Source organism: Carcharodon carcharias, chromosome 31 (genome assembly GCF_017639515.1).
Source record: "Carcharodon carcharias isolate sCarCar2 chromosome 31, sCarCar2.pri, whole genome shotgun sequence".
Classification (NCBI taxonomy): Eukaryota; Metazoa; Chordata; class Chondrichthyes; order Lamniformes; family Lamnidae; genus Carcharodon; species Carcharodon carcharias.
The window spans coordinates 14,482,932-14,627,110 of record NC_054497.1 but is presented as its reverse complement, the minus strand read 5'-3'; the positions used below and the strand labels follow the sequence as shown (position 1 = coordinate 14,627,110).

At 45.3% G+C, this 144,179-nt stretch overlaps 1 protein-coding gene and 1 long non-coding RNA gene across 2 annotated transcripts; one reads left to right on the top strand and one right to left on the bottom strand.

Moving 5' to 3' along the window:
- Positions 1–59,418: 59,418 nt before the first annotated feature.
- Positions 59,419–122,348, top strand: cacng2a (calcium channel, voltage-dependent, gamma subunit 2a). Its single transcript, XM_041177875.1, has 4 exons — positions 59,419–59,629; positions 104,313–104,396; positions 108,863–109,003; positions 121,014–122,348. The coding sequence occupies exons 1-4, from the start codon at positions 59,419–59,421 to the stop codon at positions 121,544–121,546; spliced, it is 969 nt and encodes a 322-aa protein (XP_041033809.1). The 3' UTR covers positions 121,547–122,348.
- LOC121271707 lies at positions 110,652–121,767 on the bottom strand. The gene is made up of 3 exons (XR_005941748.1): positions 121,678–121,767; positions 121,229–121,538; positions 110,652–110,910 (listed from the first exon to the last, which is right to left on the bottom strand). It is a non-coding gene; the product is annotated as an uncharacterized LOC121271707 (long non-coding RNA).
- Positions 122,349–144,179: the final 21,831 nt, after the last annotated feature.

Below are 144,179 nucleotides of genomic sequence, written 5' to 3'. Positions count from 1 at the left end.
CACCATATGTTTAATGTCTCATCTGAAGGACATCAGCACACACTCCCTCAGTACTGACCCACTGACAGTGCAGCACTCCCTCAGTACTGACCCTCCGACAGTGCAGCACTCCCTCAGTAATGACCTTCCGACAGTGCAGCACTCCCTCAGTAATGACCCACTAACAGTGTAGCACTCCCTCAGTACTGACCCACTGACAGTGCAGAACTCCCTCAGTACTGTCCCTCCGACAGTGCAGCATCCCCTCAGTACTGCCCCTCTGACAGCGCAGCACTCCCTCAGCACTGACCCTCTGACAGTGCAGCACTCCCTCAGCACTGACGCTCTGACAGTGCAGCACTCCCTCAGTACTGACCCTCTGACAGTGCAGAACTCCCTCAGCACTGACGCTCTGACAGTGCAGCACTCCCTCAGCACTGACCCTCTGACAGTGCAGCACTCCCTCAGCACTGACGCTCTGACAGTGCAGCACTCCCTCAGTACTGACCCTCTGACAGTGCAGAACTCCCTCAGGACTGACGCTCTGACAGTGCAGCACTCCCTCAGCACTGACCCTCTGACAGTGCAGCACTCCCTCAGCACTGACGCTCTGACAGTGCAGCACTCCCTCAGCACTGACCCTCTGACGGTGCAGCACTCCCTCAATACTGACCCTCTGACAGTGCAGCACTCCCTCAGTACTGACCCTCTGACAGTGCAGCACTCCCTCAGTACTGACTCTCTGACAGTGCAGCGCTCCCTTAGTACTGACCCTCTGACAGTGCAGCACTCCCTCAGTACTGACCCTCTGACAGTGCAGCACTCCCTCAGTACTGACCCTCTGACAGTGCAGCACTCCCTCAGTACTGACCCTCTGACAGTGCAGCACTTCCTCAGCACTGACCCTTTGACAGTGCAGCGCTCCCTCAGTACTGACCCTCTGACAGTGCAGCACTCCCTCTGTGTGGCTTTGAAAGTGTCAGCCTGGATTTTTTTGCTCAGGTGTTTGGTCAGTAAAGAATGGACGAAACAACGCTGGAGCACATGCTAACTCTGTTAGGCTTGCAATTGTGATTAGACTCATGTGAGACTTAGCTCTTCACGGTGAATGGCTGAGACAGCAAGCAGTGATGGCTAATGTTTCTACCTACTGCTTTGCACTTTCCTCAACATTCTTTGAAGAGCTGCTGTGTGAGATGTTGTCGAAGGGTGTGGTGTTGGGAAAGGTTTTGTGCGTAGGCATGGGAGGGAATGTGGCTTGCATTCCAGTGTGTCAGTCAGCCTTGCAACCTGTGCCCCGCTGACTATAAAAGCCATTAAGGGACCATCTGCTTATTGTAAGAGAGATGAGACGCTCAGCTCCTGACATGGAGCGATCAGGCGGACACAGCATGCACATGTGTTGCCATGTGTTTGGCTCCCAGCAAAATGGACACAGAGCTACATTGCGCTCTCTGCTATGCTGCACTAGGCTCCTGAGAACTCGCATTATCAGTCGCAAGTATTGTGCCACCTTGCAGATCCCACCAGTAACCCTTGCTGGCTCAGGGAGCACATTTTCGGACAGCTGGACAGGGGCTGTTTGTGGTGGATTTCTGTCGTTTGATAGGTGATTTTCTCTCATCTGAATTCTCCTCCCCAACTCCTTACCAGTATGTTTCCTTTGTGCAGGTTTGCGTTTTTGTGTGTGTTTGCACGTGTGTTTTGTTTGTATATTTGCTCGTGTTTCTGTGCGTTGTTTATGTCTCTGTGTGTTTTGTGCATGTTTTATGTGAATGTTTTTTGTGTGCACGTGGATTTTGTGTCTGTTGTTTGTGTGTGTACGATTTTTGTGTGTTTGTGACTCTGCGTGTTTGCAACTCTATTTTGCGTGTGCTTTGTGTGTGCGCATGTTATGTATCTCTGTGTATTTTGTGCATCTTTGTGTGTTTGTGTGTTTTGTGAGTGTGTGTATATGCTGCAGATGTCTATATTTTGTGTGTGTATTTTGCATTTGTGTTGTGTGTCTGTGTATTTTCTGCGTGTATTATGTGTGTCTCTATGTATTTTGTGTCTGTCCTCGTGTGTTTTGTGTGTGTATGTTGTGGGTGTCTGTATACATTGTGTGTGTGCTTTGTATTTGTGTTGTGTCTGTGTGTTTTGTGTATATATCTCTCTATTTTATTAGGTCAATTTATTTTCCATTTAACTGTCTTGAAGGTCAAAGCTGAAACTAAATGTAGTGCCTATTAGTTCATCTTTCTGTAGATTTACCCAAACCCATGGCAGAATGACAGTGAGCTTCATTGTCAACAGCCTCTCTTTGGTGGCCATTCCCTTGACTTCAGTTCATCATTCAATTTGCTTTTCATTTAACTCATTATCAAATTCACACAATGTCTATTTCTTGCTTTTTTTTGCCTAAGTATGAGGTCTTTTGTTGTTATCGTTCCCTGTGCCAAACACAGCAGCAGCGATATATTGAAATTAAAGAATTCCCTTCTCAATGTCATAATTCTCCAAAGACTACAAAGCTATACCTCACCTAACACGCTTGTAAAATCTAGTCTCAACAGCACTATGTCCTGATTTTCCTCCCCTTCACTCTTACACGTCTGTGCTGTGTGGTCTCAGTGTTGCACTTTATTAATTTATTTATAGGGAAATGGATTAAAGAAAGAAAGGATTCCCATTTCTGCAGCACCTTTCACAGCTTCAGGACATCCCAAATTGCTTTATTGCCATGGAGGGGCTTTCTGAAGTGTACTCACTGTGCAAGGTACAAAATTCAGCAACCAATTTGTGCACAGAAAGTTCCACAGGCAGAAATGTGATAATGACCAAATAATCTGTATTTCACTGATCCTCATTGAGGGGTAAATATAAACCCCAGAACATTTGGAAGAACTCATCCCTGCCCTTCTTCAAAATAGTGCCATGAAATCTTTTGCATCCACTTGAGAGGCCAGGAAGGGATTCAGCTTACCTTCTCAACCAAAAGACGGCACCTCTGACAGTGCAGCGCTCCCTCAGCACTGACCCTCCGACAGTGCAGAGCTCCCTCAGTACTGACCCTCCGAAACTGCAGCACTCCCTCAGTACTGACCATCCGACACTGCAGCACTCCCTCATACTGACCCTCCGACACTGCAGCACTCCCTTGGTACTGACCATCCGACACTGCAGCACTCCCTCAATACTGACCCTCCGACACTGCAGCACTCCCTTGGTACTGACCATCCGACACTGCAGCACTCCCTCAATACTGACCCTCCGACACTGCAGCACTCCCTCAGTACTGACCATCCGACACTGCAGCACTCCCTCAATACTGACCCTCCGACACTGCAGCACTACCTCAGTACTGACCATCCAACACTGCAGCACTCCCTCAGTAATGCGCTGGGAGTGTCAGTCTGGATTATGTGTTCAAGTCTATGGAGCGGTGGCTCAAACCCATAAGCTTCTACCTAGAACCTGGAGCTATGCCACTGAGCCTTCACTGACACCTCATGCCTTGCCATGAAGGACTGCCCTCGGGATAGGAATGGAAAAAAGGCAGAAGTAATGAACCCACATCTGGCACAGAGGATACAGCATTGAACCTGTGATTAAAATTCTCAAAATGGAGAGGAAAAATCAAGATGTAATATAAGGAGTTTTTGACAAGACCACTAGATGGAGCAGCAGGCATCACCTCACTGGATCTTCAATTGAGACGACCTGTCTTCCTCAGTCAGAAGCCATCCCTTTGCCAGCCAGATGAAGCAATAGAGGAGTAGAGTTCGAGTTGCCAACTGTGATTAAATGTATTCCTGGAGGTTTCATTACCTGTCTTGCCCCCAACTCTCCAGCAATTGGTCGGTCAACACTTCCATCCTTGTGATGTACGGCCTTCCTACACCAATTGGAAAGCAAAAAGATTCATTACCCAATTGGATGATGATTGACTGTCAGTCAAACAGCCTTTATTTCCCATTTTCAATATTTTTATATCTGGTAAAGAGAAATGCTCAAAGAGAATGACAAAAGAAACAATATCTTTCAAAGTCCCGATGATTTTTGTGCAGGGATGCACACAGCAGTGCCCTTGAGATGGATCTTCAATCTGTGGAGACTCCAAGACAGACCTGGAGGTTCACAACCCTAAACAGAGTTTAGACCGGGGCTGGGGGACAATGAGGGGCTTGGGGGTAGGGTAGTATTTGTGATGATGTTGGTGTAATATGTTGATAGCAGTGTTTGAACAATTGATATTGGCGGAGATAGTGGTGTTGGAACTGATGCTGATATTGGAGTTAGTGATGGCAATAGTGTTGGAATTACAGGGGCTCATAGCATTGACAGTCGGTGCTGGGATTGTTTTGACTCGTGATGGTGTCAGGCTGGGCATTGGGTCTGTGCTGGTGTTGGCACTGGTTTTGACGTTCCAAGGCTCTGTTGCCCGTACCTTAACTCACAGCAATTATTCCTCGACCGGCCCTGTGTTCCTGACCTACACTGCTCCCAGTTAAGCAACGCTTTGATTTTAAAATTCTCAATCTTGCTTTCAAACCCCTCCATTTGCCTTGCTCCTCCCTATCTCTGTCATCCCCTCCAGCCCCACAACCCTCCGAAATCTCTGTGCTCCTCTGATTCTGGTCCCTTGTGCATCCACAAGTTTAATCGCTCTGCCTGTGGTGCCTGTGCTGTCAGTTGGCTGGGCCCTAAGTTCTGGAATTCTCTCCCATAAAACTTGCCATCTCTCTACCTCTCTCCCCTCCTTTATGATGCTCCTTAAAATCTATCTCTTGCCCAAACTTTTAGTCACCTGTCCTAATATCTCTGTGCCTGTCTCAGTGTCTACTTTGTTTTATTATGCTCTTGTGAAATGCCTAGGGATGTTTCATTGTGTTAAGGGTGCTATACAAATATAAGTTGTTGTTGTTCCTGTTGCAGTAAGGGGAGATGGTGGTGTGATTGGACCAGTAATGCAGAGGCTCCAGGCTAATGCTTAGGGGACATGGGTTCAAATCCCACCACGGCAGCTGGTGGAATTTAAATTCAAAGAGGAAAAATCTGGAATTGAAAACTGGGGCGAAATCGTCTCAGATTTACACAAAGTGCGGGAGCAGCTGGGAAAACAGTGGTTTTACCCGCCGGCCACAATGGTGGGTTTTTGTGCTGTATTGTCCCATTCCCCCCTTATTAAATATGCAGCCACAGGAAACACGGTGTCTCACTGGCAGGCAGCCTCCCATTCGCCGGCCACGCCGTTACCTCACCGCTTCCTCACGCTGGGCGCCATATTTAAACTGCAGCCACGTGCAGACTTCTCAACGCTTCCAGCCCAGGCCTGCTCCAGTGAAGACATGGTCCCCAAAAGCCAAGAAGAGTGAAGTCCCCCCAATTCAGTGACACGTCCCTGGGATGCCTCCTGGATGTCGTGGAGGCTCACTGCGATGTCTTCTATCCCCGCTCTGGCTGCAGGAGACCCATCAGTCCCACTACTCCGGCCTGGTAGGCGATGGCAGTGCTGGTCAGTGCCAATGCTGCACACAAGAGGTTGGCCATCCAATGCAGAAAATGGATGAATTATTTCATCTGTGCTGCCAGGGTAAGGCAACCATCTCATCACTCTAAACTCACACACTCACAAGCCCATCACACATTCACTGGCATCTCTCTCACTGCCAGCTCAAGGGACATCACCACTCACTCTCTCACACACACACCCTCACATCTCCATCTGGCCTCATCTCCTCTGGAGATTTCCTCCTCAGCCCTCACCATCTTGAGGCCACTTGCACAGATTGACGTAAGTCCCCAAACACACCCTCTTCCCCAATGCAGCCCTCACCCTGCAGCCTCTTCCCTAGTCTGAAGCCATTTCTCCCCCTTCCCCAAGCAAGACCTAGCCCTGCAGCCATTGAAAAGCCCCCCCCACCGCCTTACGGCTGGTCTGGTAGGTAGAGACCTGCCCCTGAGCCCCCCTAACAGTGATGTGGTGCTGCCTGTGAAGCCTGGCACTGATGCCCGTGAGTGCTGCCTGAAGCAAGGTCAGCAAACAAAACTCGAAGTCCCGAGTGAAGTGCAGCTCACCAGGTGCACGTCGCTTATGTGCTGTTGTGAAACACGTCACTGGGCAATCACGCCAATGTGCCCGGATGATCCAGCGTCTGGGTGGGGGTGGGGGAGGGTGGGGTGATTTCAGTGAGCAGGGTTTATAATGAGATGCTATAAAATATTGAAATTAGGTCCCCGACATGAGGCAGCAGGATACACAACCCGCCATTGACGGGTGAAGCAGACGATCGCAAACTGGTTTCATGATGGCGTGAAGCCAATTTTTGGCCTTCTGGCCATATTGCTCCCCCCCACCCCCACCGCTCACCATGACGCTTGGCGCCAACAGAGCCGGAAAATTCCGGCCCTAGTCTCCGTAACAGTGACCATGAAAATACCATCGATTGCCGTAAGGACCCATCTGGTTCACAAATGCCCCTTTAGGGAAAGAAACCTGCTGTCTTACCCGGTCTGGCCAGCACGTGACTCCAGACCCACAGCCATGTGGTTGACCCTTAACTGCCCTCTAGCAAGCTGATCGGTTCAAGGACAATTGGAGATTGGCAACGAATGCTGGATTTGCCAGCGATGCCCATCCCATGAAAGAATTTTTAAAAAGTAGTCATGGCAATGTTAGTTTTGGGTATTGATGTCGTTGTATTGGGGAAACCATCACTGGACTCAGATTTTGGAATCTATCGTTGGAAAATGCAGAGTAATGTAACATACTTATGTGCTAGATAGAATAACTTTATAGATTTCAGGTTAATCATTTTGCACAGTATCATTGCCTCAGTGATCACAGATATTTCACAATGAAAAATAAGTCCATATGTTACTATACTCAAAGGTTACTGAGCACAATAAAGGTTCTAACTATAGAACCTATTAAATTTGTGAATCTGGCAGCTAGTACATCGCACTTTCCCGAATCTAGGTCGTCTCTGCTCAGGGGTACTGGCCGTTTACTCCTTTCCAGGATAATTTTCTTGTGGCTGATTTCTGATGTAAATTATGCCGCTGACTGGTTGTCACAAGGTGGGAATATCTGGGTCCTGGAATCGAAGAAGCAGCCTATTGGTTCTGTTTGGAAGTGTCCTTGGGAATTAGGAAGGAGACATCTCCTGTGCAAGAGAGTTTAAGGGGTGAATTCGGGGGCAAAAGGAGTGGGCAGGATTGTGATGCATGATTAATCGGTTGATTGTGATGAGGGTGGCATGCCAATTTGGCACTGCCTGCTCTGTTTCAGTGATTTCAGTGTCCAGCCAGCATTCACCACTGGACACGATAGCTGGGCATCCATATTGTCAGTGGCTAGCACCACTTAAAGCTGGTCTGCATTGCTTAAAGCTAGTCTGCAGCTCTTAAAGGGGAGCTGCACTGTGGCTGGAGCAGGTACTGGCAGTTGTGCAGGAAGTGAATCTGACCTGGGAACCATTGAAGAGCAGCACAACATGGGTGAGCGTGAGCTCCAAGGTTTCCTGAAGCTGTACTGAAGTCCTTGTGGAGGAGGTGGAAAGGATGGGTGATGTCCTGTATCTGCCAGAGGCATTCCAGCTAGACGCTCGGAAGTCAGTGAGAGCAGATAGCCATGAGATCAATGCTGGGAGTCTAGCCCTGAGGACCTGGATGAAGTGCCACAAGAAGCTCAATGACCTCACATGAGTGGTCAAGGTCAGTGAATGAACCTTCAAATGCCAATCCCATCAATATACCACTGGCCTCTCACACTGCTCAATGCACCACAAGCCCATCACTCATCAACTAACAAGTTCTAACAATCGTACCTCACATACTCCATCTCACCCTCACACACTTAGCATTGCTCAAAGCTTCAAATCCACACCTCACAGCTTGCACACACTGCCAGCCATTCAACTGTGAAGCCACATCATCCAAACAGATTGCACCACGCTCAGTGATACACTTCCTTCTGTCTTGCTGGGCAGTGCAGCACAATGTCAGTAATCTGTCCTCTAGCACATCGTTAGGATTGCTGAGGTGCTGCCCCCAATGGGAGTGGCTGTGGCTCCATGGTGCATGAATGTGTCATTCTCTCTCAGGGTGACAGCCTTCGTGCTCCCATACTCCATCATTGCCCTGTCAGCCAGCCCAGGTTTGCTGCCCATGCTGAAATGGTGCAGTCTGAAGCTGGGCATTCTAGCCCAGTGCTGTGCGAGGTTGTCCTGCAAACACCCCCAGTGAAAGTCAATAGCCTTTCACCGGCCATGTTGCAGTCGTTGGGGTAGCAATGCACAGGAGCACCAAGACAGGCAAAGGTACCTGCAAGACAGGCACTAAGAGAATGCAGAATGGTGATTAGTTGACTTTAGTGTGCAATATAGCATAATTCAGTTTACACATTTGGTTTTGAATGTTTATTTTGTAGTGGCATTTATTTTAGCATTGGAACCTGGAGGATACTGTGCCGTCCAGTGACAGGGGTAAGAGGTAGGAGTGATGGTGAATTGGGAACTCGGGTTGTGTTTACTGGTATCACATTCATGGCCAGCCCAGCCTGAATGGGGCTATCTAGGCTGCTTCCCCCACACTCCCAACCAGGTTCCCCCCCCTCCACCCCCACTCCACACCAACTTCCTTTCCCCTCCTCTTTCTCCTGTTCCCACCCTGGATTCTGAAAGAGTAAACGAGGAGAATCTGTGGCCATGGCAAAAGGCTTGGTAACCAGAGGGCACAGGTTTAAGGTGATTGGCAAAAGGACTCGGCATTGACTGGGGATTGATGCTGAGACCTGATCTTCTGTTGCCCTGCTTTCAGAAGATTGAGCACACAGAGAAGTGTCAGGAAAGGAGGACCCTACATGGACAAACAAAAATCCTCATCAACATCACATAGTCCCTCCCTTTCTATTTATATATTTTTTTAATGGAAATCTTCCTTACTGATGAAACAGAAGGGTCCTCGCATTGGGAAGTGGAACAGTGCTCCTAGTGTCAGCTTCAAGGAAGAACTCCTTCCTGTTACCAATGGTGACACTTGCCTGTTTTTCTTTACCTGCTTCTGTGAAGCCCCCCCATGACCTCACTGCTTCCTATCCCTGTAATCTCCTCCAGTCCCACTGCCCTCTAAGATCCCTACGCTCCACTAATTCTGGTCCCTTGTGAATCCCTGATTTTAATCCCTCCACCAATGGCAGCCGTTCCTTCAGCTGCCTGGGCCCTAAGCTCCGGAATTCCCTCCCCAAGCCTCTCAAACTCTCTGTCCTCCTTTAAGATGCTCCTTAAAACCAATGTCTTTGACCAAGCTTTTAGTCACTTGTTCCTTAAATCTCCTTTTGTGTCTCAGTCTCAAATTTTGTTGTATAACGTTCTTGTGAAGCAACTTGGGATGTATTACCATGTTAAATGTGCTATATAAATGTAAGTTATTGTTGTTCTGACAGTGGCCGATAATTTAGTGTTAATTAGGACCGTATTACGTGCTGTTTTGTGTTATCAATTCCCAACCATTAGGAACAGGGCAGCAAGCTGGTTTGAGAAGTATACCACACTGGGATTCCAAGACATAGCCATTAGTTTAATGGCTGGAGCTGGCTGCCATCTATCAATAAAATGGCTTGTGCAAGTATGTTGTTTTACTACTGATGGTTTGGATACAGTGTTGTCAGATCTAGCAAAGCATGCATTGTTTAATCTTATTAAATTATTTTATATTTGGAATGGAAAACCAAATTCAGGGACTTGAGCACAAAATCCAGGCTGACACTGCCAACAGAGTACTGGGGGAGTGCTGCACTGTAAGAGGTGCTGTCTTTCAGATGAGATCTTAAACCGAGACCCCGTCTTCTCTCTCAGGTGGCACCGTTTTAAAGAACAGGGGAGTTCTCCCCAGTGTCTTGGCTTATATTTGTCCCTGAACCAAATGTTACGAAAACACATATGACCTAGTTATTACCACGTTGCTGTTTGTGGGATCTTGCTGTGTGTAAGTTGGCCGCTGGGTTTCCTACGTCACAAAAGTGACCACACTTCAAAAAGCACTTAAGCACTTTGGGATGTTGTGAGGTGGTGAGCGGCGCTATAGAAATGCAAGTGTTTCTTTAACTCATTAAAGTTACACAGAAAGTATGGTTATTGTCAAAGTAACAATAACGTGTGGACAACCCACAAAACTAGCAAGTGCTAATTTACTTAGTTTGTGTTTCGTTAATTGAAACACAGGGCTTTGTATAAATTTTGTGGAAAATAATTGTCCCTCTGTTAAAAAGTGGAAAAAGATTTTTCAGGAGAGCGAGTGCCATTACCAGGAGTTAGTGTGCATACTCAGATTGCATCTGACATTGTCTGGGAAGGTCAACAATTCATCAGTGAGTTATACCACATTGTGTCAGGGTCAATTAACTGGAACAAGCATTTGTCTGAGCCGCAGGAACCAATATAAAGTGATATATACAGTCATCTTTCCCCCATAAACCAGCCTGCCGGTGCACGCGTGTCTCTGTATATGTGTGGGGCATGTATACATGCATGCCCGTGGATGACAGAATACCAGCAGAAGCAGGCATGGGAGGAAACACTTAAACACCTGGCACAGGTAAATGAAACAAGCAGAGCGCAACGTCCCTTGCATTCCTCCCATGGTGGTGGGGGGGGGATTTTACATCCTGTGGGTGGACACGTGCCTGAACCGATCGGGCGTAAAATCACACACGATGTGGTCCGGTGAGCGTCACCGCACACTCGCGGCATATTTCGGTTGGTGGGCGCCAGCGAGATTTGGCAGCGTGCCCGCTGACAATCGAGGGTCCCCATTAAAGCCATTAGGTATGAATTAACCTGGATTTTGCGCTGGCCCATCCAATGTTGCCGATGGCGGGTGGGTGAATTGGCCAGGCGGCCTTTTGCATTTTTGAGGAAACCTCATCCAAGGGTGGGATGCGGCTCCCAGTGTTAATTCAAAAGAAAGTTTGGGCAGAATTTTTATGATTGAGGTGTTTAGGTGAGTGCGCCCAGTGTGTGGACATCTTCTTCCGCTTTTTAAAACCTTTATTTGATGGTTTTAAATTCTTCAGCTCCCTGAGGCAGCTGCCTGCCTTCAGGGAGCTTTCATTCCGCTGACTTCAGCGCCCACCCTCCTCCTGCTTCCACCCCGGCAGCGCTGAGCCGTTAATTGGCCAGCATGAAATTGTGGCCGGGGGGGTGGGAGGGAGCTGATCGGGGGCTGTGGGCCGTTTCCTGGCTGCTTCTGGGCCCACCTGCTGCGCCTGCCCGACTACCTCAAAATCCTGCCCAGCGTGTTCACCTCATACAGGTGCCAACTTGATCCTTGGATAACCACTGATAAAGGAGGAATATTAAAGAGTGGGATTAGACTGGGTGGGATATTAACTGGTATGGGCAGTGAGCAGGAGGGTGGGATTAGACTGGGTGGGATATTAACTGGTATGGGGAGCGAGCAGGAGGGTGGGATTAGACTGGGTGGGATATTAAATGGTACGGGGAGCGAGCAGGAGGGTGGGATTAGACTGGGTGGGATATTAACTGGTATGGGGAGCGAGCAGGAGGGTGGGATTAGACTGGGTGGGATATTAAATGGTATGGGCAGTGAGCAGGAGGGTGGGATTAGACTGGGTGGGATATTAACTGGTACGGGGAGCGAGCAGGAGGGTGGGATTAGACTGGGTGGGATATTAAAAGATATGAGGAAATTAGGTTAAATCTGCTGTCCTTCAGTTGTGGGGAAGGCTGAGATTCTGCAATACTGATGCAAATGAGCCCAGAACTGTTTTCCATTCTTCTGGATTTGTGTCTCATTTCTACTCTTAACGTTAAAGAAAGAACTTGATCGTATAGCGTCTTTTATGGCTTGGGGACGTCCCAGAGCACTTTGCAGCCAACGAAGTACTTTAGAAGTGTAGTGGCAGTAGTAATGGAGGAAATGCAGCAGCCGATTTGCAAACAGCAAGCTCCCACAAAAGCAACATGGTAATGACCAGATAATCTGTTTTCAGTGATGTTGATTGGTTAACAATTGGCCCCAGGACACCGGGAACTCACTGATTGTCTTTTACGTCTGCCTAAGAGAATGGACAGGGCATCAGTTTAATGCCTCACCTGAAAGGCAGCACCTCTGACAGTGCAGCATTCCATCAGCACTGCACTGGGCCTGCCAACCTGGAATTTTGTGTTCGAGTCTCTTGAGCAGAGTTTGAGCCCACAACCTTTTGCCTCATTGGTGTGACAACCACTGAGCCACAACTGATACATCTCTATCAGAAGGGACCCCTACATCAGGAGTAGGAATCCGGCTTGTTGCTTTTCCCCTGGTTGTGCTGAGGTAACTTGCAATTATTTGGATTGTGAACAACGAGCATGAAGGGTTTGTAATGACATAGCGAACAGTAAATTTACCAAGAAGAATCATGGTTTTGATCTTAGCTGCCTCCTCAGGAACTGCTGGTCTTTAAATTGTACACTCTTGAAGCTCTCTACAGACACAGCAAGGTGAAGAGGAAGTGGCGGCTCACAGGGAGAGACAGAAATGACCGCCTGGCAGGTGTGAAAGTAGCTCTCTGTTGAGGTTGCCTTGGGGAACCAGCAGCCCTCATTTGCAAAGACCCTTGTGTGCAGGGTTCAAACTTGAAAAATGATGTCAAGCTGCAGCTAATTGCAGGACAGGAGGTGTAGGGCAGGAGTCTGAGTTTGCTGTCAGGATAAGGACAAGGCTCAGAACGAATAATTCAGTTTCTCTTTGTATGCAGAGTTTTAGTTTTTCTGTCCCTCTCATGATGTGGGCCTTACTGGGAAGGTGGAATGGGACACTCCTGTCTGATTGGCCTGGGAAAATGGTGTTGGCCTTCGCTTTTGAAAGGAGAAGGATTTTTATAACACCTTTGAAATCCTCAGGGTGTCCTTAAATGTATTACATCCAAATGAAGTACTTTTTAAAAAAGTGTAGTCACTGTTTTAATGTAGGAAATGCAGCAGCCATTTTGTGCACAGCAAGATTCCAAGATAATCTCCTTTGGTGACGTTGGTTGAGGGATTAATGTTGGCTAGGACGCCAGAACTCCCCTGCTCTTCTTCTAATAGGTCATTGGAATTGTCTACATCCGCCTGAGAGGGCAGGCAGAGCATTTCGTTTGCAGGATGGCACCTCTGACAGTGCAGCACTCCTTCATTCTACTGAAAGTCTCGGCCCAGGTTATGCATTCAAGTAGCTGGTATAGGATTTGAACCCCATGAACTCATGATTCCAGGCTGTCAGTACTACTCATGATGCCACAGCTGATACCTAAACCAGTACACAGGAGCATTAAGTGTTCACTCTGGTGTGGGACTGGCATCACATCGTTGATTCCAAGCCATAGTTTCAGAGGTCCACCGGTCAGATTTACAGAATCATAGAAATTTGCAGCACTGAATCAGGCCATTCGGCCCATCAAGTCCACTCTGGCTTACAAGGAGCTAGCCAGCCTAACCACTTTCCAGCTCTTGGTCCATAACCCTGAAAGTTACTGCACTTCAACGGCACATCCAAGTACTTTTTAAATGTGATGAGGGTTTCTGCCTCTCTTCACCCTTTCAGATAGTGAGTTCCAGGTCCCCACCACCCTTTGGGTGAAAACATTTCTCCTCAAATCTCCTCTAAACCTCGCACCTCTTACTCTAAATCTATGCTTCCTGCTTATGGACTCCTCAGCCAAGGGTAATAGGACTGTCCAATCCACTCTATCCTGACCCCTGAGTATTTTACAATTAAATCTCCCCTCAGCCTTCTCTGTTCCAAAGAAAACAAGCCCAATCTATCAAATCTCTCCTCATAACTAAAATTCTCTAATCCAGGTAATATTCTTGTAATCCCCTCTGTACCCTCATTTTCCACATCTTTCCTATAGTGTAGGGGCCAGTACTGCACGCTGTACTCCAGCTGTCGCCTAACTAGTGTTTTATACAGTTCCAGCATAACCTCCCAGCTTTTGTATTCCAAGCCTTGGCACAGTGTCCTGTTTCTCTTTTTGACCGTCTTGTCCACCTGTGCAGTCACCCTCAAAGATCCGTGCACGTGCACTCCACTCTGTTCTCTCTACACTCCTCGGTAGCATATCATTTATTGTGTATTCCCTTGCCTTGTTAGCCTTCCCCAAACGTGATACCTCACACAACTCGAGACTGAACCCCGTTTGCCACTGTTCCGCCCACTGTTACTCGAGGTGAACTCCCTATTTTCTGGGTTTGATGGGATTGGATTCAGTGTTGATGCTGTGTTTGAGTTTCTCAATAACCTGCAATCACACACATGCGTTGTTCGTTTGGCCATTACCCTGGGACCAGTGATGCAGGACAGTCAGGACATGCTCAATACTCCTTGGCTATGTAACCATGCTGGGAAGAATACACAGATCCTTTGGAAAACAGTTTCTGACGGCTGATGGGTTAAGTCTAACCCAACAACTGGAACGATCATTTTGGAGAGTATCCCAACCATTTCCCTGCTATTCCCTGATTGTGGTGAAAATACTATCCAGGGAATGCAAAAAACATCTAGAAGCAGCAGGCACAAGGGAGCACCATTGTCCTCAAATTCCTTCCAAGTCACACATCATTCTGACTTGGAAATATCTTGGCTGTTCCTTCATTGTCACTGGGTCAGAACCCAAAAAGCACTGTGGATGTACCTACACCAGTCATTCAAGAACATGGCTCACCACCACCATCTCAAGGGCTATCTGAGGCTGGGTAATAAATGCTGGTCTTGCCAGTAACGTCCATGTCTGGAGAATGAGTTAAAAACCATCTAATCCATATAATAAACTCGATCATGTTTGTGAACCATCAGATAACGTTTTGGTCAAACTGCACCTTGAATAGTGAGACATAAAAAAGACTTAACGGCGCAATTGTCAGTGATTTTTCCTAGCCTGTGCAATCTTACGGTTGGCAGACAGGTGAATCAGCAAAGGCGGCCTTTACATTTTTCAGGAAAGCTCGTCGAAGGGTGGGTAGAGATCTCCATTAGGAAATAAAATACATATTTGGGAACAGCATTTTTATGAGGTACGCTTTCAGGTGCTTGATTATGATGCATGGACATTTATTTGCAGCTCTTTACAGAATCACAGAATCACAGCGCAGAAGAGGCCCTTCAGCCCATCGAGTCTGCACCAACACGTGAGAAACACTTGACCTATCTACCTAATCCCATTTACCAGCACTTGGCCCATAGCCTTGAATGTTATGACGGTGCCAAGTGCTCATCCAGGTGCTTTTTAAAGGATGTGAGGCAACCCACCTCCACCACCCTCCCAGGCAGCGCATTCCAAACCGTCACCACCCTCTGGGTAAAAAAGGTTTTCCTCACATCCCCCCTAAACCTCCTGCCCCTCACCTTGAACTTATGTCCCCTTGTGACTGACCCTTCAACTAAGGGGAACAGCTGCCCCCAATCCACTCTGTCCATGTCCCTCATAATCTTGTCCACCTCGATCAGGGTCACCCCTCAGTCTTCTCTGCTCCAATGAAAACAACCCAAGTGCTTTATTTCACTATTTGCAGGCCCGCAGCACCACCCCCCCCACCAACCACCACCCCCCCACCCCCCCACCCCCCCCAACCACCCCCTCCCGAGGCAGCTGTCTGCCTTCAGGGGGTTCCCTCGCTGCGCTCGCCCACGCCCCAGTGATGTCGGCAGCCACCCTCTTCCCGCCCCCACCCCGGCAGCACTGTTCATGCTGGCTGCCCGTTAGTTGGCCGACCAGCGTAAAATCACAGTCGGAGGGGGGGGCGATCCTGGTCGGGGGCCTATTTCCCAAACGCTCCCGGGCGATCGCGTGTGCCTGAAAAATTCAGGCCTTGGAGCTGTTGAAAGTTTGAGTTTTGTGTCAAGACGAGGTGACATGAGGGGGGGAAAAAGCAATGTAGCAAGTTGTGATCTGGAATGTTAAATATCGGGAAGACTAAAGCCGTGGTTTTCGTTCCCTGCCCCAAACTTCAGGGGGAGACTGTGCTGTGGTAATTGGTAATGCCAACCAATTAACAATGTGAAGGGTCGGAGCTAATGCTCCCTCGAGAATACCAACACAGCAGCTGCTGGAATTTAAATTCATTTAATAAATCTGGAATTAAAAAGCCAGTCTTCATAAGAGTGACAATGGCCTGAACCTCCGGCTCGGCGAATGGGGGTGGTGGGGTGGGGGCCTGCTCGCCGAGCCTCCCCGATGTCACCGCGCGCCATTTAGATTTTCAGTTCGGCGGGCGCATGGCCAACTCGGATGCTAACCCGCCGAACTGTCAAAGGCCTATCAAGGCCATTTAAAAAGGCAATTAAGCAATTACCTGAGCTGCCCGTTCAACCTTAAGGCCTGGGGGGGTGCAGGGGGCAGGCGAAGAGCATAGGCGGCCTTCGCATTTATCACTGAACCTCATCCACGGGCGGGATGAGGTTTCGTGAATGATTTTAAATTTTCACACAAATTTTTATTAAAATTAATGCACACGTCCCAGCTCATGTGGTCGTTTCACCTCAGGGGTCATGTCATAAAAATTATTTCTCCACTTTATTAACCCTTTAAAGCTTAAAACTTATCTTGCCTCAGGGAGATTTCTGTGCTCTTTTGATCACAGGCAACCACACCAGCCCCCCACCCCCCCCGTCTCCCACGCCAGCGCTTCCCGGTGACCGTCATGCCTTAATTGGCCCGCCCACGTAAAATGGCGGCGTGGACCTGATCGGAGGCGGCGATTGGGTCTGCGCCCGCCACCACACAACCCCACCATCCCCCGCTCCCCCGCCGCCCCCCCCCCCCCACACCCTGCCGACAGGGGGATAATTCTACCCCATGAAACCATTTGTTGATTTTTTTTTTATTGTTAAAAACCCGTCTGGTTCACTAATGTCCTTTAAGGAAGGAAATCTGTCGTCCTTACCTGGTCTGGCCTACATGTGACTCCAGACCCACAGTAATGTGGTTGACTCTTAATTGCCCCCTGAACTGGCCTGGCAGTTGTATCAAAGTCTACAAAAAAGGAATGAAACCGGACGGATCACCCAGCATCGACCTAGACCATCGGAAACGACAATGGCAATCACAGCCCTGTCGACCCTGCAAACTCCTCCTTAATAACATTTGGGGGCTAGTGCCACAATTGGAAGAGCTGTCTCACAGACTAGTCAAGCAACAGCCTGACATAATCACACTCACGGAATTGTAGCTTACAGATAATGTCCCCGACACCACCATCATCATCTCTGGTTATGTCCTGTCCCACCGGCAGGACAGACCCAGCAGAGGTGGTGGCACAGTGGTATACAGTCGGGAGGGAGTTACCCTGGGAGCCCTCAACATTGACTGCAGACCCCATGAAGTCTCAATGCATCAGGTCAAACATGGGCAAGGAAACCTCCTGCTGATTACCATACACCGCCCTCCCTCAGCTGATGAACCAGTGCTTCCTCCATGTTGAACACCACTTGGAGGAAGCACTGAGGGTGGCAAGGGTGCAGAATGTAATCTGGGCGGGGGACTTCAGTATCCACCACCAAGAGTTGCTCGGTAGCATCGCTAATGACTGAGCTGGTCAGGTCCTAAAGGACATACTTGCTATACTGGGTCTGCGGCAGGTGATGAGGGAACCAACAAGAGGGAAAAACCTATTTGACCTTATTGTTACCAATCTACCTGTCTCAGATGCATCTGTCCATGACAGTATCGGTAGGAGTGACCACCGCACAGTCTTTGTGGCGATGAAGTCCCGCCTTCAAATTGAGGATACCCTCCATCGTGTTGTGTGGTACTACCATCATCCTGTATGGGATAGATTTTGAACAGATCTAGCAACTCAAGACTGGGCAACCATGAGGCACTGTTAGGCATTAGCAGCCGCAGAATTGTTCTCAACCCCAAACTGTAAACTCATATCCCCCACTCTACCATTACCATCAAGCCAGGGGATCAACACTGGTTCAACGAAGAGTGTAGAAGGGCATGTCAGAAGCAGCACCAGGCATACCTAAAATGAGGTGTCAACCTGGTGAAGCCAGAACCTGGGACTACTTGCATGCCAAACAGTGAAATTAGCACATGATAGACAGAGATAAGCAGTCCCTTAAACAATGGATCAGTTCTAAGCTCTGCAATCCTGCCACATCCAGTCATGAATGATGGTGGGCAATTAAACAACTAACTGGAGGAGGAGGCTCCACAAATATCCCCATCCTCAATGATGGGGGAGACCAGCACATCAGTGCAAAAGATAAGGCTGAAGCATTTGCAACAATCGTTAGCCAGAAGTGCCGAGTGGATGGTCCATCTCAGCTTCCTGCGGAGGTCCCCAGCATCACAGATGCCAGTCTTCAGCCAATTCCATTCACTCCAAATGATATCAAGAACAGCCGAAGGCACTGGATACTGCAAAGGCTATGGGTCCTGACAACATTCTATCAATAGTACTGAAGGCTTGTGCAACTGTTCCAGTACAGCTACAACACTGGCATCTATCCAGCAATGTAGAAAATCATCCAGATATGTCCTGTTCACAAAAAGCAGGACAAACCAACCTGGCAAATAACCGCCCCATCAGTCTACTCTCGATCATCAGTAAAGTAATGAAAGGGGTCATCAACAGTGCTATCAAGCGACACTTGCTTAGCAATAACCTGTTCACTGACGCTCAGTTCGGGTTCTGCCAGGGTCGCTCAGCTCCTGACCTCATTACAGCTTTGGTTCAAACATGGACAACAGAGCTGAACTCCCGAAGTGAGGTGAGAGTGACTGTTCTTGACACCAAGGCTGCATTTGACTGTGTGGCATCAAGGACCCCTAGCAAAACTGGAGCCAATGGGAATCAGGGGAAAAACTCTCCACTGGTTGGAGTCATACCTAGCACAAAGGAAGATGGTTGTGGCTGTTGGAGGCCAATCATCTCAGCTCCAGAACATCTTTGCAGGAGTTCCTCAGGGTAGTGTCCTAGGCCCAACCATCTTCAGCTGCTTTATCAATGACCTTCCCTCCATCATAAGGTCAGGAGTGGGGATGATCGCTGATGATTGCACAATGTTCAGCACCATTCGCGACTCCTCAGATACTGAAGCAGTCCGTGCCCATTTGTAGCAAGACCTGGACAATATCCAGGCTTGGGCTGACAAGTGGCAAATAACATTAGTACAACAAAGTGCCAGGCATTGACCAACTCCAACAAGAGAGAATCCAACCATTGCCCCTTGGTGTTCAATGCCATTACAATCGCTGAATTCCCCAATATCAACATTCTGGGGTTTACCATTGATCAGAAACTGAACTGGACCATCCATACAAATAGTGTGGCCACAAGAGCAGGTTAGAGGCTGGGAATTCTGTGGTGAGTAACTCACCTCCTGACTCTCCAAATCCTGTCCATCATCTACAAGGCATAAGTCAGGAGTGTGATGGAATACTCTCCACTTGCCTGGATGAGTGCAGCTCCAATGACAGTCAAGAAGCTCGTACCTAACAAAGCAGCCGCTTGATTGGCAGCCCCTCCACAAACACTCATCTCGCCACCACTGATGCACAGTAGCAGCAGTGTGTACCATCTACAAGATGCACTGCAGGCTCCTTCAACAGCACCTTCCATACATGCGACCTATACCACCTAGAAGGACAATGCCACCAGATGCATGAGAACACCCTCATCTACAGCTTTCCCCTCCAAGTCACACATCATCCTGACTTGGAATTGTATTGTCTGGGTCAAAATCCTGGAACTCCCTCCCTAACAGCACTGTGGGTGTACCTACACCACGTGGACTGCAATGGTTCAAGAAGGCAGCTCTGCACCACCTTCTCAAGGGCAATTAGGGATGAGCAATAAAAATGCAGCAAAGCCCTTGTCCCATGAAATAATAAAAGAAAACCTTTCCTCCACCTCACTTTCCTCCTTGAAAACACCTTTTTAAGGCCCACCTCTTTGACCAAGCTTTTGGTCACCTGATCAAACATCGCCTCATGTGCCTCGGTGTCACACTTTCTTTTATAACACTCCTGTGAAGTCTCTTGGGATGTTCTATTATGTTAAAGATGCTATATAAATATAAGTTGTTGCTGTTGTTGTTGGAATGTGCTGCCTGAAAGGGCAGTGGAAGCAGATTCAATGGTAACTTTCAAAAAGGGAGTTGGATAACTACTTTAATGGGGAAAATGTGTAAAGCTGCGTGGAAAGAGCAGGGGGAGCGGGGACTGATTGGACAGATCTTTCAAAAAGCCAACTCAGGCACGATGGGCTGAATGGTCTCCTGCTGTGCTGTATCGCTTTATGAAGTCTGTGAAAAGTTGGACTGCTGTGCCCAGTAATGAGGCGACTGAGAGGTGACATTGTTAAGTTATGTAAGATGGTAAATGGGATAGAAAAGGTAAATGTGGAACACTGCTTGAAACTAAACAGTGACAACCTCGCAGGGTTATGCTTCTTCATAACATGGAATGGCTACTGAGCAGTATTGAAGTTCCTTAGGAAATCTAGCATACTGCTTACCCCGTGCATTCCAAATTTATCTGACAAAATCACAACTCCGAGCAAAAAAAGAACTCCAAGTCGAGGCTTTCAGGAGAGGTTGAGGCTTCAGGTGAAATCTTAAGTAATTAAAGAACAGAGTGTCCAAAAAGTAATCATGCCAGTGTGAAATTATGTTGTTTATAGAATTAAAAAAAAAATGTTCAAATCCTTATTTCAAACATTAGAATTTTCAGTTACTGAGAAAAAAAATTGCAGCTGGATAAGAAATTTCAGGAAGCATTTTGAGTGGTCTGTAGGAGTCTGGTGGCCAAATGGTCCAATGACAGGGTGAAATACTCTTTGCTTTAAAATAGCATCTATTGTGTGTCACACAGTGTGACATTTATAACATTGTGGTGGTGGGGGTGGAGGTGAAATCAGATCACAGTGCTTCCTACAGGAATAATGGGTACTGCAGGTATTTCAATTGCGTTAACAATGAAATGGACAGATCAGATACTGAGCAAGTTGATCTCAATTGCAGGGAAGCTTTCATTAGCCTCAGCATCCTTCAGCTAGAAAGAACTCTCTGCCGGGGTCCTGTCTTTCAATGGTTACCAAGCCATGAAGTGTATAAACTTGTGCGAACTTTGGTAAGAGAACAGGACAGGCCTCAATTGCCAGACCGCCCCTACGGTCACACACCGAGATCACTTGGCTCAGCTTTGAGAATGAGGAGACGAGGGGAAAAGGCTTGGTTTGTAGATTCTGGGTTGAAGAGCTCAGTGGCAATTGTTAACTGGGATGAAAATCTCCTGGGAATGAGCAGTTTTTTTGTTGTAAGAAGCCTTTAATGAATGGGGGACGATTGACACTGTAGAGTCTCGTGTAATTAAGTGTTATGCAATTAAGTGGGAGTTACTGATTGCATTGAAATGGAGCTGCCTTCATATATAATTAAAGAATAACTGATGCCTGGGTACACAGCTTTGCTAAACTGAAGATTAATTGAACGTTTTAAGGAAGAATACAAAGGTCAGATTTATTTATTTTTAATATATTTTTCTGAGGTGTTTCCTTCTTTATTTTCCTCTCTTTATTTGCTCGGTATAGCTCACTGCTCTGTTGGATGTTATACAAGGAAAAGATCCCCATCCCCAGCCTCCCTCTCCTTCCCTCCGTCACTATCTTGTCTCTCTTCATTGTGTTGAATCGATTGACCTTGCTGCCCCAGTGTGCAGCAAGTGCCTTCACAGTGTTTGATATCCAAGTCGATTACCTCTCTCCTGACCGGAACAGGGCTGGTGGTTGTAGGGAGTTGTTGCCAACTCTGGCAGGAGCTAGTCTCAGACGTTCCTTCACATGACTGACTGCCTCCAATTGTCCCACCCCCACTCTCCTGCCATTGGCCACTAGACACGTCCATCCTTGCGGCGATACATTTTCCCACCGAAAGCAGACACTCTTCATTTCCGGATTGGTTGATTCTTGAAGTTCAAAGAGAATTCTTTCCATCTGCAACATTCTCATAGCTAATAAACAGAACAGTTTGGGGAAAATGAAGCAAGACACACATTATTTTTTATCTTCTCCTGGGTATCACTGCGAGCAGCATCCGAGAGATTAATCTCCAATTCCTGGAGCGCAATCCTGGAGGGTTGGCAACACTGGGGAGTGGGGTGGGGTGACCTTGAGCCAGGAAGAAGGGAGTCAGAATTGGAGGAGTGCGGAGAACTCAGTGAGGTCATAGGGCAGGAGGAGGTTACAGAGATAGGGAGGGAGTGGGTAAGTCCGAAAGGGGTGGTGGGAAATTTGAAAATGAGGTAGAGGAGTAGGGAGGTCGGGAGTTAATGTAGTTCATTGAGTACAGTGAGGGAAATGGGGAGCAATTCCTTGCTTGGCTCCTGTGCCGTGTTGGGAGTCGGTTGGTCGAGGGTGAGAGGAGCAGACTGCTTATTGGTGCTACCATTTGTGTAGTCGGGACCTGAATGGACAAAACCCCGGTGTAGTCACATTCTTCCTGTGCTTCTCACTTTAAATCTGGCTTTGAACTTTTTTGTACTGAGTGGGTTTAAGAGGGAAACAGCCACCAGAGGAGCATCACACAATGGCCCAAAGCATTAACATACCAACTACAATTTCTGGTCTCAGTTAGCTATTATTTACCACTCCCATCGTCAAGGTGACCGCAGTCCGTCTGTGCAGTGTAAAAACTCGAAGGTAAGCACTGAGCAGAAAGCATTTCACAAAAAGCATCCACTCCACTTCAACAGAGCTGTGCAGATTACCATTGAATTCCAGCACTGTAGCGAGTCACAGAATGACCATATAACCATGGCAACAATGGACCATCAAACTTGATGCGCAATGCCTGGGATGCTCACTCGTGGATAGAAGCTGAGCCTTTTTGCTGCTCTGACAGAAAGAACTACATTTCTATAGCACCTTCCAGGATCTCAGGACATCGCAAAGCACTGCACAGCCAACTAAGCGTTGTTAAGTGTACTCACTGCTGTTTCATGGGAAACACAGTAACCAATTTCTGCACAGCAAGCTCCCACAAAGAACAATGTAATAATCATTAAGTAATCTGTTTGGTGATGTTGGTTGAGGGATAACTATTGCCCAGCACACTAAGAACTATCCCCCTGCTCTTCTTCTTAATAGGCCATGAGAGGGCAGTTGGGGCCTCAATTTAAAATCTGATGTGAAAGATGGCATGTCCAAAGATGCAGCACTCCCTCAGTACTGACCCTCTGACAGTGCAGCACTCCCTCAGTACTGACCCTCTGACAGTGTAGCACTCCCTCAGTACTGACCCACTGACAGTGCAGCACTCCCTCAGTACTGACCCTCTGACAGTGCAGCACTCCCTCAGTACTGACCCTCTGACAGTTCAGCACTCTCTCTGTACTGACCCTCTGACAGTGCAGCACTCCCTCAGTACTGATCCTCTGACAGTGCAGCACTCTCTCAGTACTAACCCTCTGACAGTGCAGCACTCTCTCAGTACTAACCCTCTGACAGTGCAGCATTCCCTCAGTGCTGACCCTCTGACTGTGCAGCCCTCCATCAGCTCAGAACCCCAACAGTGCAGCACTCCCTCAGTACTAACCCTCTGACAGTGCAGCACTCCCTCAGTACTGGCTCTCTGACAGTGCAGCACTCCCTCAGCACAGACCCCCAAAAGTGCAGCACTCCCTCAGTACTAACCCTCTGACAGTGCAGCACTCCCTCAATACTGACTCTCTGACAGTGCAGCTCTCCCTCAGCACAGACCCCTGACAGTGCAGCACTCCCTCAGTACTGACCCTCTGACAGTGCAGCACTCCCTCAACACAGACCCCCAACAGTGCAGCATTCCCTCAGTACTGACTGTTTGACAGTGCAGCACTCCCTCAGTATGGACTCTTTGACAGTGCAGCACTCCCTCAGTACAGACTCTCTGACAGTGCAGCACTCCCTCAGTACTGACTTTTTGACAGTGCAGCACTCCCTCAGTACTGACTGCTTGTCAGTGCAGCGCTCCTTCAGTACTGACACTCTGACAGTGCAGCACTCCCTCAGCACATACCCCCAACAGTGCAGCACTCCCTCAGTATTGACTCTCCGACAGTGTAGCACTCCCTCAGTACTGAATTTTATGCCCAGGTCTCTGGAGTGGGGACTGGAACTTTTGATCTTCTGCCTTACAGGTGCTACATCGCCCGACCCTGTGATCCCGGTGAGCTTGCGGGGAGTGTAGCTCAGAGACTTATTTGGATCAATTTCTGGTTCTTGGTCTCTGTGTTCCAGGCAGCCAAGTCCCAATCGGTAAATTTCACTGCAAATATATAGTTCACCACCTTATTTAGTTGCTGCAGACACTGGAGATGTGCTTGATGCTTCTTGAAGCACATGGAATGTGCACAGTGCCCAGCTGAGTATTTGATTCACTTCTCTTCCTGTGCCCATGGGTGAAACTGTCACCCCCATCAGGTCTGGGGAATGTCACAGTAACTCCTCTCGTGACGTGATTGGGCGTTCTGACCAGCAGCAGTTTTGGCCCTGGCCAATGACAGGTCGATTTTCTTTGGCTATCTTCATTCATCTCCAATCAGCCAATCGGATTGCAGAGGAAGTCCGCCGGCATTTTGGATCAGATGGCAGAAGGACTTGATGGTCCTCGGAATTTGACTTGTGGCTTGTTACCTCCGCTTCCTGTCCCTCTCTTCCTTCACCCACCGCCACCCACCCCCTCCGCTCCGCCCCCCCCCCCCCCCAAACCCCACACTGAAATCTCTGGCCAAGTGAGAAGTGAGAAGGGCTCTGTCTCCCAGGGACCCGGGGAGCTGGTGTTTGGAGGTGTGAGGAAATGTCCGAGTGCCCCTCTGCACCTTTCCCCAAGGTGGCCCTGAGATTCAGAATTGGCTCTGTGTCTGCTCCGCGTGTGAGGTTCCAGCCAAAAGCTATTGTCCCCTCACTCCGTGGCTATATCACTGCCGCAGAGTCCATGGTCAGTCTCTTCAATCCACCTAAATACCTCAACATACACACGTACACATGTGTATAAAAGCACACAATGGAGAGTCAACAACATTGGTGTGGGACTGGAGTCACGTATAGGGTAAGAACGACAGGTTTTATTCCTCAAGGCCATTTATGAACCAGCTGGATTTTTACATCAACCTGACAGATTCATGGTCACGTTTACTGCTTCCAGTCTAAAAGAAAAAGAAATTCCAATTCTCAAATTAAACTCCATTTCTGGGTTCTGAGCCTAGTCACATAACCATTACACCACCGTAGCCTGTTGAAAGGGGCTAGCTGATCTGAATCCCTCTTTGATGACAAGTTGCTTGCTGCTCCTGTTACTTCCGCATGAACGAAGCAAGCCCTGTTACTATTCCTATTTTCTAGAACCTTCTGATGTAAGAGCCGCTGTTGGTAAATCACAAGCACTGGGCCTCCATTCGTCAAGCGTTGGATAGAACTGTCCGCAGCCAGATTGAGTGACCGGTCAGAAAGATGAGAGGGCTTAAAAAAAATATATCAAAAAGTCTTTCAGTTTTGATCAATCTAGGAAACCAATAACTAATGTTTCCTAGAGCTAATAACAAAAAAAAAACCCAGCAGGTCAGTGATTAGATTTCGGGATTTTGTAAATAGCTGTTTTCAGCTGACACTCTACAGTGTGGACCCATCTGATGGGCATTTGAATAAACATGATTACAGAATTTAACAGCTGCTAATGAACTGTCCTTTGTCATCTTAAATTGACATTTCCTCTTTCCCAGGTTTCCCAATTTGATACAGTAGACGTAGAGAAGATGTTTCCACTTGTGGGGAAAACCAGCTCGAGGTGGACATAAATATAAGATAGTCACTAATAAATCCAATAGGGGAAAGACCTTTACAGCAGAAAGAGAGGTGAGAATGTGAAAATCATTACCACAGCGAGTGGTTGAGGCGAATAGCAGAGGTACATCTAAGGGGGAATTGAATAAACACATAAAGGGGAAAGGATATGTTGACAGGTTAAATGAAATGAGGGTGGGAGGAGGCTCAGGGGGAACAGAAAGATGGTGCAGATCAGTTGGGCCCAGTGGTCTGTTTCTGTGCTGTTGATGTAATTCGATGTAATTCTTCAAGTGGGCCCCAGCTATTCACAATCTATATCAATGATCTGGATGTGGGGATTAAATGTAATATTTCCAAGTTTGCAGATGACATAAAACGAGGTGGAAGTGTGAGTTGTGAGGAGGAGACAAAGAAGCTTCAAGGGGACTTGGAGAGGTTAAGCGAGTCGGCAAAAATTTGACAGATGGAATAAAATGTGGGGAAATGCGGGGTTATCCACTTTGGTAGGAAAAACAGAAATACACAGTATTTCTTAAGTGGAGAGAGGCTGGGAACTGTTGGACTTCAAAGGGACTTGGGTGTCCTTGTTCATGAGTCACTGAAAGCTAACTTGCAGGTACAGCAAGCAATTACGAAGGCAAATGGTATGTTGGCCTTTATTACAAGAGGATTTGAGTATAGGAGTAAAGATGTCTTATGCAATTATATGGTGCCTTGGTGAGACCACACCTGGAGTATTGCGTACAGTTTTGGTCTCCTTACCTAAGGAAAGATATATTTGCCATAGAGGGAGTGCAACGAAGGTTCACCAAACTAATTCCTGTGATGGAGGGATTGTCCTTTGAGGAAAGATTAGATAATCTGGACCTTTAATCTTTGGAGTTTAGAAGAATGAGAGGTGATCTCGTTCAAACATACAAAATTCTTACAGAGCTCAATAGGATAGATGCAGGAAGGATGTTTCCCTTGGCTGGGGGCGGTCTAGAACCAGGGCGCATGGTCTCAGGTTAAGGGGTAGGCCATTTAGGACCGAGATGAGGAGGAATTTCTTCATTCAGAAGGTGGTGAATCTTTGGAATTCTCAGCCCCAGGGCTGTGGAGACTCAGTCGTTGAGTATGTTCAAGACTGAGATCGATAGATTTCTACATATTAAAAACATCGAGGGATACAGGGATAGTGCAGGATAATGTTGTTGAAGGAGAAGATCAGCCCTGATCGCATTGAATGGCAGAGTGGACTCAATGGGCTGAATGTCCTACTCCTGCTCCTATTTCCTATGTTCTGTGTTCAAGTGGGGCCGTGGGATCTTTTACATTCACCTGAGTTCAATACCTCATTCAATAGGCAGCACCTCCAACAACTGACATTATATGTTCACACCCTGGACTTGGGCTTGAGGATAAAACCAGCTGTTTCAGCAGGGGAAGGCATATCATTGAGTCAACCTGACAGATCCATGACATTCCCTGAGAATAATGACAGCTCGTAAGGAGCTGAGCCCTATTGCTGCTATTTTCTTACATGAATCACTCCATCTCCTTAAGCTGTTACAGCCCGAACTACTGGAGAAACAGGAAATAGGATCACAATCCTTCCCTTTATAGATCACATTTGATGAAAGTCCAGTCATACTTTATTGCTTTAGTGCGTAAAATAATATAAACTCAGCAATTTGAGGAATGTGCACCTGAGCTTTTAAGAAAAGCGATTCTGAAGACACAACTCAATTGTGTGATGTCTATAAGATGGTGAAATTTTCACTCCTGTTCATTCATCCGATTTCATTTTCTTCTCACAGTTTACAGCAGGGATTTAGTGATGTCTACATGGCTGTGCGTTATTTTAATGCAGGACATCCCATAGAACTTCACAATCGACAAGATATTTTTGAAGTGCAGTCACTGTTGTAATGTAGGATACACAGCAGCAGCCAATTCACACACAGCTAGATCCCACAAACAGCAAAGTGATAATGACCAGCGCAAATATATTTAAGTAAAAGCAAAATACTGCAGATGCTGGAAATCTGAAATAAAAACAGAAAGTGCTGGAAAAACTCAGCAGGTCTGGCAGCATCTGCGAAGAGAGAAACAGAGTTAACGCTTCGAGCCTGAAGTTCAGAGTTCCAAAGAAGAGTCATATTGGACTCAAAATGTTAACTCTGTTTCTCGCTCCACATATACTGCCATATATACGTAGATATTGGCTGAGCTATAAACAATGGCCAGGATGCCAGAGAGAACTCCCCTCTTCTGCTTCCAATAGTGGCCATGAGATCTCTTATGCCCTCCCAAGAGGGCAGACAGGGCCTTGGCTTAACATTTTATCTAAATGACAGGCACCTCCAACAGTGTAGTGCCCCCACAGTACCGCACTAGATGTATCAGCCTAGATTTTGTGCTCAAGCCCTGGAGTGGGACTTGAACCCACAACCTTTATGACCCAGAGGGAATGCTATCCACTGAAGCTCAGCTGACACTAATGATAGAGTCTAGGAGAGACTGCCAATCTGCCTCTGAACATGAGCAGTCACCTGAACATGTTTCTTATGCTATCCACTGAGCCAGTCAGTGTAAAGGGTGCAGCAGCTGCATTGCCCTCACCACACACAGCATATTTCAATTTGTTCAGGGGTTTGAATAGACATTTTGGCTAAAGCACTGAAAGCAGAGAGAAGTGGTGAATAATTGTTTTTGAGACTGGAAGAAAGTACAGAGTTTTGTTTCACTCGTTTGTGGGATGTGGGCATCGCTGGCTCGGCCAGTATTTATTGCCTATCCCTAGTTGCCCTTGAGAAGGTGGTGGTGAAGCTGCCTTCTTGAACCGCTGCAGTCCGTGTGGTATAGGTACACCCACAGTGCTGTTAGGGAGGGAGTTCCAGCATTTTGACCCAGCTTCCAAGGCTGGTGCCTCCGAAGGTTGGTATGAGGATAAATGCTCTTTTTGTTATTTATTAATGACTGGGCTTGAATACACAGAGCATAATTTCCAAGTTTGTAGGTGACACAAACCTCAGGAAGTTAGTGAATAGTAAGGGGGACAATAAGAGGCTTGTGGAGGAGACAGAGAGACTGGTGAAATGGGCAGGTACATGGCGGATTAAATATAATTAAATGATATGTGAAATTTGTCATTATGATAGGAGCAATGAGAAGAGGTACAATTTTAAAGATGGTGCATGTCCAGAGAAACCTGGGGCCCTCTTTGAAGGGGACAGCACATGTTGAGAAATGTGATTAAGAAGGTTATGGGATTCTTGACTTTATAAACAGGGACATAGGGTGGAATTTGACAGCCTGGCCACGGCGGGGGGTGGGGTTGTAAAGAGCAGTGAGCTGTCCATTGACTTTGGCGGGACTGTAAAATCCCGCAGGTGTAAAATTCCACCCGTAGATTTCAAAAGTATGGAATTTATTCCAAACCTTCATAAAACACTATTTAGTTCATGGCTGGAGTACAGGTGCAGCGCCTCAAATCCGGCTCTCTGAAAACAGGACACTTTTTAAAGCCGCCGTTCATCAATTTTAATTGTTATTAAATGAATAAAGTAACTTAACGGGACAATTCAGTTTGGAGCTGCATTTGCGCGCAGGACTAGTTTCTGGCTTCCCATGCTGGTCTTTTCCTGCGCTCCGAGCGACCCTTGACCCCACCTGACCCAGCTTGGCCTGATCTGCCTGACCCAACCCATCAGCCTTACTTACCTTATTATTTAATTTTTTTCAAAAGTTATTTTTTCACTATAATGTATTCTTTTTATAAAATTTAATAAGCAGAAACTCATTCACTTGACTTCCTGTGTCACCTATTAATTGAATTAAGGTACCAATTTTCTTCCTCTGAAATTTGGCAAGATCCATCATCTGGTCAAGAGTTTGCCCATTTTGGGACCTTGTTCCTGTATTGGGTGCAGTTCTGGCCACCAGACTTTAATAGGGATGTCAAAGCCTTGGAGAGGAGGTTTACCAGAACGGTTCCAGGGATGAGAAACTTCAATTATGTGGGGAGACTGGAGAAGCTGGGATTGGTCCTCCTCGGAGCAGAGAAGGTTAAGGGAGAAATTTAACAGAGGCGTTCAAAACCATGAGGAGTTTTGATAGGGTAAATAAGAACACACAGTCTCCAGTGGCAGAAGGGTCAGGCACCAGAGGGTTCGGCTTTAAGGTGTTTGGAAAAAAAACCCGAGGCGACGTGAGAAAAGAATTATTTACACGGTGGGCAGGATTTTTCACTTGGTATGTGGGGGTGGGCTCAATGCGCTGACATGTAAAATGACGCGTGATGACGTTGGGCGTGTGTCCCGACATCATCGCGTCCTTTCATTTGGTGGGTTCACGCTGCAATTGGCTGCACACCCACCGATATGTAAACGGCCTATTAAGGCCATTAAGGGAGTGATTAAGTTAATTGTTAACGCTGCCCATCCAAGCTTAAGGTTGGCCGGGGCGGGGGGGGGACCGAAAAGGCCAAGCGGCCTTTGTGTTTTTTAGGAAACCTCATCCACGAGCGGGATGAGGCTTCCTGAAGCTTTTAACAATTTAATTTAAAAAATTTTCCTGCGTATAAAAATGTGTCCAGTCTCGTGTGACGCAGTCCGTGCCGCAGGGAGTTTGAAGCATTCTTTCACCTGTATGTGTGGCAGAGCGCTGGCCCTGACTCTCTCTCCACCCCCCCCCCCCCCGCCACTGCCGTCCGCACAGGTAGTGCTGAGCGCTACCGCTCGCGCCTTAGGCTGGGCGGGCTTAATTGGCCCCGCCCACGTAAAATGGCGGCACGGAGCCAATCGCGGGCGGCCCACTCCTATCGAGCCTGCCCGCTGCCTGAAAAATTCAGGCCAGTGAGTTGTTGTGATCTGGAAGGCGCTGCCTGGAAGGACGGTGGAAGCGGATTCAATAGGAACTTTCAGAAGAAAATTGGGGAAATACTTGAAATGAAAAGGATTGCAGGGAGACGGGGAAAGAACAGGGAGAGCTGGACTAATTGGATAGCTCTTTCAAAGAGCTGGTGCAGACACAATGGGCCGAATGGCCTCCTTCTGTGCAGAATGATCCTCTGATTTTAAGCGTCTTGCTGGTGATTTAACATTTAGCCCAGTGAATTAAGAGCAAATTTATATGTATTCTAATCACCTCATTCTTGCCAACATGGCTAAGATCAGACTGACAAAGGTGGAGAGGGTGCTAACTGCAGATTAAGAGGGACTGTTTAGTAAGGAAAGAAAGACTTGCATTTCTATAGCACCTTTCATGTCTTCAGGCCATCCCAAAGTGCTTCACAGCCAATGAAGTACTTGTTGAAGTGCAATGACTGTTGGAATGCATGAAACATAGCAGCCAATTTGTAAACAGCAAGCTCCCACAAACAGCAATGTGGTCATGGCCAGATCATCTGTTTTTGTGATGTTAATTGAGGAATAAATATTGTCCAGGACACTGAGGAGAACTCTCTCGCTCTTCTTCAGCATTGTGTCTGGGAATTTTATTTTACATCCACCTGAAAGGGCAGATGGGTCCTGGTTCTAACATCTCATTTGAAAGACGATACCTCCGACAGCACAGTTAACACCCTCTCCGCCTTCACCACTGCTTTGGAGTCTCTGCCTGGATTTTGTGCACTGGTCCCAGGAATGGGACAATAACCCCTTAAACCTTCTAACTCCAAGGCGTTCCAGCTCCTCATCGAGTTACAGAATTGCAGCGTACAGGAGATGTGACACTGACATTGCAATGCCCAGGTTGAAGGGCGAATCCCTTCATACAGATATGGTCATTTTTAACTCCGTACAGGAAGCCAATAAAATTTAATTAACCAGAGATCCAGTTCGTAACTCCTAGCTTGATGGAGGATGGATTTGTGTACGTTTGAGGTTTTACATTTTTCTTTCTATTCAGCTTTCCTACCCTTCACCCTGTCCAGCCTTTCAGTTCACATCAACCGCTACCCCCGGGACTTTGTCTAAATGTTCATTCTGATTTGCGTGGTGACAGTAATCTGTTGATGAAAGCGGGAGTGGGGTGGTAGGGCCATAGGGCCATTGCAATCAACTCCACATCTGGCAGCCAAGTCCACATCTGGCAGCCACAGAGATCACTGGAGTAAGAACTCTGGACAACCATTTCCCTCCTTTTCCCTCTCTGAGAATGATTGTAGCATCCCCCCTCCACAACGCGCATGGTCACACCCCGTCCCCTGCCCACAACTCCCTTTGAAATGAGTTAACACTGTACAGAACAAGGATTGAAGCTAGGAGCTTCTCCTCAGCCTTGAAGAGTGTTAAGGGAATTCAGCAGGCCAGTTATTTCCTCTGGTGGGTGAATGAATCTAGAACAAGGGAACACAATATAGCTAGAAAATTCAGTAGTAAGATCAGGAAGCACTTTCGAAATTGATGGTGTTTTGTTGGGTTAGGATATCTAACCTAGAAGGACAAGGGCAGCAGATACATGGGAACACTATCACCTGCAAGTTCCCCTCCAGGCCACACACCACCCTGAATTGGAAATATATCCCCATCCACCACTACTCTCCTCCGTCTGGATGAACGTTCTCACACTGAACAATTTCTCCTTAAACTCCTCTCACTTCCTCCAAATAAAAGGTGTGGCTATGGGTACCTGCATGGGCCCCAGCTATACCTATCTCTTTATGGGGTATGTGGAACATTCCTTGTTCCGGTCCTACTCTGGCCCCCTCCTACAACTCTTTCTCCGGTACATCGATGATTACTTCGGTGCTGCTTCATGCTCTCGTCAGGACCTGGAAAAATTTTTAATTTTTGCTTCCAATCTCCACATCTCCATCATTTCCACATGGTCCATCTCTGACACTTCCCTTCCCTTCCTTGACCTCTCTGTCTCAATTTCTGGTGATAGACTGTCCACCAATATCCATTACAAGCCTACCGACTCCCACAGCTACCTCAACTACAGCTCCTCACACCCCGCTTCCTGTAAGGACTCCATCCCATTTTCTCAGTTCCTTCGCCTCCATCGCATCTGTTCTGATGATGCCACTTTCAAAAACAGTTCCTCTGACATGTCTTCCTTCTTCCTTAACCGAGGTTTTCCACCCATGGTGGTTGACAGAGCCCTCAATCGTGCCCGGCCCATCTCCCAGGCATCCACCCTCACATCTTCCTCTCCCTTCCAGAAACATGATAGGGTCTCCCTTGTCCTCACTTATCACCCCACCAGCCTCCGCATTCAAAGGATCATCCTCTGCCATTTCCGCCAACTCCAGCATGATGCCACCACCAACCACATCTTCCTTTCACACCCCCGGTGGCATTCCGCAGGGGTCGTTCCCTCCGTGACACCCTGGTCCACTTCTCCATCATCCCCTACACCTCAACCCCCTCCCATGCCACCTTCCCATGCAACCTCAGAACGTGCAACACCTGCCCCTTTACTTCCCCTCTCCTCACCGTCCAAGGGCCCAAACACTCCTTTCAAGTGAAGCAACATTTCACTTGCACTTCCCTCAATTCAGTCTACTGCATTCGTTGCTCCCAATGCGGTTTCCTCTACATTGGAGAGACCAAACGCAGACTGAGTGACCGCTTTGCAGAACACCTTTGGTCTGTCCGCAAGCATGACCCAGACCTCCCTGTCGCTTGCCATTAAACACTCCACCCTGCTCTCATGCCCACATGTCCGTCCTTGGTCTGCTGCATTGTTCCAGCGAAGCTCAACGCAAACTGGAGGAACAGCACCTCATCTTCCGACTAGGCACTTTACAGCCTTCCGGACTGAATATTGAGTTCAACAATTTTAAATCATGAACTCTCTCCTCCATCCCCACCCCCTTTCAGATCCCCCCTTTTTTTCCAATAATTTATATAGATTTTTCTTTTCCCACCTATTTCTATTATTTTTAAATGTATTTCCATCCATTGTTTTAGCTCTACCTTTTAGCCTTTTTCGATTCCTTCACTCCACCCCACCCCCACTAAGGCTATCTGTATCTTGCTTGTCCTGCTTTCTACCCTTAATTAGCACATTCCTTAGATAATATCACCACCTTCAACACCTCTTTGTCCTTTTGTCTGTGACATCTTTTGGTTATCTCCACCTATCACTGGCCCTTTATCCAGCTCTACTTGTCTCCCCCCCCCACTTAAACCAGCTTATATTTCACCTCTCTTCTATTTTTACTTAGTTCTGTTGAAGGATCATTCGGACTCGAAACGTTAACTGTGTTCCTCTCCGCAGATGCTGCCGGACCTGCTGAGTTTTTCCAGGTATTTTTGTTTTTATTTTGGAAATATATCACCGTTCCTTCACTGTCACAGAGTCAAAATCCTGGAACTCCCTCCCTAACAGCACTGTGGGTGTACCTACACCACATGGACTGCAGTGGTTCAAGAAGGCAGCTCACCACCACCTTCTCAAGGGGTAATTAAGGATGGGCAATAAATGCTGGCCTAGCCAGTGATGCCCATGTCCCATGAAAGAATATATATTTAAAAAATCGAAGGAATGGAGTTAAGGCTGGAAAATGAAGTTAAGGTGCAGATCAGCCATGATCAGATTGAATTTAAACACCTCAATCAGATCACCCCTCAACTTTCTAAACTCAAGGGATACATTTATGCAACAGAGCTACATAATGGAATCCTTTTTAGACCTGGTATCAGTCTGGTGAATCTGCCCTTGCACACCCTCCAAGATATCCTTCCTGAGGTTCAATGCCCATGGAAGGTGGTTGTGGTTGTTGGAAGTTAATAATCTCAGCCCCAGGAAAGTGTTTGATTCCCTGAGAGACCAAAAAATTGCCCAGTCCAGTCTTAAATGTATTCAGTGATGGGGCATCGACAACCCTCTGGGGTAGAGACTTCCAAAAGATTCACAATTCTTTAAATGAAGGAATTTTTCCCCATCTCAGTCCTAAATAATTGGCCCCTTATCCCGAGACTGTGCCTCTGTGTTTTAGACTCTCTGACCAGCGGAAACAATCTCTCATTGTCCACCCTATTAAGCCCCTTCAGAAATTTTTACGTTTCAATGAGATCGTCTCTCATTCTTCTAAACTCCAGAGAATATAGGTCCAACATTGTTGCTGGAGTTCTAGGGTAGTGTCTTTGGTCTGACCTTTTTCACTGTCTCATCAACGACCTTCCCTCTGTCATAGGCCGATGTCCAGAAATTCCCACCCAAAGTCAATGGACGTTTGGCTGACTCTCCGAATTCTCTGTCTGGCCCGCGGCGCTTCCCATCAAAATCCTAGCTATAAGGTCAGAAGTGGGGATGTTTGCTGATGAATGCATAACATCCAGCACCATTCACAACTCTTGAGATACTGGATCAGTCCACGTCCAAATACAACAAGATGTGGACAATATCCAGGCTTGGGCTGATAGTGGCAAGAACCATTTACGCCACACAAGTGCCAGGCAATGACCATCTCCAACAAGAGAGAATCTAACCATCGCCCTTTGACATTCAATGGCATTACCATCACTGAATCCCCCACTATCAACATTCTTGGGGTTACCATTAACCATAAACTGAACTGAGCCAGCCATATAAATACTGTGGCTACAAGAACAAGTCAGATGTTGGGAATTCTGCATTGAGTAACTCACCTCCTTATTCCCCAAAGCCTGTCCACCATCTACATGGCACAAGTCAGGTGTGATGGAATACTCCCCACTTGCCTGGATGAGTGCAGCTCCCACAACACTCAAGAAGCTCGACACCATCCAGGACAAAGCAGCCTACTTGATTGGCACCACATCCACAAACATTCACTCCCTCCATCCCTGACGCACAGTATCAGCAGTGTGTACCATCTACAAGATGCACTGCAGCAACTCACCAAGTCTCCTTTGACAGCATCTTTCAAACCCTCAACCTCTACATCTTAGAAGAACAAGGGCAGCAGATACTTGGGAACACCACCACTTACAAGTTTCCCTGTAAGTCACTCACCATCCTGACTTGGAAATATATCACCGTTCCTTTACTGTTGTTTGATCAAAGTCCTGGAACTCCCTCCCTAACAGCACTGTGGGTGTAGCTACACCACATGGACTGCAGCGGTTCAAGAAGGCAGTTCACCACCACCTTCTCAGGGGCAACTAGGGATGAACAATAAATGCTGGCCCAGCCATTGATGCTCACATCCTGAGAACAAATAAAAAATGAAACTCCACCCCTTTAGATGTCTGTGTGATGGTTTGGTGTGTGTTTGTTAATGGGTGTGTGTTTGTGTATGTGTGTGTGTTTGTGTATGTGTGTGTGTTTGTGTATGTGTGTGTGTTTGTATATGGGTGTGTGTTTGTGTATGGGTGTGCGTTTGTGTATGGTTGTGTGTTTGTGTATGAGTTGTGTGTTTGTGTATGGGTGTGTGTCTCTGTAAGTGTCTGAGGCAGTCCCTCGGGGTTGAGGATGACTTGCCTCCACACTAAAACTGGGTTCTCAGGTGACTGAAGAGTTCAATGAGCGACCTACAGTCTCAGTCACAGGTGGATCAGATGGTGGTCGGGGGAACTGGGTGGGTGAGGTGCCCGGGTTGCCACGTGTTCCTTTCACTGTCGACACTTGGCTTCAGCTCGTCCTTGGCGATGAGACTTTAGGTGTTCAGCTGTTTCCCGGACGCTTTCCCCCCACTTCGGGTGGTCTTGCGCCAGGGATTCCCAGATGTTGGTGGGGATGTTGCACTTTCTCAAGGAGGCTTTGAGGGTGTCCTTGAAGTGTTTCCTCTGCCCTCCTGGGGCTCGCTCGCCATGTTGAATCTCTGAGTAGAGCGTTTGTTTCTGGCGTCTCGTGTCAGGCTTGTGGACGATGTGGCCCGCCCAGCGGAGCTGATCGAGTGTGGTCAATGCTGCGATGCTGGGGATGTTCTGAGGGAGAAAACTGACCTTGGTGCCTATCCTGCCAATGGATTCACAGGATCTTGCAGAGGCAGCGCTGGTGGTATTTCCCCAGAGTTTTGAGGTGCCTGTTGTACATAGTCCACATCTCTGAACCATACAGGAGGGCAGGCATCACTACTGCTCTATAGAACGTGAGCTTGGTGCCAGGTTTGAGGTCATCTTCCTCAGGCAGCTGAAAGCTGTGCTGGCACACTGAAGACGGTGTTGAATTTCATCGTCAGTGTCTGCCCTTGTTGACAGTAGCTCTCAAGGTGTGGAAAGTGGTCCACGTTGTCCAAGGCTTCGTCATGGATGTTTATGTAAGGCCCAAGCTGTTGTATGCCTCAGCGAAGGTGTTGACGGTGCCTTGGAGCTCGGCCTCCAAGTGTGCGCAGTCGCAAGCATCATCTGCAAACTGGAGTTCAATGACAGAGGATGGGATGACCTTGGATCTGGCCTGCAGGCGGAGGAGGTGGAACAGGTTCCCGCTGGTTCTGTAGTTTATCTCCACTCCAACGGGGAGCTTGCTGAGCGTGAGATGGAGCACTGCGGCAAGGAAGATCGAGAAGGGCGTCAGTGCGATGACACAGCCTTGCTTGACCCCGGTCCAAACATGGATTGGGTCTGTGGTGGATCCGTTGGACAGGATCATGACTTGCATGGAGCAGGTGGAGGATGGGGATAAACCAAAACAGAGGAGGATGCTCCATAATCCTTCACGACTGACAGTGTCGAAGGCTTTTGTAAGGTCAAAGAAAGCCATGTACAAGGCTGGTGCTTGGTGCTGTTCCCTGTGTTTCTCTTGCAGCTGCCGCACGGTGAAGATCATGTCCATTGTACCCCTTAGTGGGCGGAATCCGCATTGTGACTCTGGGAGGAACTCTTCAGCCACAGGGAGAAGGTGATTGAGGAGGATTCTTGTGATGACCTTCCCTGTGGCCGACAGCAGGGAGATTCCTCTATGGTTACCACAGCCGGACTTGTCACCTTTCTTGAAGGTGGTCATGATTACGGCATCTCTGCGACCTCCTGGAATGCTCTCCTCCTTCTGGACAAGGGAGATGAGGCCATGTATTCATGCCAGTGGTGCTTCTGCACTGTACTTTAGTGCTTCAGTGGGGAATCCATCTACTCCTGATGCCTTGTTGCCCTTGGCCTTTTCTACTTTGTGCCATGTTGGGGTTGTGCTGAGATGGTGGTGGGTAGCATGCTGTGGGATGGGGAGTTGAGAGCACTTGCGTTGAACACAGAGTCTCTGTCAAGAAGATCTTCAAAGTGCTCCTTCCAGCAGGTGCTGCCAGCCTCTCTGTTCTTGATGAGCACGTCTCTGTTCTTGACCAGCAGCGGAGTGGGGCCTTGGGTGCTTGGGCTGTGGGTGGTCTTGACTGTGTTAAAGAAATCTCACACGTCATGGTTGTTGGCTAACTGTAGGATCTCCTGCGCTTTCTCCACCCACCATCTGTTCTTTAGGTCGTGGGTTTTTTGCTGGACCTCAGCCTTTAGCTGTCAGTAGAGCTGCTTTCTTGCTCTTGAGTTGGGTTGTTGCTTCAGGAATGCCTTGCGCTTGGGGCTTGTCAGCTCTTGGATCTCCTGGTCATTCTCATTGAACCATTCTTGGCGTTTCCTGATCGAGTGACCAAGTATCTCTTCGCAGGTGCTGATGACGGAAGCCTTGAGGGCAGACCAGGTGTTGTGGGAATTCTATGCCTCTGGGTCACCGGAAGCCACCAGGTAAGCAATGAGGCATTGGCTGAATAATGATGTCTTATCAGGGTCGTTAAACACTTCAGTGTTGATTTTCCTGCGGCATTGTTTCTGTTGCTGTTGCTGCTTTGAGGCTACATTGATATTGATGACAGAGTGAATTAGGCAGTGGTCCATCCAGCAGTTGTTGGCTCCTGTTATGGTGCAGGTGATATGCATGTCCTTGTGGTCCCTCGCTCGGACAATGACATAGTCGAGCAGGTGCCAGTGCTTGGAGCGAGGGTGTTGCCATGAGGCCTTGTGCTTATTTCACTGATGGGACAAGGTGTTGGTTATGACAAGGCCGTGTTCTAGGCATTTTGTCAGGAGTAGGGTACCATTGGCGTTGGATTTCCCTGCCTCCTCTCTGCCAATTACATCTCCCCAGAGGTCTGTGTCCTTCCCAACTCTGGGGTTGAAGTCGCCAAGGAGCTTATCGCCTGCTGAGACTCGGGCCAGGGATTGTCCGAGGCTGGAGTAAAATTCCTCTTTGGACTCGTCTGTACTACCCAGTGTTGGGGCGGAGGTGCTGAGGGCTGTAGCGCATTGCTTCTGGATTAGGGTGAGCCAAAGGGTCATGAGGTACTTGTTTATCCTGTAAGGCGTGTCTTTGAGACATAAGAACGTAAGACGGCCGACTAGTTTGTTTTTAAGCCGAAGCAAAGCCAACTCCGTGGAGGCTCCAATCCTCGACTGCTTTACCTTTCCAGAAGGCGGCATAACGGCCACCTTGTTCTTTGAGCTGGCTGTCCCCTGCCCACCATATCTCACTTAAGGTGGCGATGTCAATGTCGACATGTCAGAGCTCCCGGGCAACGATAGTACTAATCCGTTCCGGTCTGTCGGTGTTGGGGTTATCCTTGAGGGTGCTTACGTTCCAGGTCCTGGACTTCATTTTAAGGGGGTGGAAGATGCCTTTTAATGTGGGGTGTCCATTGTGCACCAGCTACCCCACAGGCTTCATGGAGCAAGGCCTTGGTCCTGTGGCAAGGGGTCCAAGATGACTGGAGACCAGCCTCCGCTGTGTGGGCCTAGGACACACAGACACACATACTCCTACTGACCCCTTTTCTCCTTCCCACTGGATCTCTCTCCCTGGGATTCATAAAGAGAGCAGTGGAGGTCTCATAATCTCACCGTTGGCCCATGCTGCGCCACTCTACGCAGTAACCACCAGGTGGTGATTCCTGTCTCTGGGTCTTCACCCACTCTTCCGGGTGGTGATTGCCGACTCCGGGCCCCCTTTTCACCTGCTCTTTTGTGGGGTGGTTACCACCTCCGTGTCGTCACCCGCTCTGGCTCAGCACTGCCAACCGCCTCTCTGCTCGCGCTGTTTTCACACTCCCGACTGCCTCTCCCCTCGAGCTGTGTAAGTGTGTGTTTGTGTATGGCCATATGTTTAAGATGTAGCTTAATTTTCTAATGCACCAAATTCAAAAACTTGCAGTCAACAAATTTACTCATAGATATTGAAGCTTTGAGTTGATGTCCTTGAAGGACCCATTAACCTTGGTCTCTAGTCCTGCTTGTTTTAAAATACATGCAATTTTCACATTCTGCTTCTGATCATGAAGTGTAACATTTTAATCACTCTCTATTTTGCCCTGCTTCTATCCTCTCTTTCATCTCTCACTCTCTCTATTCCTGCCACCCACAGAATATTTACATAAGAACTTGTAAAAAAAGCTGGGGGGGTGGTGGTGAAATCATGTTTTTTGTTTCTTGTCTCCCTCCTGCCTCTCTCGTAAGTTGCCCAGGTGATAAGTGAAGACAATAACATTCAGGGTCCTGACTGACAAGTTGATGTCAAAGACTAACATCAGTCCACAGCGAATGGCATTGTCAGGCAACTGGGCTTTTGGACCATTACAGCAGAGGAGGGTCATTGTGCTGTGCTAGCTCTTTGCAAGAACCATCCAACAAATGGTTGGATGCTGCAATGGGTCTTGCACTGGGTGAATGAGATTCATTGGATTGAGAGTCAATCCAACCTCTTCAGTCAGCTCACCAGCAAAGCCCTTTGATTAGTCATTTCTGCTGATGTTGTAATGAGAATCTGCTTGTAAATTCTCAACAATCTTGCTTATCAGGTTGGGAATTTCTGAATTGATGATTATAAACAAAATTGAGCTTTGGTTTCGAATAAAGAAAGACATGTCTCTGTAGCACCTTTCATTACCTCACAGCCAATAAAGTGCAAGTATCTGCTGAAATATAGAAAAAGCTGCAACCAATTTGCGCACAGCAAGATTCCAAAACAGTGTTGGTGTTGATAATGACCAGATCTTCTGTTTGAATACAGCTTGCAGAGGAATAAATATTGATCCAAGGTACAGGAGCGTACTCCCCCTTCAAAGTAGTGCCATGAGATTTTTTACATCCAACAGAAAGGGTAGACTGCGTATGAGTATGACATCTAGTCTGAAAGATGTTAGCTCAGTACTCTTCCTTCTAACTGTGCAGACATCTCTCAATATTAATCCTTCCACAGAGCAGTGAACCCTCGGTACTGCCTCTCTGACAGTGCAGTGCTCCCTCAATATTAATCCAATGACAGTGTAGCGCTCCCTTATTACTGACCTTCCACCAGAACAGTGCTCCCTCAGTACTGACCCTCCAACAGTGCGGGGATCCATCAGTACTGACACTCCGATAGTGCAGCACTCCCTCAGTGCTGATCCTCCGACAGTGCAGCACTCCCTCAGTACTGACCCTCTGATAGTGTAGCACCAGCACTGACCCTCTGACAGTGCAGCACTTCCTCAACACTGACCCTCTGACAGTGCATCACTCCCTCAGTACTGACCCTCTGACAGTGCAGCTGTCCCTTAGCGTTGACCCTCCGACAGTGCAGCACTCCCTCAGTACTGAACGTCTGATAGTGCAGCATTCCCTCAGGACTGACCCTCTGACAGTGCAGCATTCCCTCAGTACTGACCCTCTGACAGTGCAGCACTCCCTCAGTACTGACCCTCTGATAGTGCAGCACGCCCTCAGTACTAACCCTCCGACAGTGCAGCATTCCCTCAGTACTGAACGTCTGACAGTGCAGCATTCCCTCAGGACTGACCCTCTGACAGTGCAGCATTCCCTCAGTACTGACCCTCTGACAGTGCAGCACTCCCTCAGTACTGACCCTCTGACAGTGCAGCACTCCCTCAGTACTGACCCTCTGACAGTGCAGCACACACTCAGGACTGACCCTCCGACAGTGCAGCACTCCCTCAGTACTGACCCTCTGACAGTGCAGCACACCCTCAGTGCTATCATTGCAGTATCCCCCTAGATTTGGTGCTCAAGTCATTGGAGTGGGGCATAAATCATGAGTTCCCAACTCCGAGGTGAAAGTACTAGCCACTGTGCCTCGGCTGACAACACTGAAAACAGAATAAAGCATTGAAATTATGCATTGCTTGCCAATTCGTGCCACATATAACATCAGCAGCTAATCCAAAGTGGAGGTAACATGACATCATTAACTTGGCAAATGGCTATTATTGATTTGTTTCAGTTTCATTCACATGGAATCTAACATAGAAAACTCAAGGTTGGAAAAAACAACATGCTGAGATTGTGAAACAGGCTAAAATAGGTTCACTGCTGGCTCTTGCTCCAAGTCCACCTGTACAGGTAGCTCAGAGTGTGGCTTGTCTGCATTTTGCAAACTGAACCGCACAGCACTGATTAAAATAAGTTACTGATACAGGAAGAGATTAACTAGAACTTTGCCTTGTAATCCACGAGGTTGGGAAGTGCAGTGCAAGAGGGGCAGCAGCACTTAAAGGGCTGCAGCTCACGATGTTGTCTTGGTGAATGCACACTGGGCCAACAGTGCACCTTGGTAGGTCTTTGGTGATGCAGAAAGCAACTTATGTAATCTTGAAAACACAGAATCATGAGCACAGATGGAGGCCATTCAGTCCATCATGTCTATGCCAGCTCGCTGAAAGAGCTATTCAATGATCCCATGCCCTCTGCTTTTTCCCCATGGCCCTGGGAATATTTCCTTTTTAAATAGAGGTCCAATTCCCTTTGGAAAGTTACTTCTTCCAGGCACTGCACCACACATCTTAACAAGTCACCCCCTTAAATCAGTTCCTCCTCACTTCCCCACCTCACCAAGGTTTTTTGCTGATTTCCTTAAACTGCTTTAATAATTTAAAGGTATTACTTTATTTACTTGACACTGTGAAAGGAATTGACCAATCATTGATTCAGAAGTAAACATGACTAACAATCTTAGTATCACTGATTCTCTTAGTACTCCACTTAACATCATCTTTCTCCGCAGCTGTTTCCAGACTTGGCGAACTTCGACTCTCTGGGCTCTGTCCCTTTGCTTCAGGTGTTGTTATTTTAGAGAAACATGATCCCCAGGGAAAGACACAGAAAATATACAAACAACAAAAAGTACAAACGATGCAGCACTCCCTCAGTACTGACCCGCCGACAGTGCAGCACTCCCTCAGTGCTGACCCTCCGACAGTGCAGCACTCCCTCAGTACTGACCCTCTGACAGTGCAGCACTTCCTCAGTACTGACCCTCCGACAGTGCAGCACTCCATCAGTACTGACCCTCTGACAGTGCAGCACTCCCTCAGTACTGACCTTCCGACAGTGCAGCACTCCCTCAGTACTGACCCTCTGACAGTGCAACATTCCCTCAGTACTGACTCTCTGACAGTGCAGCACTCCCTCAGTACTGACCCTCTGACAGTGCAGCACTCCCTCAGTACTGACCCTCCGACAGTGCAGCACTCCCTCAGTACTGACCCTCTGACAGTGTAGCACTCCCTCAGTACTGACCCTCCGACAGTGCAGCCCTCCCTCAGTACTGACCCTCTGACAGTGCAACATTCCCTCAGTACTGACTCTCTGACAGTGCAGCACTCCCTCAGTACTGACCCTCCGACAGTGACAGACAGAAAGACAGTCCCTGAGAGAAGGAATTTCACCATATTTACAGGGAACATGGATACAATTTTGGAGAAAGGGTTTTCTTTTCTGTGTAAAAGTAAGGTTTTGTTTTGAACTACAACGATTTTCAGGTAGATTCACACGGACAGTTCCAGATGAGATTTGAGAATGGGCAGACTGTCGGCCCGGATGCTGGGGGCGGCGCTATGTGAATGCGACGTTGTAAACAGCATTGCCCGCCCAGCAACGTACCCCCATTCAGCCACCAGTGTGTTGTGGGCTCCCTTCCTCAGGGATGGTTCTGAAGCAGCACGAGCCATCACTGCAGATGGCTTACTTTACCTTCCTGAGGTTTTATGGTCCCCTGATAAGGGATATGGTGACCATCTGCTGGATCCAGTGAGGCCTGAATTACACACATACCCATTCTCCCCTGGGCCTGCGTGCTGGTTTTCCAAACAATGATCCCCTGGATCCATGCCCTCATCCAGCCCCTCATCCACCCTGACACTCTCATGCAGAACGAGCAAGTGTTGATGATATTGTGCTTCCTTTAAACTGAGGCCTGGCCTGACCGCTCAGGTGGACTAAAAATACCTGACAGGAATATTCAAAGCAAAGCATGCAGTTCTCCGGTCTGTGGTTCAATTTTAAAACTCTCACTCTCCTTTTCAAACCCCCCCCACAAGGCCTCAACCCCCCTCACCCCTATCTCTGTCACATCCTCCAGTCCCACTAACCTCCCAGATCTCTGAGCTCCTCCAATTCCAGCCCCTTGTTCATTCTACATTTTAATCGCTTCACTGATGCCTCCAGCTGCCTGGGCTCCAAGTCCCGGAGTTCCTTTCCTAAATCTCGCCACTTGTCTAACTTGCCCTTTGCTCCTTTAAGATTCTCCGAAAAACCTACTTTTTGGCCTCTTGCTCTAATCTCTCCTCATGAGGCTCAGTGTCAAAACTGTGTTTGATAATCGCTCCTGTGAAACAGCATTGGGACGTTTTACGATCTTAGAGGTGCTATATAAATGCAAGTTGTTGTTGTTGTCTCTTGGCTATCATCTTATCTAGAAAAAATATAATGCTGCTCCCTATCAACATCCTGGGGGGTTACCATTGACCAGAAACTGAACTGGACTAGCCATATAAATACGGTGGCTACAAGAGCAGGTCAGAGGCTGGGAATCCTGCAATGAGTAACTCTCCTCCTGACTCCCCAAAGCCTGTCCACCATCTACAAGGCACAACTCAGGAGTGTGATGGTTACTCTCCACTTGCCTGAATGAGCGCAGCCCCCACAACACTCAAGAAACTCAATTCCATCCAGGACAAAGCAGCCCCGCTTGATTGGCATCACATCCATAAACATTCACTCCCTCCACCACCAACACACAGTGGCAGCAGTGTGTACCATCTACAAGATGCACTGCAGTAACACCTTCCAAACTCACGACCACTACCATCTAGAAGGACAAGGGCAGATAGATGGGAACACCACCACCTGTAAGCTCCTCTCCAAGTCACTCACCATCCTGACTTGGAAATATATCGACCGTTCCCTCACTGTCACTGGGTCAAAATCCTGGAGCTGCCTCCCTAACAGCACTGTGGGTGTACCCACACCACATGGACTGCAGCGGTTCAAGAAGGCAGCTCACTACCACCTTCTCAAGGGACAATTAGAGATCAGTAATAAATGCTGGCCCAGCCAGTGATGCTCCGCATCCCATCAGGGCTTGTGCAAGACTATTAGGTGCCCTTGGCGAACATTCAGCTTGCTGCTCCCACCCCTGCAACCCACAATTAACTTTCAAAAATGAATGCACTAAAACGGCAGTCCCACTTGTCCCCCGTCAGTCCCACTCTCACACAACTGCTAAATATTGTCAAACTCACTGGTAGTTGTTATCTTCAGCCTGCCCCTCACCCCATTCTCAGCCTCCTTCACCCAGTCTGTCAGGTGAAACCTCCTCCCCCCCGGCTTTTTTTTCTCCATTTCTCTGTTCAGATCACTTCCATTTTAAAGGCTGTCACTTTGAGATTCAGAGCCGAGGGGCGCGAGGCCCTCACACTGTTGATCAATTGGTGAAAGCGGCTGATTGGGTCGAAGGGCAGCCACAAGCAGCTGAGCATCAAAACCAGCCAATGAGAGAAGCACAGGAGGCGGCAGGGAACAGGTCACGGGATTGTGGACAGAGGCAAACGCAAGTGATTGGAGGATCAGTGAGCACCTGCGGGACTGGCAAGGCAAGGGAGAGTTGATTGGATGGTCAGTGAACACACAGGGAGGAAATGGGAGGCTGTGGTTGGAGGATCAGCGAGCACCTGGGCTGAGTGCAGAGCAGCAAAAGGCAAAGCTGTCACTGGTGGATCAGCGAGCACGGAGGGGATAGATTTTTGTCATTGGAGGTTTAATGGGTGTGTTTGTGTTTGAGTGAGTGAGTGTGTGTATGGTGGGGGGGGAGGTTTGGGAGAGTGTGTGTGGGTGGGGCTTGAGGGGGGTGTGCGTGTGTGTGTGGGTTTGGGTGTGTGTGAGTGTATGTGGGTGTGTTGGTGTGGGTGTGTATGTGGGTTTGGATGTGTGTGAGTGTTTGTGGGTGTGTGTGTGGGTGTGTATGTGGGTTTGGATGTGTGTGTGTGAGTGTGTGTGGGTGTGTGTGTGCGGGGGTGTGTGTGCGGGGGTGTGTGTGCGGGGGTGTGTGCGTGGGTGTGTGTGCGTGGGTGTGTGTGCGTGGGTGTGTGTGCGGGGGTGTGTATGTGTGGGTGTGTATGTGTATGTGGGTTTGGGTGTGTGTGGGTGTGTATGTGGGTTTGGGAGTGTGTGTGGGTGTGTTTGTGGGTTTGGGTGTGTGTGTGAGTGTGTATGTGGGTGTGGGTGTGTGTGTGAGTGTGTATGTGGGTGTGTGTGTGAGTGTGTATGTGGGTGTGTGTGTGAGTGTGTATGTGGGTTTGGGTGTGTTGGTGTGGGTGTGTATGTGAGTTTGGGTGTGTTGGTGTGGGTGTGTGGGTGTGTGGGTGTGTGTGTGGGTGTGTGTGTGTATGTGGGTGTGTCAGAACTGCTTCAGAAAATTCCAGATTTTCAGTCTGAACTGAAACTACACGGAGCTTTACATTGAGATGATAAGGTGACATCTGTGGAAAGTTCAGCCACTCGTGGCAAGTTGCTAATTTTGTTTCAATGCTCCGTGTAGTTTCAGTTCAGCTTTTTGCCCCATTCCACCCCCCAGATTTTTGCTGTCCTAGGCAACCACCTATTTTGTCTAATGGCTGCACCAGCCTTGATCCCATGAAGGAAAAAATAAACAAAAAGATTCACCTCAGTTTCTCTTTATGGAATCCTGCTGTGTACAATTTGGCTACTTATTTTCCTGAATGAAAAGCATTTTAAAAGTAATTCGCTGGCAGTGAAGTTCTTTAGGTCCTCCTGAGGATGTGAAAGGCGCTAACTAATATTTTTTCTTTCTTGGAACAACAGTTGGCAGCAAGACAGCAGCATTATTTAGTACAAGAAACTCTGTGGCCCAGAACCTGGATCATACCTGAATTGGGTCATGATCCCAGGCAAAATAGAAGAAAACAGTCACCATTTCAATGACAATTTGCAATTACTTAATGTCTTTATAGTAATAAAACACCCCAAGGAATTTCACAGGAGTGTTAGCAAACAAAACTGCTCCCTCAGTACTGACCCTCCGACAGTGCAGCACTCCCTCAGTACTGACCCTCCGACAGTGCAGCACTCCCTCAGTACTGACCTTCCGACAGTGCAGTGCTCCCTCAGTACTGACTCTCTGGCAGTGCAGCACTCCCTCAGTACTGACTTCCGACAGTGCAGTGCTCCCTCAGTACTAACCTTCCGACAGTGCAGTGTAAAGGAATGATTTTTTTTTCTAATGTTACTGTGGGATACTTTAAAGCAGGCTTGTGCAGCTGTGTTGTGTGCATCGGTTTGTGTGTGTCTAATTTAATTAAACTGGAGGAGAGTGCGAGAGGAGGACCCTAGGACAGGGTCAGCAGAGGAGCTATAAAAACAGCACGAGAAGCAGTGAGAGTTGAAGAGCAGAGGTGAAGGAGGGAGTTTGGTGAGGAGGGAGAAGGTGCTCCTGTCTTTTTCTACCTTTCCTCAGGAAGAAGAGCAGCAGCCTTAGTAAGGAAGACATGGTGAGTAAATTAAGAAAGTGTAATTTTTTAAACAAGTAGCTATATTTGGATTTAACTGAGAGGCGCCAGGGATAAGGGAAATTTAGGGCCAATATAATAAAGTAATATAAATAAAGCAAAGTAGAATAAAGTTAACGTAAGGAAAGTAGAGTTAAGATATGGCAGTACAGCTCGGTCATGTGGAATGTGTGTCCTGTAATATGTGTGAAGTCTGGACACTGCTGGTGTCCTTGATGGCCACACGTGCTGGAAGTTCTGTCAGCTGTAGAAACTTTAGCTCCGGGTTTCAGTGCTGGAGCGGTGTCTGGAGTCGCTGTGGCACATCCACGAGGCTGAGAGCTACATGGATAGCATGTTCAGAGAGGTGGTCACACCGCAGCTTAAGGGCCTGGAGTCAGACAGGGAATAGATGACCCCCAGGCAGACCAAGAGGAGTAGGCAGGCAGTGCAGGAGTCCCCTGGGTTCCCGCTCACAAATCAGGTTTCCGTTTTGGAAGCTGGGGAGGGAGCTGGTTCCTCAGATGAGTGCAGTCAGAGCCAAGCTTGTGGCACCATGAGCTGTACAGGAGGGGAGGAAGAAGAAAGGAAGATCAATAATGATATGGGATTCGTTAGTTAGGGAACAGACAGACGTGACTCCAGGATGGGATGTTGTCTCCCTGGTGCCAGGGTCAAGGATACCGCAGAGCGGCTGCAGGACATTGTTCTGGAGGAGGGTGATCAACCAGAGGTCGTGGTCCACGTTGGTAGCAATGACTTAGGTAGGAAGGGGGTCCTGTGGTCAGAATTTAGGGAGTGAGGTAGAAAATTAGCACGCAGGACCTCAAATGTCGTAATCTCCGGATTAATCCCAGTGCCACGTTCAAGTGAGTACAGAATAGGAGGATAAGGCAGATGGATGCGTGATTGGAAATATGGTGCAGGAGAGAGGGCTTTAGATTCCTAGGACACTAGGACTGGCTCTGGGGTAGATGGCACCTGTACAAGCCGGACGGGTTGCATCTGAATAGAGCTGGGACTGAGTTCCTTGCGGGCGCTTTGCTGGTGCTATTGGGAGGGCTTTAAACAAACTCAGCAGGGCTGTGGGAACCAAGAGAAAATATTAGAGAGGAATACCAGGTGCACAAAATACTGGGAGAGACAGATAGCACTAGTATAGAGAATAGTAAGTTAATAGGTAAAGTCAGGGTGAGGGAGAAAGTAACAAAATCTAAACCAGGGTTACTATGTGAGTGCACGGAGTATAGTAAATAAGATTGGCGAGTTACAGGTGCAGATTGCCATGTGGAAATATGATGTTGTGGCGATAACAGAGACTTGACTCAAGGAAGGGCAGAACTGGGTGTTAAATATTCCGGGTACAAGGTGTTCAGAAAGATAGGAAAGGAAGGAGAGCAGGAGGGGTGTTGGTATTGGTTAAGGAGACCATTGCAGTGCTGGAGAAAGAGGATGTCCCGGGGATTCAAGGACAGAATCAATTTGGCTTGAGCTAAGGAACAAAAAAGGTGCAATTATGTTGCTCGCTGTGGTCTATAGACCGCAAACTAGTAAGAAAGATGTAGAAGAACAAATCTGCAGGGAAATTACAGAGAAATGCAAGTATTATAGAGTAGTTATAATGGGGGTCTTTAATTACCTGAGTGTAGACTGGGACAGTGGTAGTGTAAAGGGCAAAAGTTCCTAGATTGTGTTCAGGAAATATTTTCTACTGCAGTATATTTCCAATTCAATAAGAAAAAGACGCACTGTTGGACCTGGTTCTTGGAAATGAGGCGGGCCAAGTTGATCAAGAATCAGTGGGGGAACATTTAGGAGACAGTGATCATTGTATTGTATGTTTTAGGATGATAGGAAAGGACGACAGGCAATCTGGAGTAAGAATAATTAACTGGACAAGAGCCAGGGCAAGAACGGAGCTGGGCCAGAGTGACTGGAATGAAAGATTGGCAGGCCATGGTGACAGACGAGGAAACTCTGATACTAGAAGGGTTCAAAATTGATAAGGAGGAGGTATTGGATAAGTTGTCGGCACTTAGGTTGACAAGGCACTGGGACCGAATGAGATGCATCCAAGGAAGTGATAGGAGCAATTGCAGGGCCACTGGCCATAATCTTTCAGTCTTCCCTAGACTCAGGGGAGGTGCCAGAGGATTGGAGAATTGCAAACATTACGCCCTTGTTCAAAAAAAGGTTGTAAGGATAGACCCAGCAATTACAGACCAGTCAGTTTAACTTCAGTGGTGAGCAAGATTCTACAAACAATTATTTGGGATAGAATTAGTAGTCAAGTGGAAAAATATAGGTTGATAAGAAAGAGCCAGCATGGATTTCTAAAGGGGAATCATGTTTAACTAACTTGCTAGAGTTTTTTGAAGAGGTAACAGAAAAGGTTGATGAGGGTAATGCTGTTGATGTGGTGTACATGGACTTTCAAAAGGCATTTCACACAGAGCCGCACAACAGACTTGTGAGAAAAGTTATTGTTCATGCAATAACAGGGACAGTAACAACGTGGATGCAAGACTGGCTAAAAAAATAGGAAGCAGAGAGTAATGGTCAATGGATGTTTTTCGGGCTGGAGGAAGGTTTGTAGTGGATTTCCCCAGGGGTTGGTATTTGGACCCTTGCTTTTCCTGATATATATTAATGATCTAGATCCTGGTGTGCAGAGGACAATTTCAAAGTTTGCGGATGATATGAAGCTTGGGAGTGTTGTAAACTGCGAGGAGAACAGTGTAGAACTTCAAGAGGACATAGACAAGTTGGTGGAGTGGGCAGATGGATGGCAGATAAAGTTTAATGCGGAGAAATGTGAGGTGATGAATTTTGGTAGGAAGAACATGGAGAGGCAATATAAAATAAGAGGTGAAATTTTGAAGGGGGTGCAGGAGCAGAGGGACCAGGGTGTATATGTGAATAGATCATTGAAGGTGGCAGGACAGGTGGAGAAAGCAGTTAATAAAGCATATAATATCCTAGGCTTTATTAATAGGGGAATAGAGTACATGAGCAAGGAGATTATGCTGAATTTTAATAAGATACTCGTTAGACCTTAGCTGGAGTATTGTGTACAGTTCTGGGCGCCACATTATAGGAAGGATGTGAACACATAGAAGAGAGTGCAGAAGAGGTTTACAAGAATGGTTCCAGGGATGAGAAACTTCAGTTTCGAAGATAGATTGGAGAGGCTGAGACTGTTCTCCTTGGAGAGAAGAAGACCAAGAGGAGATTTGACAGAGATGTTCAAAATCATGAGGGGCCTGGGCAGAATAGATAGGGAGAAGTTGTTCCCATTTGTAAAAGGATCAAGAATGAGAGCGCACAGATTTAAAGTGATTTGCAAAAGAAACAAATGTGATGTGAGAAAAACTTTTTCACATGAGTGCTTCAGGTTTGAAATGTACTGTTTGGAAGTGTGATGGAGGCAGGTTCAATCGAGGCATTCAAGAGGACATTAGATGATTATTAGAATAGAAGCAATGTGCAGGGGTATGGGCAAAAGGCAGGGCAATGGCACTAGGTCATAAAGCTCATGATAGGACAAATGGCCTCCTTCTGTGCCGTTAAAATTCTGCGATTCTGTGAACTGCAGACAGTCAGACTGCAAGGTTTGGATCATAACAAGGGATAGGTGTAAACAGGCATTTTTGAAATGGAGATGGGTAAGCTAGGATGAGGTCTCAGTAGATACTGTGTGAATGGATTTTGCATTTTTAGATAAGTTGAGAGGTTGTTTGATTTTCAAAGGGACGTGATAAGATGTTTACAACTGGCAAGATAAATAAGGCAAAGTTACTAAGTTTATTTTTTCCCCGAAGTGCTGGCCATAAGGAAAACATGAAGGATTTTTATACTCTGGGAAAAGTAAGTTCCAAAAAAAGGTTGAAACAATGGGATTTACAGATCAAAATGGAGAGCATATATTTAAAGAAAGATGGAAAGCTATGTGGGGTGTGGCCATGTGAGACCTTGTAAGGTGCACTGTGTGAAACAAACTTGGGGAAAAAGCCTCTAGCTACCCTGGGGAAGCTTGCTGTTCCAATAACCAAGGTTGTGTTAAAAAGCCTTTGGAGTTCCATTGTCAATTGAGAGGAAGACAGGAGCTGTGAAATACCTCCCTTACAGCAGCAGTAGACGCTTGTGTAATATTGCTGAATATTTTATAGATTATGAATCTATCTGGAGTGTTCCCTGAAAGAGGTGTGTAGTTGGGAGGTTAGTTAAGTAGAAATCTTGTGAGAACAGTCATTACACTAAATCTAACGGTGTAACTGTAGACTTGTGTGTATAAATTTTATTTTCTTTTGTTAATTAATGTTTTAAGTTAACCTTTAAAATCTCAAATGGTGGTAATGGACCCATTACTTCTGAATTCAGTGCACAAGCCTTCTTGTAATAAATACAAATTGCAAAATTATTGTGATAGCCTGGCCAAGTTTCCCTTTGGGATTTGGTCAGCCTGTCAAATACCAACTGCCATATAATAGCAGTGTTCCCTCAATACTGATCCTGGGACAATGCAGCACTCCCTCAGTACTGACCCTCAGACTGAGCAGCACTCCCTCAGTACTGATTCTCTGACAATGCAGCACTCCCTCAGTACTGACCCTCAGACAGAGCAGCCCTTGCTCAGTACTGAACCTCAGACAGTGCAGCACTCCCTCAGTACTGACCCTCAGACAGTGCAGCACTTCCTTAGTACTGACCCTGAAACAGAGCAGCACTCCCTCAGTACTGACTCTGAAACAAAGCAGCACTCCCTCAGTACTGACTGTCCGACAGTGCTGCACTCCCTCAGTACTGACCCTCTGACATGGCAGCACTCCCTCAGTACCAACCCTCTGACAGTGCGGCAGTCCCTCAGTAACACCCTGGGACTGTCAGCCTGGATTATGTGCTTAAGTCGGTAGTGGAGGCTTGAACCTACGACCCTTTGGTTCCTATATGAGAGTGCTACTTTTGAGCAAGCCTTGGTTCAGACTGGTTCAATGCAGGGTGCATAGGTCCAATGAGGTTAGTGACAAGACCACAGCAAATCAATCCACTGCTATTTTGCTTTTTACCTCCGAGCTATGAGTGCCAGTCCCAAGGTGTGACATCAACAAGGGAACAGACAGGGACAATCAACCAAAGTGCCGGACGGCTCCAGGAGACAGCACTGAGTTAGGGGAGGAGAGACAAGTGTTGATTTCCGCTGGTTCTAGCAAGATCCCTTTGCTTTTTATATTCAATTCTGCTATTTATAAACCCAAGTGACCCATTTGCTTTTTAATATCAAGTTGCCTTGCCACCTTTTTGAATGTGTGTATATGGATACCAGGGTGTCTCTGCTCAAGTGCAGTTCTCAAAGGAGGACCATTTATAGTGTAGTCTTTCTCTTTGAAAGTGAATCATTTCGCTCTCCTCTGTGTTGAGCTCCAACTCATTGCTGCCCATCTCACCACCCTGACCCTATCATTCTAAAGCCTGCAACTATCTTCATCACTATCTATTACTTTGCCAGGTTCCTATGATCTGTAAAATTAATAATGCTGCTCCCTACACTCGAGTCTAGGTTGTTTATAAAAATTGAAAAGCTTGTATACTCTCGGCGTAGTATTTATGGTGTGTAATATTTACACTATTCCCAATGTGTTGCATTACTCACTAAATTTTCACAGTGACACAACAAAACAAAAGCCTGAGAAGCTGTTACAGCTGATGTGTAAGGTACAATTGATCAGTTTGCCATGGCCTGTTTTCACCACATTTCCTGTGCTGTGCAGGTTGGTCTGCAAGAGATTTCTTCTAAAGATCTCTCCGTCCCTGCCCCACGTCCCGGCCATTTTGTCAGACAGAATCCTGGCTGCGAGAGGGGTGGGAGATGGTGGGGGGGTGGGTGGGGGGGTGGGGGGGAACCTACTTAACCAGCTTGTGCCCTGGCCCAAAGCTGCCATTGATCCAGCCGGGGTCCTGAAGCTGGAACGACAACAGAAACACGGCAAGAGGCAGTTTAGTGTCAGGAGAGAGCGCCTTCAGGACCCTGTGGTGAATCCTCAGGCCTCCCTCTCCCTCCCAGCACCAGCATGTTTTTTTTAAGCCAGAGGGGTTCATTCCCTTTGGGGGAGAGGGGAGTTCAGTCCCCTCCTCTAATTGCCACTCCCACGCACTGGTGCTCATTCCTGCCATCTCGGGTGAGAGATAGGCTATTTAAATATATGGACCTCTTCACCATCGGGCCTCAAATCTTCGGGGATAGGTCCGAAGGACTGTCACCCATTTTGACTGCAACATCCCCCTCCCTTCCCCCCACCCACTGCCGAGTTCAGGCCCAGTACTAACCCAATGGTAGTTGGATTAGTTGGCCAGCTCCAAATCTCCCCTAACAATTCGGTGTCTGTACTTTCCACTCCCTTCCCCCCATGGTGTAGACACTTTTTAAACACAGCACCATCACATAACAGCTCCTTGATGAATTCTTCACACAAACGACATCAGGGTTTAGGGGAGTAAATTACAAGGACCAGTTGTGTAAACTTGGCTTCTATTCCACGGAGTTTAAAAGGGTGGGGGGTGATCTGCTCAAGTGTTTAAAATGATGAAGGGTTTTGATAGAGTGGAAATGGAAAAACTATATACTGTGGTACTGGAATCAAGTACTGAGGTAGCGCTGCACTGTCAGAGGGTCAGTACTGAGGTAGCGCTGCACTGTTAGAGGGTCAGTACTGAGGGAGTGCTGAACTGTCGGAGGGTCAGTATTGAGGGAGTGCTGCACTGTCGGAGGGTCAGTACTGAGGGAGTGTTGCACTGTTGGAGGGTCAGTACTGAGGGTGTGCAATCTCTTTGGAGGATCAGCACTGAGGCAGTGTTTGAATTTTGGAGGGTCAGTACTGAGGGAGTTTTGCACTGTTGGAGGGCCAGTACTAAACAAGAGAGCATCTCTTGTTTAAAATTAAAATTAGAGGCTGTTCAGAATGAAATCAGGTAACTCTTTGAATACACAGAGGCTAGCGAAAGTCTGGAACTCCCTCTCCCAGAAATGCTGTGGATGCCCAGCGTCAGTTGGAGATTTCAAGATGGAGATGGATAGATTTTTGTTGGCTCAGGATATGGGGGAAATGGGAGCAAGGACAGGTAAATGGAGCTATTGTAGACCAGACATGATCTAATTGAATGATCGAGCATGTTCAAGGGGTTGAAAAGATTCCTGTGGTTCCTATTCTTTATTACATCGCTTATCAGCTGTTACTGGCTAAATTCATGTGCTTAGGAGGTTGATTGGTGATTGGGAGGTTCACTGGTGAATGTCAGTCTCTACACCAAGACAAGGCAAGAAAGAGGGGGTTGATAATGAAAATTGAGTGAAGTGAGAAGGGAACTGTGATGTGTATTGATCACTTAAGATAACAAAAAAACACATTGGAAATCTGAAACATGAACAGTGAATAGAAGTCAATCAGCATGAGAGTATGGCTGTGGAGTGGTTATATTGCTGGACAAACATTTCAGAGGCTGAGATTTCAAATCCCACTACAGCAATTTGATATATTCCACAACCTAATCCTCCTCATTCCCACACCCTTCAATATTCCACCCACTGTAATCCCACTCTCCCCCTCGACATCAATACAGAAAAAGGATCATGGGTCTTATGTTGAGGGATCTAGTTTATTATCTTCAGCTTCTCACTGTACCAGTTTGTAATGTAAAACAGGCTTCTGAATGAGGTTGGCCAACATTGAAGATATTATTCTGATACATTTTATGGAGATGGCTTTGTCTGAGTTAATGAGCTCAGCATGCAGTAGCACCGGTCTTCATTAATACTTCGGAGGGGATAACACTAAATGGTTACAACTATCAGGAAAGGCTGAACAGGCTGGGGCTCTCTCCTCTAGACCTGATAGAGGTCTTTAACATTATGAACAATTTGATGGGGCAAACATAGAGTTGTTCATAGGGGAATCCAAAACTTGGGGCTCTAAATATGAAATAGTCACTAATGAATCCAATCGGGAATTTAGGAGAAATTTCTCCTCCCAGAGAGCGGTGAGAATGTGGAACTTGCGACCACAGTGAGTATTTGATGCAAGTAGCAGAGCTGCGTTTAAGGCGAAGCTGAATAAACACAAGAGGGAGAAAGGAATAGAAGACTGTGCTTTTAGATCTGATGAAGAAGGGTGGGAGAAGGCTCATGTGGAGCATAAACACCAGTATGGACCAGTTGGGTAGAATGGTCCACTTCTGTGCTTCAGGAAGAAAAAGTGACCCACTTCCCACCTACAACAGTAGCAATCTAAATTCACCACTTAACAGGTATGCCAAGGGAATGACTCCCAAATATCCTCCTCTTTGAGAAGCAGCTGAGCTCGAGAATTCAGCAAAGTCAGGAGTTACGAAACACTCCGCTATTCTAGGGCACAGTTTAACTGTGTTGTTTTCTGAATTCCTTTCTCGAGTACCTCGCATGGTCTGGTTGAAGCAGAGATACATGTCACCTCGATGGTTCTTGGAAATAAGAAGGCTGTAATTTAATCAGAGGATTCGGATGACTTCACAAGCCATGAGAGTGCATCTGAAGGAGGCTGTTAAAGTCACTTGAACCCCAGGATTGAATTGCAAGCCTAATTGCTTCCTTCCGAGCAGCCGTTTCTTCCTCCTGGATGTATCATAACTTCTGCAAACAATACTAATCATAACAACCAACTCCTTGGGGAGATTGATACTTAATCCCAGTAGTATTTGGTTGCTTCAATATCGAGATTAAACTCTCCAGTTGAGGAAAACTGAATTGCAGTCCAGGAATTTCTCTTATTATGAATCTGATTGTAGATCACTTTGATGGGATGAATGTTTTTTTCACACAGAGAGGTTTTAAAGCTCCCACATAGATTTGAATTGACTTTTACCTAGTGTCTGACACCCACAGGACATAACTGAGCACAATTTGGCCTAAATCAGCAATAGCACTCAGAAAGAGATTAACAACAGCTGGGATGTGGAAAAAAATGTCACACGGATACAGAATGGTTGATTTGAGTTTGGCATTCAGGCTAAAGTGAGCTTTATCTGACCATGGAGAACTTGTGGGTGATAGAGAGGGAGATGAACCCTGTGTACAACCTATGCCTGAACTGGATCAGTACACATGCAGAACCTTCCTGGGAGTGTTTTATGGGGACAGTGTAGGGGGGCTTTACTCTGTATCTAACCTCATGCTGTACCTGCCCTGGGATTGTTTGATGGGGACAGTGTAGAGGGAGTTTTACTCTGTATCTGACCCTGTGCTGTACCTGTCCTGGGAGTGTTTGATGTGGACAGTGTAGAGGGAGCATTACTCTGTATCTGACCCTGTCCTGTACCTGTCCTGGGAGTGTTTGATGGGGACAGTGTAGAGGGAGCAGTGTAGGGGTGCTTGCCCTGGGAGTTTGATGCTAATACTAGTGATAACGCTTGAAAGCTGTACTGTTGCCATCAAATAGAAAAGGGGAACTAATAAACTCAGGAGTTTCTGAGCAACACGAGATAAAGAATTACCAAGGGCAAAGAAACAAGTATCTAATATCCTGTAACTGTGAATTACAAGGTTTGAAGATGAAACTGTGCACTGACCTGACAATTATGGAATTGTGCCCTGGTTATCCTCTGATAATGCCAAATTATGAAGTTATCTCAGTCAGGGAATATCTGGCAAAATTCACATCCGGACCATTTATGCCAAGTAAATTGTTCAAGCTCTCTACCTCACTCTCCTCCTTCATTTCACCCCTTAAATCCTTGACAAACCTTTTGGCCATCTGTCCCAAAATTGTCTTATGGGACTCAGTGCGAAATTTTGTTTCATAATCGCTGTGAAGCACCTTGGGGCAGTTTACTATGTCAAAGCTGTTATGTAGATGCAAGTTGTTATTGTTGTTGTTTTGCTGCATCTGAACATTTCCTGATACCCATTATTGTCTGTGACTCACAACAGTTTGCAATGAAACTTTCCACAATTTTAATGCCTGGGTATCTACAAAGGGGTTGGAAAACAGCAACTGAGCACAATTGAAAAATAGTTTTTTGTTTGAAACAGGACAAAGTTCTTTTTCTCTTGAAAGGAGGCAGAGCTAAAAATATTTGAGATAAGTAGAAAACCTACAAGATGCTGCTCTAGAGTTTCCTGATAATATTCTGTAAGTGCCAATCATGCAGTTAAGAATTTACACATTTAAATGCCACATCTGGTTTTAGAATTCTATGTGCTGTGACTAGTTTTGAATATCAGATTGCCACTCTGGAATTAAAGTGACTCCACACGCTACCTGGGTCAAGGATTCTGGGTGCGGGACTGCAGTCACATATAGGACCAGACAGGGTCAGAAGGGCAGGTTTCCTTCCCTAAAGGATATTCATGAACCAGTTGGATTTTTATAACAATCCAACAGCTTCACAGTCACTTTTACTGATCCCAAATTTCCAGTTCCAGATGTTTAAAAACAAATTCAAATTCTCAAACTGCTATTGCTGGATTTGAACTTACATTTTCTGAATGATTAGCCATTTGGTTGATGTATAAAGATCAATGGGTCAGAATTTCACTCTAAAATGGTTAAAGACAGAACTGAACTTTTGGAAAGTTGAGTCAAAATGGTTTGAACAGGAATATATTGCATAGAATTTACATCATAGAAACTAGTCCCTGCTGGTGTTTATGCCCCATACTAACCTCTTCCCACGGTCCCACCCTACTTCTTCTCACCCCATCAACATATTCTCCCATTTCTTTCTTCCTCATGTGTTTATCGAACTTTCTCTTAATTGTATCTATGCTATTTGCCTCAGCCACTCCTTGTAGCAACGAATTCCACATTCTAACCATTTTGGGTAGTTTCCCCAATGAATTCCTTACTGGATTTATTAGCCATCACTATATTGGTGACCCGCCCCCCCCCCCCCCGCAGGTTTTGGTCGAATCTTGGTTTAAGTGGGTAAACGGGTTCTTGTAACTGAACAAAAGTATGTTTTAACTTTAAAAAACAATCCCTTCCACGTGCTGATCTTTGCGTGTGTTTGCCCAGAACCATGCGATTTTTTCCTTTTTTTTGTGTGTGTGAGCTGGTCTAATTGCGATGTGAGGGCTGCATTGGGAGCTGTGGGCACGTACAGTGACGAGGAAGGCTAGGGAGGACTAGCTACGCCTCCTTTGTGCTCCGGATCCTTGGAGCTGTTCTTTTCAGTTACCGAGAGGAATCGAGAGAGAGAGAGAGAGAGGAGGATCGGGGAAAAGAAGAAGGAAGAGAAGGTGAGGGGAAGAAAGAAAAAACAGGAGAGAGAGAGAGAAACAAGAGAAAGAAATGCGTCTCAGGAGCTAGCCCTCTCAATAACATGATCTAAAAGGAGCTGTCCGTTTCAGCACCAGCGGCTGAACAACTCAATGTCTTCACGAAACATGAACTGCATGGCATTCAGCCTCTCTCCTCTTCAAGTCTAAGCTTTATTTGAAAAAGAAATATCTATATACGTCCACGATACCAAACCCGTGCTTCTCTGAGAACAAGAGAACTGGAAGGATTTCATGGCGTTGGAAGCAACTCTAAGCAAGAAGGCTGAAGACGGCTGCATTGAATCTGACTCCATCTGCCTAGATGCTGATGAGGAGCTGTTAAACGGATGCTGCTACTCATCCCCATCTTTCTTTTGAAGCTTTCTCAAAAATAGCCATCACTTATGGAAACTGGGGATCAGAATTTTAGAAAAAAGGATTAACTTATCTATTTTTGGGGCTTTCCTTTGTTTTTTATTAAAAAAATATAAATATATATATATATAAAAACATATATATTGGACTGGAACTCGAAGTGATCCCTCCTGCCCCTCTTTTGATCTCTTTCCCCCCTTTTTCATTTTTTAAGGGGGATATTTTCTCATCTACCTGAGAGAGAAAAGGAGATAGAGAGAGAGAGAGAGAAAAGAAGTGTGTGTTGTGTCTGGGTCCGAATATAATGAAGAATTATGGGGCTGTTTGACCGCGGTGTACAGATGCTCCTGACTACTGTGGGTGCTTTTGCTGCCTTCAGTCTAATGACCATTGCTGTAGGAACAGACTACTGGCTCTATTCCAGGGGGGTTTGCAAAAGCAAGACTGTCAGTGAAAATGAGACCAGCAAAAAGAACGAAGAAGTGATGACACACTCCGGATTATGGAGAACCTGCTGCCTTGAAGGTATTTTACCCTCCCCCTCTCCCAGATACACCATTTTTTCCCATTCACTCCATCCCCCATTCCCCCATGTTTATTGTGTATGGGAGACTGATGGCCGAACATGGGATGAATAGCAAAATGTTTTCCCTCAATGGTGCTGTTTGACGCATTCTGCATCTTCCCCTTTCCACCATCCAGGTTCCCGTTAACATATTCTGCAGTAGGGTAACATGCTGAATACTATATGTTTTTTCCACCCCCCAAAAAATCAATAGCACGAATTCATCAGGGGTATTTTAGTAACCAAAAGGGAATCATTGGAGGAGCATGTCATTATTCACACATGGAGATCTTTGAATGATGAATCAGTCTGATGATTAATGAAATATCAATTTCATATTTTTTTTATTTTAAGGTGCATTCTGTTCTGTATTTGCAGGATTGTTTTTTAAGCTCTTTTTTTATTGCAATGAGCAAGAAAACAGCCATTTTGGGTGTGTCAGAATTAATGCTTATCAAAGACAAAATGGGAACATGTATTCTTTTTAGGTTATCTCTGCTTCTTTCTAAATAAATAAAATTAAACTCAGTCCTTCTCCCCGCCCCCTCCCCTCCCCCTCCACCCCCAAAAAAGCCCAACAGAGAGAAAAAAAAACATTTCTAGGTTGAAAAGGATTATTGAAACCTGGGCGAGTGGTGTAGTACTAGAAGGGAGGACAATTTGGAATTGAAGAATTAGAAGGGAAATATTGAGGGGCAATAAAAGAAACGGATATTCCCCGTGCTAATGCCTTGTGAATAATTTTGTAAAATGAGGATTCATTTTTGCGTCTTGAAACATGGACCGTTGGAAGGAAGGGATTATTTCAAAAGAATTTAGGTTCCACATCCTAACACATTAACAAATCACTTGGGGGAGATCAAAATGAAACCCTTTGTGTCTAGGCTGCATTATAATTATAGTCTCTCGGGTTCACAGGAGCTGCTTTCTTTTTTTTTTAAAAAAAACAATGTATATTAATTTAATTATTGAAACCGATCAGATGAATTGGGGTTTGATGGGGCGGGTGCATAGCTCAGGGTGGCGCAATTTCATCAATTACAGGTTGGATTGCAGTGAGGTGGGTGGGTTCCATTTATCTTCTGGGGTGGGGTGGGGTGAGCCTTACTGCAATAAATGGGGAGTTGGGAAGGGGAGGGGGTACATTAATACCCTCTGGGATAACTCACCGTTATTATTAAACATAGGTGAGTGAATTCTGTGTTCCTGTTCTCCTTTCGGCTGTAAACCCCTGTGGCCAAATCTTTCCCAACCTCGACTATTTTTTAAAAAAGACATATTATATAGAATTCATCCTTAAAATACACAGCTAAAAAAAGTCGTGACGTCACCGGCTTGTCATTTAAAAAGCCAAATATGACTCATGTTGGTTGTAAACTAAAATACACTGGATTTTTCTGTAAAAATAATCATGTTAGTCTATTTAAACATGTCAAAACTTCATCCACAGTTCAGCAGTGTTTTGCTGCAATGTTAACCTTTTTTATTTATATGTTTTTAAAAAGGTCTTTTCTACAGACCCAAGTTGGGCTTAACCTTTTTTTTCGCTCAATCTAAGTGGTACTTCCAGTAAACTACAAGACCGAACCACCCCCCCCCACCCCCCTCCCCCTTGATCTCTCAGGTAGCCCAGCTAGAATCTCTTGAGGGTTTAATCTGGCCCCACGTTTCTTGCACTAACTCAGGGATTTGAGAAAATCAATTTTATCTGAAGTGTGTGGTGTGCCTGTGCTTAGAAAGAAAATGATATTTATCATTCAATGTTTAGCAAAACGCAAGGTTGTTGAGTGTTTGGGGCGGGCGAGAAGAGACCTTTGATAGGGAGCTGGCAGATAGATTTCAGATGCTCGAACTTTGCTTTGATGCAGTGTCCCTTCGTCAGTATTATTACAACCCGGGAGCAAAGAGCTAAGCATGATTGGTTTCAAAGCCTTCAGGTGTTACAAAGGAATTTTTCACAATTTTCTGCTAATTAGTGTCAGCAGGCAATTGGTTTCCGTGAGTGAGAACAGCGGGCACTAGCATCGACACTATTGCCTGTTTATGCCTGCAAAGACAGTAGAATCTTTGTGAGCAAGCTTGGTGGTCAAAAGAAGGTTCAGCTCCTTTCTATTACACTTTTATATTTAACTTTGATTAAAATTTCTGATGTTTTCTGCTTGCAATAGAAAGTGGAGTTAAACCCACAACACTAGCTAATCTGCTATTTTTGTAACCTGCTTGGGTAAATTTTACCAGCATTGCTCTTAAATCCTTTTTTCAATTTGCAAACGAAAAATGATGAGTTGCTTGTGTTAAATGAACAATATTCTGGCATATAAAACATACTTTGAATTTCTCCTGTAACTGCCAACCTCTGTTGTAAGTCCAATGAATTTTCTTTGCATGTTAAATGTCTATTGCAGTTTTGAATTGATGATGGATGCCTTGCTTGCTGAATATTATAAATTACATATTCAGGGGGCGCACTGCCTAACTCTGTAGTGAACAACATTTTCTGTGTTTTCCACAATGAAACCGAGCCAAAGCATGGATAAGTTATAATAAGTTGACTGAATGTTCAGTTTTGGACTCAGAGCTTTTGGACAAGGGTGTATTTTGCCCCCCACCAGCCAGTTCATGGTCTTTGCTGGCTTGTCTACTGTATCAATTCTGCAATTCAATTTTATATATTGCCTCTGTTGTTCAAACTCTGACAAGCGTAGAGTCTTCATGGGATGAATGTTTTAAAGGTATTTTGTGCCACAATGCAAAATATTGGATCAGAATATTTATCAATGGGCTCCATCCAGTAGGTGGGAATAATGGCATCACTGTCCCCAGTAGTCACATTTCACTTTTGTTCAAATATATGGTTCAATTGTCACTCTGTGCTGAGATCACAGAATCGCTGATGTTGGAAATAGAAAGTAGTCACTGATATTAAAGGGATGCTTTTCAGAGGTTGGATCATTTTGGTTGATAGGGACAGTGTAGAGAGAGCTTTGCGCTGTTTCTAATCCTGTGCTGTACCTGGCCTGGGAGTTTTGATGGGGACAATGTAGAGGGAGCTTTACTCTGTATCTAACCCCATGCTGTAACTGGCCCGGGAGTACTTGATGGGGACACCATAGAGGGAGCTTTACTCTGTATCTAACCCCATGCTGGTCCTGCCCTGGGAGCGTTTGATGGAGACAGCGTAGAGGGAGCTTTACTCTGTATCTAACCCCATGCTGTACCTGTCCTGGGAGTGTTTGATGGGGACAGTGTAGAGGGAGCTTTACTCTGTATCTAACCCCATGCTGTTCCTTCCCTGGGAGTGTTTGATGGGGACAGTGTAGATGGAGCCTTACTCTGTATCTAACCCTGTGCTGTACCTGTCCTGGGAGTGTTTGATGGGGACAATGTAGAGGGAGCTTTACTCTATATCTAACCACATCCTGCACCTGTCCTGGAAGTGTTTGATGGGATAGCATAGAGGAAGTTTTACTCAATCTAATTCTGTGCTATACTGGGCACCAAAATGCAGTATTCCCAACACAATGACCCAGGAATTAATGACGTGATCCATTGTGATAGGCCAGAATTCCATTTTTTGATGACTGGCTATTGATGCTTGTGATGTTAGTTCTGTCGCTGTTTGTAATGTCACAATAAGATGGCTGCTTTTGGTGGAAAAACTAACATATCTAGTACCTTGGAGAAGACTGAGGGACAAGGCTTGTAACTAAGTCGTGTTTGATTCTCAATTAACCAGTTAAAAATACTTAAAGGGAAGGTGCATTCTCTTGAGTTTATCCTAAACTCAGGGAGATATCTGAACACTTGGGAACATCGATCAGCCATGTGTTGTTTGCTACACATTTTGCCTGAACCCTGTTGGTGACAGGCAGTCTGAGAAGAGGCATCTTGTATGAAAGGCTCTCTGTGCTGTTGCCATCGGGTTCCGTTCCAGTGAGGTCACGACTGAGGGGGCAGTGGGAGGTGTTTGAGTGCAGCTCTGTGACATCATTTCCAGTTGGTGTTCTATACAAAAAAAAAGCTCCTTCTTCCCTACTCCATTAACCAGATGCAGAACGCAGCAACAAGTGATGGTTGAGAAGGCCAGCACATGGTACAGTCCATTTGTAACTGGGCTAGTAATCCAGAGGCGCTGGTTAATACTCTGGGGACAAGGGCTCAAATGGCAGCTGGTGGAATTTAAAATCAATTAATAAAATCTGGAATTGATAGCTAGCAGCAATGGTGGCTGTGAAACTGTCATTGATTGTTGTAAGAACACATCTGGCTCACTAACATCCTTTAGGGAAGGAAATCTGCCGTCCTTACCTGGTCTGGCTTACATGTGACTCCAGAGCCATAACAATGTGGCTGACCCTTAACTGCCCCCTGAAATGGCCCTGGCAAGCCACTCAGTTCAAGGGCAATTAGGGATGGGCAACAAATGCTGATCTTCCCAGTGACACCCACATCCCATAAAAGAATGAAAAAATTGTAACATTCAGGATTGTCTACAAATTTTGTTAAAATTATCTTTCCTTTCACAAAGAAACTGGAAGTTGTTATGAAAAGGAGACTAACTGAGTACAAGTGATGGAGTGGTTATTGGCCACCTCTCTCCCAGCTGGGAGGCGCTCATTGGTCCCTCATCGCTACTGGGGTACAGTTTAAGAGAGTACAGTAGCATTGTGGTTATGTTTCTGGACCAGAGGCCTGGGTTAATGATCCTGATGCTTGAGTTCAAATCTCACCACGGCAACTGGGGAATTTAAATTCAGTTAATTAAATCTGGAATAACAAAGCTTGGCTCAGTAATGGTGACCATGAAGCTGTTGTTGTAAAAATCCATCTGGGTCACTAATGTCCTTTAGGGAAGGAAGTCTCCCCTCCTTACCTGTTCTGGCCTGCAGGTGATTCCAGACCCATAGCAATGTGGTTGACTGTTAACTGCCCCCTGAAATGGCTCAGTGAATTATTCTGTCATATAGGGATGGGCAATAAATACTGGCAACAGCCATGTTCCAGGATTGAATTAAAGCAATCTCTGGGCAAGTGATGGACTTTTCATTAACCTCTCTGAGAGGCCTTCATGACTTGATTGCCCATCGTGAGTCTTCTTCAATGCTTTAAAAAGATTTAATCATCACACTAAGGGTCAGTTTTTTCTTGACTCTGTAGTGTTCCCACTTGCTGCCATCATTTTTATTTGGTTATTTCTCTCCCTGTAGGTCTCCTTACTTTTTCCCTCCTTGTCTTTATTTGCCCCTGCAGCCTAACTAGCAGCAGGCACTGGGTGACATACCCCTGCCCTTCCCCCAAACCCAATTGTTCCATCGGGGGTGGGGGGGGGGGGGCACGGTGTGCTGATGTCCACTTAGCAGTCCGTCCCACAATTGTCCTAACAGTAAGCCTCTCAGTTTAAGATATGGTCACCATGGAGCTTTTTCGACCATGTTGGGTGAGACAGGTATTTCACAGTTCTTTTTCCCATATAGCCTCCTGGGATAGTTTCCCTGTTTTTTTTTTGCCTCTCCTGGGAGATTGTGGAGTGGGTGGGGAATAGGATGGAGAGGATAGGCATGGCACCATACAGACTATACACCATCCCAGGATAGGAAAGGCATGATATACCTGTCCTGAACGAAAGAACTTGCATTTCCAAAACACCTTTCACAATCTCAGGACATCCCAAAGCACTTTACAGCCAATCAAGTAATGAAGTAATATAGGAAACGTGGTAGCCAATTTACGCTTGGCAAGCTCCCACAGTCATATGATAATGACCAGATCTTCTGTTTTAGTGATGTTGACTGAAGGATAAATGTTGGTCAGGACACGAGGGATAACTTCCCTGCTCCTCTTCAAGATAGTGCCATGGGATCTTTTACATTCACCTGAGAAGGCAGATAGGGCCTCAGCTCAACTTCTCATCCGGAAGATGGCACCTCCAACAGTGCAGCTCTCCCTCAGAGCTGCACTGGGTGTTTCGGCCTAAATTTATATGCTCAAGCCTCTGGAGTGAGGCATGAACCCACGAGTTTCTGTATCAGGAATGAAAGTTCAACACACTGAGCCAGAACAATGCATACACTTTAAATTACTTCAATTGGCTGTAGGCCCTATGGGGTGTCTGAGATTGTGAAGGTGCTTTATAAATGCATGCCTTTTACTTTATCTGTTCTCTTTCACACATATATCTCTCATGTAAAACGTGTCCAGTGGTTCTGGTTCCGGAGTGAGATTAATCCCACAGACATGTACAAAACAAGACAGTAAATGCTTCATGGCTGATTTTTTTGAGGTATCATGAACTTGGGGGGAGTTGAGATTGTCATATAACATACATACGAACGTACGAATTAGGAGCAGGAGTAGGCCACTCAGCCCCTCGAGCCTGCTCCGCCTTTCAATAAGATTATGGTTGATCTGATTGTAAGCTCATCTCCATGTTCCTACCTGATAACCTTTCACCTCCTTACTTATTAAGAATCTACTTAGCTCTGCCTTAAAATCATTCAAAGACTATGCTTGCACTGCTTTTTGAGGATGAGTTCCAAAGACTCATGACCCTCTGAGAGAAAACAATTTCTCCTCACTTCCATCTGAAATGGGTGACTCCTTATTTTTAAACAGTGACCCCTAGTTCTAGATTCTCCCACAAGAGGAAACATCATCTCCACATCCATCCTGTCAAGACCCCTCAACCAAGTCACCTCTGACTCCTCTAAACTCAAGCGAATTTAAACCTAGCCTGGTCAACCTTTCCAACCTTGGTATCAGAAGTAGATGTACAAGCAATTGTCAAGGGCAGAAACCTCACTGGTGACCTCAATAATAACGCGGTGCATTTATATAGCACCTTTCACATAAAATATCCCAAGGGGCTTTGCAGGAGCATCATCAGGCAAAATGTGACACTGAATCACATAAGGAGGTATTAGGACAGGCGACCCAAGTCTTGGTGAACGAGGAAGGTTTTAAGGAGCATCTTAAAGGAGGAGAGAGAGGCTGAGAGGTTTAGGGAGGGAATTCCCGAGCTTAGGGTCTGGGCAGCTGCCAATGTGAAGTAATTGAAATTGCGGAGACGCAAAAGACCAGAATTGGACGAGCGCAGAGATCTTGGAGGAAAATGGGGTTGGAGGAGATTACAGAGATGGAAAGCGACAAGGCCATGGACGGGGTTTGAAAACGAGGATAAGAATTTTAAAATGGAGACATTACTGGACTGGGAGCCAATAGAGGTCAGCGAGCACAGGTCAAGTTTATGGAAGGTGGAAGTTGGGAAGCTGGCCAGACTAGTCAACAAGGGGCTGCAAAGGTGGAGGAAAATGAGCAAGGCTTCAGAAATGCTGGAAATTCACAGTAAGTCTGTTTGTGACCCCCCAACATCGGCAGGCAATGGTTGTACAACTTATGGGGCAGCCACATGTTTGCTAAGCAAGGCCCATTTCATGGGATAGCATCGCTGGTGCCGAATTTTAAAACTGGCGTTCTCCAGCTCAGTTGATGGAGGGTGTGCTTGGACAGCTTGGAAAATTCCTCAATGTACTATTTACTGTGTGAATTGCTGACCTTTAGTGACAGAATCGGAGGGTGGTGGGGGAGGGTGGAGGATTGAAACAACCTTCCAAGGTAAAACCTTGGGATCAATTCTCATACAAGCTGACTGCTTTTTATAAGAAACAGAGGCTAATGTCACCAACAGCCGCACCCAATTCATTTTGTATCAAAAAAAGGACTGCACTTTGTAAACAAAATCGAGCACTCATTTTTCTGTGGAGCTTATTTAGTGTTAGAAACTGAGTGCTTGGCTTTACAGTAAAGCCTGGTTTATGGTTGTCAGGTTACTAGACTGGCCTGTATAGGCTGTCAGGATGCATTAAGAGGTTCCACTGCACTCAATATATCTAAGGCTAAGGTGGTGGTGTTATAATAACACAATTGCTAAATTTTTCACACAATTTGCCTTTTTAAAGTGTATTTAATAGTGTTCATGTATCATGCAGGATACTTGTGCAAAATAATGTTATTGAAGTCAAAATGGTCCAATATTCAAACTTCATGAGTGAACCTGATGGGTCACCTAAGCATATTTTGTAAAGAACTCCTGTCCGTCTCTGTTACAGATACAATGGCTCAGAGATAGACTGGGAGGAGGCAGGTCTTGTTAGATATTAACCTATTTTCTCATTTATTTTTTGAGTGCTTCATATTTGTCGCTCTTCATTGCTCACTGTTTCAGTGCCATGTTTATACCGAGACGTTATTGTGAATTCACCAGTAATATTGTGTAATGCACAACCTACCTTTTATTATATATAAATGTACAGCTAGATTTCAACAAGTGTGTAGCTTGTTTAAGAAGAAATATTCTACCCAACTCAGGGATAGGCCTGGACCAAAATTGCTGTGGTTCCTGCTCATCTTAGCTCATTACACATTCGACCACTATAACATTTTTATGATGCTCTTATCCTCCACAGGAGAATTTTCTTTGTGCATGAAAGTTGAATGACCGGAGTTGGACGTAGTAGCCAGCAGTAAACAAGAGAGCATTGTTTGGCTTGGTGGAGATTAGTCATTGGGGTATATCAAGATCAGTCATTCTGTGTAATGGGAATGACTGAGGAATGGCTTGATCTGATCGCAGGCTATCTGGCTTCATGCATTTCTAAATCTAGTAGAGTTTCCTCCGTCTGCCAAAATGGAGTTCCCTCCCCCATCCCAACTACGTTGCATAATAGATACTGGCTGATAGTTAAGGAACTCAAATATTGGCCCTGTCTTGCACACCACCTCCATGCTGTGGATTTGGAGATGAGGATATTACAAATAACTTAAGCTGCAAAGAGTCTTTCTTGGGTAGTGAGAAGGCCTTTCATAGGTTCCTGGTCCACCAGCTCCACCTCAAATTTAAAATTCACGTTCTTGAGTACCACCATATTTTCATGACCTCACTATCCCTGTAACCCCCTCTGTAACCATACAAATTCCTGAGATCTCTTTACTCCTCCAATTCTGGCCCCTTGCATATTCTCCCAACACCCTTCATTCCACCATCAAGGCTTCAAGCTCTTTCCATCTTTCTCTCCCTTTAAGATGCCCCTGAAAACATATTCCTTTGCTTGAGTGATGAATGTTGGACACTGGCAAGAACTCCTTGCTCTTCTTCGAAATAGTGGCCCTTGGATCTTTTCTGCTCAGCTGAGAGGGCAGACAGTGTCTCGATTTAATGTCCCACCCAAAGGAAAGACACCTTGGACAGTTCCGTGCTCCCTCAGTATTGGGACTAGGAGTGACAGCATAGGTTGCGGGGCTCAAGTCTCTGGAATGCAAAATGGACTATCAGGGTCAAACGCTTCCAATCGGGCAGTCCTCCATCCGAGTTGGGAATTCCGAGGAATGTGTTCTACATCTGCTCCAAGTCAAGTGATAACCAAAGTGAGTTGGAGCTTGTTTGAAGACCCCAGAAACCATTAGGTTTTTACAAACTCATCATTAATTCCCTTTTGATGCAAGATATCCTGGTAAATAAATATCAATTGGAAATGAGAAATGTTCAGAAATTAGGGCCTGGCCCTTGAGATGAATGTGAGACTTGTACCTCAGACCCCCCAAACTGAACTGTATGCCTGACACCAAGCATTGAAATGATTGGAGCAACACTAGCAGTCGTAGTGTAGGACAAGATCACTTACACTCATCATTTTAGTCCACCCCTATTCAACAGGTTTGGCCAAACTCTCATTGGGTTTGAAAAATTAAATAAATACAGAAACATAAAAAATTTGTGATCAGTAAAAGTAACAATGAAGCTGTTAGATTGTTGTAAAAAGCCAACTCATTCATTAACATCCCTCTTGGAAATGAAACCTGCTGTCCTTACCCAGCCTGGGCCTATGCGTGACTCTAGTCCACACCAAAGTGGTTGAATTTTTTCTCTGAAGTGGTTTAGCAATTGTCACTCAACGGTTTTGATCCTCCACTAATACCAGCGAGGGATGGGCAATGCCAGCCTTGTTCACGGTACAGACATCCCGAGAATTTGTTTATTAAAGTTGTCTGAGTGGCCTAGTGGTGAAAAGTATAAAGATGTTGGTGCCACATCTTCCTCCAGTGTCACTGAGATACCTGGGATTCTCTTTGTGAGGTGGTTCATTGCCAGAGAAAGGTCTCCTTTACTTTTAGACATGTATGACATTGAGTTTTACTGTTTGAGAGCAAATGGTTTAACTGTAATCCTGACCCCCAACAGCCACCCTCCCTCACAACACCCACCACTCCCCTGGCTCAAATTACTCAATCAGTTAGAAGCATTGAGCTCTTGTTAAGGTTAAGAACAAGATTTTTTAAAATTGGAAACTTTAGCTAATTTATGAACAGCTGTCCATATTTCAGGGAAGGGGCCCTCGATTTGCTGAGATTGAGTCCCCTGTCCCTCCAGCCTTGGCATTAGTACCCCGGCCTTGGTGTGAACCCTCCCCCCACCATCCCCACCCCGCCTGCCCCTCCCTCGGTGTGAGTCCCTCTCGGCCCACAGTCTACCCCAGTCTTACTATGAAGATAGTCTTCAGCCATTCATCCTTTCTCCATGGAACTGTTTCCTGGTCCTTTTGCGTTGGTACTTCTGCTAGCTTGCCTGTACTGGAGTCCTCCTGCCTTTCCCCAGTTTCATTCAGTTCCCTGGCTGCTCTCTGAGAACCCAACAGGGAACGAACTGACAGGGGTGCTGGCCCCTAAGCAAAGCTTCTAATTTCAGATCCCTCCCATGACGTAGTCAGCCTATTTCTGCCTCTGTAGGATTGACAATCTGCATCTCGCACTGTTGCCCAAACACTCATTGTTTCTCCTGGCTCCACCTCTCCAGCATTCACATTAGGCGTCCTAAGGTCCACCGTCTCCAAACCTCAACATGCCCAATGCTCTGTCACCTGCTCCCCCATCCTGCTGTGCCTTCTGCTCAACTACTTCCTCTGTCCTGGCCAACTGTTGTAATGTTAGGAAATGTGGCAGTCAATTTGCGCTCAGCAAGATCCCACAAACAGCAGTAGGATAATGACCAGGTTAGTGAAGTTGGCAGAGGGACAGGATACTGGGGAGAACTCCTCTGGTTGTCTTTGAAATAGTGGCAAGTGACCTTTTACATCCACCTGAGAGGGCAGTTTAATGTCTTATCTGGAAGACAGCACCTCTGGCAGTTCAGCACTCTCAGTGCTGCATTAGAGTGATTTTGCACTCCAGTATCTGGAGTGGGACATGAACCCTCAACCTTCTAACTGGGAGGTGTGACAGTGCTACCCACTGAGACATGGCTGACACCTTGGGGAAATTGGTTGGATAGGTAGAAGAGAACAATATGTATAATGTGTCCAATACAGGATGAAGGACAAAGGGACAAGCAACGAGGAGCCACACAGGCTCTGGAGACATTGCAATCCATACTGTAGCACTGTCAAACATTTCATTTGTCCTAAATACCATTTAGTTGCTTTGTAGCCTCTCTCTGCTGATGCACTGAACCCAGGACTGGGCTACCGAGCATTCACTACATGGGCTGCTGTGACTGTAACCCAGGACTGAAGGTAATGTGGGGATGAGGGGGAGAAAATTACCTCAAATTTAAACTAAGATACAAGCCTGGAGTTTAGGGTTCCCAACTGTAGCTGGCTGTAATCGGTGGGAATTTCATCATGTGACCTACAGCCTCCAACTGCCCCGTTCACAGCAATTTTTAGAGCTAATTCCTGGAGATCCAGGGACAATCCTGGAAGGTTGGCAACCCCCATGGCTGCTCCACCCCTAAGGATGTGGTGAGGAGTGTACATTTGACGGGCTTGGAATCACTGGGTGGAGATATGGCTATGAGCTGGGGGTAGGATGGAAATCTGGCTAAATCTCTGCATCTAGCACTCCACGTGAGGCGGCTTCAGGGAGCTCAGAAATATCCTTCAGGTCTTGGCTATTCCCTCTGCTTTAAGACAGAGCAGCAATTTATTGCTTGAACAGGTTAATGGGTCCAGTTAAACAGCAGAGGGAGGGTGTGGCACTAACAAATTCAGCCTTTGCTGGTAAATTGGGTTATTGTGAACTAATTCACTAGGTGGGAAGCCCAACTGATTGGATGGAACACGGGTTCCTCCCTCCCCCACATTAATCTCATTTCAATATAGGGTAATGTATAAAAAGCAACAATTCTGTCAGTTTTCCAATGGGTGGGCGAGATACAAATTATTCCCCTAATATTGCCAACAGCGATTTCTAAGGTTTGAGAACCCATATTAAAATTTTCATCATTGTTTTCTCACCCTTGTCTTGGCCCTTGCTTTCTCAGTCACCTCCTCCAGCCCCACAATCCTCCACGATCTCTGGACTCCTCAAATTCTGGCCTCTTTCTTGCACGTCCCTGAGTTTAATCACCTGCCCGTCATTGGCGGCTGTGCATTCAGCTGCCCGGGGCCGTAACCTCTGGAATTCCCTTCCTAAACCTCCCCGGCTCTTCGCTCCCTCATTAAGACACTCTCTAACACCTTTGGCCACCTATGCTAGTACCTGCTGGGGTGGCTCAATGACAAATTCAGCTTTAGAACGCTCCTGGGAAGCATCTTGGGACATTTTATTATGATTAAAGGCACCTTATAAATATGCGGCTGTTACAAACTCTAGTTTATTCTGTTAAACAATTTGGTGAGGTTGGGTCGGGGGGACTGGTGATTGAATTGAGTGTTCAGTGATATTAGAGTGGAGAAGGGCTGACCTTTTAAGAAGTGCCTGTCACTGACTGAGCGACCCTGACTTTAAATCCCAACCCACTCAATCCGGTGGAATAGTGCGTGGGATATGTTAAGATTTAAAGCTTCTACCACTGGGGGCTCCAAACTATCAAATTCCCAGCTGCTTAAATCTTTACAAATCCCATAATCCAGCCTATTACAAAAGGCATTCAAAACACCAGCACCATCAGTGTTACATTATAGAATTAACTTGTTTTTTTTAAAATCCATTCATGGGATATGAGTGTCACCTGCAAGTCCAGCATTTGTTGCCCATCCCTAATTGCCCCTTGAGAAGGTGGTGGGTGAGCTGCCTTCTTGAACCGCTGCAGTCCATGTGGTGTAGGTACACCCACAGTGCTGTTAGGGAGGGAGTTCCAGGATTTTGACCCAGCGACAGTGAAGGAATGGTGATATATTTCCAAGACAGGATGGTGAGTGACTTGGAGGGGAATTTGCAGGTGCTGCCATGTGTCTGCTGTCCAGGTCCTTTTAGGTGGTAGGGGTATCTTGTTTGAAAGGTGCTGTCAAAGGAGTCTTGGTGAATTCCTGCAGTGCATCTTGTAGATGGTACACACTGCTGCTACTGTGTGTCGGTGGTGGAGAGAGTGGATGTTTATGAGGGTGAATGGGGTGCCAATCAAGGGGTTGCTTCATCTTGAATGGTGTCGAACCTCCTGAGTGTTATTGGAGCTGCACTCATCCAGGCAAGTGGAGAGTATTCCATCACACTCCTGACTTGTGCCTTGTAGATAATGGACAGGTTTTGGGGAATCAGGAGGTGAGTTACTTGTCACACGATTCCTAGCGTCTGACCTGCTCTTGTAGCCACTATAGTTATATAGTCCAGTTCAGTTCCTGGTCAATGGTAACCCACAGAATATTGATAGTGGGGTATTCAGTGACGTCAATGCTATTGAATGTCAAGGGGAGATGTTTAGATTCTCTTTTGTTAGAGATGGTTATTGCCTGGTATTTGTGTGGTGTGAATGTTACTTGCCACTTGTCAACCCAAACGTAAATTTTGTCCAGGTCTTGCTGCACTTGGGCACGGATTGCACCAGTATCTGAGGAATCGTGAATGGTGCTGAACATTGTGCAATCATCAGCGAACATCCCTACTTCTGACCTTATGATGGAAGGAAGGTCATTGATGAAGCAGCTGAAGATGATTTGGCCGAGGACACTACCCTGAGGAACTCCTGCAGTGATGTCCTGGGGCTGGGATGATTGATGATTGGGATAGTTGTGAGCCGATGGCTGCCCGGCAACAGTTCAGAGGTGGGAGATGCCAAATGGCCATGGTAATACTAAAGGCCTGCTCCACGTGAGCTGGATGGAAGAACACTGCTAACTCCCTCCCCACCCCTCCCACACACCCTCCTGCCCACACCTGATCTCACTGCAACCCCCGAACCACTGCACCTTCCTTTTGATTTACTCCTGGGGGATTGCTCCCCCATGGGTTACCTGGGCTCTTGGCTCCTTCCCCATGAATATCGAGGGGAGTCAGAGGAGATCCCTCTCGGAGGCTAAGACTTCCCATCAGGACCAAGTGCTCATGAAGTCGGATCCAAAGCCGTGACCCTGTGACAGCAAAAGGAACTGGTGCCACAGCGGAAAGGGAGATAATGGTGAGGCTGGAAGATTTTGTTTCTCTGTAGCCTAGCTTTTGTAAGTGTTTATATGCCCTATGCAGAATCCAATCTGATTCACACCTCACTGTTCAAGCACAATAAACACAGATGTTTGCATGAGATTTTCAGTTCTGTGTAAACAGGCTTGGTGCAGGAATTAACAGTTGGCTATGAGTGTATCACCTCAACGTCACATTTCCACGAACTGTAGAAAACAAATCGGAAGCGTACGTTTTGAAAATCACCCAGCTATGCAGGAAGTGTTGGGATTCAGAGATCTGGTCAACACCTGAAGAAGATTCTTGTCGGAACTGCGCACACAGACTGGGAACTGGCAGGTTGAAGAACTGTGACCAGTCCGAGAGATTAACCTACCTCTCTCCTGCTTTCAATAACTTGCATTTATACATGGCTAGTAAAATATCCCAAGAAACTTCACAGGAGCATTCTCGGACAAAATTTGGCACTGATTCACATGGAGCATGTTCAAAATGGTTCAGGTTTTCATGAGCAATCCTAAAGGAGCGGGGAGAGGCGGAAAGGTTTAGGTAGGGAATTCCAGACCTTCCTGCCCAAGGCACTTGAAGGCACAGCCTCCAATGGCGGGGAGGTGGAAATGGGGGGACATGCATGAATTGGAGGAGCACAAAGATCTCTTGCGGGTTCTAGGGCTGGAGGTGGTTACAGAGATGGGGGCGGTGGGAGCAAGACCATGGAACAATTTGAAAATAAGATCAGCAATCACAGGGGTGATGGGTGAAAGCGACTTGGTGCAAGTTAGAATACAGGGGGCAGAGTTTTGGACAAGATCAAGTTTACATGAGGTGGGAAGTGGGAGGTCACCCGGGCGAGCATTGAAATAGTTGCGGCTGGAGGTAACGAAGACATGATGAGGGTTTCAGCAGCAGATGAGCTGAGGCAGGAATGGGGACAAATGTGGACTGACCTATTGTGTATTTCCAGCATTCTCTCTTTTCTTTTGACTTGTATCCTCTTTAAGCTTTCACAAAGAGATATTTAAGAGACAGAATAGCCTATCAAAAGATATTTACAAAAACTTTCTCTTGTCCTTGAACTGAACCAATGAGATACCTTCCTCTAAAACTTCTGTAATTTTGGACCACGATACACATTCTTCGATAAATACAGCAGGCTATTGGGCCCATCCTGCCTGTGCTGGCTCCTTGAGAAAGCTATCCAATTAGTTCCACTAACCTGCTCTCTCACCATGGTCCTGCAAATTTACTCTCTTCAAGTATTTATCCAATTCCCTTTTGAAAGTCACTTTTGAATCTGCTTCCTCCATCCTTTCAGGCATCTCATTCCAGATTATAACTGATTGTGTAAGAACAAAAACATTCCCTTTATTCCTCTCTCCTCATCGTCCAAGGGCCCAAACACTCCTTTCAAGTGAAGCAGCATTTCACTTGCATTTCCCCCAACTTAGTCTACTGCAATTGCTGCTCCCATTGCGGTTTCCTCGACATTGGAGAGACCAAACGTAGACTGGGTGACCGCTTTGCAGAACACCTGCAGACTGCCCGCAAGCATGACCCAGACCTCCCTGTTGCTTGCCATTTTAACACTCCACCCTGCTCTCTTGCCCACATGTCTGTCCTTGGCTTGCTGCATTGCTCCAGTGAAGCTCAACGCAAACTGGAGGAACAGCACCTCATCTTCCAACCAGGCACTTTACAGCCTTCTGGACTGAATATTGAGTTCAACAATTTTAGATCTTGAACTTCCTCCTCCACCCCCTTTCCGTTTCTTCCCCCTCCCTTTTGTTTTTTTCCAATAATTTATATAGATTTTTCTTTTCCCACCTATTTCCATTATTTTTAAATGTATTCCACCCATGGTTTATTTCACCCCACCCCCACTAGAGCTGCCTTGCTTGTCCTGCTCTCCACTCTTAATTAGCACATTCTTTTAGATAATATCACCACCTTCAACACCTCTTTGTTCTTTTGTTTGTGACATATTTTGGTTATCTTCTTCTATCACTGCTTGCTTGTTCCAACAACACCCCCGCCCCTTAAACCAGCTTATATTTCACCCCTTTCCTATTTCTATTTAGTTCTGTTGAAGGGTCATGAGGACTCGAAATGTCAACTTTGCTCTTCTCCGCCGATGCTGCCAGACCTGCTGAGTTTTTCCAGGTATTTCTGTTTTTGTTTTGGATTTCCAGCATCTGGAGTTTTTTGTTTTTACCCCTTATTTCTCCTCTGGTTCATTTCTTTATCATCTTCAATCTGTGTCCCTTTGGTTACCGAACCTCCTGTCACTAGAAACAGTTCCTCTTTCTTTACTGTATCAAAACCCTTCATGATTTTGAACGCCTCGATTAGATCTCCCCTTAACCTTCTTTGTTCTAAGCAGGACAATCGTTTACACAGCTGCCTGTCCATTACCAGTTGAGTGCCACATTTCAGATGCCCTCCAAATTCGGGGACAGTTGCAAGTATTAATGAAATATCCATTTAGTGCACTGCAGCAATGCAAAATAAAGCAAGTTGTCTTCTTGCATGTCCATTAGACTGAACAACATAGTTGCTGATTTACATTAGCAGGACTTCACCAAGTGCTGTAATGCATCAGAGAGTTTTGAGCACTCATTCTTTCTCAGAACTCTGTCAGTGTTGGGGAGGATGGGGGCGGGGAGGAGAAAAAGATTTTAAATGTTTCACTGTAAATCAGTCAGTAGTTGTGATGTTTGGGTTCGATTGATGAGTTACTGAACTGCTGGCATTAGTGATTTGAAATATGGAATCTGCAGAGCGGCTTAACTTAATTAGTCTTGGCCTGTAGCATTTGGTGTTTCTTGATTTACTCACTTCTGGTTCAATGGGTCGCACTCTGGCCGCTTGAGTTTTTGAAGGTTGGGGGTTTGAGTTCCAATCCAGAGATTGGAGCACATAACTAGATTGACACTCTCAGTGCAGTACTGAGGTAGTGCCGCACTGTCTGAGCTGCTGTCTTTCAGGATCCACCTGCTATCTAGGTGGAGGTGGAAAATCCCACAGCCACTATTTCAAAGAAGAGTAAGGGTGTTCTGCCTGATCTCCTCGTCAATATTTATCTCTCAACCAACATCACTAAAACAGATAAACTGGTCATTATCAAATTTCTGTTTGTGGGAGCTTGCTGTGCACAGCTTGGCTGCTGTGTTTCCTACATTACAGCAGTGACTACGCATCAAAAAATTACTTCCTTGGCTGTAAAATGCTTTGGGACACCTGGGGGTCCTGAAAGGCATGATAGACAAGGGAGTGATCACATTTACCATTCGCGTGGGGGAAGGGAGACTGCTGTGTGTGGTCATTTTCTGAATTTAAGTGAATAACACAGATCTTCAGCTACCGTCAGGAGTCCATGGGCAAGTTGCACTGGCTTTAAAGCACACAGTGAACCAGGTTCTGGACTGCAGGCTGTACCTCGTAAATCTGTACTAATGTGCTAAACATGAGTATAAGTGAATGTGGGAATGTTGCAAAATTATCATTAAGAGCATCTGTTAACATCAGGGTGGGATGTTGTGAGGGCAGTGGTCAAGCTTGACAAAGGCCCTGTGTTTAGCATGGAGCAGAGAGGAGTGTGGGTGGGGGAGTGAGCAGTCTTTCCCCAGGGTCTGGTCTCTCCTCTGCTCTGGGAGTGCAGACTCACTGCATCAGCCTGAAGGCAACTGTCACTCAATAAACATGCTCCAAAGCAGCTTCCCAGAAGCTTACGGACACTGACACTGAGTAGTGAACAGGGCAGAAGTTCAACGTTGGTTTGAGGAAGCTTTTGGAAGGGAAGAGAAAGCAAGACAAGTTATGTGGTGGGGGGGTGGGGGGGGGTGGTTTATTCATTCATGGGATGTGAGCATTGCTGGCTAGGCCAGCATTTATTTCCTATCCCTAATTGCCCTTGTTCAGGAGGCATTTAAGAGTCAATCACATTGCTGTGGGTCTGGAGTCACATGTAGGCCAGACCAGGTAAGGACGGCAGATTTCCTTCCCTAAAGGGCATTAGTGAACCAGATGGGCTTTTACAACTATTGGCAATGGTTTCATGGTCATCATTAGACTTTTAATTCCAGATTTTTATTGAATTCAAATTACATCTGCCATGGTAGGATTTGAACCCAGATCATTTCCCTGGGTCTCTGGATAACTATTCCAGCGACAATACCACTATACCATTACCTCCCCAATGGTCTAGGGGAAGGGGGGGTGGATGACAAAAGTTATTTCTATGGGAATTTCCCCTGAGGCAAGTTACCCCCAATATATTTGCCAGCACCTCAGGGGGACTATTGGCCTTGGAGGGGGTGCAGTGCAGATTCACCAGATTAATACTAGGACTCTGAGGGTTAAATTATGACGACAGACTATACAGACCAGGTTTGTATTCCTTCGAGTAAAGAGGACTAAGGGATGATCTAATTGAGGTGTTTAAGATGATTAAAAGATTTGATAGGGTAGAGGAAGAGAGATACTCTGGGTGGGGGAGTCCAGAACAAGGGGGCATGAACTTAAAATGAGAGCCAGGCCGTTCAGCAGTGATATTAGGAAGCACTGCTTCACACAACGTGTGTTGGAAATCTGGAACTCTCTCCCCTAAAACGAATTGTGAATGCTGCGGGACAGTTGAAAAATTCAAAACCGAGGTTGATAGATTTTTGTTGGGTAAGGGGTATTAGGTTATGGAACCGAGGCAGGCAGATGGAGTTAAAATTCAGATCAAATTGATCTAATTGAGTGAGGGGACAGGTTGGAGGGGCTGAATGGCCTCCTCCTGTTCCTATGTTCCCACAAAGATCATTCAGCCCTTTGTACCTGTGTAACTCCTAGTTCCTTCACTCGAAACCCATGTCCCTGCTCCCACCTGCTTGCTTCATTTGTAATATTTTCTTTGTGATATCTAATCCCTTCTTCAATGTGCCTAATTCTGCTTCAGTAGCCCCTGTGGTGAGGAAAGCTAGGACAATTTTGCCTCCTGCTGGTAAAGATGTTGAGCATCTTATGAATCATAGACCAATTCCTCACTCTGACATTGGCAGGGTGGCACTGCTCATTGGTGTGCCATTGAACCCATAGCTTTCTGACATGGACTGATGCCAGTCTCAGTAAGAACCATCAACGGCTGGCACTGAGTATGAGCAAAGGTGGTGATAAGGCCACCCATTGCTGCAGGGAAGCGACAGGTTCCGGGAAAGATGAAAGATGCAGAAATGGATAATTTCAAAAAGGTACTCAGAGATAGCTGGGACCCAAACATCTCTCAGCAAGCTGCAGAGGAAGCTTCAAAGTCTAATAGGACGGTGAAAGGCACAGGTAGGCTTGTTCTCTTTAGAATAAAGAAGGTTAAAGGGGAGATATAATCGAGGTGCTCAAAATCATGAAGGGTTTTGTTAGATCGGGTAAGGAGAAATACTTTCCACTAGCAGGAGGGTTGGTAATCAGAGGACACAGGTTTAAGGTAATTGGTAAAAGAACCAACAACAATGTGCGTTTCCATTGTGCGTTTAACAGAATTAAACAGCCCAATGTGCTTCAGAGGAATTTTAAAATGACATCAGGCCAGAGGGGGAGACAAGAACTTTTTCTACACAGTGAGTTATGGTGATCTGAAAGGCGCTGCCTGAAAGGGCGGTGGAAGCAGATTCAATAGTAACTGTCAAAAGGGAACTGGATAAATACTGGAAAAATTGCACAGCTATGGGGAAGGAGCGACTGGGAGTCGAACTAGAAGGATAGGCCTTTCAAAGAGCTGGCACAGATATGATGGGCCAAACGGTCTCTTTCTGAGCTTATATTTCTATGACTGAGCAGTGGATTCTGCACGCTATTTGCTTTGTTCATTGCTGCTATAAGATAGCTGGAATTCATAACACTAAAAAGGAGTGTGATGGGTATTAGCGAGAGCTGGCTTCTACTTGTCAAAATCGATGAAAAGTCAACTGCCTGATCACTGAACATTCATAAGATGGCCGGTGTTAGAAGTAATGTCAATCTGGAAATATGGTATGCAGAAAGCTTTATAACCTATAATGTGCAAATATCCCATTAGTGAATTGTCCTTCAGAAACCTCTTCCTCTGGGCCTACTAATAAAACTGAAAAGGTTTATTTCAGTCCCTCCAATCAGGACTTGCAGCTCCTGCCAAATGTTGATACTTCATCAGCTTTTCCTTCTATGCTTTCTAAAGGGATGAATTTCTGTCTCCATAACAACAGACCACCTCCACACTTCCCTCTCTGTAGAACAAACACATCACCTTTCCAGAATGAACTGCATCCTTAACTCAAGGCTTAATTCATGTTCAGCAGCCTTGTGGTCAATTTCCCCAAGGAGAAGGGAGAACTTGCATTTCTATAGCATCTTTCATGAGCTCCAGTCCCAAAGCACTTTACAGCCAATGAAGTACTTTTTGAAGGATAGTCACTGTCATATGTAGGAAACAGCTGCCAAAGTGCAGAGTGTAAGCTCCCACATATAGCAATGAAATAAGTGACCTAGTAGTCTTGTTTAGGTGTTGGTTGAGGGATAAATATTGGCCTGGACACCATCAAGTTGGTTCTTTGAAATAGTGGTCATGAGATCTTTTACTTCCACCTGAGTAGGCAGACAGCATCCAAACGATAGCACCTCTGACAGTACAGCACTCCCTCAGGACTGCACTGAGAGTGTCCGACTCTGTCACGTGCTCAAGTGTCTGGTGTGGGTCTTGAACCCAAGCCCTTCTGACTCTGGGTGGGAGAGCTACCCACTGAGCCACGTCACGTACGGTTGCCTGTTGCAACATCTTATCCCGGTGTCCTTTACAAGCCAGTAGCCACCTGATATGCCTGGCATTCTTTCTAATGCCACCTCACATCCTTATAACCTTCCTCGAGTGTTCATGCATGAGTTAATTTTTCCTTTCATTCTTGAAATGTGGGCATTGGTGGCAAGGTTGGCATTCCTTGCCCATCCCTATTTCCAAAGGTGATGGCGGGCCAACTTCTTGAGCCGCTATAGTTCTTGTGGTGAAAGTGCAATTCTTTGCGGTGGTTTATACAACCGAGTGCTTTGTAGGCCGCTTCAGAGGCCAGTTAAGGGTCAGCCACATTGGTGTGGATGTGGAATCACACACAGACCCAGACCGGGTCAGCACAGAAGGTTTCCTTCCCAAAAGGACACCGCCATTTAAAAAAAAAATTAATTAAAATTCTCATTTGAACATGGAGGGAAGTGAATTCACGTGTTCTGGTTTATGAATCCAGTCAGTATAATCACCACAGCATCCAGCTAAGCATGAGAAGTGACCAAGCAAGAAATTGAGACTGTTTAAACTTTCGTTATTTGGAGGTATACTTTTCATAAGGTACTACTTGTACTTCTTAGAGCAGAGGAATGTTAAGGGGAGATTTGATAAAGCAATAGAGCACAGAAGGAATTTAGCCCATCATGCCTGAGTCACCTTTTTGAAAGGATTTCATCGAGGCGTTTAAAATCATGAATGGCTTTGGTAGGATTAAATAAGGAGAAACTGTTTCCAGTGGCTGAAGGGTTGATAACCAAGGACACAGACTTAAGGTGTTTGGCAAAAGAAGCAGAGGCGACATGAGGAAAAATTCTTTTACACAACAAATGGTTAGGATTTGGAAAGCGCTATCTGATAGGATGGTGGACACAGATTCAATAATCGCTTTTGAAAGGGAATTGAATAAGTGCTTGAAGGGGAACAAATTTCAGGGTTATTTGGAAAGAGTGAGGGTGTGGGGTTAACTGGATTGCTCTTTGAAAGAGTCTGTGCAGATTGGGATGAATGGCCTCCTCCTGTCCTCTACTGTTCTATGATAGTTTTGACACAAGATTATTGTCCGTATTGTTCCAACTTTTATCAGTTTTGATATCTCTTAGTAAGTTTCTCCCTTGCACTGACTTCCCATCTGGAATTCAGTTTGTTTGAACTTCAGTCACTTCCAATCTTTTGACTTTATTCATTGATAACTAAATAAATTCTTTTAAAAACATCCATTGACTTCTCTGAAGCTGTGAATTTTCAAGTAACGACAGTGAAAATTGGAGTCTCTAGTCCAGGTAGAAAGGATCCCTGACTGTGGTGGATGATGGTATCATTTTAGTAGCTATTCTAACCTTCCTTGTCTACGTTTATTAGGACATTCTGTGAAGCTTCAACGAGAATGAAATGAAAATAAAATCTTGGAGTGACAGCGATTTGAACGATTTGACCTTCAGTGTTGGTTTCACAAAAGCCTTTCCTAAATGACGGAATCGTCTTTCCAATGTCTCCTTCCATTGGCCTTCTGTCAGTCTCAGTGATGACTTTGTAACTATCATTTTCCCGCCCCTGGAATCACCCTGGTGAATTTCCATTGCACTCTCTGTGCCACTAATTAGCATTTTGAATGGGGATACTCAAAACTGCAAACATTACTCAAAATGTAGTCTAACCAATATTTTGTACAAATGTTGCACTTCATGCTCCTATTAAGAAAACCCAAAGCCCGGTTGCCATTTTTATGTCTTTATCTCCCTTTCATGAAATGCTGCATATGAATAGCTAACTCTCCCTGTTTATCCACACCTTTCAATATCTTTTCATGAGCGTATATTCTTTTTTTTCCTCGCTTTTGTCCCAGAATGTATTACCTCACACTCATCCACATTAAATCGTTCCTGTCACCTGTTTGCCCATATTACTAATCCTCCCAACATTTTTCACAACTTCTCGCAAAACTCATTTTTTTGTGTCTTTGGAAATAGCCCTTCCACTGTAGTTCAGTACAGACCAAGGACAAAAACGGGAAGAACACTGAAACCCTACCGTGCACCACTTCCAATTTTCTCCAATTCAACGAGCGCCCATTTGTCCAAATTCATTGTTCTCTGTTTGTCAACTAATTTACAACCTGAGCTTCTATATTTCCCCTTCGAGCAGACATCTCCAACTGGTCTTTAGTGAGGCCTATCGAGCATCTCCTGAACATACAATGTTCTCCATCTACTGCATCCACTTCACTCAGTCAGTTCTTTTGTTATTTTTCATCCATAGGATGTGGGCATCACAGACTAGGCCAGCATTTGTTACCCATCCCTAATTGCCCTTGAGAGCAGTGAAGTGTCAACCACATTGCTTTATCTCCTCTGGAGTCAGGGGTAGGCCAGGCCAGGTAAGGATGTCAGATTTCCTTCCCTAAGGGACATTAATGATGGGTTTTAATGACAATTGATGATAGTTTCATGGTCACTGTTACTGAGACTAGCTTTCAACTCCAGAGACTTTTAAAAAAAAACTAAAATTTGAATTTCACCATCTGCTGTGATGTGGTTTGGTGGAATTTAAAATTGATTAATTAATCAAAGAAATCTGGAATGTAAAGCTAGTCTCAGTAATGGTGACTATCATTGATTATTGTAGCAAAGGAAATCTGCTGTCCTTATCTGGTCTGCCCTACATGTGGTCATGTTGAATTGACTCCTTCACTCTAGTAAAGCTTAGCATTTTCAATTCTTTCATTACATGAGGAATGGTGTTTTATGCCTTCAATGCTGGTTAAAACCATTCGGAGTAGAAAAAAGCTCAACAGAATTTATCATGGTTCGACCACACTTGGAACACTCCGACAGTTCTGGTCTTCATATTGTCAAGAAGTACTTGGAGAAAGTGCAAAATAAGAATTGCAACAATGATACTGGAGATGAGAGATTATAGCAATCAGGAAAGTTTGAAAAGGCTGGGGATCTTTTTCGCTACAAAAGAGAAGGCCAAGGAGTGACCTGAGGCATTGAAAATGATGAAGGAGCTTAACATTCTAGAAGTGAAGAAGATATGTTTTCACTTGCGTGCAAGACTAGAACTTGGAGCCATAAATATAAGGTAGTCACTACTAAACCCATTAGAGAATTCAGGAGAAACTCCTAGTGGTGAGAATGACAGGGAGTGGTTGAGGCGAATAGCATAGATGCATTCTAGATTGGTAGCTAGGTAAACACATGAGGAAGAAAGGAGTTAAAGGATATACTGATGGGGCTAAAGAAGGGTAGGAAGTAATTCTGTATATCATTACCTGTTGTGCTGAATGCCCTGTTTCTGTGCTTTAAACATCATGGGCTGCAGAGTTTGCCTGATTCCTCTCAAATCTGGCCCAAAGTCTCAGCCTTCTAACCAGCCTACTTTGGCACTCACCCAACCCCATGGTCACCTATGCTCTGCTTTGGGGAGGGTGAGCCCCGCTCCAACCCACACCTGCCCCAATGGAGCAAAAATCGTGTGTTGTGGAGCATTATTTATTGAGGTGGCTCGGGCTAATTGTGAAATTTCCTGACTCAAGCCGCCCGCCTCATTAGCGAAAATTGGGCCCAACCTGATACAGCACAAATAATAGTTTACACTGATTTTATGTGCTGTATTTCTGTCACTTTCAAAGTCCCTCTCTCCTTCCGTACCTCTTGACAGCTTTATCAGACTTGGTTGGGGTTCTGCCCTCCCCACCCCCCTCTGGATGTGTATCCTCTGTATTTATGAATCCAGTCACTTATATTGTTTTAGGAATTGTGAGGATTCGGGACTCCACTCAGTGCATTCTTCCATCCACTATCACTTTCTTAACTGGTACTTTCTGTTTTCTCTATTTCGACACAGTCCTGATGCATTCTAGACCCCAGGATATAGCAATTTAGGGTTGATTAGAATCCCTTATTAGTTTGACCTTTCCGCATAAAGATATCTTCCTTAACTCTTTGTATAGTGTTCTAACCTTCTGTTTGTTTTACCCGAGGCTTTGAGTTCTTTAAAGTTATTAAGGTGGGAAAATGGAGTTGAGGTGCATGGTTTAATAGAATAGTGGGATAGGCCTGAGGGGCTGAAAGACCTACCCCTGTTCTTATCTTTGCTCTGTTATCTCTACTCTTATTCCAGGTGAGCAAATCATGAGGGAGCCGCAATAGGTTTATTTCCTTTACCTCCCAGGTGCTTCTCTCAAACTCTTTCCTTCATCTGTTGATACAGTTCACCAATGCCCATCTTGCGTGACCACCTGCACATATGTCAAATAAATACTGAGTCCATCTCTCACTGTTCGAGATTGTGTGTCATTCAATTGGTAATATTTTGGCATGGATGTGCAAAATCTGTTTCTTCTCCAGCTGAATCCTTGGATCTGAGCCAGGATCTTTTTTATTCCTCTTGTCATTGATTCCTGGGATGAGTTGAGCATTTTTATTTATGATTTGCGTTCAAATGATCTGGGCTTGAGCTGACTTTCGGAGGAGAGGTTGGATTGGAGTCCCTGTTTAGTGTTACACTCATCACTTAGCAAAGGCCTGAAAGATTAAAGAGCAATAGGTTGCATGAAAACAAAGGCTGCAGGAAATCTTTTTTAATTAAGAAAAACTTACCATGGTAACTTAGTCAGGTTTAAAAGAATATCACTATTAAATTCAAATTAGCCAATCAGGTGCCTTGAGAGCACATCTTGGGAAGTGATGAGCTCCGAGCATGTGAAACCTGTTAGATTGAATATATGGATGCATAATTTCAGGAAGTGCTGTCTTGATACATGCTGGAAGTGAGAGTCAGAATCCTTACTCCTTTAAATATTATTCCTGAATATCTGAAATAAAAATGGGAGAGATATTGGCATAGTGGTAATGTCACTGGACTAGTAATCCAGAGGCCCAGAAATAATGCTCTGGGGACATGGGTTCAAATCCCACCATGGCAGCAGGTGGAATTTAAATTCAATTAATGAATCTGAAATATAACGCTAGTCTCAGTACTGGTGACCATGCAACTATTATTGGTTGTTGTAAAAACCCATCAGGTTCACTAATGTCCTTTAGGGAAGGAAGGAAATCTGCTGTCCTTAATTGGTCTGGCCTACATGTGACTCCAGACCCACAGCAAAATGGCTTGACTACCCTTTGAAATGGCCCTGCAAGCCATTCAGTTTTAAGGGCAATAAGGCATGGCAACAAATGCTGGCTTTGCCAATGACACTCGCATCCAATGAATTAATTTTTAAAAAGTCAACCTGAAATGCAGTAATAGGCAAACAAGTCATCTCACCTAAAGGATTGTACCTCTGACAGTGCAGCACCTGCTTCAGTACTGCATTGAAACCAGTCTAGATTAGCTGCTCAAGTCTCAGAGTGGAATTTGAAGAGAATAGTGAAATACTTTTACCCTTGAACTAGCTGCAGAAATTTTTCTTGTAATCGAAGGTTTATGAAAAAGAATTATTAAAAGCTTTAAACTGCACAATTCTTGGCATAGCATTAAATTTCAGCTAGCAGTTTCACTTTCTCCAAACCTGTCAATTAATTTAAATATTATCAGGTACTAATGGTTAAGGTAATTTTGCTAATTTACATACTCAACCGATGTGTAGCGTTTGTTTGAATTCATTTACAGGATACGGGTGCCACTTGCAAAGCTGGCATTTATTGCCCATTCCTGATTAGTCTTGAGAAGATGGTGCTGAGTGCCATGCTAGATTATTTCAGAGGACAGTTAAGAATCACCACATTGTGAAGTCACATATAGGTTAAACTGAGTTAGGGCAGCAGATTTTCTTCCTTAAAGGATATTAGTGGATCAGATGGTTTTTATGACAGCCTAATAGTTTCAGTCATCATTACTGACATTAGTTTTTTATTACACATTTCTTTAACAAATTGCATTTGAATTCCACAGTTGCCATGGTAGGATTTGAACTCATATCTCTGAATCATTAGTCCAGACCTCTGGATTACTAGTCCAATAGCATAATCACCATGCTACTGTACCTGTGATATTGGCAATTACTGAAGTAAAGGAATATCTACAAATGCTCATGCAAATTGTCTTATGAAAGGTGAGACTAGTTTAGGTTTTAAATGGCTGGGGACCTTGGGAAGAGCTGTATGTTAAATGAGAAGTTCCACATTATTGACACTGTGGGAAAGGGTTAGAATTGGATGGTATCTCTGTAACTTCCTCCAAGATCTCTGCATTCCTCTGATTCTAGCCTCTAGTACATTCACCAGCTCCTTTGCCCCCTACGCCCCACCCGATCATTGGTAACTGTGCCTTCATCCATTTAAGCCCTGAGCTCTGGAATTTCCTCCCTAAACCTCTTCACCTCTCTACGTCACTCCTCCGCCATTAACACATTGCTTAAAACCTTTCTATTTGTCCTAATACCTCCTCCTTTGGCTTGGTATCATAACGCCCTCATCAAGTACCTTGGGAATATTTGAATACATTAAGCATGTTGTATAACTACAATGTATTGATGGTGTAATGAATCTTAATTTCAGCACAAAGTTTTCTGGAATGGAGCGAGTAGGACAGTTGCAGTTCAGAAAGAACAGGAGATGAAAGATCAGACAGACAGTGACAATAATGGTATAAAAACATCTCGCATTTATATAGTGTCTTTAACATAATAAATCATCCCAAGCCGTACAGGAGTGTAATTGGAGAACAATCAACACTGAGCCACAGTAGGAGGTGACGAAAAGCATACTCAGAGGTAGGTTTTAAGGTTATGTTTTATGTTTATCAAGATTGGGATCGATGGACTTTTGAATACAAAGACAATGAAGGAATATGGGGATAGTGTGGGAAGGTGGAATTGACGTAGATCAGCCACTATTGTCTAGCGAAGCAGACTCCAAGGACTGAATGGCCAACTCTTGCTCCTATTGCTTATGTTATTTTATTCCAGATTAAAGACAACTGAACCATACCAATAATCCTGCGTGTCCAATGATTGATCACTGTCAATCTGCATACTTTGTCACCCTGTTTTTATGCCTTGACTTTGCTGATGAGAGACAGCCATTTTATGTAGAATTGCTGTCCGTGATACTGTCAATGGAAGCAGCCTTCATGCAGCCAGTTCCAGCAAGGATGGGTTTGGTTCAGAATGGTTTCTCCCAGGTTGCCTCTGGCCAGCTGTTTGACAAAATTATGCGCCGGATCAGCAGAGGATCTGTGACATTGATAAACGACTCCCTCTGTAACATTAAGGATTGTGTGGCAATTCAGCCAAATATACTTGGAACTTAAGTTGCCACAGGCTATAGTTTATCTCTTGTGTGTGTGTGTGTGTGTGTGCCTAAGGCACTCTATGTAATATCTCACCTTCATGCAAGTGTTAAGGCAACAGATGGAGAAAGTTGAGTTTGATTTTTCTTTGAATATTTCAGCCAAAACACGTAGTGTTTTCTTACACTAATTTCTTGTAACATGAGGGTTCATGAAACTGGGGACTAATTAATTAGGGAATAATAGATACCCAGGAGTGATTTACATACAGAATTAAAGAAACCCGAGAATGATTTCTGTACAGAATAATAAATACCCGGGCGTGATTTATATGCAGAATAATGGATACCCAGATGTGATTTTTATGTGAAATAACAGATACCCAAAAGGGATTTGTTATGGAGAATAATAGATACCTGGGAGAGATTTATGTATAGAATAATTGAAATCCTAGGGAGATTTATATAGGGAATAATAAATCAACAGGAGGGATTTATTACAGAGAGTAATTGATCCCCACTCCGGAGACTTGAGCACACAGTCCAGGCTGATACATCCAGTGCAGTATTGAGGGAGTGCTGCACTGTCAGAGGTGTCATCTTTCAGATTAGGCACTAAGCTTCTCAGGTGGACATAAAAGATTCCATGGACACTATTTCAAAGAAGAGTTTTCTCTGGTGCCCTGGCCGATTTTTATCCTTCAATCACCATCACTGAAAAAAAGTAAGTCCCTTTGTGGGATCTTGCTTTGCGCAATTTGGCTGTTGAATTTCCTACATTACAAAAGCGATTACACTTCAAAATGTTTCATTGGTCATTAAGCGCTTTGGGAGGTCCTGATGTGGTGAAAGGCGCCATAGAAATGCAAGTTTTTTTATGTCTTTCATGTAGCAAACCAATTAAATATTCAAGGTGAAAGAGCTTTCTACAGTGCATCGATGACTCCTGCAAATTCCAAGCTGGAGGTCCCAGTCCGTTAGAAACTTCCAGAAATATGACCATTTGCAATTATCTCTCATCCGACAACAACGTGTTTGAGGAGGTCTTCGTGTTGTACTTGCAGCTCATGAGATTTGTGGATCAGGAGAAAGTGTGCGCTAATTGGTCACCTCTGGAGTGCTGGCTGCTCCTTTCTATTGCCTGTGCAGGAGCTGTATTTCAGCTAGGGTTTGAGCCTAGCTCCTGTGTGGCTGTGCACAGTGCAGGCCCAGCTTTAGACTATGATCAATGATTACCTTCATGGGTTTAATTTTGGTCTTTCACACATAATCATGATTACCTAAATGCTGAATAGAAAAGCTTTATTTTCTGTCATATGTGCTTTGAACAGTCTCTCCACACTGTTTAATGACAGTGTTTACACATTATACACTAAGTGAGGTTAACTCTGCTGTAGCAGTAACAAGACTAATCATCAAGGCACTAACTGCCAAAGATAGGAACAGGATAAGACCATTGTGCCCAACAAGATGAATCCTATCTATCCTCTTAACATCTGCCTCAATCCTTTCTCTCGACAGAAGCACTCTAACTTTCTGATGACTGATCTCTTGCACATCTCCCACTTACCACTGGCGGCTGTGCCTTCAGCTGCCTGGACCCTGAGCTCTGGAATTCTCTTCCTAAACCCCTCTACCTCTCTCCTCCTTTAAAACACTCCTTAAAACCTATCTCTTTGACCTATCTTTTTGTCACCTGGCCTAATAGTTCCTAACATGGCTTGGTGTCAAATTTTGTTTGATTATTGCTCTTGTGAATGTTTTGCTATGTTAACGGCGCTATAAAAATGCAAAGTGTTGTTGTTGCTGATTAGTCATCCTGTGCCACGTGTGCCTTTTGGCACCGTGCTGATGGCAATGCTGAATTCTGGCAATAGCAATGCCAAGTAAATGTGGAGCTGCAAACAGCATTGAAATGCCAAAACCCAGCGATGATGTGCTGGTTACCTGGAAGCAGCAGATAGTAAAGCTCCACACCACTAGCTGCCACGCCTTCTGCGCTAATCCAGTTTGGGTGAAACCTGTGTTGGCTGTGTCACTTTGTCCTCAGCTGCTGAATGGAGTGAATTCTAGGGCAGTGAATTCTAGGTACCCTCCTTCCACCTTCGTTGGACATCACCAACGCATCACCCGCTTGTGTACACCTCTGTCCAGAGAGAGGGTTGGGCACCCAGACCATGCAGCCATAGTCCTTCACCTTCAAACTGTTTGAGTGCGCACACTGGTATTGTCAGATTCCACAGTGCTGCGTACAAAACCGCCTCTACTGTAAAGGCATTAGCAAGTCTCTCGTCATCAGGCCACTATTGATAAGATGACTATTACTGATGATTATGGCTCCCCTTTGTTCTATACCCCGATGTTTCTGCCTTTACTGTTTAAGTAGTGAGTTGTGATTCGTCACTGGGGCAGACAGCTTCACAACGTTACTGACCCCAGTAAGGTGTGGAATTTGGATGAAGCACTCCTCGGTGTTGACTCATCCGTGATTTTCTGATTCAACTTAGTTCTGTTCTCTACAGTTAAAAGCATCATTGAATCCTACAGCATTTGGGCCATTCAGTCCGTTATGTCTATACTAGCTCTTTGAAAGAGATAACCAATTAGTCTCTTTCCCCTGAGCCCTGCAATTTTCTCCCCTTTGAGTATTTATCCAATTCTCTTCTGAAAGTTGTTATTGAATCTGCTTCCACCGCCCTTTCAGGCAGTGCATTCCAGATCACAACAACTCATTGCTAACAAAAAAATATTCTTATCTCTGCTCTGGTTGATCTGACAAGTATCTCAAACCTGTGCCCTTCTGGTTACTGAGCCTCCTGCCTTTGGAAACAAAATCTTCTTCTTTACTCTATCAAAAGCTTTCATGATTTTGAACACTTCTATCAAATCTCCCCTTAATCTTTTCTACTTTATGGGGACCAATCCCAGTTTCTCATCTCTAAACAGTGGGATATTGTGCAGAGGGCTGAAAGTAACATTTGCACCATACAGGTGCCAGGCAATGACCTTCTCCAGCGAAAGAGAATCTAACCATCTCCTCTTGACATTCAATGGAATTACTATCACTGAATGCCCCACTATCAACATCCTGGGGGTTACCATTGACCAAAAGCTGAACTGGACCAGCCATATAAATACTGTGGCTACAAGAGCAGGTCAGAGGTTGGGAATCCTGCAGTGAGTAACTCACCTTCTGACTCCCCAAAGCCTGTCCACCATCTGCAAAGCACAAGTCAGGAATGTGATGAAATACTCTCCACTTACCTGGATGAGTGCAGCTCCCACAACACTCAAGAAGTTCAATAAAATCCAGGACAAAGCAGTCCACTTGAATTGGAACGTTACCAACCACCATAAGCATTCACTCTCTCCACCACCAACATAAAGAGACATCAATGTGTTCCATCTACCAAATGTACTGCAGCAATTCACCAAGGTTCCTTCGAAAGCACCTTCCAAACTCATGACCTCTACCACCTAGAAGGACAAGGGCAGCAGATAGATGGGAACGCCACCAGCTGCAAGTTCCCCTCCAAGCCACTCACCATCCTGACTTGGAAATATATCGCTGTTCCTTCACTGTCACTGGATCAAAATCCTGGAACTCCCTCTCTAACAGCACTGTGGGTGTACCTACATCACATGGACTATAGCAGCTCAAAAAGGCAGCTCACCAGCACGTTCTTAAGGGCAATTAGGGATGGGCAATAAATGCTGGTCTAGTCAGTGATTCTTGCATCCAGTGAAAGAATAAATAAAAAAACATTTTTCTAGATGAGATGAGATAAGGTGGGCTGAGTGGCCTCCTTCATCTACTTCTGTTGAGATAGTATGAGCAATCATCTTGGAAACAATTATTTAGTGGGGAGAATGCTGAATGTTAGTTTATCTCTGAAGGAAAGTCTCTCCTTCAGTGATTCAGCAGTGGAAATGGAGATGTGATAGCCATGGACAAAATTCTCCATTCGCTCAGGCTTTCATGCAAAGTAAAATACATGAAAAGCTTGTTTAATATCATTGAAGTATCCTCTGCATAAGTTAATTACATTTAGGAGTAGCTCATGTCTAAGAAAATATTGCACAAAGCAAAATCCCCTCAAAAATCACCACATCACCAACCCTCAACCCAAACTCATCCCTGAACTCCACACCCTACAGTCCAGACTCAACCCTCTGATCCACTTTTTCTCTGGCCCCTGCAGTGTTATTTTGTCCCCTTGCTAGCAGAATAGCCATCAGCTGTTTCATTTCAACTTTCCCCTGTCCCCACCTATACCTCACCTCCACCTTTTAAAACCTTTCATCTCATCCCATCTTTTCAGTGAGGTATTAAGATCCATCTCAGGCGGATGTGATGGATCCCATGGTCATTATTGGAAGAAGAGCAGGGGAGTTTTCCCTGCTATCCTGGTGTCAATAATTATCCCTTAGCCAACGCTACTAAAAATAGATTACATGGTTGCTATCACATTGCTGTTTGTGGGAGCTTGCTGTGCATAATTTGGCTGCCACATTTCTTACATTACAACAATGACTACACTTCAAATCTACTTCACTGGATGTAAATCACATTGAGACAACCTGAGGTCATGAAAAGCGCTACAGAAATGCAAATCTTTCCTTCTTGCCTTTCTCAAAACCCACTTGTTTTGGTTTTCTTTCCAAGCCTTCTCTCCTCAGTGAAGCTTCATGTGATGTTTACTGTGGGAAACTCTAATTCAGTCCAGGCTGCCAGAACAATTTCCCTGAGTTGGAGATGGTAAAATACCAGCTGAGTTCCATTCGGGATTTAAACAAAATGGGTGTTGTGGGTAGTTTAATACCCATTTCTAGTTGCCCCTTGAGAAGGTGGTGGGAGGGGGGCACCCTTCTTGAATCATTGCAGTATTTATGGTGAAGCTGCTGTCATGGTGCTGATAGGTAGGAAGTTCCAGGAACTTTGACCCAGGGACATCCTACCCATCATATCTCTGCTGCTGCCCAGCTGACCCACTTTAAATGGGCAAAGTTTGGCTATCAAAACTTTCTTACTTGATGGCCTTGTCTTGGATTGTCAAATAGTGAGTTTCTGGGAGCCCTGGGTCTCTTGCACTGTCTCTCTGGTCAGTCTCTATGAGCAGCAGCAGTAGAGATGGCTGTTTGGGCTCTGCACTCCCCTGTGGCATGTGAACACACCGGGGTGACCTAGGGTCAGGTGGTCACTTGCAGAGTGCTGCCGAGGACAGGTAGGTAGATGGCAGTTACCGAAAGTACTGGACAAGGCCATTTTCCATCTTGTTCTCTATCTCCCATCCTGTGGTCACATGCTTCAATGAGAATGGAGTTATTGACTAATCCCAGTGATCAATCTCTATCAATGAGTCTACAACAGACCCAGACATGAGGTGAGGAAAACTCCCAGTGGTGGAGAACTTTGGGAATCATAGGTCCAAACTCACCCGGTCCTCCCAAACTCCATTCACCACACGTCATGTCTCAAAGTGCTCAGACCCTGGATCCCCCAAATAATACTTTCAGCAATAAATCCATCGAATTTGATTTGAATGAATCAGGACGAACAGCTCCCACTGCCTCCATAGGGAACCAATTCCACAAGTTGGTCACTCACACGCTGAAGTATTATTTCTGTTTGTGAATTTAGTCCCTTCAAGCTTGGGCCGTGTCCTCTGTACTAACTGTTCGGGACAAAGTGAAACAGCTCATCACTGTGGACTTTAACCAGCCCCTTTAAAATCCTAAAAGAAAAACAGCAACTGGCCTCCTCTTCCCATTCAAAACCATTTTCCCCCTTTCCACCTGCCTGACTTAGGGCAGTGGGAAAGCCCAGCACCAGATGCCTCAATCTCCTTTTTAATAAATTTCCCATCCTGTGCTCCAGCCTTTCTGCTATCCCTGATTTTATTCCTTTGTCGGAGCCGAATCAAACATGCCCAGTTGTAATGCAGAGAGGTGTCAATATCCTTCAGAGCCAGCTACAATCTCTCTATCTGATGTGGTGCTGAGCACCTGCTCAGCATGTACTGTATGTCCGATATTATTTTGCCCCCAAGCATGCAATACATCAATCTTCTTAATATCACCAATTGTCAGTGTTGAGTGCACTATCATAGATCACATAATGAAATCAATGGGTTAACCGCAGGCTGCTTTAATGATTTGGATTTCCTGGCTCTGTCTTTCCCACTCCTCCTTCTGGTCACGGGATCAGATCAGAAGTGGCCTGATCCATCGCAGTTTCTTAAAGGTTCCTTTAAGAACCTAAAGGAACCAGATTGCGTCTTAGTTCTGGGCACTGCACCTCGCAAAGGCTGTACTGACCGTGGAGGGAGAGTAGCGTAGGTTTACCAGAACGATTCGCGGACTCCAAGGGTTAAATCACGAGGGAAGGTTACACAAACTAGTGAAACTAGTGTCGTATCCCTTGGAATTCAAAATGTTAAGTGGTGATTTGATGGAAGTTTTCAAGATATTCAGGGGAACTGATTGGGTAGATGGAGAGAAATTATTTCCGCTGGTTGAGGAGTCTAGGACTAGGACTAGGGCCACAGTGTAAAACTTAGAGCCAGACTTTTGAGGAGTGAAATTAAGAAACACTTCTACGCACAAAAGGTGGTAGAAATTTGGAACTTTCTTTTGTAAATGGCATGTTAGATGAATTGTTAATATTGAAACTGAGATTGTTACATTTTTGTTATCCGAGGGATATAAAGGGATATGGGGAAAAATTGGGAATGTGGATTTAGATTTCAGACCAGCCATGATCTCATTGAATGGTGGAACAAGAGCAAGGGCAGCAGACACATGGGAACACCACCACCTGGCAGTTCCCCTTCAAGTCACTCACAGTCCTGACTTGGAAATATATCAGCCGTTCCTTCACTGTCACTGGGTCAAAATCCTGGAACTCCCTTCCTAACAGCACTGTGGGTGTACCTACACCACATGGACTGCAGCGGTTCAAGAAGGCAGCTCACCACCACCTTCTCAAGGGCAGTTAGGGATGGGCAATAAATGCTGGTCCAGCCAGCGACACCCACATTCCGTAAATGAATAAAAATAACAGATTTGAGGGGCTGAATGGGTTCCTTCTATTTTCAAGTTCTCAGTGGTAGTCATTCCTAACAGTCCCAGTGAGTGGAGACTGAAGCTCCACTCGGAATCCAGTGGGATCCTCACGTTGGATGAATCTGTTCCTTTGCAAAGGGGTCTCCGACCATCCAGACTCTTTGTAAAAGGGGAATTGGACCACAAGACCTCATTAGTGATTAAAGTTTTAAACCTTTTCATTTTAAATCATTGAATATATTTAAGAAGGAAATAGATAGATTTCTGGACTCTAAAGGCCTCAAAGGGTATGGGGAGAGAGCAGGAGTACGGCATTGAGATAGAGGATCAGCCATGGCCATCTTGAATAGCGGAGCAGGCTCGAAGGGCTGAATGACCTACTCCTGATTCTTTTTTCTATGCTTCTATGTTTCTGCTTTTTAACAGCCTTGTTTAAAGACAGATTGTCAGTGTGGATGGGGGAAGGGCACACAGACACGCACATCTGCCCTCCTCACTGCCTTTAAACAATCTATATTTATTGGCTTGGAAGGCAAAAACCCCAGGTGACATATTCTGCTCCATTCAGTCTTTACTGTGCCTGCCCAGTGTGGGAGCAGGTAAAATCTTTGCATCCTGTGGCTGTCATTTGTATCACAGCAGGGCCTGTCTCTTCATTCAATGTGCTGCGTGTTCACTGAATCTCATTACTGGACATCTGAAGAAGCGATGAGCTCTAATTGCCTCTCGTTATTGGCCCAACAATCTCAAACTACGTGAGTAGTTAATATTCCATAGTCCTGACTCCATTAAGCAAAGAGAAAGGACTTGCATTTCTATGGTGCCTCTCAAGACCCCAGGATGTCCCAAAGTACGTCATAGCCAATGAAATATGTTTTTGAAGTGTAGTCGCTGCTGTAACGTAGGAAACACTGCAGTCAATTTGTGCACAGCAAGCTCCCACAAACAGCAATGTGAGAATGACCAGATAATTTGTTTTTAGTGATGTTGATTGACGCTGGGGTTAATCTGCTGGCCATCTTTGAAGTGGTGGCTGCGGAATCTTTCACATCCACCTGAGAGGCGCAACAGGACCTTGTTTTAATGTTTCATCCAAAACAGGATACTGTACTGGAAGGATTGACCAAGAGATCGTTCTCAATTCCCTGGACTAGGGCTCAAACCTGCAACCTTCTGTCTCAGAGGCAAGAGTTAACTATTAAGTGCCTCCACTGAGGATCCTTCGAAAACACAGGACTCTTTGGCTCTCTTCCTCAACCCTTCTCCGACAATCTTTCACAACTCGAGCATGGTGTCGGCCATCTTAACTCATCTTCTCCCCTGCACTTCTTAATATTGCTGGGCCTTTGTCTCAGAGTGGGACAGATGAGGGGAGGGGGTCGTCAGGAAGGAGGAGAGATTCTAGATGGAGAATGTAGGCAGAAGGAGGGAAAGGTGGAAAGAAAGTGGGTTTTAGTAAGAGGAGGACAGTGTGCCTGTGTAACATCTTTAATCTCCCAATGTGTTTTACAGGGCAGTCAATATGGACCTATTTTTCACTGGAGTTTAGAGAATGAAGATGATCCCATTGAAACTTACAAAATTCTTAGCGAGCTTGACAGCATAGATTCTGTTTCTTCTGACTGGAAACTCTAGAACTAGGGGGCACAGTTTTAGGATAGCCATTTTGGTCTGAGATGAGGAGAGATTTCTCCACTCAGAGGGTTGTGAATCTTTGGAATTCTCTACCAGAGAGAGCTGTGGATGCTCCTTTGTTGAAATGTATTCAAGACTCAGTTCAACAGACTTTGGGGCAATTTGAGGGAATCAAGGGATATGAGAATAGGGCGGAAAGTGGAGTTGAGATAGAATGGCGGAGCAGGCTCGAGGGGCTGAATGGTCTACTCCAGCTCCTTTTTTCTTATGTTCTTAAGTTAGATATTAGGCATAAGTCAGGAGAGCAGGACTGGCAGAATGATTACATTTTCAGAAGTTGTTTATAGGCCAGGAGAGAGGTGGTGAGGCAAAGGGGTTTAAGTAGGGGTGGGCTGGTAGGGGGGTGCTGGTTACAGAGAATTGTGACACAGGCATTTCATAGATAAATGAAACAAAACACTGAGTGATGACACAAAGGAGAAAAATGGAGATATACAAATAAATGTATATGAAATTGAAGGGGTAAATTTCAGGAGCTGGTCTCTGATTAACTCTGGATGCATAGATAGTTACAAGTTAGTGATAGTTGTACAGTTAAGTGGGTGAAGGTTTGTTTCTGGGTTGGTGCAGTTCTGTATATCCTCCTCCTCATTCAGGTACCCTGCCCGAAAGGGCATTGGTGACCATGGACTTCCATTGGATTGGTCCATGATTATGATGGCAAAGTACTGCAGTGCTTTGCCGTCTGCAGTCTGGCTGACCAGGAAACTCTCTCCCGCTCCCACCGCCTGCCATCAGGCGTATTGGAAGGATTTACAGGTTGATAATCCATGTTATGGACACTCGTTCTTTGGACATCAAGGCTTGAACCTTCTGGCCCAGAGATAGGGATGCTGCCCACTGCGCCACCATCACAGTCCTCCATCATAGTCCAAAAATGGGCGAAAAGTTGAACCGGGACCTTCCTGGAGAATTTGGCTGGTTCAGTTTATATTGGCCGGGATTTTCCGGCCCCATCACGGACGGGACCCCCCCCCACGGGCGAGGCAGCGCCGCAGCCAGGAGTCCATTGACTTGCGGTGGGACCGGCAAGTGTGGAAAATCCCGCCCATTATTTCACACTTTAGGAAGGATGCTAAGCATTTGGAGCAAACGCACAGGAGATTTATCAGAATGGCACCAGGGATGAGGGACCTCAGTTACTTGGAAAGGCTGAATGAGCTGGGCTTGTTCACCTTAGAGAAAAGAAGGTTAAGGGGAGATTTAATAGAGGTGCTTAAAATATGATAGTTTCTCCTTATTTACTCTGTTCCCTCTGGCAGGAGGGTCAGTAACCGGAGGGACATTGATCTAAAATATTTGGCAAAAGACTCATAGTGGAGATAAGGAGATTTTGTTTTACACAGCGAGTTGTGATCTGGAGCGCACTGCCTGTAAGGGCAGTCGGAGCAGATCAATTGTAAATTTCAAAAGAGAATTGGATAAATACTCAAAGGAAACGTCAGCAAGGGCTAAAGAAGGGGAAGTGGGATTAATTGACTAGCTCTTTCAAAGAGTTGTCTCAGTCATGATGGGCCAAATGGCCTCATGCAGTGCTATAAGATTCTATGATTTTATTTATACGTATATTGTGGCTAAGGAGGTATCACGATTCATGTTCCTATTATAACACAGAACCTCCCCAATGATTGTCAAATTATTGCTGTGTTTTAACTTTGCTCTGTTAAAGAATGTATGAAACAATTATGAGACAATGAATCATTGTAGGCTTGCAGAACAGAACAATTCCAGAACAAGACAATTAAATCACAAATCAGAGTTTCACCCATTCTTAGGAAAAGTTTCAGTCTGATGTCTTTTTCCCTCCAGAGAATCCCAATCCAAGATCTGAATATAACCATTACAGTTGGGAATTCTGTGGCGAGTAACTCACCTCCTGAAGTCCTAAAATATTTCTTCCACCTACAAGGCACAAGTCAGGAGTGTGATGGAATACTCTCCACTTGGCTGGATGAGTGCAGCTCCAACAACACTCAAGAGGCTCCAAACCATCCAGGACAAAGCAACCCACCATCTTAAACATTTACTCCCAGCCACCATCTGCAAGATGTACTGCAGAAACTCACCAAGGCTCCTTCGACAGCACCTTCCAAATCCGTGACTTCCACTACCTAGAAGGACAAGGGCAGCAGATGCATGGGAACGCCACCAGCTGCAAGTTCCCCTCCAAGCCACACACCATCCTGACTTGGAAATATATCGCTGTTCCTTCACTGTCAATGGATCAAAATCCTGGAACTCCCTCCCTAACAGCTTTGCGGGTGTACTTACACCACATGGGACTGCAGCGGTTCAAAAAAAGCAGCTCACCTCAAGGGCAATTAGGGATGGGACTAGCCAGCGATGCCCACATCCTGGTCTGCTCAGATGGTGATGGTAGGACAGGCACAGTCTTGGTGTCAGTGCCCTTGTGCTAGCTAGGAGGGGAAGAAACAGCAAGTCTTCCTGGTCCTGCTCCTGATCCATAGGACGATTCTGGAAAGCCGTGGGCTGATCGAGTGGCTGCTTTGTCCTGGACGGTGTCAAGCTTCTTGAATATTGTTGGTGCTGCACTCATCCAGGCAAGTGGAGAGTATTCCAAAGTGGTGCTGACTTGTGCTTTGTTGGGGCACAGGCCTTGAGGTGTCAGGATGTGAGTTACTCACTGCAGAATTCCCAGCCTCTGACTTACTCTTGCAGTCACATTATTTATATAGCTTGTCCAGTTCAGTTTTTGGTCAATGGTAACCCCCAGGATGGTTGAAGATGTGGGATACAATGACAACAAGACATCGAATATCAAGGGGGGGATGGTTGGAGTCTGTTTTGTTGGAGATTGTCATTGCATGGTAACGCGAATGTTACTTGCTACTTTTCAGCCCAAGCCTGAATAATGTCCAGGTCTTACACCAGGTGGGTTACTGCCTATGGAGAACTGGTTGTGCCTGAAGGCTGGACATTGCTGGGCAGCATATCAGAGAATCCCCGGTGGTCATAGCAACCTATACTGGAGACTGTGGTGGACTGAATTTCAGCTCTGAGGGTCAGTGGAATGGAATGAAAAATGATCCACATAAGAATAATGTGAATGCAAAATATCCAATCTGCTAACTCTCTCCCTCGAGGTACATCCTCAGGGCTACTCGTGTGGGAGCAGAGAATACAAAGTGGCCACTTCACGATAATGCGATTTGCGATCAGCAGTCTGCTTACTAATCCACAGAACCACAATAATGCAGAAAGGGAGCAAAACCCACCATGGTCAGTGTACAAGAAACATTCTTTTTATTTTAAATGAACGATAGTATTTACTGACGAAGCCATCTTGTAACAAAAAATATCTTCTCCAAGCAAAATAACGATATTGGATTTTTGGTGTTTGTCTTTTGTTTTCTGTCACACACATTCTCGAAGGATGAGGACATGGTGGGGACCTTGCTGGTTGAGAGGAGTTGAAATGTGTATTGTTGCTTTCTATTCTTAGTAGCGCAGTTGGGCTCAGGAATTCTCTGCGTAAACATCCACCAGCTGAGCCCTCCTCCTATCCTTCTGCTTAGCAACACGATAGACTTCCCAACAAAGTGCTGCTTCAATTTGATCCTCACATTTTTTAATTCAACTGGCCTTGAGTATACCTTCAGTATAAATGCTGAACTATAGCCTCAAATTCGACTTCCTTACTTACAAATCAGTCACCCTCCTGCCTCCCTCAGCAACCTCCTTGCACACCGTGACTTACAATCCTCCTGAATCTGATTTCTTGTGCATCCCCTCATCCCCTCCCTTCAATGTATCTTGGGCAGTTAAGCAATTGGACATTCTTCCTGCATCCCTCCTGGTCTTCGAAGTCTATGTTTTTCATCACACAGTTGGTCACTTCCAGCTCTTACATTGCTACCCGATGTCTATTTTCCTTTCTGTTTGGGACACTGGGGTGTTTTATGGATACGCTACATAAATGGCAGCTATTGCCATTTTCACTGTAACAGTGAGCTCAAAGTTGCTTTGACATTATGGTATAATCACAAGAAAGACACCTACAAGATGTTTTATTTCATTTAGAGTTTGGGACAACCTGTGATAAAAAGAAAGACTTGCATTTCTAAATCGCCTTTCACAACCTCAGGATGTCCCAATGTGCCAATGAATTACTTCTGAAGAGTAATCGTTATTGGAATGTAGGCAGCCAATTTGCACACAACAAGCTCCTAGAAACAGCAATGTTATGATCAGATAATTTGTTTTAGTGATCTTGGTTGAGGGATAAATATTGGCGAGACACTGGGGAGAAGCCCCACCCTTCTTCAAACAAGATCCATGAGATCCTTTACACCCACCTGAGAGAACGGCAGTGCTTCAATTTAACGTCTCATCCAAAATCTGGCACCACTGACAGTGCAGCACCCCCTCAGTATGGCATTGGGTAGATCAGGATTTTGTACTAAAGTCCCTGGATTGGGAATTCAACTCATGACCTTCTGACACAGAGGTGAGAGTGTTACTTACTGAGACAGGGCTGAGACTACAATAGCGTCACTACTTCACTGAATGTATCTACTCCTATCAGTTTATTTCTGTTAGCATTTAAGTAGAAACTGAGTGTTTTCTTTTGCTGGGGGTAAGTCACTTCTGGCTGGAATCATTCAGCATTCCCAAACTTACCCCCACCACCTCCACCCACCAAAAATTGAAGCCACAGAACACCCAAATTAAGCTGTTTATGAGGCTGGAGCTGAACAAAAAATGTCCCACCAAGACATTGCAGTCTCTATTCAACTGTATGGAGCTAAGTGCAGTGAGGGTGTTCACAATTGGGAACTGGTCACACAAAGTGGTTGTCAGAAAAAAATCAAGCTGCATTGAACTCTTTCCCCTGAAAGACGATCAGCGAGATTCTCTGCACCCGCCCACTGCCGCAAGTCAATGGGCTTCTGGCTGGGGCACCGCCTCACCCACGGTGAGTCCTGCCCACAATAGGGCGGGAAAACCCCAGCCTATGGATGCTGAGGGACAATTGGAGCTTTCAGGGCTGAAATTGGTAGATTTTAATTGGGTAAGGGTATCGAGGAATATGGAGCAAAATGGAGTTGAGGTACAGATCAGCCATGATTTGATTGAATGGTGGAGCAGCTCTGAGGGGCTGAATGGCCTCCTCCTGTTACTATAAAAATGAAAAGCAGGAAGAAACCCACTGGTGATCTTTTCTATCCCATTTAGTTGTGAGACATGTTGCATCTTGATGCAGACTCACCACCCACCTGGAGCCATTGTAAATCTCCTGGGAGAGGAGAGAAACCAGATTTTTAAAACCCTGGCCAATTAAAGTAAGAACAACGATTTGAAAAAATCCTTGCTGAACACGACTCCTATCAGCTACAAAATGGTGCACAGGAATGTGAGAAATAAATCGTTCACTAATATGCAAATATTCCTAAGGTCTTGCACACATTTTCAGATCTTTTCACTGCTGATGCAGTTCATTAGAAACAATTTCACAAATTCAGAAATTGATAGTCAGCAGATACCCTGTCTGTGATTAGTCACATTTCAACACTGGATTGAGAAGAGATCTATTATTTTTCTCAGTGACTTGTTTTGCCAATGCAAGGTGCTAATGGGCGTTAGAAGGTTTATTGGTACTCGCAGTTCATGATCCCATTGGCAAGTATTAGATACCATATGAGGAGATTGGTCCTGAAATTCCACATCATCCGTGGACCAGATGGTCTCTGGTTAATTGGAATTCTTTTAATGAGACTAAATAGGAGTATTTGGATTGTCTTTCTGATGGACTTGATCAAGAAGGGGTTTAATCTATTGGATATTGTACAATGGAAGTGGAGAGAAAGGGTCTAATCCTTTGGTGCTCTATAAAATGAGGAATGAATGGACAGAATTTAGCCAAATTGGTCACAAGAGCATATGAAGCAGGAGCAGGAGTAGTTCCTCCAGCCTCTTCGACCATCCATATTATTCACCAAGATTAAGGCTGAAATTTAACCTCAACTCCACTTTCCTGCCCTATCCCAACATCCCTTGATTCCTTTAATGCCTCAACTTTGAATATACTCAACCACTAGGTACCCACAGCTCTCTGAGACAGAGAGTTCCAAAGCTCTATACCTGAAACATATCTGCGATCATGTTGAGTGGAGGTATGTATCTTAAGTTTGGTTTAAACAGTAAAATAAGCATTACTTCAAAGGTGCCACTCCTTTCTCCTGGCATTTTATCCCATTGTGATTGGGAACGCTCTACCAAATTATAACTAGCAGCAGTTTACTTTTCTGTGTTATCATATGTCCCACTATCATCCTCCTAGACATACTTGTGGTAGCTTCTGAAACATACAAGTGGCTTACATGTTACTTTGTCATAGGGTAGGTAGAGAGAAACTATTCCCTTGGGTGGGGGAGTTCAGAACAAGGGGCCATAACTCTAAAATTAGAGCCAGGCCATTCCAGTGTGATGCCTTCACCCAAAGGGTTGTGGAAACCAGGAACTCTCCCCCGCAAAAGCTGTTGACGTGTAAATTTGAAAATTGAAATTCATAGATTTTTGTTAGGCAAGGGGATTAAGGGTTACAGAATTGAAGCAGGTAGATAAGGTGCAGAATAGCCACGATCTACTGAATGGTGGAACAGGTTTAAGGGGTTGAATGGCCTCCTCCTATTCCTATGAGTGTGGTATACATGATGAATGCTTCGCTCTCCAAATAGATCCTATAGCAATTTTATTTCCGACTATACAAATAACTGTCTTGCCGAACCACCCTCTCATCACACTCAACATGATGGGTGCGTGACCAACTCTGAGCCTCTGCCCGTGGGGTCCTAATATTAAAAATCTAAGAGATTCGAGATGAGTGCCTCAGGATGAGGAAGCAGCCATTTAGGGCTGAGAGGAGGAGAAATTTCTTCACTCAGAGGGCTGTAAATCTCTGGCATTCTCCACCCCAGAGGTTGTGGATGCTCCATCGTTGAGTACATTCAAGGCTGGGATCGATAGATTTTTGGGCTCTAAGGGATAGGGTGAGGAAGTGGAGTTGATGTAGAAGCTCGTCAATGATCTGACTGAGCAGGATCAATGGGCTGAATGGCCTACTCCAGCTCGTATTCCTTCTGCCCTTATCTCTGGGTGGACATGGGTTCTTATTGCCTCAGTTGAATGTGTTGTGAGACAACGCTCAGGACAGGGCACACCACTCAGCATAAACCGAAACAGGGCTGCAAGTTTGTGTGCCCCTTCCCTCCTCACCCAGATACCTGAATTTCAGCAGCCCCGTATGAATGGTACCTCCGCTCTGTCTGAATAGGTCTCCTTATCCAGAGAACATTGGGAATGATTGTAAACATTGTAATTAATTGATCTGTTTTACACATTGTTGCAACTGCAAGTTCATCACTGCCTTTGTGTTCATCACTCACACAGAGAGAGGTGACTGACTTCTCTTTCTCTCTCTCTCTCTCTCTTTCTACGTCTTTCCTGAAACAGGAAATTTTAAAGGTTTATGTAAACAGATCGACCACTTCCCGGAAGACACGGATTACGAAGCAGATGCAGCCGAATACTTCTTACGTAAGCTTGTCTTCCTTCTTACCTCCATTAAAGGTGCTTTGTAAAAAGTCAGGAGGAATTGGGTGGGTTGCTTGTTTGTGGGGAAGTATTATTGCAGGGTATCCATCCATAAATGTTGGAGGATTACATTTATAAATGGGCTGGAGGCACCCCACATCCCTGATAATCTAGTGGTTAAAGACGACAATTGTGGTTAGCCCAACAACCCATAGATCCTAGATTCAATTCCTGGCCTGTGCTGACCTCTCTCATGGTGACTGATATTAATTGGGCTCAGTGTTGCTGGATTAAGGAAGAGGGGGAAAGCAGCCAGGGTTCCAGTCTCCTGATTGTGTGTCCTGCCATCATCAGGTGAGAGCAGGGTTGATCTCTTGTTGGTAATACAGGAAGTGTAGCCAGATGGCTGGGATGGTTTTCAGCCACTGTGAAGCTCTTTTCCCATGAGAAATGGTGCCCCACAAGAGAGCAGAAAACGGGGGTATGAATCAGAAGAAGGCCATTCAGCCTATCCTGGCAGTGCTGGCTCTTTGAAAGAACTATCCAATTAGTCCCACTCACCCCCTTCTCATCCCCATAGCCCTGCAAATGTTTCCTTTCCAAGTATTTATCCAATTCCCTTTTGAAAGTTACTGTTGAAGCTGCTTCCACTGTCCTTTTAGGTAGCCCATCCCATATCACAACAACTCACTACATAAAAAAAATCTCCTCATCCCATCTTTGATCGATTATATTAAATCTGTGCCCTCTCGTTATTGACCCTCCTGCCAGTGGAAACAGTTACTTTCTATCTAGTTTATCAAAGCCCTTAATAAATTTGAACCTTCCTTTAGCCTACTTTCTCTGGAGAACAGTCCTGAATTCTCTAGTCTCAAATATTGGAACCTGATAATAAAAATGACAAAATTATTTAATTTATTCATTCATGGGATGTGGGATTTGCTGGCAAGGCCAGCATTTATTGCTCATCCCTAGTTACCTAATTGAAGATGGTACACAGTCACCTTCTTCAGTCCATGTTTGGTACAACTGTATGGCTTTTAAAGAGGGCAATTATTGGTTAACCACATTACCGAGGGTCTAGAGTCACATAGTGGCCAGACCGTGTAAGAAAGGCAGATTTCTTTCCTTATAGGACATTGGTCAAGGATATTTCTGGACAAAATTACTCAGGCTGGTTCACTTAGGCCCCTCTTAAAAGAATGTTTGATGCCCCAGTCTGTTGGAAGCCTTTCCCTCAGTAGCTCCCCTGCCTCTGAGTCAAACGGTCCTGTGATCAAACCCCATCCCAGACACTCGTAGCGTTGGAGGCTGGAGAATCAGCTTGGAATTGCAAGTTGACTTCCAGCATGATCCTCACATCCGGTGAGTATTGGTGAACCTTCTCCTCATCCCTACCCCACTATCGGCTGGGATAGGGATATCCACAGCTCATTGAAGGAATGTTCGAGCTGTGGCCTGCCAGAGTGTTAATCAGCCTGAGATATTCATCCACTATTTCGAAATTAGACTTGGATTGTTCAGAAGTGAAATCAGGAAAAGCCCAGAAAGAAAAAACAGTTCGGGCCAATATTCTTACTTTCCAGTTTTTACTGTTTCTTCCTTCTGGGTACTTCTTCACATACAAAGGGATAATGGAAATCTGGAACCCTCTCCCCAAAAAGCTGTGGATGCTGGAGGGCAGTTGGCACTTTCAAAGCTAAGAACAAGAGATCTTTGGATAAAGGTATTGAGGAATATGGAGAAAAAAACTGGTAAATGGGTTTGTGATACAGATCAGCCATGATCTAACTTGAGAGGGAGAGCATGCTTGAGGGGCTGAAAGGTCTCCTCCCATTGTGCAGATTGTTGCAAACGAAGACTTGGGCTCATGGTGAAGTTGGACGTTATCCAGTCAAAGCTGTTCTACTATTGAAAAAGATCATGAGTATATAGCGAAGGGAAAAAAACCCTACACTTGATTGAATAATAGATGACAATGATTGAATTTTAAGCCAGTTACACAATCAAAGAGCTTAGGTTACATCACAGACCACAAGGAATCAGTTGAACTAATTACTGCTAATGAGTCTGGTTGTTTCTAGGCCAATCATTGCTGTTTATTTGTACTGGACTATTTTACAACAAAGGATTCATTGTGGCCCAACAATTGGCTACTAGCCCCAGCCCATATGACATCAAAATGGAATGTTGCAACCAAAGCATTGCTACCCAGTTTGTAACCCAACCAATTTATGGCCCAATTTGTCATGTGAGTCTACTGCTGTTGATTCATACAACACACAAGGCCATTCAGCCCATTGTGGTTGTGCTGGCTCTTTGAAAGAGTTATATTAGTCCCATATCCTCCTGTCCTTTCCCCATGACCCTGCAAGTATTTTCCCTTTCAGGTATTTATGCAATTCTCTTCTGAAAGTTACTGTTGAATCTGCTTCCACTGGCCTTTCAGGAAGGTGTGTTCCAATTGACGACAACTTGCTGAATATAAAAAGAGCAATGCTGTCTTTAAAGTTTGCAGTCATGACACAATGCTAGAGATGTTGGTACATTAACCACCAGAGGCTCAGAGCACCACCTACATTAATGGTGTTAACTCCCATCTTCAGAAGCAATGTGGTCTCACGGCACAAGATAAAGACCTGCCTTGGCTATTCTATGGAACAGTGCAACCCTTCACAAGTTCCAACTGCATCGTAGAATAAGGTGATTTGTAAACCCATAGGATGATAGGTAGGGTTGCCTACTGCGATTAAATGTATTCCTGGATGTTTCATCACATGCCTTGCCCCCACACTCCAGCCATTTATTGGCCAACACATCCATCCTTGTAATGTAATAAAAATAAAATACTGCGGACCTGAAATAAAAACAGAACCTGCTGGAAAAGCTCAGGAGGTCTGGCAGGTTCTGTGGGGAGAGAAACGGAGTTAACGTTTTAGGTCCAAAATGACTCTTCTTCGGAACTCATCCTTGTGACATGCTGCTTTCCTACACCTACTTGAAAACAAGAAGACTCATTACCCAATTGGATGATTCTTGGCGGTCAGCCAAACAGCTTTCCCCACCCCCGCCATTTTCAGTATTTTCCTATCTTGTGAAGAGAAATGTAAAAAAAAAATGTAAAAACGACCTTATTTAAAGTCCGGATGATTTTTCTCCAGGGTTACACAATGTCCTGGAGATTGATCTTCAATTCCTAGCGACTCCAGGACAATCCTGGAGGGTTGGCAACCCTAACAGGCGATGATGATCTATACCTCAACCCCATTTTTAATCTTTGCCCCATATCCCTTGATATTCTCACTCAACAAATGTGCATTGAACAAAATCTTGAAAGCTTCATTTGACCATGGCTTTTGGGGGAGTGAGTTCCAGATTTTCACTTCCCATTTTGCGGAAAGGTGTTTCCTGATGTCACTCCTGAATGGTCAGCTCTATCCCCTTGTTCTGGACTCACCCCAACAGACAAAATACTTTCTCCATTTCAACACCATCTAATCCTTTTAACATTTTCAGTACACAATTAGGTCAGACCTACCAAATTCCAGGAAATGTAAGCCCAGGTTAATGTAACATATCCTCACAATTTAACCATTTAGGCCCATCCATCATGTTATCCCTTATCCCCGTCCATCTAACACCAGGATCAGTCTTACGGACTCTTCTCTCGGTGGCCCCTTCATATTGCAGGACTGAGACCAGTGCTTGGTACTGCTATCCAATTTCTATAAAGAAGCAGGAATGGGGGAAATTCTTTTTGCTTACGGTGTCCAATCCCCTCCATCATGGATCCTCCCCTGACATGTGTAAGGATGGACTACACAAACCCACAGTCTTGGCATGCAGCATAATGTAAACATCAAGGGGGTTTATTAGAAATTCTTGTGTGGAGGTTGGTTCATCCTATGGGTGCTCCATCCATGGATTTTAGATGAATTCCTGACGCTCCTCCGTGTCAGAAGAGTGAATTTTTAAACGTCTACGTTTCCCGTATTGGGTGGAACCCACCCTCCCATTGTCGCTCTTCAACCTTGGCCTACTGTCCTCCTTCCATTACAGATGGACAATTGTGGACTGTGCCTTCTGAACCCTCATAGCCTGTGCTTATCATTCAGGGTTGACCCCAAGTAATGTTTGTGACCAAATTCGACCTCACCTGAACCAATCTATTGAGATGAAACAAGAGGCAGAGAAGATAGACTGGAGAGAAAATCTTGGAAACAGTTAAAATTTCTCACATAAGATAACAAGATAAGTCTCCCAATATGAAACTGGAACCTGTTTAATATAATCTTATGTTTCAAGGTGATCTTGGATGCTTTATTTTATGAATCAGCGTGCCTGGGCTTGTAAAAGGAAAATAAATTCTCTCATTGTTTCTTTATTTCCGCTTTATTTTTCCATTTCTCATCCTCTCTATCTTGCCCCCTATTTTTGACCCCACTCAATCCCTTCCTTTCCCCTCCCAGGTGCTGTTCGAGCATCCAGTATCTTCCCTATCCTCAGTGTGATCCTGCTCTTTATGGGTGGCCTCTGCATCGCAGCTAGTGAGTTCTACAAAACTCGACACAACATCATTCTTAGTGCTGGCATCTTCTTCGTATCTGCAGGTGAGAGACCTTTGTTAATCTCATGTCTATCTGAGTTGTTCACCTTTCATTTTTGACTAGGTTTGAAACAAAACAGGAGTGGGGTGGGGGGCAGAATAGAGATGGAGAGAAGAATGAGATTGTGGTTTCAATTTTCTGGGGTTAAAATTCATTGAAGATCTCAATAACGTGTGTGTGTTTGGGTCTGTGTGTGTGTCTCTGTGTGTGTGTGTCTCTGTGTGTGTGTGTCTCTGTGTGTGTGTGTCTCTGTGTGTGTGTGTCTGTGTGTGTGTCTGTGTGTGTGTCTGTGTGTCTGTGTGTGTGTGTGTGTGTATAGAAGCAGACTGACCCATCCATAGCAAGGCAGATGACAATTTTAGACTTTGGACTAGAAGAGTGTGTCCATTATGTTACTATAGCTAACAGTAAGAATTTTAAAAGAAAGTTAGAGAATTACTGCACTGAGGGTGGCAGTGAATGAGTGATGAGGTGGTGCTGCATGAATTTTTTTTGTACCATAATGTGATGTAACGCGGATTCAGGTCCACACAGGGCAAGTGTGATGGTGTAGTGGTCTGAATGTGAGACAATAGACTCATCAAAGCTTCAATTAAGCGACACTTGGGATAGACTGATGACGCCTTTCAGCCTGTGAGGAGGAATTTAACAGGTAGCGGAAAGCAGAAACTTCCCTGAATATCAAGCTTTTTCCATCCACAATAAATCTAAGAGCTCCCCTCCCTCTCTTTATTATTCAATGCTGAATTATTAGCAAACCAGTTGCAATATAGAGCAAGGTGTCAGTCTTGCTGAATGAGAAATGAAAAAATTGAAGAATGTACTCGCTGTGAGTACCTGGCAAGGAGCGAGTCTTGTGGAGCTTTCCTTTGCTAGTCATTCACAGGATGTGGGCATCACTGGCAAGGCCAGCAGTTATCACCCATCCCCAGTTGTTACAAGTGAGTGGCTTGTTAGGTCATTCCAGAGGGCAGTTAAGAGTCAACCACATTGCTGCAAGTCTGGAATCACAAGCAGGCCAGACCGGATAAGGACAGCAGATTTCCTTCCCTAAAGGATGCCAGTGAACCAGATGGGTTTTTACAGCAACCTGAACATTTCATGGTGGCCATCCCAAATTTATTTAACTTATAAATTGCCCAGCTGCCATGGTGGGATTTGAACTCTCATTACTGGATTGTTAGTCAGGCTTTCTGGGTTACTTGTCCAGAAACATAGCCTCTTTGAGTTGATTGAAGTAAAATGGATAAAGTGACGACTCCAGTGAATGGAAATTTAGCAGCTAATTGGGAACGATTTAAACAGTGACTTAATATAACAAAGTTTTAAAAAACTGTGACCATGAAAGCATCCACCTTCCTTCATGTTATTAGGTAAGAAATAACTTCGAGGGGAGAGAGAGAGGAGTTGATGCTGGGTAGATGTGTAGACATTTGGGGAGTGTGCAATCTGACATGACATTTTATGGCACTTTCCATGTTTTCATGTATTCAGAAGGGACGCCAATTGATATAAAATTGCATTAAGAATTCGCGTTAATAACTGTAAACGTGCTGAACTGACAATCACGGATAAGGAACAGAGTCATTTAAAAAAAAATACACTCTCAGAATGTGGGCATTGCAGGCAGGGCTGCTGTTTATTACCCCTATCTCTGGTTGCTCCCTGGGAAGGTGGTGGTGTGTCACCTTATTGAATCGCTGCAGTCTTTGTGGTGAAGCTGCACCCACAGTGCTGTCGGGAAGGGAGTTCAGATCCAGGATTTTGAAGCAGAGATAATGAAGGAATGACCGATACATGCCCCAGTCAGGATAGTGCGTGACTTAGACGGGAGCTTGGAGACAATGGTGTTCCCGTTCGCTTGTTGCTCACGTCCTTCTAGGTGGTGGAGACCACAAATTTGGGAGGCGCTGTTAAAACAACAAAAGATATAAAATAATCTAGCTTGAGGACTGTGTCAGCGTGGCTGACCTCAGTACACCATTCACCAAGACAAGTACCGTTCACACGGTAAGAAAAGGAACAAATGACTGTTGCCAGAATGGAGGACTTGAATGTCATAAATAAGGGAGATAAAGCAAGTCAATGGGTGATCTTGTTCACAACTCTGAACAAAACAAACGATGAAGTTTTGGATCCTGAAGGGCTGATATACAGAGAATGTTTGAAGCTTTAAGCTCCTGAGGGAATGGGGGCACTCTTTGATAATGCAACAGATTTTAAAAATGCCCTCAGCTCTGGCGACTGAACCTAATTGAAGCAAGTTCCAAATTATGTGTGTGCAATATTCCTGATGAGGACTCTCCTTTTGACATTATGTATTGTTCCCAAATGATACTACGATACTGAGTCTCGGGTCTGTGCTGAAAACTGTAACAGTACCAACAATTACACTTTTTGGTCGCTGATTTATTGGTTTTCCATTGTTTCAATGTGCACCAATCACCGGAGTTTGCTGTGTCATACCGATTGGGGTTTCAGTTAAAAAAATTATTGTGAACTGATAATGTAAATTCCACCAGGATGCAGATTTCTGTTTCCCTTTGATGTGGCTTATCGGACAATTCATTTTTTTAATTAATGTAGAAGCTCAGGTTATGAGTCAGGATGAAACAGAAGACCTTAAATGCTAGCAACCTGAAATAAAAACAGAAAATATCGGGAATGTAAGTCAGGTTATTGTATTGAACTGAGAGCCTTTGAGGAGCAGAAACACGTGAAACTTTAAACGGTCATTTCTCTAACCAGATGCTAATGAATCGACTATACATTTAAACGTTTCCTGTTTTGATCTAAATTATAGCTTTTATTTACCACCAATTTGTTTTGCATGATGGAGAATTTGATGTCCGATGTACACCATGTTCCATTTCTGGAGAGATAGAATTGAAAAGCAGAGATTCAATGACACTTGGAGCACTGTGGGCAGTCCTGCTCTCTATATTGCTAAAAGGATATTGAGGCACCCGATGGAATGGAGAAGATGCCAAAAAAGATTGACCAGAATGACATCAGAACTGCAAGGTTATACTGATCAGGAAATATTGAACTGGTTGGAGCCCTCTTCTCTAGAAAAGAGAAGGCTTAAGGGGTGACCTGATGGAGATCTTTAAAATGATGAGAGGCTTTGATAGGGTAGGTGCAGACAAGTTGGTTCTACTTGTGGAGGAGACCAGAACTAGGGGGTCATAAATATAAGATAGTTGCTCATAAATCCAATTGGGAATTCATGAGAAACTTGAGCCAAACAGCAAATATTTAAGGGGAAGCTGGATAAACAAGAGGGATAGAAGGATATGGTGATGGGGTGAGATGGAGATGGGTGAGAGGAACCTCATCATGTGACTCCAACATGGACTAATTGGACCGAAAAGCCTGTTTCTGTGCTGTAAGGCCAATGTAAGTAAAGCTGAAAGTGATTTGCAATTTAGCTGAGGAGGTCGGATAGTTTATACATAGAATGATAGGTAGTGTACTCCAGAGTGAGTCACAACCTGGAATCAAGCTGAGTGGTTGGAATGAATCCTCTGTGTGAATTAATGGGTACCTTGGAGCATTTATACAGATTAAAATCTCACCCCGCCCTATCTCAGTAACCTCCTCCAGCCCTGCAAACTTCGGCAATCTCTGCACTCCTCCAATTCCAGCCTTTTTTGCATCCTTGATTTTAATCTCTCTACCACTGTGGCCAAATATCAGCTGACTGGGCCCTAAGCTCTGGAATTCACCCCCTAATGAATAGGAGCAGGAATAGGCCATTTGGCCCCTCAAGCCTTATCCACATTCAATAAGATCATGGCTGAACTGCCCCAGGCCTCAACTCCTCTTTCGTGCCAGCTCCTCAAAGCCCTCAACTCCCCGATATTTCAAAAATCTATCTACTTCCTCTTTAAATACTTTCAGTGATCTAGCCTCCACAACTCTCTGGGGTAGAGAATTCCAGACATTCACTGTCCTCTGAGAGAAGAAATTCCTTCGCATCTCAGTTTTATATGAGTGTCTCCTTATTCTGTAACTATGACTCCGGTTGAAGAGTCCCCCACTAATGGGAACATCTTCTCAACATCTACCCTGTCAAGCCCCCTCAGAATCTTGTACGTTTCAATAAATCACACCTCAGTCTTCTAAACTCTAATGAATTAAGGCCTAACCTGTTTAGCCGTTCTTGATAAGTCAACCCTTTCATCCCAGGAATCAGCCTAGTGAATCTCTTTTGAACTGCCTCCATTGTCAGTATATCCTTTCTTAAATACGGGGACCAAAACTGTACACAGTACTCCAGGTGCAGCCTCACCAACACCCTGTACAGTTGTAACAAAACTTCCCTATTTTTAAACTTCAACCCTCTAGCAATACAGGCCAAAATTCCATTTGCCTTCTTAATTACTTGCTGCACCTGCATGCTAACTTGTGTTTCATGCACAAGAACACCCAGATCCCTCTGTGCTGCACTTTTTTGGAGTCTCTCTCCATTTAAATAATAGTCTGCCTTTTGATTCTTCCTACCAAAGTGCATGACCTCACACTTTCCTACATTAAACTCTATCTTCCAAGTTTTTGCCCACTCACTCAACCTACCTATATCCCCCTGCAGATTCCTTATGTCCTCATCACAACATGCCCTCTCACCTATTTTGTATCATCAGCAAATTTGGATACATTACACTCTGCCCCCTCCTCCAAGTCATTAATATAGATAGTAAATAATTGAGGCCCTAGGTCTGATCCTTGTGGCACTCCACTAGTTATGTCTTTCCAATCTGAAAAGGCCCATTAATCCTGACTCTCTGTCTTCTGTGTGTTAACCAATCCTCAATTCATGCTAATACATTACCCCAATACCATGAGCTCCTCTTGTGCAATAACCTTTTACGTGACACCTTATCAAATGCCTTCTGGAAATCCAAATACACTACATCTACCAGTTCCCCTTTAGCAACTCTGCTTGTTATATCCTCAAAGGACTCCAGCAAATTTGTCAAACATGATTTCCCTTTCACAAAACCATGTTGACTCTATTTGAGCGCTAAGCTTTTCTAAATGTCCTGTGATTTCTTCCTTAATAATGGACTCTAGCATTTTCCCAATAACAGTTGTTAGGCTGACTGGCCTATAGTTTCCTGCTTTTTGTCTCCCCCCCCCTTCTTGGACCGGAGTCACATTAGCGGCTTTTCAATCCGCTGGGACCTTCCTGGAATCCAGTGAGTTCAGAAATATTTCAACCAACGCCTCCACTATCTCTGCAGCTGCTTCCTTTAATACTCTTGGATGCAGGCCATCAGGTCCTGGCGACTTGTCTGGCTTTAGTCCCATTAGTTTATCAAATACTTTGTCCCTCGTGATAGAGACTGTTACAAGATCTGTCGTCCCATTAGCTCCTTGAGTATCTGATATCTTTGGGATGTATACCTCCACCGATGCAAAATATTAGTTTAAATTATCTGCCATTTCCCTGTTCCCCATTATCAATTCTCCAGTTGCATCCTCTGAGGGTCCCATGCTCACTTTAGCTACTCTCTTTTTATATACCCGTAGAATCTTGCTGTTTGTTTTTATATTTCTTGCCAATTTACTTTCATAATCAGTTTTCTCCCTCTTTTTTAGGTTTTTAGTCATCCCCTGCTGATTCCTAAAAAATTCCCAATTCTCTACCAGTAGTTTTTGCAGTTTTGTATGCCTTGGTTTTTAATTGGATACTCTCCTTGACCACCTTTGTCAACCACGGGTGGTTCCACCTTCTCAACGAACACTTATTTTTGACCAGGATAAATTTTTGCTGAATGTTATGAAATATCTGTTTAAATGTCTGCCACTGCTGATCCACTAACTTCCCCTTAGTCTATTTTCCCAGCCCACTTTAGACAACTCTTTCTTCATACCTCTGTAATTGCCCTTATTTAAGTTGAGGACATTGGTTTGAGACCCGAGTTGCCCACTTTCAAACTGAATTTGAAATTCCACCATGTTGTGATCGCTATCCCCTAGAGGATTTTTAAGTATAATATCACTTATTAATCCTACCTCATGTTATCTCTCCACCTCTCTACCTTCATCTACTCTTTTTAGACACTCTCTAAAATGTGTCCCTTTTCCCCAGCTTTTGGCCACTATTCCTTACATCTCCTGACATGTCGTGTTATCAAACCTTGTTTGCTTGCACTCCTGTGAAGCATTCAGGACTTTTTGCTATGACAGAGGTATAGATGCAAGTTGATGTTGTTGGTCAGCCTGCGAACTTGTGCGAGTGGATCTAGAGGAGTTAGTAGTCTTGTTTTATTTGTAACATTCAAGGAAATACCTCAAGAAGTGTGTATCTAATACATGTATGCACGCAGCACGCAACACTCAGTTAATTTTAGTGTCCTTTCAACACTCTTCAATTCACTTATGATTGTTGATCAAACTGAGGGCATAAGGAAGCCCGCTTGTGGAGTTCAGGGAATATTTTCAGATTAGGAGAAACGAGAAAGGAAAATTTGGAGGAGCAATAACCAGAGTCATTTTAATCAGATGAAGGAAGATAATAAAAATGAACATTACCACCAGAATACAAAGGGGAGTAAGGGGTGCTACAGTTGTACAGAGCCTTGGTCCAATTGGAGTAACTGTGTTCCATCCTGGGTGCCGCATCTCAGGAATGATATATTGGCCGTGGAAGGGTGCAGCATAGATCCACCAGGTCTGGCCAGGACTGGGGTGACAAGCAGCCTTCCTGGAGTCTAGGACCAGGTAAGTGCAGAGGGTCTGGTGCCTCATGGCATGGAGGGGAACTGAGGCCTGAGGAGGGGTAGGGCTAGGGGGTTTTGGGATCTTAATGGAGAGGCCAGAGTGGGGAGGGAACACCTAGGAGGGGCAGGCCTTGTGAGTGGGTGGGGGGGTGGTGGTGTTTCCAATGCGGAAAGGGGCACCTTGAGGGAGGCGCCCCTTCCTTCCCACCCGAGGCTTGTGCAGGGCTGTTGGGCTTTTCCCCTGTCCCTGGACTCCTTCTACCAGCCTCAAAATTGAGGCCGGGTGGGAAGTGGACCTTCAGTAGCCAATCAAGGTTGGTCAACCTAGGCCTCACCCACTCCCCATAAGATTTCAGGACAGATTGGAGAAAGACGGGAGGGCCACCTGGGGAATTTCAGAGGCCCCCCCCCCCCCCACCCCCCCCCCCCCCCCCCCCCCACACCCCCCCACCCCCTCCCACCCCCTCCCCCCCCCCGCCCCCGGCCTGCAAACCTGCCCATGATCTTAAGATTAGAACTAGGCCGTTCAGAAGTGAAATCAGAAAGCACTTCTTACATACATGTTAATAGAAACCTGGAACTCCCCCCCCCCAAAAAGGCTGTGGGACGATCAGAGATTTTGAGATTGATAGATTTTTGTTCGGTAACGATATCAAGCAACATGAATCAAAGGCAGGTAAATGGAGTCAAGGGGCAGATCAGCCAACGTCTAACTGAAAAGCAGAACGGGCTCAAGAGACTGACAGCCTCTTCTTTATCCAGTAACAATACAACCTGTTTCTAACTGTCACCTTGGGGGGATTGTTTGTACATTGCAGAGATGAAAAAACTCTTAACTGTAGGGATTACCCAACCATACCACCAGCACCGAAGATCAGAAAAGATCTGTTAATATTCTGTCACAACTGGAGAAGGAAGGAGTCCCCAAGGGGTCAATTTATTTTCTCTCTGTTTTATCTTTGTGTGTTACATTTGTGTAACTGTGATTACTGCATTTATCGGCTTCTTAACAGTAGGTGATGCTAGCTTGGTGCTTTCATATTGTTGATGTGTTGGGTCCATTACCTTATAGTTTCACCATCATACTTGGGTGTGTTTGCTGTAATTTTGGTGAATTTTGTTGGCATATTTTGGGTGAGGTTGGCATATTGTAGATGTTTTCTGATGTACTTACTAGTGTATCTGGGGCATGGGGTTTGAGTGAGTTTGGTGTAAGTTCGATGGGTTTATTGAGTTGGGATATCTGGTATATTTCAGATTTTGGGGAGTGTGGTATTGGGGCAGGTGGGGGGTGTTATTTACATTGATCACAAATAGTGCTTATTGTAGATTTGCTGCTATATATATATATTATATATATATATAATATATATATATATATCATTGATGGCTTTAGAGATTTATTTAAGTGGACATTAGTATATTTGTGGCAAAACATAAGAAATGGGAGTTGGAGTTGGTTATTAGGCCCTTTGACTGTGCTCTGCCATTCAACAAGATCAAGGTCGATCTACATTTGCTGAAATATATAAATTATGGAGTTTCTTGGCTTGTATTTGGTGAGTCACGTGATATAGCGATGGTGGTTTTGTGTTTTTGTTTATAGATTCATTTGGATCTGTTTTCAATGGGTTTGGGCAATTTCTGTGGGCATATCTGAACGTGTTCACTACTGTGCTCAGATTTGGATTTACAGATATATTTATCCTTGATTCAATCAGATTTCCACCCCATCAGAGTCTGAAACAAACCTTATCAAAGCCACAAGTGTGATTGTGATAAAAATAAATGATTCCTCCTCGTCCTTCTCGCCTTGTTTGCAGCTTTTGCTGTCCACATTATCTTCCTCTGATGCCTCTCCACCGTCATCCAACTGGGTTCCATTCTTAATAATTGTAGCCCGAGAATCACCTGCAATAGCTTCCCTTCCCACAACTGTTATCTCAGGAGTCTCCCAAGGATCCATATTTAGCCTCCTCCTATTTCTCATCTACGTGTTGTCCCTTGAGATCATCATCTGAAAGATGTTAGCTTCCGTGTGTACACTGATGACACCCAGCTGTACCACACTACTACCTCTATCGACCTCCTTACTGTCTCCACACTGCTTATCCAACATCCTTCCGATCAAACATTCTGAAGACAAATATATGAGAGACCCTCTTTAAAAGGGGTCTTGCCATTCTCCCAACAGTTCAGTGGGTTTAAATAATGTATATCCAGAATTTTCTAGGTTTGATTTCCCCAGCGGTGCTAAGTTAGGTGACCTTAGCCATGGTGATTAGTTACGTGGACATTGCGATTGGCGAAGCACAGCCTGAGAGGGTCAAATCCTAATTGCTGTCCTGGGACCCACCATAGCTCAATGGTAGCCACCTTGACTTTGGAGCACCAGAGCAAGGAAGTTATGCTGAATCTTAATAAAGCTCTGGTTAGGCCACAATTAGAATATTACATCCAGCTCTGCTCACCACACTCTTTAGGAAGGATGTGAGAGTTCTTGAGAGGCTGCAGAGGAGATTTACCAGAATGGTTCCACAGATGAGGGATTTTAGCAACAAGGTGAGCTTGGAGAAGCTGGGGTTGTTCTGCTTGGAGCAAAGGAGATTGAGTGGAGATCTATTAGAGGTGTACAAAATGATGACAGGTTTAGATAAGGTGGATAAAGAAAAACTGTTCCTATTAACTGATGGTGCAAGGCCTGGAACACACACATTTAAGGTTTTAGATGAAGATATGTGAGGGGGATGTGAGGAAGGACAAGTTTTTATGCAGTCAGTGACCTGAAACTCGCTGCCCACAAGGAAAGTGAAAGCAGAGATGATCCGTGATTTGGAAATTGGATGGGCACTTGAGGGAAATTAACCTGCAGGGCTACGCGGACTGAGCAGGGGAATAGGACTGACTGGGTTGCTCTACAGAGAGCCAGCATGGACTCGATGGGCAAAATGGCCTCTTTCTGTGCTGTAAATGGCTCTGTGACACCATGATCTTGGGACATCCCAAAGTGCTTTGCAGCCAATCAAATTGCTGTTGTGATGTAGGCAATGTGGCAGACAATTTGCGCACAGCAAGCTCCCACAAACAGCAATGTGATAATGACTAGACACCTATCTCAGTAACATAGGTTGAGGGATAAATGTTAGCCAGGCCTCCCAGAAGAACTCTGATCCATCAAAATCGGTGTCCAATCAGGACATACTCTTGATGTTCTGAGAGTCAGCTGCACCAATAAGCAAACAACTCCAATCTCTGCTCCTTGAGCATAGATCACGTGAAGTAATTTTATTCACCAGTAAATATACTTGGCTCACACAGTGAAAATAGGTGTTAAGCATCAAGTTTCAGTCCACCTTCACTAATTGGTGCTCGTGTTACTCACATATAAATATGACGCAGGTGCATGAGGAGCAGTGATAGCTAGAGTGATATCCCAAATCTGACAGTATTTATCCGAACAGAATGTGATGTTTAATTATTCATTCTTATGGTGAGTTTATTCTATCCGTCTCTCCAATGGTTTTATTGCTTAATGTACAACTCAGTCAGTGCAAGAGATATAAGTTACCAAACAGTCCCTGGGGTGTGTCAGTACTCACAGGGGATCCCCAGTAGTGTGTTCATGTTTACTGGAAGTCCCTGAGAGTGTGTCAACGTTTAAAAAGGGTCCCGGGAGTGTGGCACTGATTACAGGTGGTTACTGGGAGTGTGTCAGTATTTACAGGGGGTCCACGGGAGTGTGTCAGCTTTGACATGGGGGTCTCTGGGAGTGTGCCGCTATTTACAGGGGGTCCCCGGGGAGTGTGTCAGTATTTGCAGGGGGGGCTCCCTGGAGAGTGAGTCAGTATTTGCAGGGGGGTCCCTGGGGATTGTATCAGTATTTACAGGGGGGTTCCCAGGAGTATGTCAGTATTTACAGGGGGGGTCCCCAGGGGTGCGTCAATATTTACGATGAGGCGGTCCTCGGGAGTGTGTCAGTGTTGATATGGGGTCCTCAGGAGTGTGTCAGTAGTTACGGGGAGTGTGTCAGTATTTACAGGGAGTGTGTCAGTGTTGATATGGGGTCCTCAGGAGTGTGTCAGTAGTTACAGGGAGTGTGTCAGTATTTACAGGGAGTGTGTCAGTATTTACAGGGGGTCCTCAGGAAGTGTGTCAGTATTTACAGGGGGTCCTCAGGGAGAGTGTCAGTATTTACAGGGAGAGTGTCATTATTTACAGGGGCTCCTCAGGAGCGTATCAGTACTTATAGGGGATCGCGGGAGTGTGTCAGTATTTACAGGGGGTCCTCAGGGAGTGTGTCAGTATTTACAGGGGCTCCTCAGGAGCGTATCAGTACTTATAGGGGATCGCGGGAGTGTGTCAGTATTTACAGGGGGTCCTCAGGGAGTGTGTCAGTATTTACTGGTTGTCATTATTTATAGGGGTCTCTGTGAATGCCAATATTTTAGCGCCTCTCCAGCTGAAATGTGCAAAGTGCAGGGCTGTTGATGGAACAGTGCTCCGCATTTCACAGACATGTCTTTGAGATTAATTTTCACTATCCAGCACAAAAACCCAACAGAGTGAAACACTGAGCATTGAACTTGTGGAGACAGACAGAAAGGAGAACTTGTATTTTAGTAGCATCTTTTACCCGCTCAGATTCCCCAAAGAGCTTTACAGCCATTGAAGATACTGCTTGAAGTGTAGGCACCATTGTAATGTAGGATATGGAGCAGGCAATGTGTGCACAGCAAGCTCCCACAACAGCAATGTGATAATGACCAGATCATCTGACATAAGGTATGAGCTGAGTGAGAAATGTAGGCTGGGACACTGGGGTGAACTCCCCTGCGGTAGTGGCTGTGGGAGTTTTTATGAGAGCCCAAGAAGGCAGACAGGGACTTGTTCTAATATCTCATCTGAAAGACAGCACCTCAGACAGTGCAGCACTCCCTCAGTCCTGCACTGGGAGCATCACGATTTTTGATTTGTACCCTGGAGTGGGACTTGAACCCACGACCTTCTGATTTGGAGTTGATAGAGATACCCACCGAGACACAGAATGAAGGATACTTTTGCCTCCTCTCTTCTCCTTCAGGTTTGGTGGAGTAGAAACAAATTCTTAGAATCATAGGATGCTATACCAAAGAAGGAGGTCATTTGGTTCATCAAGCCTGTGCTGGCACTTTGAAAGAGTCCCACTCCCCTGCTCTTTCTCTATGGCCTTTGGTTTTTCCTCCCCTCAATGTTCCTTTTTGAATGTAAATGATTTGTATTGTTTTTATTTTCCTGTTGTACTCCAGGTTTGAGTAATATCATCGGGATCATAGTGTACATATCCGCCAACGCTGGAGACCCAGCAAAGAGCGATTCAAAAAAGAACAGTTACTCCTACGGATGGTCTTTTTACTTTGGAGCCCTCTCCTTTATCATCGCTGAGATGGTGGGAGTGTTAGCAGTCCACATGTTCATTGACAGACACAAACAGATACGGGCGGGGGCCAGATCCACAGATTACCTGCAGTCCTCCGCCATCACTCGGATCCCCAGCTACCGGTATCGTTACCGGCGGCGTAGCCGGTCGAGCTCCCGCTCCACGGAACCCTCGCACTCCAGGGACGCCTCGCCCGTCGGCCTCAAAGGCTTCAACACGCTGCCCTCGACCGAGATATCCATGTACACCCTCACCAGAGACCCCCTGAAGACCACCACCTCGACTGCCACCTATAACTCTGAACGTGATCATAATTTCCTCCAAGTTCACAATTGCATCCAGAAAGACCTTAAGGATTCGTTACACACCAACACGGCCAACCGGAGAACAACGCCTGTATAAACATTGAACGTTGCAGAAAGAGAGAGGAAAGAGAAAAAAATAAATTATTAATAATTTACAAAAACGGAGAATATTAAAAGTTATTGCATGAAAACCCGAATTCCATTGCAAAAAAAAAATGCAAAAGTTACTTTGTCAAAAAAAAAGAGATTTTAAAATCGAAAACCAGGAAGAAAAGGGGGGGGGAAAGAGACGAAAACGGGATGATCCTCGAAGCCTCAACTTCTGCCAGAGAATGGATTGACGAGAGAGAGTGAGAGGGACAATGAGGAAAAGGGAATTTTTGTTCATTTCTCAAATGAATTTAAACGCCATTTATTGTTGAAATTCTTTTTCGTATTACTTTTTCCCTGCCTTAGATTTCACCGAGAGAGACAAGAATGGAAAGAGATGGTTTTCATTAAAGGTTTGTGAGCTTGCTGAAGAGTTTGAAATAAAAATATAAAAAGGACACAGAAATTCATTCTTTGCTATGACTGCAAACAGGGAGAGAATAAAACAAAGGAAAACACAGGACAGAGACAACAGCAACAAATGTCAGTTTTTAATTAGCTCAGCCATTGAGTGAAGTGTCAGTCATCAAAGGAAATTGAAAAAAGAAACAATATATATATTCTTTTAAAAGACATTCTACAGGAGTGTGGCAAGCTGTGGATTTGAGAAAATTGCATGTGATGGATGGGTAATAATTCCCTTCTTCCGACCAAAAGCTCAAATCAAGAATTTAAAACCAAGAAATTTTTTAACGATTTCAATTATTATTTAAGAAAAAAAAGATAAAAATGGAATGGAATATTGTGCAAAGCAGGAATTTTCAGTTGAGAGGGTAAGGGGGTGGGGGAAATGAGGGGGAAATGCATCTGCTTTATTTCCAAAAGTTTCCTAGTTTGTTTTCTCCAATGCTAGAGTGACCATTCTAATTTCTGAAGGCTTGAGGATGGAGTGAGAGGGGGATTGGGGGGGGGGGGGTGGGGGGGGGGTGGGGGGGGGGGTGGTGAGGTGGTGTGAGTGACCTCTCTAAATCAGGAAACTCTATTGTGCGAGTGTGGTACTGTGGTGTTTAATTCATTTCACGCCAAATTTAAAAAAAAATAAAAAAATTTCAAAAAAATTAAATAAAATTTACCAAAAAAAAGCTTTCATATATTTTATTTTCAAAAATAAAAAAAAACATTTTCTATGGTTTGAACAGGGAATAACAAAGAAATTCAATTCAAAGATCTGATAAAAGTCCACAATGGAATATTTCGAATATAGTTTCAGAAAAAGAAACACAGGATTCATTGTGGGTTCCAACAGAAATGTTTGAGAATTGAAAAATTAATTTTTAGCTGAGATGATTGTTCAACTGGAGGGGCTTTCGAACATAAAAATGTAATTTTCAGCGAGCTAAAGAAATTCGGCTTACCAAAACAAAATCTTTCTTTTTCCCAAAAAATGATTTACAGAAACTAAACCTGATTGGGTCGCGGGAAAGAGAACCGGGCTGCTTATCTTGTAATTAATGATTCACTTCATAGGAAGAAATGAAAACCCATCGATTTATCTCAATTGTTACAATTATTTTCTTTTTTTGTTTGCAGACTGTTAAAAAAAACCTGAGACATTCAAATAAAAACTTTTTTAAGAAGTTTGTGATTTATTTGTCTTTTTTAAAAAAATATATCCCTAATCTATTCATGGGAGCCATCCACATTCAGTCATCTAAGAGGTGAGGGGACAGGGACAGGGGTGACACATCCTGGTTTGCTCCAATCAGTTAGATCTGTACTAGTGAGTAGGCTGTGACTGATTAATTCACCTTTGAGTCAGACTGAATTGTTTGCTGGGTCAACTTTTGAGCTACCTTAGGCTTCCTGTGAATCTCGACCACCAAATGGTGGTTCAACCAAGTCTTGACCTCTTCCTCTTCTGTCTCTTTTGACTCCTGTGGCCATTTATCTCTCTCTGCATCTCTGTTTTTTTTTATTCACTGGATGCGGAGATGGTTTGGCATGGACAGCATTTACTGCCCCTCCCTCTGACAACAGCATCATTTTCTGGGCCACTTCAATTAAGAGTCAACCACATCGATGTGGGACTGGAGTCACTTATAGGACCAGATTGGTTAAGGATGGCAGGTTTCCTTCCCTAAAGGGACATTAGTAAACCATTAGTGAGTTTTATTGGTCATTTCATGGTCATACTTACTGATAACTGTTTCTTTCTCTGCCTCTCAGTTTAGTCCATCTCCATTCTTTTACCTCCTACTATCCTCATACTCTCCCCTCCCTCATGTCCTTCTCTCATTCTCCCTCCCATCCACCTCTTTCCTTTTCTCTTTTCCTCTTCTCTTTTTCTCATCCCTGTTTCCTCATTCAGTCTCTCTGCCTCCTTCCACACTTCTTCCTGTTCGTTCATATGTCTCTCCTTCATTTCTGTCTTTGTGGTTGCTAACTATTGTAGCCTTGCAAGTCACTGTTATAACTAGGGATGGCCAATAAATGTCAGGATACAGTAGGGGTTATGCTGCAAATTACGAATAATCCACAGAACATGAATTCAATTCCCACCAGTTGAGAATTTGAATTTAAGGAATTAAGTCTGGAAAAAAACACTGGGATCAGCAAAAGTGACCGTAAAGTTATTGGGATTGTCAGAGGAGCTTAGATGGTTCACTAATGTCCTTTAGGGAAGGAAAGCTGGTGTCCTTACCCAGTCCGGGCCAACATGTGACTTCAGTGTAGCAAATGTTGCAGCCAATTTCTGTACAGCAAAATCCCACAAACAGCAATACGATGATGATGACCAGACAATGTTTTTTGTGATGCTGTTTGGCCAGGACACCAGGGAGAACTCCCCTGTTCTTCTTTGAAATATTGTCATGGGGTCTTCTATATCCACTTGAGGGAGCAGACAGGGTCTTGGTTTTATGTCTCATCCAAAAGACACCTCTGACTGTGCAGCACTTCCCTCAGTACTGCATTAGGATTGTCAGCCTGGATTTTGTGCTCAGGCCTCTGGAGTGGGACTTGAAACCATGACCTTCTGATTCGGAGGCGAGAGTGTGAGCCACTGAGCAGCTCGACAATAAGCCTTTGGGTTACTACCTCTCGCCAAATCCAGATTGCAAAGAGAAGGGTCTGTTTGCTCTAAGTTTACAACGGGTTTCTATCTCTGATGTCTCTGGGTCAGAAGATGGAAAATGGGATTTTCTAAACTGGTTTATGGCTGCCATGGAGATCAGGTGATTAATGCAAGTGGAGGTCGGAGGTCCAATCAGCTGCTCCTTGGCACTAATCTTTAATGTGGGGGAGGGAATAGAAGATTGAGCCTTCCCCAGAGAAAGAAGACACAAAATGAATCCTGGGACGTAATGCCGGGTTGTGCAACCGCAAAAAAATGGGAATTACAAAGACTTCTAACTTGAAAAGAAATAAAACCAGTTGTGCTGTAGTGTAGTTGGCCAATTTCACTCCAATTGTGTTTTAAAAGCAAGTCTGGTTTTGGGCTGGGCATATAGGAACAGGAGGAGGCCATTCAGCCCCTCGAGGCTGTTCCATCACTCAGTGTGGCCATGGCTGATCTGTATTTTAACTCTATCTACCCACCTCCATTGGTTCCATCGAGCCTAAACCTTTTGCTTAACAAAAATTGAACAATCTCAGTTTTGAAATTTTCAATAGACATCCTGCCCTTGACAGCTTTTTTTGGGGGTGGGGGAAGGAGATTTCCACTCCCATTTGTGTAAAATAGTGATTTCTTACATCACTCCCTGAACAGCCTAGCTTTAATTTTAAGATTATATCCGCTTCCCTCCCACCAATAGAATCTGTTTCCCTCTAACTACTCTATCATATTCTCTAATCATTTTACACACCTCAATTAGCTCACCCTTTAATCTTCTATGCTCAAGGGAATACAAGCAAAGTCCATGCATCCTGTCCTCAATTTAACCCTTTTTGACGTAGTATCAGTCTGGGGAATCTGCACCCCATCCAGGATCAGTCTATCCTTCCTGAGGTGTAGTGCCCAGAACTGAACACAGTTACTCCAGATGGGGTCTGACTAAATCTTTCTTCAACTGCAGCACAACTACAAGCAATTTGTATTCTATCTCCCTTGAGATAAAGACCAACATTCATTTGTCTTTGATTTTTTTTGTACCTTTCCATGAGTGTTTACTGATTTCTATACATGGATCTTTAACTCCCTCTCTGCTCGTCCACAGCTCCCAATCTTGTACAGTTCTAAAAAAATATTTTGACCTATCTTCTTACTCCAAAGAGGATGGATGGGTGACTTTGTACCTCCCCATGTTGGACCTCGATCTACCACAATTTTTCTCACTCACTTAAACATAGTGACACCTCGCTTCTGCCCACAGCCCATTGCGCCTCTCCCATCCCTTTGCCCATCCCCCACCCCCTTCGCTCATCCCCCACCCCCTCTCCCCTCCTCCACCCACCACCCCTCCCCCACCCCTTTTCTCTTCCTCCACCAACTCTCCTACACCAACCCCCTTGCCTACCCCCACCCCCTTGCCCCTCCCCCACCCCTTTGCCCATCCCCTACCCCATTGCCCTTCCTCCACTCCCTTGCCCATCCCCCTACCCCCTCACACCCATGTTGCCTTCTCACCAGGGTGACCAAATCTTATGAAATAAAATAAAGGACACTTTGACTGTGGGATTGGTGGGGAAGGGATTCGGGTTTGGGGGTTGGGGGTGTGGGGTGGGGGTGTTGTTGGTGAGCATAAGACATTAGAGCGGGCGGTCGGGGATCAAGTGTTAAAGTTGGTGGGGGGAGGAGGGTTGTTGGGGTGTTTCTAATGCCCATAAGAGTGGGGGGAGGGGGTGGGGTCATTTAAAATGACCAAATCTATATAATTTGCGAGTCACAACAATATTATCTCTCTGCTGTATGAATCAGAGCTTACAACCCCGGTCAGCAGAGAATCCCAGGCTCAGTCTCCCACAGGCTGTCCTTTGGGGTAAAAGGTATCCCTTAAGGGATGGGGGTGGAGGGACGAAATTGTCAAAATAAGACAATCCTTAAAATATGGGACAGTTGGTCACCCTGCCTCCCACAGTTGTTTCCCCCTTCCCCATCCTCTTCCCCCTCTCACACTGCTTAACCCTCGCACCCCTTTCCTCCCCCACCCCTTTTCCCCCCTCCCCGCCCTACGCAACCTGAGAGAGGCAATAAATTTATGGCAATTAATTAAAAAAATATATATACATCTTTTATTAAATATCTTGTGGGTAAAAATAAACTGTGAGGTGGACTGTATCTAGGTTTCTAGCACAGCGAGGTCCCTGAAGGGTTGGACATCCATATTAACTGCAGTTTCCACCATGTTAATCCTTAACTGTGCCATGACCTGGAGGGTCGATAACCAGATAAAAGAGACGTTCAATTGCAAGGAGTGTGAAATCACACCAACAAAGGTGATGCAAAACAACTCCAACAACAACATCTGGCAAGAAAATAAGACAGCTTCCATTCTGAGCAGGTTCACGTCTGATTTATCACACAGCTGTCTGTGGGAGCTTGCTGTGCATGGAACTGGCTGCCACATTACAGCAGTGACTACACTCCAAAATAAAAAAAATCATTGCCTGTATTGGGATGTTGTGAGCTCACAAAATGTGCCACAGATCTTTAGATCTTTCTGTTGCGGAAATGCAACTCAGGCTAAAACAGAGAGGGGAAGAAGGAATGTAGGGAGAAGCCATTCAGCCCTTCAAGCCTACTCTGCCATTCAATGGATTTTGGCCTATCAAGCTGTGCCTCAACTCCATTTACCCTCCTTGATTCCAGAGCCATTAATACCCTTTGCTTACAAAAGAAAATCTATCATTCCCAGTTTCAAAACTTCCAACCGACCCTCAGCCTCAACGGCTTTTTGGGGAAGAGAGTTCCAGGTTTCCGCTACCCTTTGTGTGAAGAAGAGCTTCCTGACATCGTCCCTGAATGGCCTGGCTCTTATTTCAAGGTTATGAATTCCCCTCTGCAACCCCACTGGAAATATTTTCTCTCCCTCTCTCCTATCAACTACTCTAATCATTTTAAACACCTCAATTAGATCACCCCTTCATCTTCTAAATTTGAGGTAATATGACCCTGGTTTTTCTTTATTAAATGAAGCCTGTCAATGGAAACAGGTGGCCCTGCAGTAGGCCCCTTTCAAAATGGCGGCAGTTGTGTTGTTATGATTAATGTGCTGGGTAGGAGACTGATTCCATTCTGAGGTCATTGCTGTCAGATTAACACCAGGTACAGAAGGATCTGGGTATCCTTGTACATGAATCACAAAATGTTAACATGCAATTAGGAAGGCAAATGAAATGTTGGCCTTTATTGCAAGGATGATGGAGTATAAAAATAGAGAAGTCTTGCTATAACTATACAGGGCATTGGTGAGATCATACCTAGAGAAATGTGTACAGTTTTAGTCTCCTTATTTAATGAGGGACATAATTGCGTTGGAAACAGTTCAGAGAAGGTTCGCTAGTTTGATTCCTGGGATGAAGGGGTTGTCTTCTGCGGAAAGGTTGAGCAGGTTGGGCCATTGGAGTTTGGAAGAATGAAGGGCGATCTTATTGAAACCAAACATATAACTGAGGGGGCTTGACAGGCTAGTTGCTGAGTGAATGTTTCCCCTCATGGTGAGTCTTAGCTGGCACAGTTTCCAAATAAGGTCTCGCCCATTTACAGCAGAGATGAGGAGGATTTTTTTTCTCTCAGAGGCTCATTGGAATTCGTTTGGAATTCTCTTCTCCAGAGAGCAGTGGAGGCTGGATCATTGAACATATTCAAGGCTGAGCTAGATTGATTTTGGATCTACAAGGGACTCAGGGGTTATGGGAGTGAAGAGGAAGCAATGTGGATTAAGGCCACAAGCAGAGCAGCCAGAAAAACTTTTGTACTACAACTGACAATGCAAGAGTCTGTTCTTGGGAATACTGAGCAATTATAGATGTTCCTGACACCTGACCAAAACAAAGATCAGGAAACCTGAGGGCTAAAGATTAACAATTTCGAAAATGCACCCGCCTGTTGCTTTCCTGACTAGCATTGTCTGTGCACACTGTTACACAAAACAGAGCATCTCATCAAGCACTGCTGATGGACTGTAGGAGGTGCAGAGCTCACCATTAACAACCAGAAAATCTGGCTCCAGGACTTCATGGAAGTGAAGCTTGTGATTCACACTGTGAGATAGGTGCAGCAAACAATGGGTTAATAACTCTTGTTAAATCAGTTGTAGTTCACACACGTACACCCACTTATAGAAACACCCACACAGGCACAAACACACAATCTCATCCATTCTCTTGTGGTTGCAGCCAGACCAGCAGTGTAGGGGTTACATTGGAAAATGGATCAGGAGAATTTGCTCCCAGTGACTATGATGAATGGCACTGTCTATATTTGTATTACTGCAGCCATCTTCCCCTCTACTGCGGCTACAAGGCATCGATACAGAGGCAGAGACTAAATCCCTCGATTGGTAAAGCACTTTGAAACAAGGACAGAGGGAATTTGATCTGTCGTTTGCTGGCTATGAAAGTTACATGAACAGAGGGTGGTAGGGCTGTGCATGAAGGATGAGGGACTGTCTTTAGAATGTAGAGTGGACCTTCATATTCAAGTCTCAGCTCCTGAGTGTTTAACGTTCTGTGTGCAATCATGTTTTATAACACAGATATAGGCCATTCCTCCCTTCACGTCTGTGCTGCCTCTCAGAAAGAGCCATCCTCTGAAATCCATTCTTCTGTCTTTTCTTTTAATTTTTTTTCTTTTTTGTTTATGAAATGTATTTGCCCTGCATTTCACTGAATATGTTGAGTGTCTTCTTAAAATATAGTGGATGAGTAATGTCAGTAATGTCCAAGGATGAAATATCAAGGCACAAAATCTGGACAGTTTACTCCAGAGTCATGGGATGTGGAAATCCTTGGGGGAATTTCCCAAAGTGGGCGGCCAGTGGAGCAGAACGTGCAGGTGAGGTCATCCAGCCTTCGTTTTGTGTGGGTTTTTAAAAAATTTATTCAGGGGATGTGGGCGTCGCTGGCTAGACCAGCATTTATCGCCCATTCCTAATTGCCCTTGAGAAGGTGGTGCTGAGCTGCCTTCTTGAACCACTACAGTCCACGTGGTGTAGTAACACCCACAGTGCTGTTAGCGAGGGAGTTCCAGGACCTTGACCTAGTGACAGTGAAGGAATGGTGATACATTTCCAAGTGAGTGACTTGGAGGGTAAGTCCACTCCATTATTCAAAAAGGGAAGGAGTCAGAAAGCGGGAAACTACAGGTTAGCTTAATATCCATCGTAGGGAAAATGTTAGAAGCTATTATTAAAGAAGTTGTAGCAGAGCACTTAGATAAGCTCAAGGTCATCATAGTTTTGTGAATCAGATTTAACCAACTTATTGAAGTTCTTTGAGGAAATAACATGTGCTCTTGGTAAAGGGGAACCGGTGGGTGTTCTGTACTTAGATTTTCAGAAGGCATTTGTTAAAGTGCCACATCAAAAGTTATTGCTTAAAATAAAGCTCATGCTACAGGGGGCAAACATTTTGGCATGGATGGAAGATTGACTGGTTAACAGGAAGTAGAAAGTTGGCATAAATGCATCTTTTTCAGGTTGGCAGGATGTGACAAGTGGCATGCCACAGGGATCAGTGCTGGGGCCTCAAATATTTACAATTTATATAAATGATTTGGATGAAGGGATGATTGCTAAACTTGCTGATGACACAAAGGTAGGTAGGAAAGTAAGTTATGAAGAGGACATAAAGAGGCTACAAAGGGATATAGATAGGTTAAATGAGTGGGCAAAGATCTGGCAAATGGAGTATAATGTGGGAAAATGTGAAATTGTTCGTTTTGGCAGGAAGAATAAAAGAGAGGCATATTATCTAAATGGTGAGAAATTGCAGAGCTCTGAGATGCAGAGGGATCTGAATGTCCTAGTGCATGAATCACAAAAGGCTAGTATGCAGATATAGCAAGTAATTAGGAAAGCTAATAGAATGTTATCGTTTATTGCGAGGGGAATTGAATACAAAAGTAGGGAGGTTATGCTTCAGTTACACAGAGCACCAGTGAGACCACATCTGGACTACTACTGTGCACAGTTTTGGTCACGTTATTTGAGGAAGGATGTAAATGTGTTGGAAGCAGTACAGAGAAAGTTTACCAGACTAATACTTGGAATGAGGTGGGGGGCGGTTTGTCTTATGAGAAAAGGCTGGACAGGCTAAGCTTGTATCCACTGGAGCTTAGAAGAGTAAGAGGTGTCTTGATTGAAACATATAAGATCCTGAGGGGCCTTGACAGGGATGATGTGGAAAGGATGCTTCCTCTTGTGGGAGAATCTAGAACTAGGGGTCACTATTTATAAATAAGGGGCTTCCCATTTAAAATGGAGATGAGGTGAAATTGTTTCTTTCAGAGGGTCGTGAGCCTTTGGAACTCTCTTCCTGATAAGGTGGTGGGAGCAGAGTCTTTGAATATTTTTAAGGCAGAGGTGGATAGATTCTTGGTAAGCAAGGGGCTGATAGGTTATCGGGGGTAGGCAGAATGAGATTTGAGGTTACTATCAGATGGTGGACAGGCTTTGGGGAGTCAGGAGGTGAGTTACTTGCCACAGGATTCCTAGACTCTGAACTGTTCTTATTGCCACAGTATTTAAATGGCTGGTTCAGTTCAGTTCTGGTCAATGGTAATGCCCAGGATGTTGATAGTGGGGGATTCAGTGATGTTAATGCCTCTGAATATCAAGGGGCAACGGTTAGTTTCTCTTTTGTTGGAGATGGTCATTGTATGTCACTTGTATGTTACTTGCCACTTGTCAGCCTGGCGGAGGCGATGATGTAGCAGTATTGTCATGGACTAGTAATCCAGAGACCCAGGGTAATGCTCTGGGTACCCAGGTTCGAATCCTACCACGGCAGATTTGAATTCAATAAAAATCTAGAATTAACTGTCTAACGATGACTATGAAACCATTGTGGTAAAAACCCATCTAGTTCACTAATGCCCTTGAGGGAAGGAAATCTGCTGTCCTTACCTGGTCTGGCCTACATGTGACTCCAGACCCAAGCAATGTGGTTGATTCTTACCTGCCCTCTGAAATGGCCGAGCAGGCCACTCAGTTGTAACAAACTGCTACAAAGTCACAAAAAAGTAATGAAACCAGACGGACCGCCCAGCATCGATCTAGGCATTGGAAATGACAATGGCAATCTCAGCCCTGTCAACTCTGCAAAGCCCTTCTTACTAACATCTGGGGGCTAGTGCCAAAATTGGGAGAGCTGTCTCACAGACTAGTCAAGCAACAGCCTAACATAGTCATCCTCACGGAATAATACTTTACAGATAATATCCCAGCCACCATCATCACCATCCCTGGTTATGTCCTGTCCCACCAGCAAGACAGACCCTGCAGATGTGGTGGCACAGTGGTATACAGTCAGGAGGGAGTTGCTCTGGGAGTTCTCAACATCGACTTGGACCCCATGAGGTCTCATGGATCAGGTCAAACATGGGCAAGGAAGCCTCCTGCTTATTACTACCTACTGCCCTCCCTCAGCTGATGAATTGGTGCTCCTCCATGTTGAACAGCACTGGAGGTGGCAAGGGCACAGAATGCACTCTGGGTGGGGGACTTCAACGTCCATCACCAAGAGTGGCTCGGTAGCACCACTACTGACCGAGCTGGCCGAACCCTAAATTACATAGCTGCTAGACTGAGTCTGCAGCAGGTGGTGAGGGAAAAACATCCTCACCAACCTGTCTGCCGTAGTTGCATCTGTCCATGACAGTATCGGTAGGAGTGACCACCGCACAGTCCTTGTGGAGACAAAGTCCCATCTTCACATTGAAGATACCCTCCATCATGTTGTGTGGCACTACCACCATGCTAAATGGGATAGATTTCAAACAGATCTAACAACCCAAGACTGGGCATCATGAGGTACTGTGGGCCATCAGCAGCAGTAGAATTGTACTCGAACACAATCTTTAACCTCATGGCCCGGCATATCCTCCACCCAACCATTAACATCAAGCCAGGGGATCAACCCTGGTTCAATGAGGAGTGCAGCAGGGCATGCCAGGAGCAGCACCAGGCATACCTGAAAATGAGGTGCCAACCTGGTGAAGCTATAACACAGGACTACTTGTGTGCCAAACAGCATAAGCAGCAAGTGATAGACAGGGCTAACTGATCCCACAAACAACACAAAGGAAGATGGTTGTGGTTGTTAGAGGTCAGTCATCTCAGTTCCAAGACATCACCACAGGAGTTCCTCAGGGTTGTATCTTAGGCCAAACCATTTTCAGCTGCTTCATCAATGACCTTCCTTCCATCATAAGGTCAGAAGTGGGGATGTTCGCTGATGATTGCACAATGTTCAGCACCATTTGCAACTCCTCAGATACTGAAGCAGTCGATGTCCAAATGCAGCAAGACCTGGACAATATCCAGGCTTGGGCTGACAAGTGGCAAGTAACATTCACACCACACAAGTACCAGGCAATGACCATCTCCAACAAGAGAGAATCCAACCATTGCCCCTTGACATTCAATGGCATTACCCTCACTGGATTTCCCTACTTTCAACATCCTGTGGGTTACCATTGACCAGAAACTGAACTGGATTAGCCATATAAATACTATGGCTACAAGAACAGGTCATGGGCTAGGAACCATGCAATGAGTAACCCACCTCCTGACTCCCCAAAGCCTGTCCACTATCTACAAGGCACAAGTCAGGAGTGTGATGGAATACTCCCCACTTGCCTGGATGAGTGCAAGTCCCACAACACTCAAGGAGCTTGACTCCGTCCAGGACAAAGCAGCCGGCTTGATTGGCTCCCCATCCACAAACATTCATTGCCTCCGCCACTGATGCACAGTATCAGCAGTGTGTACCATCTACAAGATGCACTGCAGCAATTCACCAAGATTCCTTTGACAGCACCTTTCAAATCCATGACCAAATCCATGTAGCTACCATCTAGAAGGAAAAGAGGGGGAGATAGATGGGAACACCACCACCTGGAAGTTCCCCTCCAAGTCACTCATCATCCTGACTTGGAAATATATCACCGTTCCTTCACTGTCACCGGGTCAAAATCCTGGAACTCCCTCCATAACAGCACCTACACCACATGGACTGCAGCAGTTCAAGAAGGTAGCTCACCATCACTTTCTCAAGGGCAACTAGGGATGGGCAATAAATGCTGGCCCAGCCAGCGAAGCCCACATCCCATGAATTAATTTAAAAAAAGGCCAAGCCTGGATGTTGTCCAGGTCTTGCTGCATTTGGATATGGACTGTTTCAGTATCTGAGGAGTCAAGAATGGTGCTGAACATTGTGCAATCATCAGCGAACATCCCCACTTCTGACCTTATGATGGAAGGAAGGTCATTGATGAAGCAGCTGAAGATGGCTGGGCCGGGGACACTGCCCTGAGGAACTGCTGCAGTGATATCCTGGAACTGAGATGACTGACCTCCAACAACCACAACCACCTTCCTTTGTGCTAGATATGATTCCAGACAGCGGAGTGTTTTTCCCTGATTTCCATTGACTCCAGTTTTTCTAGGGCTCCTTGATGCCACACTCGGTCAAATGTGGTTTTGACGTCAAGGGCAGTTACTGTCACCTGGCTTCCAGTGTTCAGTTCTTTTGTCCATGTTTGAACCAAGGCTGTAATGAGGTCAGGAGCTTAGTGTCTCTGGCAGACCCCAAACAGAGCGTCAGTGAGCAGGTTATTGCTAAGCAATTGCCGCTTGATAGCACTGTGGATGACCCCTTCCATCACTTTACTGATGATCGAGTGTAGACTGATGGGGCAGTAATTGGCCAGGTTGGGTTTGTCCTGCTTTTTGTGTACAGGACATACCTGGGCAATTTTCCACATAGCCAGATAGATGCCAGTGTTGTAGCTGTACTGGAACAGCTTGGCTGGGGGCACGGCAAGTTATGGAGCACAAGTCTTCAGTACTATTGCCGGAATATTGTCAGGACCCATAGCCTTTGCAGTATCCAATGCCTTCAGCCGTTTCTTGATATCACTTGGAGTGAATCAAATTGGCTGAAGACTGGCTTCTGTGTTATTAGAGACTTCTGGAGGAGGCTGAGATGGATCATCCACTTGGCACTTCTGGCTGAAGATTGTTGTGAATGCTTCAACCTTATCATTTGCACTGATGTGCTGGGCTCCTCCATCATTGAGGATGGGGATATTTGTGGACCCTCCTCCTCCAGTGAGTCATTTAATTGACCACCGCCATTCACGACTGGATGTGGCAGGATTGCAGGGATTAGATCTGATCCATTGGTTGTGGAATTGTTTTGCCCTGCCTATCATTTGCTGTTTATGCTGTTTGACATGCAAATAGTCCTATGCTGTAGCTTCACCAGGTCGACACATCATTTTTAGGTATGCCTGGTGCTGATTCTGGCATTCACCCCTGTATATTTCATTGAACCAGGGTTGATCCACTGGCTTGATGATAATGGTAGAGTGGGGGTATGCCAGGCCATGAGGTTACAGATTGTGGTTGAATACAATTCTGCTGCTGCTGATGGCCCACAGCACCTCAATGATGCTCAGTCTTGAGTTGCTTGATCTGCTTGAAATCCATCCCATTTTGCATGGTTGGTAGTGCCACACAACATGATGGAGAGAGAAGGGGGTCAGGAGTTGGCAGGAGCAAACAGGTCCACCTCATCTAGATTCCAAGAATGGACGGGGAATGACGTGTCTCTCCAATCCACCCACCTTAGTTGGGTAACGCCCCAGATGGAAATCTGTGCGGGAAATGGGACAATCCTTCATTCTGCGTTAAAGTTGCCAATCATCTCCATCAAGAATCTTGGCAGCCCATCCCTGAGCGAAGGGGCACATTCTGTCAGATACAAAACTGGCCAGGGTCATTTCATTGTCTAATGCCATCTTTGCTGATGATAGAAATGCTTCAGAATGTCTTAACCGCTCCACCACCATTGAATTACATGACTAGCCAGGATGGTAGAAGGTGAACAAGATGGACACTGGTCTTTACCCTATGTTGTAATAACAAACTCCTCCAGATAGGGAGACATACAACTGAAAGAGAAATAAAGACTTTTATCAGTTTCTAAACAGATAAATGGGGATGTTCAATCCAAGACAGGGTGAATTGCAATGTCTGGTGATTGGGGTGTTAATATAACAGCCCTGCCCCTCTGATACTTATAGTTTTGACTTGCAGGTCTGAAAAGTAGCTTAGAAGGAGAGGTCAAATGAGAGAAATGAGCCCCAAAGCTTAAGTACTTGTATCTTGCCGACTTGTATTCCAACTTGACCAATTGGTTCTCATTTTCATGGGGAACCATGTATAATTTGAAGGGATTATTCTGTAAATTGGTGAGGAATTTGAGCTGAGTGTTAGGAAGAAGGTTTGGATTTCCTCTAAAGAGCTTGGACTGGTTGAGAGTGAGGCCGTTTCCAGGCAGTCAATGAGAGTCACACTCTTGCTTCACTCAGGCGAAGAGATTCTGATCCCGACTGGGTGAGCAGAGTGAAGGAGGGGAGCAGTTATACAAAATGGCTTCATCACCTCCACTGCAAACATCAAACTCGTTAAATTAGTAACTAGAAACGTGAAGGTTACTGGATGATAAAGGATCAAAGCCCATCTAGTTTAACTTCTATCATCCTGATAGTCATGTGATTTAACAATGCTGGAGTCATTCTGTGAAAGCCTTCCATCTTGTAAAATGATGGTTTGAGCCGTGGTGGTCAATCCTGTGTTAAGCACTGCTGGTGTGGCTCAGGAGGAAGACAGTGGGCTGAGAAGGTGGATGATGGTGATATTAATGGACATGGATACCTTGATTTTAAAATTCTCATCCTGGATTTCAAATCCCTCCATGGCCTCACCCCTCCCTATCTCTGTAATCTCCTCCAGCCCCTCACCCCTCTGAGATCTCTGCACTCTTCCAATTATGGTGCTTTGGGCATCACCCTCAGCCCACCCCGATTTCCATTGCTCCACCAATGGCAGCTGTCTCTTTAAGAACATAAGAAATAGGAGCAGGAGTAGGCAATTCGGCCCCTCAAGCCTGCCCCGCCATTCAATAAGATCATGGCTGATACGCCCCAGGCCTCAACTCCTCTTTCGTGCCAGCTCTTCAAAGCCCTCAACTCCCCGATGTTTCAAAAATCTATTTAACTCCTCTTTAAATACTTTCAGTGATCTAGCCTCCACAACTCCCTGGGGTAGAGAATTCCAGACATTCACTACCCTCTGAGAGAAGAAATTCCTTCGCATCTCAGTTTTAAATGAGTGTCCCCTTATTCTGTAACTATGTCCCCTAGTTTGAGATTCCCCCACTAGTGGAAACATCTTCTCAACATCTATAAAAACAAAAAAACTGCGGATGCTGGAAATCCAAAACAAAAACAGAATTACCTGGAAAAACTCAGCAGGTCTGGCAGCATCGGCGGAGAAGAAAAGAGTTGACGTTTCGAGTCCTCATGACCCTTCGACAGAACTTGCGTTCGAGTCCAAGAAAGAGTTGAAATATAAGCTGGTTTAAGGTGTGTGTGTGGGGGGCGGAGAGATAGAGAGACAAAGAGGTGGAGGGGGGGTGGGGTGTGGTTGTAGGGACAAACAAGCAGTGATAGAAGCAGATCATCAAAAGATGTCAACGACAATAGTACAATAGAACACATAGGTGTTAAAATTAAAGTTGGTGATATTATCTAAACGAATGTGCTAATTAAGAATGGATGGTAGGGCACTCAAGGTATAGCTCTAGTGGGGTTTTTTTTTATTTATATAATGGAAATAGGTGGGAAAAGGAAAATCTTTATAATTTATTGGAAAAAAAAGGGAAGGGGGAAACAGAAAGGGGGTGGGGATGGGGGAGGGAGCTTACGACCTAAAGTTGTTGAATTCAATATTCAGTCCGGAAGGCTGTAAAGTCCCTAGTCGGAAGATGAGGTGTTGTTCCTCCAGTTTGCGTTGGGCTTCACTGGAACAATGCAGCAAGCCAAGGACAGACATGTGGGCAAGAGAGCAGGGTGGAGTGTTGAAATGGCAAGCGACAGGGAGGTTTGGGTCATTCTTGCGGACAGACCGCAGGTGTTCTGCAAAGCGGTCGCCCAGTTTACGCTTGGTCTCTCCAATGTAGAGGAGACCACATTGGGAGCAACGAATGCAGTAGACTAAGTTGGGGGAAATGCAAGTGAAATGCTGCTTCACTTGAAAGGAGTGTTTGGGTCCTTGGACGGTGAGGAGAGAGGAAGTGAAGGGGCAGGTGTTGCATCTTTTGCGTGGGCATGGGGTGGTGCCATAGGAGGGGGTTGAGGAGTAGGGGGTGATGGAGGAGTGGACCAGGGTGTCCCGGAGGGAGCGATCCCTACGGAATGCCGATAAGGGGGGTGAAGGGAAGATGTGTTTGGTGGTGGCATCATGCTGGAGTTGGCGGAAATGGCGGAGGATGATCCTTTGAATGCGGAGGCTGGTGGGGTGATAATTGAGGACAAGGGGGACCCTATCATGTTTCTGGGAGGGAGGAGAAGGCGTGAGGGCGGATGCGCGGGAGATGGGCTGGACACGGTTGAGGGCCCTGTCAACGACCGTGGGTGGAAAACCTCGGTTAAGGAAGAAGGAGGACATGTCAGAGGAACTGTTTTTGAATGTAGCATCATCGGAACAGATGCGACGGAGGCGAAGGAACTGAGAGAATGGGATGGAGTCCTTACAGGAAGCGGGGTGTGAGGAGCTGTAGTCGAGATAGCTGTGGGAGTCGGTGGGTTTGTAATGGATATTGGTGGACAGTCTATCACCAGACATTGAGACAGAGAGGTCAAGGAAGGGAAGGGAAGTGTCAGAGATGGACCACGTGAAAATCTCTCCTCCGTCTGGCTGAACTTGTTCTCACACTGAACAACTTCTCCTTCAACTCCTCTCACTTCCTCCAAATAAAAGGTGTGGCTATGGGTACCTGCATGGGCCCCAGCTATGCCTGTCTCTTTATGGGGTATGTGGAACATTCCTTGTTGCAGTCCTACTCCGGCCCCCTTCCACAACTCTTTCTCCGGTACATCGATGATTACTTCGGTGCCGCTTCATGCTCTCGTCAGGACTTGGAAAAATTTATTAATTTTGCTTCCAATCTCCACCCCTCCATCATTTTCACGTGGTCCATCTCTGACACTTCCCTTCCCTTCCTTGACCTCTCTGTCTCAATCTCTGGTGATAGACTGTCCACCAATATCCATTACAAACCCACCGACTCCCACAGCTATCTCGACTACAGCTCCTCACACCCCGCTTCCTGTAAGGACTCCATCCCATTCTCTCAGTTCCTTCGCCTCCGTCGCATCTGTTCCGATGATGCTACATTCAAAAACAGTTCCTCTGACATGTCCTCCTTCTTCCTTAACCGAGGTTTTCCACCCACGGTCGTTGACAGGGCCCTCAACCGTGTCCGGCCCATCTCCCGCGCATCCGCCCTCACGCCTTCTCCTCCCTCCCAGAAACATGATAGGGTCCCCCTTGTCCTCAATTATCACCCCACCAGCCTCCGCATTCAAAGGATCATCCTCCGCCATTTCCGCCAACTCCAGCATGATGCCACCACCAAACACATCTTCCCTTCACCCCCCTTATCGGCATTCCGTAGGGATCGCTCCCTCCGGGACACCCTGGTCCACTCCTCCATCACCCCCTACTCCTCAACCCCCTCCTATGGCACCACCCCATGCCCACGCAAAAGATGCAACACCTGCCCCTTCACTTCCTCTCTCCTCACCGTCCAAGGACCCAAACACTCCTTTCAAGTGAAGCAGCATTTCACTTGCATTTCCCCCAACTTAGTCTACTGCATTCGTTGCTCCCAATGTGGTCTCCTCTACATTGGAGAGACCAAACGTAAACTGGGCGACCGCTTTGCAGAACACCTGCGGTCTGTCCGCAAGAATGACCCAAACCTCCCTGTCGCTTGCCATTTCAACACTCCACCCTGCTCTCTTGCCCACATGTCTGTCCTTGGCTTGCTGCATTGTTCCAGTGAAGCCCAACGCAAACTGGAGGAACAACACCTCATCTTCCGACTAGGGACTTTACAGCCTTCCGGACTGAATATTGAATTCAACAACTTTAGGTCGTAAGCTCCCTCCCCCATCCCCACCCCCTTTCTGTTTCCCCCTTCCCTTTTTTTTCCAATAAATTATAAAGATTTTCCTTTTCCCACCTATTTCCATTATATAAATTAAAAAAAAACCCCACTAGAGCTATACCTTGAGTGCCCTACCATCCATTCTTAATTAGCACATTCGTTTAGATAATATCACCAACTTTAATTTTAACACCTATGTGTTCTATTGTACTATTGTCGTTGACATCTTTTGATGAGTTCTGTCGAAGGGTCATGAGGACTCGAAACGTCAACTCTTTTCTTCTCCGCCGATGCTGCCAGACCTGCTGAGTTTTTCCAGGTAATTCTGTTTTTGTTTTGGATTTCCAGCATCCGCAGTTTTTTTGTTTTTTGTTTTTTTTTTTTGCTTCTATCACTGCTTGTTTGTCCCTACAACCACACCCCCCCCCGCTCCACCTCTTTGTCTCTCTATCTCTCCGCCCCCCACACACACACACCTTAAACCAGCTTATATTTCAACTCTTTCTTGGACTCGAACGCAAGTTCTGTCGAAGGGTCATGAGGACTCGAAACGTCAACTCTTTTCTTCTCCGCCGATGCTGCCAGACCTGCTGAGTTTTTCCAGGTAATTCTGTTTTTGTTCTCAACATCTACCCTGTCAAGCCCCCTCAGAACCTTGTACGTTTCAATAAGATCACCACTCATTCTTCTAAACTCTAATGAATAAATGCCTAACCTGTTTAGCCGTTCCTGATAGGTCAACCCCTTCATCCCAGGAATCAGCCTAGTTAATCTCTTTTGAACTGCCTCCAATGCCAGTATATCCTTTCTTAAATATGGGGACCAAAACTGTACCCAGCACTCCAGGTGCGGCCTCACCAACACCCTGTACAGTTGTAACAAGACTTCCCTGTTTTTAATCTCCAACCCCCTAGCAATACGGGCCAAAATTCCATTTGACTTCTTAATTACTTGCTGCTTCTGCATGCTAACTTGTTGTGTTTCATGCACAAGAATACCCAGATCCCTCTGCACTGCACCTTTTAGCTGTCTTGGCCCTCCCGAAACTTTTCTCTCTCGTTCTCCTTAAAACCTAACTCTTTGTCCAAGCTTTGGGTCATTGGTCTTGATATCTCTTTGTCTCAGCATGAAATTTTGTCTGATTGCCAATCTCCTCAGGATGTTTTGCTATGTTAAAGGTGCTATATGAATAAGTTTTTGTTGATAACCAGCCGTTTTAAAGCAGTTCCAACATTTGCAAAGCCAACTTCAGACCCCAGATATGAGATTTTCTTCGCAACTTATTGCAACTCTGTTTGAATTCTTTCCACCCTTGCTCTCTGTTTTCCACAGCCAGTGGGTCTGTGATGGCTACATTCATCCAAATTGACACCTGGGAGATTATTGCCAAGAAGTTTAACCATGAGAACCAAGAACACTTTGCCGAGTCCAGCAGCAGTTCTTAATCATTTAGACATCGCAATGATACATGAAAATCAACGCAATTTTTATTAAAGGATCTAGGATGACAGAATCATTGAATGGGACAGCAGGGAAGCAGGCCATTCAGCCCATCAAGTCTGCAATAGCACTTTTGAAGAGCATTGTGGTTAGTCCCACTCTCTGATTTTCTCTGCATAACCCTGAAGCTTCTTATCCTTCAAGTATTTATCCAATTCCCTGTTGAAGACTCTGATTGAATCTGTTTGCGCCACCCAGTCAGGCAGCGCACTCCGAACTCTAACCACTCTTTGAGTAAAAAAGTTTCCTCATTGCTGCCTTCAGTCTTTTGTCTTAAAACTGTGAGCTTAGATTATTGACCCTACAGCCATTAGAAACAGTTTCTCTTTATGGACTCTATCTAAACCCCTCAGGATTTTAAATACCTCTATCAAATCTCTTCTATCTCAGTAGAAACAGGACTGGCACTGTTCCAGGGACAGGAATCCATGGAGGCAGATAACCAGTATTAGCAGAGACAAAAATACAGCACAAATAGAATACTGCCAGGTAATATACAAAAGCCATCTGTGTACGGTTATGATATGTTCCCTTCAAAAGATGCAATTTTTTTGTCTGATGTTGACTGAGATGGATCGATTTCTGTTGGGTAAGGCTCTCCAGCAATATGGAACAAATAGAGTTGAGATACCAATCAGAGAAAAAGGAGTTCTTGTGGTGCAGTGAGTAGCGTCACTAACTGAGCCAGAAGGTGCCGGTTCGAGTCCCACCCCAGGACTTGATGGCCAAAGACGTGTTCATGACATGGCTCAGTCAGCCAGCAAATCCCTCCAACACGTGCCAACAGTGGGCGGTAAGAGTGGGAGAAATTCCTGGTCAGCCATGTGATGGGAAGAACATTGGAGCCTCTACCATCACTACCCATAGCTCCAGACTACAACACGCACGGAAAAGTGGGTGTTGCCACAGACTCCCTGAGTGAACTGTAACACACCCACCACCACCACCAATCAGATAGGATCTAAACAAACAATGGAACAGGCTTGAGGGGGCTCAATGGTTCCTATGATGTGGGATATGGTCAGTGGGATATCTGACCAATAGAATCCCCTCCTGGAGCTGAACAATTGTCAAACCAAACTATAGTCACATAGATTAGAGTTTCTGTCAGCCCAGTAGGGAGTGCACGTTCTCCCCTCAATGAGGCTCATTTCCCTAAAGTGTAAAATGTTTCAGTGCAGGTCGGTGAAAACCTGGGGGCCTCCAAGTTTGCCCAGGGGTTTGCTGGAGTTTAGCAGATTGTACACACACAGCCTTTCCACAGGACACTGGGTAAATACCCTGGTTTTTCTGAGCATTGTCTTCTGACATTATCAGAAATTAACTGGAAAGAACCTTAGCTTTCAGTGACAGGTCTACCCTACACTCCCAGGTTCCACTGGGAGTAGTGAAGCTTTGGAGTGTTCTGTGTGGTGGGTGCTGATTCTCTACCTTCGAGAGGGAGCTTGACCACTTCCCATTGCAATTGCATCATATAAAAGTTAAGTGGATTAACAGTTAACATACTTGGGCAGGCGTGATAGACCAGGTTGTTTCCTGCCTGGTGTTTTGGTTCCTTTCTAGTGAACCAGCCGGAAGTCAATCTCAAAATGCCAATTTTACCACAGAGAGGTGAATTGGCTCCATGTTTCCATTGCCAGGCAACCCACCTTGAAGTCATCTCTATCCCCAAAGAGACTGCACACTCCACCCCTTCCCCCACCCCACCAAGGACACTAAACCATCCTACCACAGATGGACAGTCAGCAACAGGTCAATAGACAACTGACAGTTTGAACCCTGCTGACATGACTCTCGGATGCAACACGATACTTCATAAGAAATGTGTGGGCGTCTCTGGCCCCTGATTATAGATACCCACCCCAAAGTGTCATACAGCCAATGAAGTACTTTTTGAAGTGCAGTCACTGTTGTAATGAAATTCAACACTCAATTTGTGCAAAGCGAGATCCTACATACAGCAGCGTGGAAACAACTGGATAACCTGTTTTTAGTGAGGTCAGCCTAGGACACGGGGCGTACCCCTCATGCTCTTCTTCAAAATAGTGGGCATGGGATCTTTTATGCCCACATGAGATGGTGGAGCGGTCCCTCAATTTAATGTCTCATACAAAAACCAGCACCTCCAATAGTGCAGCATTCCCTCAGTACTACACTGGGAGTGTCAGCCTGAAGTTTGTGCTCAACTCTCTGGGGTGAGGACTTAAACCCACAACCTTCTGACTCCGGAGTGAGAGTGTACCTCGCCCCAGAAGGAAAAAATAATTCAGACCAGTGCTCTTATTTCCCAGTTTTTACTGGTGTTCCATTTTAAGGTGACACACTGAGCCTTGGCTGAAACACAGAGAGTGGTTTAGTTGTGGCTGTTGGAAATCTGCAGCAGCCACCGCCCTCTCTGGAGGCCAATCGGGGCTAAGCAGAAAAGATTATAGCAATGGGATGAGTAGTGAAAAGCCCTCAGGACTCCCATGTCCTTTAGTAAAATGCCTGGAGCAGTGTGAGCTGCGTTGAGGAAAGCGAGTGGGAGGGGGCAGCAAACACAGTATTCAGTGCCTGCTTCCTGACTTGCCGTAATGTTCTACAGCCACATGCTTATTGGTCCACACCACTGTGCTTCCATCAGTATGTAACTCAACCTGTTCAGGCATTCAATTAGACAGACACAGGCAACAAGGGTCCTTAGAGACTCCAGCAAATCACATCAAGCTTGCCCTGTCTTTCTCTCTTTCTGTCTCTTATTTCTGTCCTCCTCCCTCTATTTCCCATTCCCCTTGTCTCTTTATCTCTTGTCTTTCAATGCTTTTGTCTCAGTCTCTCTGTCATGTCCAACGTCTTTTCTACAACTTCCTGGCATTGCTTTGTCTCCCCTCTCCCCCTTCTGGCCAGTCCAGGGAGGAGGAGGGGGAGGGGGCAGGGAGGTGGGTTGGTGGGAGTGAGTTTCATGATTGCCTCACTCT

Excerpts from the sequence above, each read along its gene's own strand:
- cacng2a (XM_041177875.1), top strand. The coding sequence starts at position 59,419 with ATGGGGCTGTTTGACCGCGGTGTACAGATGCTCCTGACTACTGTGGGT. Across the intron at positions 59,630-104,312 it reads GAGAACCTGCTGCCTTGAAG|GAAATTTTAAAGGTTTATGT; the intron begins GTATTTTACCCT and ends TTCCTGAAACAG. Across the intron at positions 104,397-108,862 it reads TGCAGCCGAATACTTCTTAC|GTGCTGTTCGAGCATCCAGT; the intron begins GTAAGCTTGTCT and ends TTCCCCTCCCAG.